General features: G+C 40.7%; 2 long non-coding RNA genes, 13 other non-coding genes and 9 pseudogenes across 15 annotated transcripts; 2 read left to right on the top strand and 22 right to left on the bottom strand.

The window, feature by feature from the left end:
• Positions 1 to 2,024: 2,024 nt before the first annotated feature.
• On the bottom strand, positions 2,025 to 2,096 carry trnap-ugg (transfer RNA proline (anticodon UGG)). The gene has a single exon. It is a non-coding gene; the product is annotated as a tRNA-Pro (tRNA).
• Positions 2,097 to 51,343: 49,247 nt separating this feature from the next.
• On the bottom strand, positions 51,344 to 51,524 carry LOC134312608 (U2 spliceosomal RNA; annotated as a pseudogene).
• Positions 51,525 to 61,012: 9,488 nt separating this feature from the next.
• Positions 61,013 to 61,137, bottom strand: LOC134312666 (U2 spliceosomal RNA; annotated as a pseudogene).
• Positions 61,138 to 68,498: 7,361 nt separating this feature from the next.
• LOC134312686 (U2 spliceosomal RNA) lies at positions 68,499 to 68,602 on the bottom strand (annotated as a pseudogene).
• Positions 68,603 to 68,963: 361 nt separating this feature from the next.
• Positions 68,964 to 69,137, bottom strand: LOC134312634 (U2 spliceosomal RNA; annotated as a pseudogene).
• Positions 69,138 to 71,915: 2,778 nt separating this feature from the next.
• On the bottom strand, positions 71,916 to 72,102 carry LOC134312654 (U2 spliceosomal RNA). The gene has a single exon (XR_010011612.1). It is a non-coding gene; the product is annotated as a U2 spliceosomal RNA (small nuclear RNA).
• Positions 72,103 to 72,503: 401 nt separating this feature from the next.
• LOC134312622 (U2 spliceosomal RNA) lies at positions 72,504 to 72,682 on the bottom strand (annotated as a pseudogene).
• Positions 72,683 to 78,042: 5,360 nt separating this feature from the next.
• Positions 78,043 to 78,217, bottom strand: LOC134312633 (U2 spliceosomal RNA; annotated as a pseudogene).
• A 5,785-nt stretch (positions 78,218 to 84,002) lies between these two features.
• LOC134312981 (U5 spliceosomal RNA) lies at positions 84,003 to 84,117 on the bottom strand. Its single transcript, XR_010011891.1, has one exon. It is a non-coding gene; the product is annotated as a U5 spliceosomal RNA (small nuclear RNA).
• Positions 84,118 to 84,413: 296 nt separating this feature from the next.
• LOC134312623 (U2 spliceosomal RNA) lies at positions 84,414 to 84,604 on the bottom strand. Its single transcript, XR_010011599.1, has one exon. It is a non-coding gene; the product is annotated as a U2 spliceosomal RNA (small nuclear RNA).
• A 1,331-nt stretch (positions 84,605 to 85,935) lies between these two features.
• Positions 85,936 to 87,942, bottom strand: LOC134311427 (uncharacterized). The gene is made up of 4 exons (XR_010011419.1): positions 87,858 to 87,942; positions 87,044 to 87,086; positions 86,709 to 86,757; positions 85,936 to 86,537 (listed from the first exon to the last, which is right to left on the bottom strand). It is a non-coding gene; the product is annotated as an uncharacterized LOC134311427 (long non-coding RNA).
• Positions 87,943 to 93,808: 5,866 nt separating this feature from the next.
• On the bottom strand, positions 93,809 to 93,967 carry LOC134312698 (U2 spliceosomal RNA; annotated as a pseudogene).
• A 117-nt stretch (positions 93,968 to 94,084) lies between these two features.
• On the bottom strand, positions 94,085 to 94,199 carry LOC134312989 (U5 spliceosomal RNA). Its single transcript, XR_010011898.1, has one exon. It is a non-coding gene; the product is annotated as a U5 spliceosomal RNA (small nuclear RNA).
• A 369-nt stretch (positions 94,200 to 94,568) lies between these two features.
• LOC134312647 (U2 spliceosomal RNA) lies at positions 94,569 to 94,764 on the bottom strand. Its single transcript, XR_010011608.1, has one exon. It is a non-coding gene; the product is annotated as a U2 spliceosomal RNA (small nuclear RNA).
• Positions 94,765 to 97,027: 2,263 nt separating this feature from the next.
• LOC134311426 (uncharacterized) lies at positions 97,028 to 97,686 on the top strand. Its single transcript, XR_010011418.1, has 2 exons — positions 97,028 to 97,277; positions 97,383 to 97,686. It is a non-coding gene; the product is annotated as an uncharacterized LOC134311426 (long non-coding RNA).
• A 10,861-nt stretch (positions 97,687 to 108,547) lies between these two features.
• On the bottom strand, positions 108,548 to 108,738 carry LOC134312649 (U2 spliceosomal RNA). Its single transcript, XR_010011609.1, has one exon. It is a non-coding gene; the product is annotated as a U2 spliceosomal RNA (small nuclear RNA).
• Positions 108,739 to 108,849: 111 nt separating this feature from the next.
• Positions 108,850 to 108,964, bottom strand: LOC134312990 (U5 spliceosomal RNA). The gene has a single exon (XR_010011899.1). It is a non-coding gene; the product is annotated as a U5 spliceosomal RNA (small nuclear RNA).
• A 375-nt stretch (positions 108,965 to 109,339) lies between these two features.
• LOC134312637 (U2 spliceosomal RNA) lies at positions 109,340 to 109,526 on the bottom strand. Its single transcript, XR_010011605.1, has one exon. It is a non-coding gene; the product is annotated as a U2 spliceosomal RNA (small nuclear RNA).
• Positions 109,527 to 114,198: 4,672 nt separating this feature from the next.
• LOC134312982 (U5 spliceosomal RNA) lies at positions 114,199 to 114,313 on the bottom strand. Its single transcript, XR_010011892.1, has one exon. It is a non-coding gene; the product is annotated as a U5 spliceosomal RNA (small nuclear RNA).
• A 381-nt stretch (positions 114,314 to 114,694) lies between these two features.
• Positions 114,695 to 114,870, bottom strand: LOC134312635 (U2 spliceosomal RNA; annotated as a pseudogene).
• Positions 114,871 to 120,400: 5,530 nt separating this feature from the next.
• On the bottom strand, positions 120,401 to 120,515 carry LOC134312985 (U5 spliceosomal RNA). The gene has a single exon (XR_010011894.1). It is a non-coding gene; the product is annotated as a U5 spliceosomal RNA (small nuclear RNA).
• A 379-nt stretch (positions 120,516 to 120,894) lies between these two features.
• Positions 120,895 to 121,070, bottom strand: LOC134312643 (U2 spliceosomal RNA; annotated as a pseudogene).
• A 3,918-nt stretch (positions 121,071 to 124,988) lies between these two features.
• LOC134313216 (U1 spliceosomal RNA) lies at positions 124,989 to 125,154 on the bottom strand. The gene has a single exon (XR_010012109.1). It is a non-coding gene; the product is annotated as a U1 spliceosomal RNA (small nuclear RNA).
• Positions 125,155 to 130,432: 5,278 nt separating this feature from the next.
• LOC134313122 (U1 spliceosomal RNA) lies at positions 130,433 to 130,596 on the top strand. The gene has a single exon (XR_010012019.1). It is a non-coding gene; the product is annotated as a U1 spliceosomal RNA (small nuclear RNA).
• Positions 130,597 to 144,179: the final 13,583 nt, after the last annotated feature.

Genomic DNA, 144,179 nt, shown 5'->3' with positions numbered 1-144,179 from the left:
CGTGTTTGGAGGCAAAGAAATGCCCAGTGGGGATGGTGTTCTTGGGGTCATATCCAGCATTTCTCTGCTCCCAGCTCCCTTGAGATCATTGACAAGCTCCTCCCGTGTAATTCTGGACTGACCTCACCTTTCTCAGAATCATTCTTACCCCACCAGGTGAGATCTTGCATGGAGCTCCAGAGTGAGGGTGATTGACAATTTGTGATCTTGTATTTCTTCCATTTTCGAATTATCGCACCAACAGTGGTCTCTTTCTCACCAAGCTTCTTGCTGATGGTCTTGCAGCCCATTCCAGCCTAGTGCAGGTCTACAATCTTGTCCCTGACGTCCTTTGATAGCTCTTTGGTCTTGCTCATGGTGGTCGAGAGATTTATACGGAAGAAACTGATTCTGTGACAGGAGTCTTTTATATAGGGACAGGACTAATTTGTGTGCCTCATGGGCACATAACTGGTCTGTGGGGGTCAGAATTCTTGCTGGTTGGTAGGGGATCAAATACTTATTTCCCTTAATTAAATACAAATTAATTTATAACTTTTATTTAATGTTTTTTTTCTGGATTTTTTGTTGATATTCTGTCTCTCTCTGTTAAAATACACCTTCCATAAAAATTATAGACTGTTCAAGTGTTTGTAAGGGGGTAAACTTACAAAATCAGCAGGGGATCAAATACTTATTTCCCCCACTGTATATGTTGAGCCTTTAGGGAAAAGTGTCAGGGGCACAGTTTTGTATGTTTCAGCTGATAGCTTAGGAGCTCACTCTCTTGCAGGATTTTAAGAAAGCTTCACAGTACAGCGATTCTGCAGGTTCTGTATGACAACAAGAAGTGAAGTTTAGCACAGAGAGGTGAGTACCAGAGACTTTGATCCTCGCACTATAGAAAATCACAATAAATATGTGTAGGAGGTGAGGCTAGAGCCTGCAATAAGTATTTCAATTTAGATTTCCTTAACCAAGCAATAAAGTCATTTGCATATTCATTCACTGACAAAACTGACCAGCCTCAGCAAAGTGCCAAAAACTTTTCTAGCAAAGGGACAATTGGTGGAAATGGCCATGAAAATTGGACCCTACTTAAGCTACTACCATTTCTCATTGGTCACAGTGTCCCAGAAGGAGACAATGCCTGGAAAATTCTAATGGTTTTTAAAGATATTGTGGAATTGTCTGTAGCACCAAGACACACTAAGGAGTCAGTACCTTCCCTGGAAAGTAAATTGTAAGAGCACAGAGACATTTTTAATTGCAGCCAAAACAACATTTTGTGGAACATTATCCTGAGTTGATTAGAGTGTTTGGTCCTGGTCTATGAAATAGGACGTGGGTAAATAAGGGCTCGTCCGGGATTTGAACCCGGGACCTCTCGCACCCTAAGCGAGAATCATACCCCTAGAGCCAGCCTGGACAAATGCCAAGGAATTTCTTTGACCTCCGTGGCTTAGCGTCAAAACCATGTTGACTGGTTGCACTGGGAAGTTTATTCATGACAAAACAAAATTCAGTGCAGAGCTTCATTAAAGCATTTCTAACAGTTTAAGCATGAGGTGTCATTAAAGGCTCGCTTTGTCAGATTAAAAGACTTGGAAGCATTTGACAGGAGCTGTGTGCAGTCCCACTGACTTTATGCTTCACACTGTTTATGTTATGTATCATGTTTATCCACCCAAACTGTACAATACAAACATTGTGACGCTGTCTTTAATCGGTTAGTTATACAAGAGATTTTGCAACATTTACATTACCATGATATTTTATCTTGTGGTGTTGACTTCATACTCCTTGCTGTTTGGATTTTGTAAAAATTTTTAATGCTTTGAATTTGCCCAAAGATTCTAAAATCTGTAGAAGAAAAAAAAAATGTAAGCTGACTGGAAGAATTGTTATGAAGGGTATTTACATCCACATAAGCTCACCAACTTCTACCAGTGTATCAGCATGTGTCATTTTTGTTTGATCATTAGATTTTAATGGGACACTTGATACGTTTTTTGTATAGCTCAATGAAGCATTCGACTAAATGAGGGCTCGTCCGGGATTTGAACCCGGGACCTCTCGCACCCAAAGCGAGAATCATACCCCTAGACCAACGAGCCAGCAGGAACAATAGTCTTTGTGTTACTTTGATCTGTGTGACTGACCTTCAAATCTATGTTGTCAGTATTTTGTTGCTGAAAGCTTACAAGAGCTAATTTTTAGAACACTTTTATAAATGCTGGTAAATACTAGTCATTATGATTCTTAGTTACTTGAGCTCATTTTGGTTGTTCCTAATCACTGTTCATAGTTGTTAATTATCACTAATCATTATGTAATTGGGTTTGCTAATTTGGGGTCTCTGTAAAGCTTCTTTGTGACACCATTAAAAATGTTAAGAACGTATTTAAATTTCCACTGTTATCAAACTAATTTAAAAGCCAAACATAAAGAAAGAGTTTTGAGATATTTGACACACAGCCAACTAACTCCAAAAGTCTCCAGCAGTGTCTTAGTAAACAACTGATACTGAAATTGTGGATGTGTGTAGTTGTGCTGTAGCTTCTGCACTTCCTGTGTGTGGCTTCCTAGAGACATATGTGATAAGTTTCATTCAGCACTAGTAGACTGTTAGAGTGCTCACAGAGCTGTGTTCCGAAATGTCTCGACCAGGCAACTTATTTCATATTGGGAGATACATAACACTGATTCTCACTGTAGCATCAGGTGAAATTAAATATAGATTTATTAATAAAAAAGTTGTTGATTTATTACATTGTGTTTGCAATGTAAATTATTGAAATTAATTTCACATTCTTTCTTTTTATTTTTCTCTCTTTACAACAGGTGGTTTTGCAGATGAAATTGGGCCAGTAGATGCCAACATTGTTGCAAAAGAAACAGAGACTGTTACTCTAAAATGTTCATATCAGTCCAGCAGCAGTGACATTGATCTTTACTGGTACAAACAAAATCCCAACAGTGCACCACAGTTTTTACTGTATAAAGGTGCCAAGTCACGTAGTGGTGTGGAGAAAAAACCAACAGACTCTCGCTTAAAGTCAAACACAGGCGATACATCTACTGAACTTATTATTAACAATCTAAAGCTGACAGATTCTGCTCTCTATCACTGTGCTCTTCAAGTAGTAGCCCAGTGATACAAAGCTATTGAGATGCTGTACAAAAACTCATTATTTGAAGTTTCCCCAAAGTTCAGAAGATCAAAGTTTGTTTTTTTCTTTTTACTTGTTATCAGTTAACCACACACACACACACACACACACACACGAACACACAATACAGTACAAATAGCACCTGCTCTCTGTGACATGGATATTTATTAATAAATAATATGAAGTTGAGCAGATAAAACATGAAATATCTCAGGTTCATCCTGTCTGTAACAAAATAAAAGTCAAAGTAAATGTATTTGCATTTTCCATGCTGTCCTAAGTTAAAAAATTTAAAATTAATATTAAAATTAAGATAGGATGAATTAAAATTGTAAATACATTATAATACAAGCTCCATTTCTATAAAAGTTGGGACATTTTGTTAAATGTAACAAAACAAGAATCTGTGATTTGGTAATGAACCTTTATTTAAATGACAAAGGTGCAAAGAAATGACTCTCATTGGTTGATTAAATTGTAAACATATTAACAAATGTTGAATTTAGTGCCTGCAACACTATAATAAAGATGGGACAAAAGCAAAATCACTGTGAAAAATTTTAAAGATATTTAAGTGACATTGTATTAAAAGACTCCACAATAAGCAGAGTAACTGGTAACAGGTAAGGATATCATTATGAGGTGTATCCACCACCAAAGTCAGCAAAGTTTTTGCAAGTGTTGGGTATTGTTGAGTATTAATGTTCTATACTAATTGTATCAGACTACAAATGTTTTATCTGTTTTGTAAGAGGCCCTGTATATGCTGAGTTTCCATTTAAAATGTGTATGTATGTGTTTTTCAAAGAGGAAACTGAAATACAATAGCCTATTGTTCTGTACGTTCTATACCAAGGAAGGACAAACTTAAAGTGATCTTATCTCTTGAGAAGTGGGCTGCAAAATAAGGATCACAATGGAACAATGTGGACAGATGTATCCTCTTCTAGCTACACAGACAGTATGAGAGCTGACCGAACAGGAAACCACCACAAGTCTTGCACTTTTGCTGAGTGTGCAAGAATAATACTCTTACTCAGCTAAATTGTGAGAAAGCTTGGTCGACAAAGGCAAGAGAAGGAGGAGTCAGTTTTATAAATAGGAATTGTGCCCTACAGAGAGACACACTTCTGCATGCAGCTGCCTGTGTGTTTGGAAGAGGTGTCCTGAGCTCAGAAATTACTTTTACCAATTTATGTTTGAATTCTTAATAAATCGCTTCTCTTGACTAATCTGTATTTGGCCTTCTTTCCTGGGTAAAAGAACACAAATCAACACAAGCAAAGATGGGTCGTGGATTACCACTCTGTGGTAAATCATTATTAATCATTATTAAATAACATTTCTCAACAACAGATTGCCATGGCTTTTAATTATCATCTGTACATACATTCTAAATATAATCTTTTTCAGATCTGTCTCCTATTGTAAATACATGCTGCATCATGTAGAGGTTGATCAGTCTACACTGACCACAGACTGAAGTCTTGTACTAAGCAAAACATAGTAAGTGAAATTGAGTTTCAAGGTGTTTCTTTCCATAAGAATGTATGGGAAATCTGTTAATGTGTTCCATGGTCCCGTAGAACTGCATATATTTTAGGCTAATGTAAAATAATGGGGTTGTTTTTGACACTTATACACTGAAAATAACACAAATATAATATAAAACACATATACAATTGAAAACTGTTAAAAATGAATATAAAATACAATAAGACCTGCACCTTACCTTCTTCTTTATTGTTTTCTTATGCATCTTAATGATGGAGATGCTTGGAATAGCGTATTCTGTTCAGTAAAGGCGCATTCACATAAGAAGTGGCAAAATCGCTTTTGCGCCGGCTGTGCCATTATTTTCTATGGAGTGTGGTGGTGCACAAAGATGAACATGTCTGATTGTACCAAAAAAACGATAAGCGTATTAGACTCCTGGAAAAGCTGATTCTCACAATTTTTCAGTGCTGAATACAGCAGCAGTCGCACACATGTCGAGTTCAAGAAAAAAACGTCGAGCTTAAAAGTACAAATTTCTCGACGGAGGGCGTCAAGTTTCAAAGATTTTGAGTTTAGGGGATGTCGAGTTACAAGGTAGCACTGTAATTGGAATAGTAATGTAACACAGTGCTAAACATGCATTTGTCTTATGTGTGTTGCAGACATCAAATTTTAGATTTTATCACATGGGTCAATAAAATAATCTTTTGTCACTTGAATAAATGTTTAAGAATATGAACAAATTACAGAGTTACAATTGGCATTTAAATTAATATGATGAGCAAATGATTTTCCTACTTTTGCAATCTGAGACATGATCTGCACTGCTTTTCTTTTTAATGTATTTTATAGTGATGATGTTTTTTTCTTGCTGTAGGTATGGAATGGCACAGGGAAAACTGCTCTGTGTTAGTTTTGTAGATGATGTGTATCTGTTTTATTTCACTTTATTATATATTTATTTGTTTCTTTGTTAAATTATTATTTAAATATTATGTGATGAGTAACAAATTATCTGCAGTCCATTTTTTTCAATGTTTGCTGTGGATGTACAATGACATACTAAGAATTTATCTGTATTGGTTTTGTACTGGCAGTTTGATTTCACCAATTTATGGTGTTTTAATTTTGCTTTTTATATATGATAAAATAAGCTAGGGCATGAAACCATTAATTACTTTACAACTCAACTGAGAAATCTGGCATAATAATAAGTGATCTTAATACTACCAGGTGTACTCAATCATGTTTTGTAATGTATCAAATTGTAATCTATAAAAATGCAATTAAATTGCATGGCTTGTGGGTGACTTCTGTCTTCTGGAAAAAAAGTTGTTTCATACCATCTTCTGTAACTGCAGTCTTTGTAAGTAGCCTAGCACTGTGTACTAAAACACTTACATATAAGTCAGCACAGGCACAAAAGTATTAAGGAAGTTTCTTCTAGATTTAGACCTTATGATTGACTATGACTGTGGGGGGAGCTACATGTGAGAACAAATGTAAAAACGTGCATTTTCTTTAAACCTGGCTATTTGAACCAACAGAACAACCATGTTACTCCTCCTCTCAATATTTATTATTGTTGCCCACACTGGTAAATATATATTATTTATTCTTTGTTAATTACATATTATTATTATTATTAGTAGTAGTATTTTTATTGTTGTTATTATAACTGATTTATTTTATTACATTTTATTTGATATTGGTTTGTGTAAATTATGTTCTTATAGCAGAATCTGCTGACAGCATTAAACCAGACCAAACCAGTTCATCTTCAACAGAAGGAATCAACATCACACTGTCTTGCACATATACAGGATCACCATATAGTCTCCACTGGTATCATCAAAAACCTGGATCAAAACCAGAGTTTCGACTTCCGGTGGTGCTATGTAGAAGGAGGCAGCAGAAAACATAGCTCTAATAAAACCAATTAAAATTAGCACCTTTAAGCGATACAAACGGCAGAAAGAGAGATAAACTTATAAAGAAAGGACTGAGGAAGCCCAGCGAAAGAGATGGAAAGAAAAATGAGGTCTGTAAGGAAAGATAATACGACAGAAGGAGGAACCGAAGTTGAGAAAGAGATGGCGCGGGGGAAATCGCTAGCGGAAGAAGAGCAAGACTCGGTAATACTGATGGAAATCCGCAAACTCAGACAAGAACACACAGATGCAGTGAATGATAGCAAAATAACTTTGGCAAGACTAGAAACAAGTGTGAGAGAGTTAGTGGAAAGAACAACTAATCTAGAAAATCGCGCAGTAAACATGGAAGAAAGGCTGGGAAACACGGAGGACAGAACAACACAGCTGGAGAAGTCAGTCGCTTTTCTACTGCAACAAGAGGTAAAACTAGCCGCAAAGTGTGACGATTTAGAGTCAAGGTTGAGACGTAACAACATAAGGATTCATGGCATCCCGGAGGGATCTGAGAAAAATTACACTATCGGCTTTATAACGGAATTTATTCGCGCGTCAGTATTGAACCCGTATTGAAAGAGCACACCGTTCTCTGCTTCCTAAACCGAAAGAAAACGCCCCCCCACGAGCAATCATTGTCCGGTTCTTAGACTGTCGGATAAAAGATCACATAATACAGCAAGCGTGGAAACAAAAGATCACGTACGAGGGGCGGACTGTCTACTTTAATCAAGACTACACAACCGAAGTACAGAAAAAGAGGAAACAGGTGAGGGACGTGATTAAAAAACTAAAGGAGAAAAACGTGAAGGCACAATCACCATACCCTGCACAGCTGAAAGTGCTATTGCTATTGCTATTGCAATCAGGAACTAAAACCTATGCCACACTAAGAGAAGCAGCTGAGGGAAATGGGGATCAGTGTGGAGGAAGATGAGACAGATAATCTACGGAGAGGGATGACACAAGAGAACTGGACCATGGCGACAAGGAGAAGGGGAAAAAGAAAACAGACCCAAAATACAGAGGCTAACTGGCAGGACCCCATAGGCTGAATTCATTTATATGGGCAGTACGGTAGGGCTCAAAGAAATGATTTGAATAAACACATAAATGAATATAGTCCTTGAAATTAAAGAGACAATTAACATCAGCCTAATGTAGAATAGACTTTACATAAATAAAGGAGGCTAATGAGACTCTAGGAGGCTAGAGTTAGATAGACACTCAGTTAGAGTAAATGGCAACTTTGTATAACAGCTGGGAAGTTGCAGATGCACATAGCATTATTCTCCCAGAAAGAACATGCCACATCTCTCTGGGCATGATACTTTTGGAAGTCACATACTGTTGTTATTGTACATTAGTTCGAAAGGAGATGCATATTGTTTATTTTTTGTACAATGTGGTTTTCAGAACAAGAGGTACAGAACCAATATGTTTCAAAAGAAAATTATATGAATAGGTTGAATCTTGTATCGTATAATGTCCATGGACTAAACCACCCCATCAAAAGGAAGAAGATTTTGAACCAACTGAAAAAACTAAAGTGCTCAATTGCTTTACTACAGGAAACACATTTAATGGAGGGTGAATGTAAAAAACTGAAAAGGGATTGGGTAAATCAAGTATTTTATGCCTCAGGTGGGAAAAAAAGGGGTGTAGCCATATTAATCAATAAGTCCGTACCATTTACTGCAGAGAATGTAATACAAGACAACATGGGAAGATATGTAATGGTAGTTGGCTCCATAGGTGATATAACTCTAACGATATTGAATGTGTATGCTCCAAATGAGGAGAAAGAAATGTTTTTAAAAAAAAACATTGCAAACATGATTACCAGTAATGGAAGGGGGATGATAATAATGGGAGGAGACTTTAATGTGGTACAGAATGGGAAAATAGACAGACTGCCAGCAGAACAGGGACCAATCACAACAAAATCTAAGGCACTAAATAATTTGATTAGAGAATTAGGTCTAGTAGATCCATGGAGAAATAATAATCCAAGAGGGAAGGATTTTACCTTCTATTCAAATCCACATGGAAGTTATTCCAGAATAGACGTTTTCTGTGTTTCCCAGCAATATACCCACAAGTTCTGAAGTGTAACATAGAAAGCATAACTATAAGTGATCATGCCCCCGTCACACTAACAATAGAGATAGATAAAGAATGTTTTTATAAATACTGGAGACTTAATGTATCGATCCTGTCAGATGAGAAGGTGGTAAAAGAAATAAAACAAAGCTTACTGGAATACTTTCAATTAAATGATAACGGTGAGGTATCACCGTCAATTTTATGGGAGGGGGGTAAAGCAGTAATAAGAGGAAAAATAATAGAAATAACATCTAGACAAAAAAAAAATACGGATGAAACTACAAAAAGTAAAATTAAAGAATTGGAAATAGAACATAAAAGTAAAGGAGATAACAACACACTTCTCGAATTAAAAAACACCAGGCACAGACTGGACTTTTGACATATAGAGCCGAAGGAGCTTTACGCTTTACAAGTCAAAGATACTGAGATGGGCAACAGAGCAAGCCGTCTACTAGCATTCCAACTTAGGAAAGCACAAACAAATAGGACAATCTCGAAAATCAAACACCCTACTTCCAAACAAATTCTGGAAAAGCCAAAAGAGATAGCAGAGACCTTTGCAGAATATTATAAGGAATTATATAATGACTCAGAATCTGACATCACAGACAAAAAAACACAAACATTTCTTGAAAAACTACAGTTATCATCATTATTAGAAGAAGAGGCAGATGAAATGATAAGACCAATTACAATACAGGAAATTTTGGATACAATAAAAACCCTTAAAAGTAATAAATCCCCGGGCACCGATGGATACCCGGGAGAATTTTATAAAAAATTTGCAGAAGAGATTACACCAGTGTTAGCTAGTGTGTTTAATTATTCTTTATCATCAGATGACCCACCAAAAACCTAGTCAGAGGCCATTATTTCAGTCATGTATAAGGAGGGCAAAGATCCAACTGCTTGTGAGGGGTATAGACCTGTTAGTTTGCTCTGCATGGATATGAAAATATTAACAAGCATACTGACACAAAGAATGCAGAGATACATAATTAAATTAATTAAAACAGATCAAACAGGCTTTATTCCAGGGAGGCAGGGGGCTAATAATATTAGGAGAACGTTAAACATTGTGTCATGCACTAAAAAGAATCCCCAGCCAACCATGTTGCTCAGCCTAGACGCACAAAAGGCATTTGACCGAGTAAAATTGAATTTTCTATATCATACATTGGAAGTTTTTGGGTTTCATCCAACCTTCATAAAATGGGTAAGGGTAATATATAAAAATCCAAAATCACGGGTAAGAGTTAATGGTTGCTGTTCAGAATTTTTTTATCTTAAAAGAGGAGTAGAACAAGGCGATTGTCTTAGTCCATTATTGTTCGCAGCGTGTATTGAACCATTGGCCGAATCAATAAGAATAAATAACAATATAAAGGGACTAGGAGATGATGGGGGGATAGAACATAAAGTATCGTTATTTGCAGATGATATATTGATATACATTAGTGAGCCAACATCATCTATTTCAGCATTATTGATTAACTTAAAGGAGTATGGGGAACTATCAGGATACCAAACCAATGAATCTAAGTCAATTGCTATGATGCTCTCAGGAAAATGTCCAGAAGAACTAGAGGGGAAAGTTTAGTATAAATTGACAAATAAAGGATTTAGATACCTGGGCATTATTATCACACCTGTAACATCTACAGAACCTACACCCTTAGACATCGGAGGAAACACAGTAGAGAGAGTGTCTAATTTCAAATTCCTAGGCACACACATCTCCCAGGACCTCACATGGACCACCAACACCACCTCTCTAGTGAAAAAAGCACAGAAGCGGCTCTACTTTTTAAGGACACTAAGAAAGGCCAACCTGTCCAAGCAGCTACTGGTGTCCTTCTATCGCAGCACGGTGGAAAGCATACTCACCCATGGCATTCTGGTGTGGTATGCCAGCTGCTCTGAGGCTGACAAGAAGGCTCTTCAGAGGGTAATCAAATCAGCTCAGAGAACCATCAACACTGAGCTGCCTTCACTAGAGAACATTTACAAAACCCGATGCCTGCGTCGGGCCACAAACATCATAAAGGACTCATTTCACCCTTGTTGCAACCTGTTCTCCTTGTTGCCCTCTGGTAGGCGCTATAGGAGTATCAAGGCCCGTACTTCCAGACTCCTGAAAAGCTTTTACCCCTCCGCCATAAAAACACTAAACTATCAAACTTTACATCCTAGGAAATAATGTGCAATTTATAGAGACCGTGCAATAACCTTCTTCTTCTTTTCTTTTCTGGAAAGTTCTTAAAACCACACGTTTATTTCTGTATCTAGATGTGTATATGTTTATTTTGTAAATACATGTGTATATATATGTCTGTGTGTACATACATGTACCGTCAAGGAGATGCTCAAAAAATTTCGTTGTGCACTGTGCAATGACAATAAAGGCATTCTATTCTATTCTATTCTATCTGGATTATATGAAGAGAACTATGGGAAATTAATAAAAGAGATAAAAAAGGATTTGATTAGATGGGATATATTGCCTTTGACTCTGACAGGAAGAATAGAAACGATTAGAATGAATGTCCTACCAAGGTTGCTGTTTTTATTTCAATCACTGCCTATTCGGGTTCCTAGCTCTACTTTTAAAGTATTAAATAAATATATATTAAAATTTGTATGGCAAAATAAGAAAGCTAGAATTAAATATAGGACACTTCTTTGTTCAAAAGACAAAGGAGGATTAAATCTACCTAATTTAAAAAAATACTACTGGGCTGCACAATTGAGAGCGGTAATCATGTGGATAACTAAAGAGACAGATGCAATATGGGTGGGAATGGAGCAAAGGTCATGCCAAGTGGTACCATTGGAGTCACTTCCATTTTTAACAGAAAGAACACAGAGAAAATTAAAAATAGGAAATGAATGGATCAGGGGAACAATGAAAATATGGACAGTGGTGCGAAAGAAGTTAAAATGATCTAATTCCATTTGTAGAGCCACTAAAATAGCAATAAACCCAGATTTTGTGCCATCTACTATGGATGCAGGATACAAAATGTGGGCAAACAATGGGTTAATATACATTGCACAACTGTTCAGTGGGCAAAACATGAAGTCATATGAACAACTTGGACAAGAATTTTAACTACCAATTCACAACTTTTATAAACACCTGCAAGTAAGACATTACCTCCAGAAACATAGGGAATGGGAAAATATTTGCCGAGAATCATCAAAAATAGAGGAATTATTAATGACATATGCAGAAGAAGAGACTAAAAAAGGAATAATATCTAAACAGTATAAAGCATTACAGGCAGACTCTGAAGATAATAATATAGAGGTTAAAGAAAAATGGGAGTTAGAGGCAAATATTATAGTAACAGATGACGAATGGGAGGAAACATTCATAGCAGGCCATAAACTAACCAATAGTCCAACATGGAGGGAATTTGACTGGAAAATAAAAATGAGATACTTCAATACACCTTCTGTTACATCAAAATATAGTAATACATCTGAGCTATGTTGGAGGAACTGTGGACAAGTGGGGGACTTGATTTGCTTCTGGTAGCAAAGAAAGCGATTACAGTGTGTTGGTTAAAACCTCAACCACCCAGCATTGTACAGTGGAGAGATATGGTTAAAAAGGTTTTTATTATGGAGAGAATTACAGCAAGATTACAGCTAAGATCAGATTCGTTTAACAAAAAATGGTTACCAATAATGCTTGAAATGCAAAAACTGTAACTACCTCTTCTCTTAATTATTATTATTTATTTATTTATTTATTTTACTTATGTTTTTGGTTTTTCTTCTTTGTGATTATGAATGCATCTCATACATGTTGGAAATTTGTATGTATTGTTCTGTGTGATGAATAATAAAAAAATCAGTAAAAAAAAAAAAAAAACTGAGTTTCTGGGACTGATTGTACCATCCACAAAACAGATCACATATGCTAAACCAGCTGATCCACGTCTGTCTATAAATCTTAATACAGAAGATATGAAAGTGGAGCTGAAGATCTCCTCTGCTGCTGTAACAGATTCTGCACTGTGTTACTGCGCCATGGAGCCCACAGTAACAGCAACTCCAGTGATGCTGCACAAAAACTCTTTCATTTGATAAGTGTGTTGTTATCACTAGGTGGAGCTGTTTGCTTTTTAAACAGATGTATTTTATCTGGTAACATTTACCAAGTAAAACAAGATTTATTTTTCTTTTACTCGTCACTTTGTGGTACTTTCAGACATAACATCGACCCTGTAAACTGCTGTTTAAAAGGTCCTAAATTCTGATAGAAAGGGTACAGCAAGACCATACTTTACACCAAGTGACCAAGGCTATTTATGCACATTTATTGTCTCACATACAGTGGGGAAAATAAGTATTTGATCCCCTGCTGATTTTGTAAGTTTACCCCCTTACAAACACTTGAACAGTCTATAATTTTTATGGAAGGTTTATTTTAACAGAGAGAGACAGAATATCAACTAAAAATCCAGAAAAAAAACATTAAATAAAAGTTATAAATTAATTTGTATTTAATTAAGGGAAATAAGTATTTGATCCCCTACCAACCAGCAATAATTCTGACCCCCACAGACCGGGTTATGTGCCCATGAGGCACACAAATTAGTCCTGTCCCTGTATAAAAGATTCCTGTCACAGAATCAGTTTCTTCCGTTCAAATCTCTCGACCACCATGGGCAAGACCAAAGAGCTATCAAAGGACGTCAGGGACAAGATTGTAGACCTGCACAAGGCTGGAATGGGCTGCAAGACCATCAGCAAAAAGCTTAGTGAGAAAGAGACCACTGTTGGTGCGATAATTCGAAAATGGAAAAAATACAAGATCACAGTCAATCGCCCTCGCTCTGGAGCTCCATGCAAGATCTCACCTCGTGGGGTAAGAATGATTCTGAGAAAGGTGAGGTCAGCCCAGAATTACACGGGAGGAGCTTGTCAATGAACTCAAGGGAGCTGGGAGCAGAGAAATGCTGGATATGACCCCAAGAACACCATCCCCACTGGGCATTTCTCTGCCTCCAAACACGGCGAGTGGAGTTGATGCCAAAGAGCTCAATTTTTGTCTCATCTGACCATATCACATTCTCCCAAGCTTTCTCTGAATCATTCAGGTGTTCATTGGCAAACTTCAGACGGGCCTGTACATGAGCCTTCTTGAGCAAAGGGACTTTGCGGGCACTGCAGGATCTCAATCCATTACGGCGAAGCGTCGAGCGCACTCTCTCAGAGAAGGAGGGGGATTTCACCTGCATTCGCGCTTTGCATCGGCGCAATGACACCAAGACTTAGCGATCGGGCTGAATATTCATGCCGTGTGGGCTATAGAAGTGTAGCGCGACCACATGCTGACAGTGTAACAAAACGTACAGGAGTAATAAATGTTGATCTGTTCATGTATTCACCTACTCGGGCGTAATTGAACATTCCATTCACATTTGCCAGGCACCTACGCTTTTAAGCGAGTGTACGGCCAACAGCAGGGGTTAGTTGAGTTGAATTGAGGCAAGTGGTGTATCAGAGCGAGCGAGTGAGAGACTGGGAATTTGTAAACTGATTCAGTATCGAGCGGATAGCCTGGGTGAATCATTTGATTCGGATCCGACTCGATCATAGTGTATGGACTATTTTTTTTGTTTTGTTTATTTATTTATTTTTTGTATATTTGGACTGAAAAGGCTGATAAATGCCATGTATATATTTTTGTAAAAAGTGTAAATAGTTTTTTTTTCACCTTATTGGAGCTGAATAAACACCTTGCACTCCATCGTCCTGGGTTTTTCCTCGTTCCTTCCCTTGACCCCATGACCCCCATGACCACGCACTTTAACCAGCCTTAGCATCTTTTTTCAGTTATTTGGCATTTTGTTTAGTGTTGTCCTGTCCAAATGTCCAGATTTAGGTTATTTTTCATTCATTCATTGTCTGTTTTACAACCACTTTATCCTATTCAGGATTGAGGTTAGTACATATGGTGGCCCGCTGAGTCAAAACACAATAACATTTACAAAACAAACAAAAGCTGACAACACAACAACAATAAGGAAAAACGCGAAAACAAAGACAACACAACAACAATAAGGAAAAACACGCAATTACATTAAGGGAGAACACAACGAAATTAAGGAAACATACATTTCTACAACGGAAGTGCTCCCGGTCACTAGAGGGCATCTCTATCATTTTTTATCTGTATGAACACTGCAGCATAAGAAGCAAGAAGCAGAGCAGTGTAGTGCAGAGCATCTGGCTTCGGTTTTACTTTAACGTTCAGTAATATCATTCTAAATAAAATTGAGCTTTTTAGTGGAGGCGGTTTGACTGTATAGCGCCTTTTTGTTTTTTAAACATCAGGCAGCTATTAGCTTGCCAAATTTCTAATATATTTGCAAAATCAACTAACTTGAGCTTTAAACAGACTTTAAATCATATTGTGCCACGCTTTTACAGTTTAACATGTTTTAAAGTCATTAACCATTTAACAGTATATTTACAATGTATTAGTTAGTTATCATTAACTAGCTTATTGCTTATCATGACAAATACTTCACTTAAAATTATAAACCAAATGTACTAACAGTTGTGACAGTGGTTCAATACATTAAATACATAATAAGACATAAATCAACAGTTCAAGTTAATGTTCAAATAAAATATAAAAAATACAGCAGTTCTGTAAGAATAAACAGATTAAATATAATATTTGCATGCAATATAATATGTAACCGGTAGGGTTGGGCGTTACCGTTAATAGTATGTGGATCGTGGCACGCCGGTGTTGCTTATTAGCACAGGTGAGTATAAAGGTAAGGTAGGTGTTTGGTGTTTGTGCTGGTTTTCTTCCCTGTGCTGGGTCGTACGGCGTGGGTTTTGTGCTCTTGGACATTTCGTAGAAGTCGTGTTCGCTGAATACGGGTGTCGTTTTGTTCCGGTGCCTGGTTGCCACACCGCTATTTATTAGCAACAGTCTATGCTCAGTACATTGGTCTCTGGGCGGCTAATTGGGGTCGTCGCGGGCAGTGCTGGTCATAAGGTTTTTTATCGTGTTGCATATAAAGTCTCTTTTATTGAGTTGAGATTTATGGCGGGTACCCCTGTTTAGGCATGTTGGTTGGCGTGCTTGATAACGGGTGTGTATAGAAGTCGGCGCTGGTAGGTATTACATTCAATTGTTGTGGTTACAATACAAGCCGTAATGCAACTTGTAAAGTGTGTGGTTGGGATTCGGGGTAGAGCGTTTGTTTATTTCATTAGATCGTGACTGCATGGTGCTGATGGGGCATGAACGTTCCTGCTGCTTAATGGTATTTGCATTTACCGGTATTTACAGTCTAAAGGTTACATTTATTAGTTGTGGGCTTAAAATATTTTATTGTAATTTATTGCTCATTGTTGTTGTTATAATGTATTTGTGATCAGGTTCTATACTGGAGCCACTTCTGGTGGGCCTAGGTGGCGCTCTGGGTACCAAGGATGTCTTCGGGTCGAATACACTGCTGTTTTGCCTATGCTGGAACTTTGTTTGGGTCTATGTGCTACAGATCGTCATTTAATGTTAATTTTTCTTGCATATTGGAACTTAATTATCTTTTTCTTGGTTTATGTGTTACTACTAATTGTATCAGGTATATTGATAGTGCTCTTTTGCATCCTTGTAATACTTGGCTGGTGGAATTGTCACTATTTTTGGGGGTTTGTAGTGAGTGTGATTTTTATTAGCGGGTTAAAGAAATAGAACATGAACAAGAAGTTTGCCTAACCAATATACCTGATGTGATTGTTTTTTTTTTTTTTTAGGTCTGTGTTGTAATAATATTAGAAGAAGATTTTAAACTGTATTATATTTTATTATTGATGTGTATTGTTGTTGTGAAAGAAAACATTTAGTAAAGCTCAATTGAACCAGATTTTCCGTCTCTTTTACAATTTCAAACGTACCTGTGTGCTGGTAGTTTTACTGGTAGTATATTCCTGGGGTGAAATTCCCTAGGTGGCGTTGTCGGATAAAACAATAAAATACTAAAATAAAATAAAGCTTTGTAGCTCAGGTGAACCATCTCTCAGTGTGGTTGGCGGTGTGCCTACCCCACACTCTTTGAGACCGTTCCCTTGTTGCGTGCCCTTCGCGCGCCCTCCCCATGCCACATTTGTGGCGTTGTCGGCAGGATTTTGAAAACGAGATGGTTTTTCGGGTTCAGTTGTGTGTGTGTGTGTGTGTGTGTGTTTCTTTTGGTTTTTATTGTTGATTATAGGCAAAACAGCAGTTGGTATTAGGGTCCGGTGCTCATAAGGAAGTGCTCCAGTGATTCTTTTTGTGTTTCTCCTCTGTTTTCTGTGTTGACCATGGCAAATGAGCTTTCAAATTGAGACCGTTCCCTTGTTGCGTGCCCTTCGCGCGCCCTCCCCATGCCACATATACAAATAGATAGTAGGTTTTGTTCCACACAGATGTAGTGAGTGTAAGTGTGCACATGATGGCAGGATTCATCTACATGTTACTAAACTCTGAAACAGGGCTGTACTGCTGGAAAAGGAAGTTAAAGAGAGGAAATGGTTTAATTATGCATAAGATATGAGAGCAGGTGTTGAGCTACATTATTCTGCAGATCAGTCATGGCATTGTTTGGATTTCTGTGTCTTCTTTCCATTGTTTTAGGTGAGAAATAACATCACATAAAACATGAGAACCTTTATCCAAACCTTAAATAGAAGTTACAATGTATCTGATGCTAGATTCTTCTCAGTTTTTTTTCTTACACATATTTTTCAATAAATAAACATTGTTCTTTATCTGTCCACAGGTTATAACTTATTCAGTCTTATTCAGAAATTTATTCAGTCTCAACCACTAAAACTGTCTAGGAGAGAAACTCTGTTACTTTATCCTGCAGTTACAAAGGATCTGGTACAAATAATTACCTGCAGTGGTATCGTCAGTTCTCCACATCCAAACCAGAATTCATCATTTTGATTAGTGAGAGTCATTTTGAAATAAAAGCTGATCTTCCAGTTCCAGGGTTTTCTGTAAAGATAAATGAAGCTAAAAATCAAGTCGATCTGAACATCTCCTCTGCTGCAGTATCAGATTCTGCTCTCTACTACTGTGCTCTGCAGCCCACAGTGACAGGAAATCATTCTATACTGTACAAAAAACTAAACATCTACATTTGATCTGTTCTGCTGTTTTATGAAGAGGAAAATGTTTAAAACATGAATATTACTGTCCATTATTTATCTGCATTAGTAATGTAATAAAAATTAGTTTTCTGTTTTTATGACTAACCTAAAATTATACAACAAAACATTATCTGGGAATGTCCTATTCTTTAATTTCAGTTTCTTGTACAGTGGAACCTCGATTTAACGGACCTCCATTTAACGGATTTTGGATTTACCAAACAGAGAGACGTGCACCAGCTAGCGGACAATTACTGAACTACTGGTCTTGGTACGCTTCTCCCGGGAATTTTAAACAATCAGACATTTGGTTTTCCAGATTTTGTCCGGCTTTATTTTGTCAGGAGACCCACTTTTTTCTTGCTTTTTTCTTGGTGTTTTATGCTTACAAAAAGTTATAGTGCTTAGTTATGCACCAACGCTGCTCCATCACGGCAAGAAATCATCTCCTCCACCACACAGGTGAATGAAATTTTTTCCCAGTAGTACAGTACACCAATTTTAATATTTATTTACAGGTTTTACATGACATATTAACATATCTGTTTACATGGTTTATTTTACTTCTTTCTGACAGCATCCTCCAAACGAACATCAAGGATGTGATTGTGGAAGGACAAGGCTTCCGTGAGATGATCAACACATTTCATACATGGTATAAACTCCCGTACAGGTTTAATGGAGGAAAAAGTATGAGGTCACTCTGGACAGAGTAAAAAAAAAAAAAATTGTAAATGTTACATCAGAAATCACACTCACCACAGATGCTGGAACAAGTATTACCTCTGAAGCATACTTAGGAGTTACCTGCAACTTTGTTAATGAGGATTGGGAGCGGTATATATATATACGTATATATATACAGTATATATATACAGTATATACAGGGGTTGGACAAAATAACTGAAACACCTGTCATTTTAGTGTGGGAGGTTTCATGGCTAAATTGGACCAGTCTGGTGGCCAATCTTCATTAATTGCACATTGCACCAGTAAGAGCAGAGTGTGAAGGTTCAATTAGCAGGGTAAGAGCACAGTTTTGCTCAAAATATTGCAATGCACACAACATTATGGGTGACGTACCAGAGTTCAAAAGAGGACAAATTGTTGGTGCACGTCTTGCTGGCGCATCTGTGACCAAGACAGCAAGTCTTTGTGATGTATCAAGAGCCACGGTATCCAGGGTAATGTCAGCATACCACCAAGAAGGACAAACCACATCCAACAGGATTAACTGTGGACGCAAGAGGAAGCTGTCTGAAAGGGATGTTCGGGTGCTAACCCGGATTGTATCCAAAAAACATAAAACCACGGCTGCCCAAATCACGGCAGAATTAAATGTGCACCTCAACTCTCCTGTTTCCACCAGAACTGTCCGTCGGGAGCTCCACAGGGTCAATATACATGGCCGGGCTGCTATAGCCAAACCTTTGGTCACTTGTGCCAATGTCAAACGTCGGTTTCAATGGTGCAAGGAGCGCAAATCTTGGGCTGTGGACAATGTGAAACATGTATTGTTCTCTGATGAGTCCACCTTTACTGTTTTCCCCACATCCGGGAGAGTTACGGTGTGGAGAAGCCCCAAAGAAGCGTACCACCCAGAGTGAAGCATGGGGGTGGATCAGTGATGGTTTGGGCTGCCTTATCAGTGATGGTTTGGGCTGCCATATCATGGCATTCCCTTGGCCCAATACTTGTGCTAGATGGGCGCGTCACTGCCAAGGACTACCGAACCATTCTGGAGGACCATGTGCATCCAATGGCGGTGCCGTGTATCAGGATGACAATGCACCAATACACACAGCAAGACTGGTGAAAGATTGGTTTGATGAACATGAAAGTGAAGTTGAACATCTCCCATGGCCTGCACAGTCACCAGATCTAAATATTATTGAGCCACTTTGGGGTGTTTTGGAGAAGCGAGTCAGGAAACGTTTTCCTCCACCAGCATCACGTAGTGACCTGGCCACTATCCTGCAAGAAGAATGGCTTAAAATCCCTCTGACCACTGTGCAGGACTTGTATATGTCATTTCCAAGAGGAATTGACGCTGTATTGGCCGCAAAAGGAGGCCCTACACCAGACCTGGGCATTGTACGGCCCGCGGGCATCCCTAACCGGCCCGCATGAGGTTCGAGGCAATTAAAAATTAGATGTAAACAAATGTACATCAAACATGTAATACAACAGGATTGATTTTGACGGGAGCGCTGTGTCTTTCAATATCCGTAAGTTTCGATTGTATGCGCGTGTGTGCGCGAGTGTATCAGCTTCACTGTAATGCGAACAGAACTGAGTGTGATTGACGGTGGAGTTTTTAACAAGACACGAACTTCTGAATTGTTTATTTACTAAAGTCAGATGTAACGCTGGTTAAGGCTCTAAATCGCTGTTATGGTACTAAACAGAAATACAAGCATATGAACGATGCGGAGCGTCACACCTGAAGCTTCACTAACTAAACTACAAAAGCAACAAAGACTGTTTTATAAAGTTTAACACATCCAGAACTGAAGCAGTCAGGACCAGCTCTGTGATTTTAAAAATAATATTAAACAGTAACAAAGGACTGAAAGACTCAAAACTAAATAGTGTAAAGTTTAAAAACCTGCACATTTTGTTCACATTTGTTTTTGCATTTGTTTGTTTAAATAGTAAAATAATGTTGATGTTTTTATTCTGCATACTTCTAATTTTCTAAATGTAACATCAAACATTAACAGCTTATTAGAACTGTACAATTCACTGCTTTTCATAAAGAGTGGCCAGTTGTAGCCTAGTGGTTAAGGTACTGGACTAGTAACCAGAAGGTTGCTGGTTCAAGCCCCACCACTGCCAGGTTGCTGCTGTTGGGCCCTTGAACAAGTCCCATAACCCTTAATTGCTCAGACTGTATACTGTACCTGTATTGTAAATCGCTTTGGATAAATGCGTCTGCTAAATGCTGAAAATGTAATGTAAATGTACATAAAAAGATAAAATTAATATTGAGCAGAATTAAGTTCACCTTATTGGTCCGGCCCTCCACAATGGTCCGAGTTTCTTATGTGGCCCCTTGGAAAATTTAATTGCCCACCCCTGCCCTACACCATACTAATAAATTATTGTGGTCTAAAACCAGGTGTTTCAGTTATTTTGTCCAACCCCTGTATATATATGTATATATGTATATAATATATTATGGCAAGCCAAACAGGAAATATATAGCAAACGCTGATATATATAAATTGAAGCCTGATATATTTAAATTGAAACCTGATATATTGTAGCGTCGCCACTGGGGGCCGGCACGGGCTCTACCCAGAAAGCCTTGCGGCCGTGGTATCCAGGCTTACCGTAGCCGTGTAGCCCAGTGTTGAGGATGGGGTGGCTGCGGTAAGGGCTGGATAGGTAGCTCTATGTTGGTGTGTCTGTTGTGTGAATGTTCATGTGTCTGAATGTGTTGTCTAAAATAACCATCTGGCAGCCCCGATGATGCTCGGCGCCACAATATATATAAATTGAAACCTGACATCTATACTGTACATTGAAACTTGATATATACAGTGTATCACAAAAGTGAGTACACCCCTCACATTTCTGCAGATATTTAAGTATATCTTTTCATGGGACAACACTGACAAAATGACACTTTGACACAATGAAAAGTAGTCTGTGTGCAGCTTATATAACAGCATAAATTTATTCTTCCCTCAAAATAACTCAATATACAGCCATTAATGTCTAAACCACCGGCAACAAAAGTGAGTACACCCCTAAGAGACTACACCCCTAAATGTCCAAATTGAGCACTGCTTGTCATTTTCCCTCCAAAATGTCATGTGATTTGTTAGTGTTACTAGGTCTCAGGTGTGCATAGGGAGCAGGTGTGTTCAATTTAGTAGTATAGCTCTCACACTCTCTCATACTGGTCCAACATGGCACCTCATGGCAAAGAACTCTCTGAGGATCTTAAAAGACGAATTGTTGCGCTACATGAAGATGGCCATGGCTACAAGAAGATTGCCAACACCCTGAAACTGAGCTGCAGCACAGTGGCCAAGATCATCCAGCGTTTTAAAAGAGCAGGGTCCACTCAGAACAGACCTCGCGTTGGTCGTCCAAAGAAGCTGAGTGCACGTGCTCAGCGTCACATCCAACTGCTGTCTTTGAAAGATAGGCGCAGGAGTGCTGTCAGCATTGCTGCAGAGATTGAAAAGGTGGGGGGTCAGCCTGTCAGTGCTCAGACCATACACCGCACACTACATCAAATTGGTCTGCATGGCTGTCACCCCAGAAGGAAGCCTCTTCTGAAGTCTCTACACAAGAAAGCCCGCAAACAGTTTGCTGAAGACATGTCAACAAAGGACATGGATTACTGGAACCATGTCCTATGGTCTGATGAGACCAAGATTAATTTGTTTGGTTCAGATGGTCTCAAGCATGTGTGGCGGCAATCAGGTGAGGAGTACAAAGATAAGTGTGTCATGCCTACAGTCAAGCATGGTGGTGGGAATGCCATGGTCTGGGGCTGCATGAGTGCAGCAGGTGTTGGGGAGTTACATTTCATTGAGGGACACATGAACTCCAATATGTACTGTGAAATACTGAAGCAGAGCATGATCCCCTCCCTCCGGAAACTGAGTCGCAGGGCAGTGTTACAGCATGATAATGACCCCAAACACACCTCTAAGACGACCACTGCTTTATTGAAGAGGCTGATGGTGAAGGTGATGGACTGGCCAAGCATGTCTCCAGACCTAAACCCAATAGAACATCTTTGGGGCATCCTCAAGCGGAAGGTGGAGGAGCGCAAAGTCTCGAATATCCGCCAGCTCCGTGATGTCGTCATGGAGGAGTGGAAAAGCATTCCAGTGGCAACCTGTGAAGCTCTGGTAAACTCCATGCCCAGGAGAGTTAAGGAAGTTCTGGGAAATAATGGTGGCCACACAAAATATTGACACTTCAAGAACTTTTACTAAGGGGTGTACTCACTTTTGTTGCCGGTGGTTTAGACATTAATGGCTGTATATTGAGTTATTTTGAGGGAAGAATAAATTTACACTCTTATATAAGCTGCACACAGACTACTTTTCATTGTGTCAAAGTGTCATTTTGTCAGTGTTGTCCCATGAAAAGATATACTTAAATATCTGCAGAAATGTGAGGGGTGTACTCACTTTTGTGATACACTGTATAAACTGAAACCTGATATATACAGTATATAAATTGAAACCTGAGATATATAAATTGCAACTTGATATATATAAATTGAAACCTGAGATCTATAAATTGAAACTTGATATATATAAATTGAAACTCGATATATATAAAGTGAAACTTGATATATATAGAATGAAAACTACCCCCTAAGCGCAATGCAAGCAAAAGGGTTTGTGTACCTTTGGTCATTCATTTTTCACTTCAAATCCCAAAATTTAAAAGGTTTCAGTTTTCAGTTTCATTTCAAATAACAAACAAACACACATTGATAGTAATAACGTGACAACATGATCTGACCCCTGTTCTGATTTTTGTGTATGAAACTAACATGACAACGTTACAACGACCAGTACGAAAACTGCTTCCTCACTTTGTTTATTTTTTTGCAGATAGAGCAAATATTCAAGATTCAAGAGTTTTATTGTCATGTGCACAGAAAAACCAGCAGTTACACTGTACAATGAAATTCTTACTTTGTTCGTCCTCCAAACGTCAAAGTATTATACATAAAAACAAGAAATAAACTAACACAATAGAAAACAGTATAAAAACTTTTATATACATACAATGAGTAAAAATAGAAATAAAAGTAAACTAAGGTAGTAAAAAAAAGGCACATAGCAGCAGTTGTTTAAGGTGCAGAAAAATTTTAAAATTGTGCAATGTTTAAGAATATAGCAGCATTTTAAGTTATTTTAACCCTTTGATGCACAAGCTAAGCAAACCCCTTCTAATGCACAACATGGGTCGAAAACGACCCATATTCATTTCCTATGTTATTTCATGTATTGCTGAGTATCTTTTTGGTATATATTTTGAAATCAATTTATTTCACCATTTATTGTTCCAAGTGTTTATTACACATCTTGTGTTTGATTATCTTTAATCATTATTTTAATTTTTATTCATTTACTTCATGAACAAAAACTAGTTTTTGTATTACTACATCAGCTTTACACACATGGGTCGAAAATTACCCATGTCTGCAAGTGTGATTAAATAAAATGAAAACACACTGTAATAATATATTTATTCAAATTAACACTGATATTGAACTGTAGTGAAGATTGGTGAATGTGACTGAACGTAAAACTGATGAGATCATAAAGATACAGCACAAATTGGTGCACTGGGAACACAAGCTAGTGACTTTTTGGTAGCTGGGCAGATCTCATGCAATCAGGGTGTTAGCAGTGAAGATAATGAAGGCATTGTGGGTGGCAGCATCCAACATATTGTACCAGAGCCCCATGGGCCACCTCTGTGTTCTCCGCTTACAAGGTGCGAACCATCTGATCCATTCTGTCCACCTTTCGTTTTGTTATAGTACTGGATGAATCAGATGGTTTGTATGTTGGAAGTGGAAAACACAGAAGGTATGGTACTGGATGACCTCTGGTTTCTTCTTTACACTATTGACATCCACTGATGTGTCATCATGATGGGTGCTCAAAAGGACAACAGCTTTTCCCTTCTTTCGCACATACAGTGTATCACAAAAGTGAGTACACCCCTCACATTTCTGCAAATATTTTATTATATCTTTTCATGGGACAACACTATAGACATGAAACTTGGATATAACTTAGAGTAGTCAGTGTACAGCTTGTATAGCAGTGTAGATTTACTGTCTTCTGAAAATAACTCAACACACAGCCATTAATGTCTAAATGGCTGGCAACATAAGTGAGTACACCCCACAGTGAACATGTCCAAATTGTGCCCAAAGTGTCAATATTTTGTGTGACCACCATTATTATCCAGCACTGCCTTAACCCTCCTGGGCATGGAATTCACCAGAGCTGCACAGGTTGCTACTGGAATCCTCTTCCACTCCTCCATGATGACATCACGGAGCTGGTGGATGTTAGACACCTTGAACTCCTCCACCTTCCACTTGAGGATGCGCCACAGGTGCTCAATTGGGTTTAGTCCATCACCTTTACCTTCAGCTTCCTCAGCAAGGCAGTTGTCATCTTGGAGGTTGTGTTTGGGGTCGTTATCCTGTTGGAAAACTGCCATGAGGCCCAGTTTTCGAAGGGAGGGGATCATGGTCTGTTTCAGAATGTCACAGTACATGTTGGAATTCATGTTTCCCTCAATGAACTGCAGCTCCCCAGTGCCAGCAACACTCATGCAGCCCAAGACCATGATGCTACCACCACCATGCTTGACTGTAGGCAAGATACAGTTGTCTTGGTACTTCTCACCAGGGCGCCGCCACACATGCTGGACACCATCTGAGCCAAACAAGTTTATCTTGGTCTCGTCAGACCACAGGGCATTCCAGTAATCCATGTTCTTGGACTGCTTGTCTTCAGCAAACTGTTTGCGGGCTTTCTTGTGCGTCAGCTTCCTTCTGGGATGACGACCATGCAGACCGAGTTGATGCAGTGTGCGGCGTATGGTCTGAGCACTGACAGGCTGACCTCCCACGTCTTCAACCTCTGCAGCAATGCTGGCAGTATTTTTTAAAGCCAACCTCTGGATATGACGCCGAACACGTGGACTCAACTTCTTTGGTCGACCCTGGCGAAGCCTGTTCCGAGTGGAACCTGTCCTGGAAAACCGCTGTATGACCTTGGCCACCATGCTGTAGCTCAGTTTCAGGGTGTTAGCAAGCTTCTTATAGCCCAGGCCATCTTTGTGGAGAGCAACAATTCTTTTTCTCACATCCTCAGAGAGTTCTTTGCCATGAGGTGCCATGTTGAATATCCAGTGGCCAGTATGAGAGAATTGTACCCAAAACACCAAATTTAACAGCCCTGCTCCTCATTTACACCTGGGACCTTGACACATGACACCAGGGAGGGACAACGACACATTTGGGCACAATTTGGACATGTTGACTGTGGGGTGTACTCACTTATGTTGCCAGCTATTTAGACATTAATGGCTGTGTGTTGAGTTATTTTCAGAAGACAGTAAATCTACACTGCTATACAAGTTGTACACTGACTACTCTAAGTTATATCCAAGTTTCATGTCTATAGTGTTGTCCCATGAAAAGATATAATGAAATATTTGCAGAAATGTGAGGGGTGTACTCACTTTTGTGATACACTGTAGCTCTCCATGGTCATGTTGTCATGGTGGCCTTGCACATTGGATTTTGCAGTGGATCCAGAAAGAGTTCCTGTAAAGTCACATCCCAGCTCTTGTCTACACATGCAAGCAGGGTCAAGCCAATAAAAGCCACACATCCTTCTTTGACAATACTTCTTTACTCTTTTCCTTTTGCTGCTGTTGAACTTCAGAACGTCTTCAACTGATTAACATATCGATTGGTAAAACAGTTGTTGAACCAGGTTGGTCCTGGGCATTTCCTCAAGATGTTTTAGCTTCTTGTTCTGCCCTGAGTGGGGGATGCTAGCTCCAGTAAGACACATTTTACTCAATTTTCTAGACTGAGTCTGAGTTTCCTCTTCAGAGGACTCAAATGAGTCTTCTGTGTCATCAAAGAAGTCTTCTTCATCTAGGTGAGATGGATTCACAGACACACCCATAATTCCATCTTTGCCCTGTGGCACATAGTCTAGGTCACCAGCATCAGATACCAGCTGTCCTAACACTTTGAAAAAGGCTATTAAAAAGCAAAGAATATTTTCATATGCACATTAGTCAGTTATTCATGTATTTACTGTCCTTTTTATAGCTAATAAAAGCTATCTAGAATAGAACATGCTAACAGCTAGCAAGCTAATAGTATTGGACATATTTCTCTAACTAGTGACGTTCAAGAGCCTAATCTTTGGTTATCTTTCAAAAGATCAGTAAATATGTTTCTGACTACAAACACAAATGTCAGTAGTTCCTATCAAATTCCATAGTAAATACATAAGGGTCAATTTTGACCCATGTTGTGCATTAGAAGGGTAGTGATTTTTTTTTTTTTTATTGTGATTATCAAAAACAAGTTAATTGAGGAATTCATGGAAGATTGAATGGCTAAATTAATTTATTGCAAATATATAGAAAATAAAAACTCAGTCGGGTCACTTTTGACCCAGATTGTGCATCAAAGGGTTAATTAACTTTTAAGTTGTTTTAAGGTGCAAATATGCATAGCAGCAGTCATTGGATATACAGTTGTGCATTGTATTATGAGTTTTAATGTTCATGAGGTAGGTTATGTGTGTGATAGTCCATGTTTGTTTACAAGCCTGACTGCCTGTGGGTAGAAACTGTTGGTCAGTCTTGTTGTTCTGGCCTTTATGCTTCTGAAACGTTTGCCTGATGGCAGAAGAGTGAAGAGGTTGTTTTGGGGGTGTGTGCTGTCCTTAATTATGTTGTGGGCTCTCCTGACCACCCTGATCTGATAAATGTCCTGTAGTGCAGGGAAGGACGTTCCAGAGATTCTTTGTGCAGTTTTTATTACACGCTGGAGAGCCTTCCTGTCCTCTGCAGTGCAGTTTCCGTACCAGACTGTGATGGAGCTGGTAAGGACACTTTCGACTGTGCATCTGTAGAAGTTGCTGAGAATTTTGGTTGACATGCCAAATTTCCTTAGCCCTCTTAGAAAGTACAGTACAGAGACTTCTTGATAATATGGCGTGTGTTGCAGGACCAGGTGAGATCCTCACTGATGTGCACACCCAGGAATTTTAAGGTTTTCACCTTCTCCACCACTGTTCCACCTATATACAGAGGTTTATGCTGTTCTCCTCTCCTTCTGGGGTCCACAATCAGTTCCTTTGTCTTGTTAATATTTAATAAAAGGTTGTTTTTCTGACACCAGTCCACAAGATCTGCTACCTCCTTCCTGTACGCCGTCTCATCCTCCCCAGTAATAAGACCAATGACGGTGGTGTCATCAGCAAACTTAATAATACTGGTGGTGTTAGAGGAGGCCACACAGTCATATGTGAAGAGCGAGTACAGAAGAGGGCTCAGCACGTGGCCTTGAGGTGTTCCAATGTTTATGGTCTTTGTGCTGGATGTTCGAGTGCCAATCCTGACTGACTGAGATCGGTCAGATAGAAAATCTAGTATCCAGTTACAGAGGGTAGGTGTCAGTCCAAGGGTGTGGAGCTTCTCGGTGAGCCTGTGTGGGATGACTGTGTTGAACGCCGAGCTGTAGTCGATGAACAGCTTTCTTACATATGTGTCCTTGCCTTCCAGGTGTGAAAGGGCTGTGTGCATGGCTGTGCAGATTGCATCATCAGTGGATCTGTTTTGACGATACGCAAACTGTAGGGGGTCCAATGTGTCTGGAATGGCTTTTTGGATACGAGTCATGACTATCCTTTCAAAGCACTTCATGCTACGTCGCTCTTCCAACGCTGGTGATGCTGGGCCATGCTGCTCACATTCCGCGGAGTCCGAAATGCTTAATAAAGGTTCATGATGAACTTTACCGATGTCCAGGAGTGCTTCTCTGCTGTACCTAATTTGTGCGTAGCTAAACTTTGTGTTTAATACAAATAAAAAAGCTAAAATAAACAAAAAATAGCGTTTGGGTAAGGAGGACGGTACAAAGACGTCTGCCACGGTGGGCGCCATCTTGCATGGTCATCACAATGTGATCAGGCATCACATTGTCCACACAGTATTGTCCACTTGTAGGAATAAGGTCCAGAGACATAGTGGAGCAATTCACTGAAGTAACCTGGGATATGGTTGCAGACGAGGTAGCAAACAAGCATGATTTCAACCTTATGGTGTCAATATCTGAGATCTCACGCAGCCATCCACACAGGTGAGTGCAGTTTCTCTCTAATGCTAATTAGCTAACATAGCTAATTAGTTTACTGGTCAGTTGGTGTAGATATTTTGTCTAACCATTTTCACATTTGTAAATACTACAGCAGTGTTAGTTAAAGTGATATTGAGTAATGATGGTGACTTTTAAAACATGTTTTTATTAGTTTAACGCTTTCATGCATTAATTATTTAGATTTTAAAAATTTTTCTTTTTTTACATAAAAATTGCATGATTTGCTTTAAATCTTACTTTTATTAAAAAAATAAAAAGTTAAATGATTGCCCATGAGTAAGAAAAAAGGCTAAAATAGTATGACATAAATACTTTTAAAAAAATGTAATATTTAAAAAAATTTAGTCGGTTGAGAGAAATTTTGGTAATGTGTGTGTTTTTATAGAAACTGGGCTTTTTAGATGAGCTGAGTTCTAGTTTTTGTTAGCAATGCTAAACTCATAGCTCCAGTAAATAAAAGAAGCAAAATTTGGTCTCCAAACCAAGGTTATAATAGTTTTGGATTTTTAAATATAGTTTAGTTTTATTTCGTTTTGACTTTTTTTTCCTCTAATTCAGTTAGTTTTAATTAGTTTTTAGAGTGGGTTTGCTAGTTTTATTATTTTTTTAATGCTTAGTTTTAGTATTAGTTTTGGTTATTTCATACTTTGGGTTATTTTTCAGGTGCAGGATTTAAAAAGGTCAGAGTAAGTATTGTGTAATAAAAACTCAACAAAAGATACCATTTAAAAAATGTATTCAATTACTGTTGAACAACCAACTGTCCACAAAAACTGTAATAGTCCACAAGATAGCAGCCTTAGTGCAAAATGTAATACTGCTGCTGAAAATCACATGAACACACACAAGACACACATGAACATAATAATATAAACTTATTCATGAGACACACATCAGGGAGCTCAATCTGAGAAAAAACATAAACTTAAAAACCCAACAGGTTTGATTAATTTTTGACCAAAATCACCAACTCAAAAATAAATTTGGAAGTGGAATGCCCAGCACTAGATGCAGGTACAGCTTTTTGGCATATCAGTGCAGTAGAACTAACAATACTGTACCTTGCACGTATATAACATCAGAGAGTGAACACAGAGAGGGAGAGAAAGAGAGAGAGAGATATGGGTGTACTTCAGTCAATGAACAATTTCTTGTTGATTTTGAGAAAAACACGCTGCTCCAGAGACGTGGTTGTTCTGTTTCTCAGGCCAGATGACAACAGTCCACACACAGAGAAGATGCGCTCCACAAAGGCTTGTGAGGCAGGGGCACTAACAAGATCCAGTGCCACAGGGGCAAGTTTTGGATAGACAGCCTCTCTTGATTTCCAGAACTGCAATGGTGTCTCATTAAAGACACTCTGTTTGACGTCATCAAAATACTTCTTCATTTCGGTCAACAGGCTGTCCCATCAGGCTGATTTGTCAATGACAAATTGACCTCCATACGAGATGCAAGGAAGCGGTATTTCTGGAGGACAGTAAGAGGGGAGTCTGCTGCATTTTGAGTGGCAATGATATTATCCTGAGGAGCAGTAGCTGGGTTATACTGAGCTGCCAAGTTCTGTACTAAATACTGTGCTGCCCTCCTCAGTGGCACCATGTCTGGTGTTTGAAGAATCAGTGAAACACTTGGATCCAATAGGCAGGCTGCTGCTGGTGTAGCATCAAACTGTGGGGAATCAGGGTTAAGAATGGCAGCGAAACGTTCTCGCAAGGACTTCAGCAGCACTTGAGCTAACTGCTTCCCAGCAGCAGTTGTTGTCAGAAGGTGTGCCTCAAGGTTGAGCAGACATGGCACTACATGTGAGAGTGACTGGCTGTCACTCTGAAGCTGGTCTGTATGAATGGCAAAGGGATCAAGCAGCTTGACCAGGTTTTCCAGCTTAGCCCAATCGCTTGTGAGAAGTGTGTCCATGCCCAACTCCTCAAGTACTTGGTTTAGTTCAGTTCTGATCTCCAGCAGTCTTCTCAGCATATCAAAAGTGCTGTTCCAGCGTGTGCTACAATCTCGAACCAGAGTTTTGCCACACTTTTTGATCACTGCTTCATTTGCCACTGACGATTTCCTCACAGCGTGTACCAGCTTTCTTGCTCTTGATATGAGCAAATCAGCATTTGGGTGCTTCATGGCATCTTTTAGGGTGAGCTGAAGGGTGTGGGCCAGGCATGGCATTCTCTGGAACTTGCTGTTCTCACCATCATCTAGCAGGTCAAGTCCTAAGCAAAGTACACAGAGAGAACAGATAAACAAATAGATAATTTATTATCATCAAATGTAAAACACACAAAAGAATAGTACAGTTTAATAAAGAGTGCCAATTTGTTTCCACAAGATAACATGTTTAATATTGTATAATTATAATAAATCTCAATATTAGATATGAAATCATGACATGACAATAACTATGATGTCAAAGTGAAAATTTTACATTTTATGTTTTAACAGTATTCCACTTGGGTTCGGCATTTTTAAAATTTTAATAGGCTTATAAAAATTATCTGTTATCTGTCACAATGAGCAGCACCTTGTCTTCTCCTATACCCCATGCATCTAATGTCTTATCAATGCAGCGAGCAATGGACTCCCCGGTGTGTGGGTGCTCTATTTGGTGTAGGTTAAGCAGGGCATGGTGAATTATATGGATTATAAAAACATGCTGACACACCCATGAAAGATGCTGTTAATCCTCTCTTGCTCCAACCATCTACACAGAGGGTCAGCTTCCTCGCATGCTTTATGATGTCCTTCAGTTTGTGCTTTGCCTTTTCCATCTTAGCTCCAATAAGGTTATTCACTCTTGCAGCACCGGGTGAGTTGAATTTTGGTTCGAGTGAAATGCTAAACTTTTTGAAAGCAATCGGGTCACATAGTCGTGTGGACATTCCAGTCTCAATAAACATATTTACCAATGCATCCTCCCGCTTGCGGTGTTCCTGCGTATTTACTAACCAGCAGCTTGGTCGCTGGTGAAAGCAGTCCATTATGGTTGTTTTCTTCCCGATGATACCTGGCCGGGATGTGGCTTCTCTTTCGGGGGAGCTATTCAGAGAGGCTAGCTTGTCAAGGTACTCGCAATTAGCCCTCTTGTGCGAGCTTCTCAAATGGACTTTGAGATTCATGAGTATTCCACATATTTTATCACCCGTTTCCACTACAAGACACTTGCTTTTATCTGTCTCACAGTCATATTTAAAAAAATCCCATATAGGACTCTGGCGCTTTCTCCCAACTTTTGCTGTCATTTTGCAGGCTAGCGTGGTAAGCAGAAATGGAATGTAAACAAGGAGTGACGTCAGGGAGCATGAGGTACCGTACGGTGCCGGCAGCTAACGCAAAACTGCTCGAGTGGAAAAAATCGATTTCATATCAACAACAACAACAACAACAACAACATTTTATTTAACAAGCGCCTTTCAGGACACCCAAGGTCACTTTACAATAAGACCATATAATAAAAACAAAATAATGTATAATAAAATTATAATAAAATACAACATCGACAATAAAAGAAAATGTAGATAAAATAGAAAATGTAGATAAAATAAGGTAGATAAAAGTGAGAATAAAACTCAGCTATAGGCCAGCTGGAAAAAATGGGTTTTTAGGTGAGCCTTGAATACAGTGAATGATGTACAGGCACGCAACTCAAGTGGCAGACTATTCCACAACTTTGACCCAGCTACACTAAAAGCCCTGTCACCAACCGTGCACAGTTTACTGCTAGGAACTCTAAGCAAATGCTGCTCGGCCGAGCGCAAAGTGCGTACAGGAGAGTGGGTCTGGAGCAGACTACTTAAATACGATGGTGCAAAACCATACAAAGATTTAAACACCAAGATAATTACCTTGTACTGGATACGGTACTGAACAGGGAGCCAATGAAGATGTTCCAGAATAGGAGTAATATGCTCCCAGGATCTGGTGTTAGTTAAGACCCTCGCAGCTGAGTTTTGCACATACTGAAGCCTGTTCAACAGCCGAGCCGGGAGTCCATACAACACAGCATTACAATAGTCAATTCTAGATGTAACAAAAGCATGCATGACAGCCTCAGCAGCAGGAAGGGAGAGGAAGGGTCGAATCTTAGAGATATTCCTTAAGTGAAAGAAGGCTGTCTTGCAGATGTTTTTAATGTGCGGTTCAAAAGACAGGGTAGAGTCCAGAATGACTCCCAGATTTTTGATCTGGGTAGATGATGAAACATTAAAATCAGGAATAGAGACAGTACTGTTACTCATCTTCTTAACGATGGCTGGAGAAGCAATTAATATAGCCTCTGTCTTATTACTGTTGAGACTCAGGAAGTTCACCTTCAACCATGTGCTCACCTCAGCTAAACACTTCACCAGGACAGGCGTCGGTAGGCTGACAGAAGGTTTAGTGCATATATATATTTGCACATCATCAGCGTAGCAATGAAATTGTAGCCCATGTCGCCGAATGATGTCACCAAGAGGAAGCAAATACAATGTGAAAAGTAATGGGCCAAGGACCGAACCCTGAGGGACACCATGTGACAAAATGCTCGAGTCAGATCTAAAGCCTCCAATTGCAACAAACTGTTTCCTATCTGTAAGGTAGGACTGGAGCCAAGCAAGAACAGTACCAGTTGTGCCAATCAGGTTACAAAGCCGAGTAATCAGTATCTTGTGGCTGACTGTATCAAATGCAGCTGTAAGGTCCAATAATATAAGTAAATTTACCAGCCCCTGATCGGCTGCTGTAAGAAGATCATTGACCACCCTTACCAGTGCAGTTTCAGTACTATGATTTTTCCTGAAACCGGACTGAAACACCTCAAACAGATCATTTGATTCAATGTGTTCAGTTAACTGTGCAGCTACAGTCCGTTCTAGCAGTTTCGCCAGGAAAGGAAGATTGGAAATTGGCCTGTAGTTGGCCAGGTTGTCAGGGTCTAAGCCTTTTTTCTTCAGAACTGGAGTAACAGCAGCCAGCTTCAAGGAAGCCGGAACTAGACCTGAAGTCAGAGACGCATTAATACAGTGAGTAATAATTATATCAGTTCACAAGGCTCATAAATAAATTAACAAACACGAAAACGAAGGGTATTCTATCTATAATTTCAGTACGTTTTAGTTAGTTTTGTAAACGCCTAATACAGTTTAAGTTAGTTATCGTTTTTTTTTTTCAATTTCAGTTTTCGTTATTTCGTTCGTTTTCTTTAACGATAATAACCCTGCTCCAAACGTGTCTTGGCTGATTGACTATATCTGGGTTTTGCTACAAGTGGAAAATAGTGTAAATATGTTTGTTGAGTGAGCCATTCCTTTAGTAGATCAGTAGATTGTTTTTAGAATCTGAAAGGATCAAACTATTTCAAGTGAGAGTCAAGGGGAATTAAAAGTGAAAAATAATTAAGTATTACTGTCTTGTTGGTCAAATTTGTTTTTGATTTTTGTAAGATTTTTCATTTAATTATAGCTTGGTTCCACTTCTGAAGAGTCCAGCGATGATTCTGCAGACTCACTGCACAAATCAGATGCTGAATACGAGCCATCCTCAAGTAGTGATGATGACAGTGGGGTTTACAGCAGTGATGAGGACCAATAATTTAATGATGACCAACAGGCTTACAACAGCAAGTCCATTAGAAAAAAACAGAAATGCAGACAAGTATAAAAGACAAAAAAGACAAAAAAGACAAAAAAGTACAAAAGATATAACTGTAACGGTGAAGGTTTGCACCAAATGCCAGGAAGGAAAGCGAACTTGAGACAAAAACCATTATTGCCTGTACTGCGGAAAGTCTAACAAGAAGTTGAGCAGGCATCTCGAACGTGCCCATATCGATGTCAGAGAGGTGGCTCATGCCTTGAGCTTCCACTTAGGCTCTAAAAAAGAAAGGCACTTTTAGAAGGGCTGCGTAACAAAGGTGACTATAAACATAACTTGGAAGTCCTTAAGAGTGGCAAAGGAGAAATAGTGACATGGAAACAACCTTCTCATGAAACCTCTGTCCATAATTACCTACCTTGCCAATACTGCTATGCCATGTTTGTTAAAAGTGATCTCTGGAAGCATATGGCAAATTGCAGAAATAAAAAAGATACTGAGAAAGATATTGAGAAAAGGAGCAAGTGTAGAGTTCAAAAAACATCTTCATGCCTGCTGCCCATTTCAGAGACCTCTGAGGTAGTACAGAACATCATTCTAAGATGTAGAAAAATGCGGTAGCCTTTACTGTAAGAAATGATGACCTGATCTGTAAATGTGGGAAAAATAATGCAACAGGATATGTTTCTCAGAAAATGAGAGAACTGGGTTGACTTCTTGGGGCAGCAAAATAAATTGATAAGAGTATTAAATGTCTTGAAGATTTGTGCCATGTATCCAAGTTTCAGCTGGCACTGAAAGCAGTTCAAAGGCTCTCTCAGTATAGCCCAAGCAAGAATGTATACAGAAAGGCATCAACCGCTGTCAAAATTGGTTTCTCATTGAAAGGAGTTACTGATGTCCTTATTGCCCAAACTCTAAAAAATGATGATGACATAGCAGAAAAGAATGCAAAGAAGTTCAAATAACTTTTAGAACAAAAATGGAAAGACAGTGTTTCTGCTAATGCACATAAAACAATGGAAGAGAAGATGATTGTATCCCATTGACTAAGGATGTTATGATTCTGCAAGAGCACCTTAAAAAGGTCGAAGATGAAGCTTAAAATCTTTCAATGTTCTTCAAGTCCTTTAGGTGTGCTTCCTGAATAAAACAAATGTCCAAATGTTCTATAAAACTAAAAACCAAACTTCTTTTCTTCATGTTTCTCAGTCCTCTGGTGTTGAACGTCCCTATTTTTACTTTCCTTTCCATTTCTTTTCCATCCCACTAGTCCCTTCATCGCCCCCTTGAGTCCTGCTTTGGTCTCCTGACCCTGTTAAAAAGTCCATACTCACCCCTTCCTCTCCTGAGCCTGTTGTGTGCATTGTCTGCATAGTCTCATTTAAATTCCTAAGCAGTTCATCATATATTTGCTCCTCCTCTCCTTCCTCATCCTCTACCACTTGGCTCCAACTTAGCCCTTCTGGGCGTGTTCTCCGGACTGGGCTGTCCCCCAGCTTATCTTCAGGAAACGGACGTTTGCCACCCACTGTTTGCTCCACCTCGTCTTTCCTTTACCTCTTCTTTTCCTTTCCTTCGTTTAGCTCTTCAGTTTTATTTGTCTTTGTTCCTGCTCTTTTCTCTTTTGTTTGTGTTCCTGCCTCTGGTTTCTCTTTATCCCCTTCAAGCTCTCTTTCTTGTGTTGATCCTTTCTCCTTCTCCATCTCTCCTGAGCTTATGGCTTCCATCTGTGTCTCCTCTAAGTACTCAGGGGCGAATAGATCTGCAAAGGTTCACCTTTTCACCGGGCAGTTCCTGTATAGGTGGTCCTCTTTGTCGCATAGGCTGCATCTCTTTGGTATGTTGCACTCTGCACTGAAAAAAGAGAATTGTTGGACCAACTTAAAAAAATTACTTCAATTGGTAACACATAAATTAATTAATTTTTATTTAATTAAGTTTGAAAGTTAGATTAACACAATTTTTTTAGTCAGATCAATGTACTTTTTTGATTGTTTTTAAATCAATAGTTTGCATCAATACAACTTAAATTTAAAGTCAACCTGAACTTGTCAACTTAAAGCTTTAAATTTTTTTCAACTCAATTATTTATTTTATTTAAAAGTGAAATGCTACTCCTTACCAATGTACTAGTATGGTTTTAGGTAATGGAACTTTTGTACTAACCATATTTTGTCATTTTAGACAAATACATGTAATTAAAAGAAACAAAAAACACTTGAATGTAATGCATTTTTTTAAACTTTATTTAGCATTCTTTATATATAGACTTCATAAGTCACCAACGTGGCACCAACACATAAGCATAAATTACATAAAAGGATGCATCATTTGTGTCCTTTACTCTTAAGACAAATGTGCATACAATGCATAACAGTTAATAGGACCAAAAATGCAGATTTGTTTAACTATAAATTTAACAAGTTGTCAACAAGTGCACTTTGGTTACATTCATGACAGGAACGGTAGCTACTCATTACACAAGATTCATCAGTTCACAAGTTTATATCGAACAGTCATGGACAATTTAGTGTCTCCAATTCACCTCACTTGCACGTCTTTGTACTGTGGGAGGAAACCGGAGCACCCGGAGTAAACCCACGCAGACACCGGTGAAAACATGCAAACTCCACATGGAAAGGAACCGGACCGCTCCACCTGGGAATCGAACCCAGGACTTTCTTGCTGTGGGGCGACAGTGCTACCCACTTAGCCACCCAAATGCATTATATGTAAAGATTATACATGCTATGGCATTTCTCTTAAATTGTCGTCAGTGATGTTACCTGAATAAATTAATATTTATGGTAGGACTGTCCCGAATACCATTTTGTGAGTTCAAGTGCTTTATTTCAATCAGCAGCAAATATTTGTAGCGCTGTATGCTGCTCAAACAAAATGGGTCCAGCTCTAATTTGTAATTAACAGATGTAACCTACAACAAGCATATTAACAACGCAGCAAATTCTTGGTGGCAGCACGGTGGCTAAGTGGGTAATACTGTCAGCTCACAGCTAGAAAATCCTGGGTTTGATTCCCGGGTGGTCTGGGTCTTTTCTGTGTGGAGTTTGCATGTTCTCCCTGTGCCTGCATGGATTTACTCTGGGTGCTCTCCGGTTTCCTCCCACAGTCCAAAGACGTGCAAGTGAGGTACCTCCACTCCCTCAATGACTATGCCAGTGTCTTCAGGTGGCTCCTGAATTCCTTCTCCCTCCCTCCGAACGAGAAACACTGCAATGGTGAGCTGCTCAAGGTCCCTCTGAACATCACCTGCACCAGAATTCTAAAGTACACAAAATGATAAAAACTAGCATTACATATGTTATGCAATAGCTGTGAAATAGGTAAAGAAATTTACAGAAATTTACTGTAACTTTATGAACAAGTTCACTAGCACGCTAATCACCAAAATAGCTCATAGGCTAAACAATATCAGACTGTAGTGTCTCTTTCTCTGCATACTTTAACACTATTTCACCCTGTTCTTCAATGGTCAGGACCCCTTTCTTAGCACTGCAGTGACACTGACATGGTGGTGGTGTGTTAGTGTGTGTTGTGCTGGTATGAATGGATCAGACAGAGCAGCGCTGCTGGAGTTTTTAAATACTGTGTCCACTCTGTTACACTCCTTCCTAGTTGGTCCACCTTGTAGATGTAAAGTCAGAGACAGTAGCTAATCTGTTGCTGCACAGTTTGTGTTAGTCATCCTCAAGCACATCATTATTCATCACAGGATGCTGTTGAAAATATATTTTTGGTTGGTAGACAAATTCTCAGTTCAGCAGTGAAACTGAGGTGTTTAAAAACTCCAGCAGCACTAATGTTTTTGATCCAGTCATACCAGCTCAACACACTAAAACACACCACCACATTAAGGTCCCTAAAGTGCTGAGAATGATCCACCACCCAAACTGAAAGTGGTGCAAACTAAATTGCGCGCGCGGACTCCCTAACTAAAGTGGCGGCAAGCTAATGTAAAACTTACCCACCTCAATATAAATACACCGCTTTTAGTAATGGGATTAAACAACAAGAGTCCCTCCCGTATATTCGCTATAGAACTAAAGTAAAAACTGTTAATAATAACGGAATAACTTGGTTAACGTTGGTTAATAACTATTTTAACAGCTACTGGCCAACTATCAATTAGCTACAGCAGATTGTTTCACAAAACAGCAAAATGTAATCGATGATTAATGACTACGTGATAGCTGGTCTAAAACATTAATATCCACGTGTATACTTTTATATCTAATATCTAACACACTATTTAACAAAAATATCTATTTTTATAGCTAGTATTAGACTTACCTTTTTCTGAGAAGTGAGAGAAAACGGCAGCTGGACTGCAGGTGGGAAACTCTGAAAAGAATGTTCACGTACACGCATTGACGGCATGACGTCAGACGCACAAGAGAAACTTAATTGAAGTTCTTTTAATGGAACTAGAAAAGCAAGTTAGAGGAACAAATTTGCAGTCCAGCCTATTTTTGTGCATTTTTTGCCTGAAAGACCTACCTAGTTTCTAAGGCTTCTCATTCAGAAAGTTTATAAGATATGTTAGGATGAATCTTTTGGTTCAAAAAGGTCCTGAAGAAAGCAGTCGTGAAGTCCAGAAAGTACTCTTTAAAACACTTTATTAAGTGTAAAAATAATCTGTGAATATATATCAGAGCTAAGCCGACCGGCGCTCCTTACTCCTGCAGTCTAGACACACCACGTAAGAAAGAGGCCGAGCCTTTCTCCCCACCAGTTTTTAAACTCAGCTAGGCTCCTCCTCCTTTACTGCTGGTGGAGCCAATGAAGTGTGCTAAAGAGGCCCAGGCTCCGCCCTCTGCCAAGAGATTATGGCAGCCGCCATTTTGAATAGACCATGTGGGGGACATGCGGCATGCATGTCGTAAAGCTTGGAAAATGCCGTAAAACTTCCCATATTAAATGTACGTTTTTATGTTCCGAAAAACCTAACAAACCCCCCTTGAAAGCATCTTAATGCTTTCACAATAACTTTTAACTATAGGTTAGGTGTTTCTAGATCCCAGGAGATAAGGATAGCCGTCAGCAACCCCCCAATTTAACCCCTTCTGACTTACATGGCCACTGGGCTGAATTTTATACAATAAAAGGTATCTAAAAAATAAAAGGCTACCAGTTAAACTAAAGGAACCGTACCTATCGCAACAGCTCCTAACCCTAAAACAAACAAACAAACAAAAAATAATAAAAACAGGAAATCAAAAATAAAGTAATTTAAAAAATAGGAAATCAAACACGAGAAAAATAAAATAAACACAATGGGTGCGTGGCTTCTACAGGAAGTCCGTTCAGGTTGTTCTCCACCAGACGGAGCTGCAGATATTCAGAAGGGGCCCATAGCTCCTGTGTCTCTGCATGACTCCTAATGTCTTATGGATTCTCCCCTGTCGGCCTTACCTGTTTCCACAGCAGCACAAACATTTCCTAAAAATAGCAGAGTACCAAACATATATACATTGTAAACAATCCTGAACTAACCCCTTGCGTTTTGTAGCTAAACTATGTGTGTTGCACTTAACTAGTGTTTTCAAAGTTGGTCTATGTGTCTGCGAACTACAGTGTATCACAAAAGTGAGTACACCCCTCACATTTCTGCAAATATTTCATTATATCTTTTCATGGGACAACACTAAAGACATGAAACTTGGATATAATTTAGAGTAGTCAGTGTACAACTTGTATAGCAGTGTAGATTTACTGTCTTCTGAAAATAACTCAACACACAGCCATTAATGTCTAAATAGCTGGCAACATAAGTGAGTACACCCCACAGTGAACATGTCCAAATTGTGCCCAAATGTGTCGTTGTCCCTCCCTGGTGTCATGTGTCAAGGTCCCAGGTGTAAATGGGGAGCAGGGCTGTTAAATTTGGTGTTTTGGGTACAATTCTCTCATACTGGCCACTGGATATTCAACATGGCACCTCATGGCAAAGAACTCTCTGAGGATGTGAGAAATAGAATTGTTGCTCTCCACAAAGATGGCCTGGGCTATAAGAAGATTGCTAACACCCTGAAACTGAGCTACAGCATGGTGGCCAAGGTCATACAGCGGTTTTCCAGGACAGGTTCCACTCGGAACAGGCTTCGCCAGGGTCGACCAAAGAAGTTGAGTCCACGTGTTCGGCGTCATATCCAGAGGTTGGCTTTAAAAAATAGACACATGAGTGCTGCCAGCATTGCTGCAGAGGTTGAAGACGTGGGAGGTCAGCCTGTCAGTGCTCAGACCATACGCCGCTCACTGCATCAACTCGGTCTGCATGGTCGTCATCCCAGAAGGAAGCTGACGCACAAGAAAGCCAGCAAACAGTTTGCTGAAAACAAGCAGTCCAAGAACATGGATTACTGGAATGCCCTGTGGTCTGACGAGACCAAGATAAACTTGTTTGGCTCAGATGGTGTCCAGCATGTGTGGCGGCGCCCTGGTGAGAAGTACCAAGACAACTGTATCTTGCCTACAGTCAAGCATGGTGGTGGTAGCATCATGGTCTTGGGCTGCATGAGTGTTGCTGGCACTGGGGAGCTGCAGTTCATTGAGGGAAACATGAATTCCAACATGTACTGTGACATTCTGAAACAGAGCATGATCCCCTCCCTTCAAAAACTGGGCCTCATGGCAGTTTTCCAACAGGATAACGACCCCAAACACAACCTCCAAGATGACAACTGCCTTGCTGAGGAAGCTGAAGGTTAAGGTGATGGACTAAACCCAATTGAGCACCTGTGGCACATCCTCAAGTGGAAGGTGGAGGAGTTCAAGGTGTCTAACATCCACCAGCTCCGTGATGTCATCATGGAGGAGTGGAAGAGGATTCCAGTAGCAACCTGTGCAGCTCTGGTGAATTCCATGCCCAGGAGGGTTAAGGCAGTGCTGGATAATAATGGTGGTCACACAAAATATTGACACTTTGGGCACAATTTGGACATGTTCACTGTGGGGTGTACTCACTTATGTTGCCAGCCATTTAGACATTAATGGCTGTGTGTTGAGTTATTTTCAGAAGACAGTAAATCTACACTGCTATACAAGTTGTACACTGACTACTCTAAGTTATATCCAAGTTTCATTTCTATAGTGTTGTCCCATGAAAAGATATAATAAAATATTTGCAGAAATGTGAGGGGTGTACTCACTTTTGTGATACACTGTATATGTTTATGTTTTTCTCTCCTAGTCTAACTAAATTCTCCCCCCTCGTCTTGTTCCGCTCCGTTGATTCCGCTGGACTCTTCTTCCACATAGTCGGTTTTGTCGGGCTTTCTGCTGTGTTTAGTTCCCTGTAGGCAGGTCCAGTTAGTGCCACTTCTGTCCCTTGGAGTGGGTCTTCCAGTCCCCTCAGTGTCTGCCTCTGCCAGTCCTTCCAAGTCTCCTTCCTTCATCACGGTGTGTGATCAGTAGTGCTGGTCCTCTCTCCTCGTCTTGTCTGGTCGGTTTTACCTTTAATTAAGCAGAGTTAGTAGCACTTATACTGCTCGAAGTGGGTCTTCCGGCCCACCTTCAAGGGTATCCTCCTCATCATCATCTACATGATATCTCGACAAATCAGCCAACACCATCTGGATAACTGGTGGATCCTGCCCCCCTCTGCTTCCTCTACACACTACTTCTATCACAAATTTTTCTATTAATACCCTGATGCACGGGATACCACAACAACAACATATCACTAAAATTATCAATCCTACACATACTGACCTCACCAAGACCCCGGTAAGTAGTTTCCCTGACCAGTTCTAGCCTCACTGACTTTACTAACCAATTGCTAACCATGCAATAGGAAACTTTATCAATTCCACTGATTATTCCACAAAGCAATTGCTATATTGGTTTTCAGGGCCGACTGCTCGACACGGACCAGAAAATAACTTACCACACAAACGGTTGGACTTTAACCAACCGACCTGAACCCGTTCAGGCTTTCACAGTTGGACTCGGACCAACTGACTTGGTACCAGGCTTTGAGCATGGACTCTAACCACACCGGATCCTTTGGACTCACCAGGAGTCAAGGCATGCCCACCATACCTTTGTCAGTGAAAGAGGAACCACGCCTTAACATTTATCAGTAATTATTTCTAATTATCTACAAGAGAATTCTCAACATACCACTAAAATTGCCAATCCCACACTCTCATACTGACATCACTGAACTCGTAATAACTTCCTTCCATGGCCCAAACATCCCTTCTGACCACTTAACCCATTCATACACACATACAATCATACAACAGACAAACATATAAGCTACTTACCCAGCCCTCACCGCAGCCACCCCACTCCCAACATCGGGATACACGGCCACGGTGAGCTTAGACACCACTGCCGCAAGGCTTTCTGGGTAAAGCCCGTGCCAGACCCAGTGGCGACGCTACACTGTCCCCTCCCTAATGGTCAACCGTCCCGGTGACCCACTCACCAGCGTCCACTGGGTGGCTCCATGTCTGGACCGCACCCCATTACACTGCCGAGTCGCTCTTCCACCCACTGCTGGACCGGGCACCCTGCCCCTACAGCCACCTGGGCTAGCGCACTCGGACAGACCGGGCATATTGGCTCACCAAACCATCAGAGCCACCCAAACACCACGATCCCACTTCTGACACCAATGTGGCGCCGGCGAGTAAGGAAGGTTAGCGTCAGGGCCGCAAGTGAGCTGCCTTTGGCAGTTCATTCAGTGTTTTAGCGACAGACACCCATTCATACACACATCCCTTCTGAAAAATTTCCCCTGTTTATCGGTTCTGGTTTGTTGCTCCTGAAACAGGTGTAATTGTCTTTATAAGCTTTGATGTTGGTTGGGGTTGGTTCCTGAGTTAGTGGGTGAGACATGGATAAATTCTCTATGTGTTAAATTAGACATTTTAGACCGCTTTAAACAACCTTTCGAGCAAAATCTGTAACACGTATTAAGACAAAGATAAACTGGTTTTAACGAGACACACCCTAGAACAGAAGATTCCTGCCTAGTCGAAGAATACGAGTATTCTTTTAACATTCACTGGCACAACTCACTCGGTTGTCCAAACACAACTCAGACAAAAGAACGTAAACCTCAGTACAACAACAGTGTCTACTGGAAACAAACAATTACTTCACCGCGACCGACAATGGCCCTATGGAAACAAACATATACTCCAGGGCAATCGACAGTGATCCCCTGGAAACAAACAATTACTTCACCGCGACCGACAATGGCCCTATGGAAACAAACATATACTTCAGGGCAATCGACAGTGATCCCCTGGAAACAAACAATCACTTCACCGCGACCGACAGTGGTCCTATGGAAACAAACATATACTTCAAGGCAATCGACAGTGATCCCCTGGAAACAAACAATTACTTCACAGCGACCGACAATGGCCCTATGGAAACAAACATATACTTCATTACTTGTCTCTCATACTGCATTAACCCTTCCTGCTATATAAAATTCCCCTTCAAACAGTTCAAACTGATCAGAGCAGAAGGTGCATACACATTACATCTAACATTTTCTACACTTATTCTACTTCATCATCGCCGCATGCTAGAGAGCCTTCAAATTTTCTAAATCACATTTTTTCCAATACAAAATCACCAATCCACTATTTATTATTTACTCTGTCATACTTAAAATAACAACAGCTCTGCTATATCAACTTCCATCAGTCCTACAAACCCCTGACTTATATTATTTATTCATTCAGATTTTTACCCCAACTTTTGGTCACTGGTACTAACACACCTCCTGCTTCTAACAATACAGACTCCATTTCCCACAATCCAACAGACTCTCACATGACCATCTCCTGCTCCTAGTCAGCCAATCCCTCATGCTCATCATCACCAGCGCTTTGATCCACTTTGGCTTTCTTGAATCACATTAAACTCTACTTAAACAGTTCCATTTAGTTAACTCACTGCAAAGTACTACCAACCTTACTGTAAAATACATCCAAAACCTCTATAAGATGTTACCGAACCCCTCACTTTTTATTATGGAACCCAGATCTTCAGGTGGATGTCTATTAAAACACACTACTGTCCCACACGGTCTTGAGATTTCACTGCATAACGTCTCCATCCAGTCTCACATCAGCTTTCCCTTCCTCTTGTCTGATGATGTCATTACTTTGGCATTCTGTACCTCAGCACCCCATATGCCTCTTGAACACTGCTTTACTCAAACATCAGAATGCAACAACAGCCATGACACACATCTGCAAGATCTGGTATTCATAATTTTTACATCATCTTTGGTACTGCATAAGTGTCCACCATCCTCAGCCAGTACACAGTGGATTAAATATCAGACTTCTCTTTACTCATGCAGGGCCTGCAGTTTATGGCCTCAACCCCGCGCTGGGTTGCTGTGTGTCTGTGAAACCTATGACCTGGGTCTCCAGTCACCCCCCTTCATGTACTTCTCTCCTAACAAGTTATTTTCTTCTCACTATTCCCTTAATCTTTAAATTGCACTCATCTATGATCATGCATAGTATTGCCACAAGGTTTACTGCACCACATTGAACCAATCTAACTTCTTCAATAAACTATATAATATAAACTGAGTGAGTTGACCTGATCAATTAGCTAGAAAAGATTCATCGGATACAACACAAGCATCAAATATTACCAACTGCCAATTAACAATTTCCAAAAAATATTACCAATTAAATTGAATCTTACTGGAGTCCGTGTAAGCAATTATATTTAATCTCCTGAGACCCGAGCTTTGATTTTTTCAATGCATTTTCCCTATTCCTTTTGTTTTTAACCTTATTAGTTGGGTGACCCGGTGGCTCAGTGGGTAGTACCGTCGCACACTGTCACAGCAAGAAGGTCCCCCCTCCGCGGAGCCCGCATGTTGTCGCGTGGGCCTCCCCCGGGGTGCTCCGGTTTCCTCCCACAGTCCAAAGACATGCCAGCGAGGCGAACCAGGGACACTGAACTGTCCACGACTGTGCCCGATATAACCTGAGCAACCACCGCTCCTGTCATAAATGCAACCAAAGTGCAAAACATAACGTCAAAATCTTAATAAAGAAGCAAACAAACTTTATTAGTGTTCTAGTACTTTTGCTACCACTAGCTGGCAGACAAAAGTGTCCACCAATGGGGACAATCGATCGAGGTTTAGCAGGTCAAGGAATAAGGCATAACAAAACCAAAATTGAATGTCCTCATATGTGAGGTAAGACTGAAGATTACCTTCACCAGGCGTCCCTGAATCTGCATGCATATACGTAGGTCTGCCAGTCCAGCTGCCCCAGCACAATGTATCACAGGATTTCATACACAAAGCGGCATATTAAACATAAATTCTTATTCCTGCCATAATACTCCTGCCATATTTAAACATAAACTCTCATTCCTACCATTATACTCCCCCCTTTTTTCAAATTTTACAATCAAATTTTGAAAATAAAACATTAAATAAACCTTCTAAATGTGTTTATCCTGTTGGAAAGCACAGAATTTTAAAGTTAGTTCAATCAAAGTCTGGTGTTAGCTGGACCTGTAAACAAATAATGTCGTTAGTGAGCAGTGGAAGGTGTGCAACAGCTTTGTCGGCAGTGTCACCTCTGGCATTGTCCTGTAAAATTGGAACAAAACTTTACTTAAATAGTTCCACTTAAATTGAATAGGAGGGACAATGACACAAAGTATCATTTGCTAAAATTTTAACTAAGCCCACTTGTTTCCTGCAATTAGTAAAAAGTGGTAGGATTAAGTACATTACAGCATTTGATAATAATGTTCAATTTTAGAAGTACACTGTAGTATTTATACAATCATTAACTTGATACGTGAGATGTTTTCCTTTCAGTTATAGAACATAATTTGGCAAGATCACTTAGTATAACTACGGATATTTCTGTAGCAGACAAAGACAAAGAAAATTCTGCACAAATCCAGAAGGGATCAGAGTCCCTGTCTTGTACAGAAATAGTGGTACCTTCTGGCATTATTTCCAATTTAATTCAAGAGGCAAACAAATGATCACACCTCAAGATTTATAGGGCTATGAAATCTCACTCTTTACAACTACACAATATTTTAGAAACAGTAACATATTAGCTTTTACCTTTTACTTGTATTCAGCATTTGTACACAGTGAAAAACACGACCTCACTCTCAAATAAACATAAGCTTTGACAATATATAATCTAATATATCAACACATGTCTTAATCAGAGGTGGAAAGAGTACAAAAAATTGTATTCAAGTAAAAGTACTATTACCTTAATGAATCTTTACTCAATTACGAGTAAAGTTACTACTTTGAAAATCCACTCAAGCAAAAAGTAGAAAGTAACATTTAAAATGTACTCACCGAGTAAACAGCAGGGGGTCTCCTCTGTGTAATGTAAACGGGAGTGGATACAAACCTCAACAGTAGTTTTTAATTCAAATGTAATAGAAGAAACGTTGTCCTTAACTCAAATGCAATAGAAGAAACATGTTGATGCAACAATCAAAACAGTTAGGGATGTGCAATGTGTCATTTCAAATGACATAAAACTTTTTTCAAACTGTACAACCACCAGCGATGTGTCGCAAAATGATTCGAATCCATGAATCGGCTCTTCTAACCGAAACAAAGGAACCGACTCTTCCGGCAGTCGCCATGTAAACACGCGGCTCTTCAAAAGGAACCGAGACAAAAGACTCGACTCACTGTCGCAAAATTCGCTGCAGCAGTTTCACAGCCGCGATTTCTTTAGCGTTTTTTATTTTATTTTTTATTTTTATTTTTTTATACTTTTATATACTTTTATACTTAAGCAAAAGCAAAATTACAGTCTGTGAAATGTGCTTTAAAAACTACTGTGTTACAGTAACCAGTGTGATCAGAGCGGTAACACTAAGCACTGGCTTCGTGTATGTATGTGTATTGATCGAATTTGTTTAAAATCATATCCCCGCTATTGAAACATTCCCCACTTGCGACATATTGATGTCGAATTATTGTCCAGCACTACCCCATACATTAAACAAAGAAACAATATAGCAATCTCTCAATAATACATGCACCAATACACCCAGCAAATCTCCTATCACGACTAACAAGCGCTGTGTTACTCACATAATTTAAATCTTATTCACTATAACAACTCTGATTAAGGAGATTTTCCTTAATTATGTGTGAAAATGTCCTATGTCACACATGGATGAATTCCACTCCAAGTACCCCCTTTCCTGGTTTAAGAACCTTAAAGTTTAAGAACGCTATCTACCTTAAAACACACTTAATAAGGTACCATAACAAATACTTGTCTTAACTCAGTTATCTTAAGATTATAAAAATAAAGTTGATTATAAAATTAACTGCAGCACTTACCCAATCCAGGCGTTCAAAGACAAAGATAGCCGATGGACAAGATACGGCAAGCTGCTCACATAGAGCCAAAATGGCGGATAGACAGAAAACCACGCTCAGCTCTCCCAGAGCCAAAATGGTGGACAGACAGAAAACCACGCTGCGCTCTCTGGTCCAAAATGGCCGCCGAACAAAAGAAACCACGCTGCGCAACCCAGAGCCAAAATGGCGGACAGACAGAGCCAAAATGGCGGACAGACAGAAAGCCACGCTGCGTTCTCAAGAAACAAAATGGCGGATAGACGGGAGACCACGTTGCATTCCCAAGACAAAATGGCGTACAGACAGAAAGCCATGCTGCGTTCTCAAGAAACAAAATGGCGGATAGACGGGAGACCACGTTGCATTCCCAAGACAAAATGGCGTACAGACAGAAAACACGCGTGTGCAAGATGGCGGACAAACAAAAGGTTACATATAAATACGCACAGAAACACTGACAAACAAACTCCCGATGTACTGTTTTCGAACCAAATTTAGAATTTAAAGTAGTCTAATTAACCGAACTCCGTTCCCAAAACAGTCAAGTCCGAATTTTAGGACAATCTTTTTCATAGAATCCCGTCCTTTGAACAGCCAGACTCCTAAGATTTCCACGTTCAAATCATAGAACCCCGTCCTTTGAACTGCCAGGTAATAGATTTCCAACGTTCGCTCATTCATAGAATCCCGTTTTTTAAACTGCCAGACCCTAGGTTTTACAACGCTCGAATTATAGAATCCCGTTTTTTTAAACTGCCAGACCCTATTATTTCCAACGCTCGAATCATAGAATCCCGTTTTTCAAACTGCCAGACTTCTAGATCCAGTGCTCGAAAATTTGAGATCTATAGAATTAACCCAGTCCCAGACTCGTTAAAACTTAGATCTTTCGAATCACGCGCCCCTGCTTTTGAAACAGACAGACACGTTTCGCTCCAATGGTGTTCCGGGTGAAGCCTCTGCCGAACAGCCCTTTACCGTTTATTTTGCTCGGTCTGATTCAAACTCAGCAATCAGGAAACATAAATTTTTTAGCTCCAACATATATTCACAGTTTTAAACTATCTAATGATACTTTAGTAATTTAATCAGACACTTACGGATTCTGAGATTCACTTTCACACTCAGTACGCTAAATAATAAATGCAACTAATATATATACAGAGAACGTCTGTTTACCTTAAGCAGGCGCGCGCCTTGTACTGAGTACAAAAGATTTTTTCAGAATTCCAGGTCTTACCTTGATCAGCTGAATTAATTCTGATGCAATTCTCAGACCTCTTGAACCATCCTCTGGCTACCATTTGTTAGGATGAATCTTTTGGTTCAAAAAGGTCCTGAAGAAAGCAGTCGTGAAGTCCAGAAAGTACTCTTTAAAACACTTTATTAAGTGTAAAAATAATCTGTGAATATATATCAGAGCTAAGCCGACCGGCGCTCCTGCAGTCTAGACACACCACGTAAGAAAGAGGCCGAGCCTTTCTCCCCACCAGTTTTTAAACTCAGCTAGGCTCCTCCTCCTTTACTGCTGGTGGAGCCAATGAAGTGTGCTAAAGAGGCCCAGGCTCCGCCCTCTGCCAAGAGATTATGGCAGCCGCCATTTTGAATAGACCATGTGGGGGACATGCGGCATGCATGTCGTAAAGCTTGGAAAATGCCGTAAAACTTCCCATATTAAATGTACGTTTTTATGTTCCGAAAAACCTAACAGATAACACAAAAATTATACTTCAGTGTTATAGAAAACCCTTTAAAGTATCAGAAAAACCCAGCCAAATGCCATGATGTTATGTTACAATGATCAAATGATGACAACCCCCCCCCCCCCCCCCCCAAAACTCTCACTCTCTGTTTATTCAGCCCGAAAAATCCCTTCCCCCACAGGCGCGCGCACGGCGGAGTCATAAATTGAAACACTGTAAACAGAGAGCGCAGCCAGTTTGAACTTTTCACGACCTGAGTCGTTTGATTTGAATCACACAGCATTATCAGCCATAAGAGGGAAGAATGACTCTTTTACTGACTCAGTAGTTCAGATCTGTATCCATGGTGACGGCTGGTGAAGTACAGCTGTTTAGACTAATCCGACAGGCTAAATGCAAAAAGATGGGCGGGATATAAGCTGGTCCTCCAATCAAAAGAATACTGTCTCTACATTGGCTGTAAAGGTATTACGCAACATAACAGCCAAACACTGAGCAGTATCAGTTAGATGGAGGGTTTTTGAGTACTGTGAGTGCTTTTTCATTACAAAATGAGCTAATATTCGAGTGTTATTGACTTTATAAGTTATAAAACATGCTTACCACAATCAAAATTGGCCGCCGGTGTTTGTAAACATTTACAAAAAGTGGATTTTATCTCGAATGGAAGGACTAATGAATATAAATGTGGACTCAGATTGAAGATAAAAGATCCAGGTATGCGCTAGTTTAGCTCTCATGCTTTTGTTTGATATAAATTTGTCGCGGTGGTGTTGTTTACCGAGTGCTTTGATGCATTGCATGCTATGCATTGATAGCAGAGCTTTATCAGATATTAAACTTTTCCGGGATATTTTTGATGCTGATGTATTTGAAGTAAAACAAACAGCAGAAATGTGATGGTGAGATTGTACTGGCTTGTTTGGTATAAATGCTGTCGGTTTTAATGTAAGTACCGCTGTATAATATTACAAAATATAAACGCTGTACTTCTGGCAGAATTTATCAGACCTACAATTCTTTTGTGTTTTTAAAAGAACTTATAAACAAAATAAGCTCAATGTTTACGTTGCTAAAAAGTAGAGATTTTAAGCTATCAAAAGGTACCTTGTTTACCAGCGATGATAATATGACAGTGTAACAGTATACAGAGAAACACAATAATATAAATTCCTAGCCCGTCGACGGGCTAAGGACCACCAAGGGGTGATTTAATCCACAAAATTACACTGCTATCAGTAAAACAAAAAGCTGAAATAGACCCATTCAAAATTCTTTATTAATTCAACTACTACTGTACAGTGTATGCTTAGCAGAATTGTACTGGACAGTATGTTAATATGTTCATGTTAGTAAACACTATGTTTGAACCCTTATCCCTTATCCCAACAGTGCCCAGCAGGGGCCAGTCACCAGCATTTGTCAATTTCTCTTTCGTTTGACCGTTTATGAGGGTGCAAGGAAGAGGACTCGAGGTAGAGTGACGAAAACCTGCAGCAGGAGGGCCCCTGGTTCGTCGGGTGGGTGACGAGGCAGCAGAAGAGGCAGCACAACCTTTGCCTGGAGAAACACATGGTGGAGAGTCTTTTTCTGTTGTCACCAGCATTCGTCAATTTCTCTTTCGTTTGACCGTTTTATCAGCAGAAGAGGCAGCACAGCCTTTGCCTGGAGAAACACATGGTGGAGAAAAATTAAGTCTTTTTCTCTCTTTTTTTTAAAAAGTAAAACAGAGGGAAAATGAAAAAGCGGGGAAAAAGGGGACACCCTAGCACTAAAGGGCTGAGGAAACCCCGGGCCTAGGCTAAGCAAAGGTCTAAGCGCCGTAACACTTATCCCAACAGTGCCCAGCAGGGGCCAGTCACCAGCATTCGTCAATTTCTCTTTCGTTTGACCATTTATGAGGGTGCACCGTGGCAGGAGGCAATGCAATACCTGGTCGATGCGTGGAGTGGACGGAGCAAGCCCCTCTTCCGACTCCCGGGCCTAAAAATCCATTTAATATATGGTCCTCGGGTAGAGGACGTATCAGATATTAAACTGATAAGAACAGATTTTTTTTTTTTTTTTACAAAAATTTATTTCCACACATTTTCACACAATACAAACTATTTACAGAACATTCAGTTTCATTTCTTTCCCACCACCACTATTACATTTATTTTAATCATCATGTCTTTTTCATACACGTCCCATAATCTCCCCCACTTTTCCTTCCCCTTTTCCTGTCCCAAGTCCATTTCATCTTCTTTCATTCTTGTCTTTATTTCCCATTCGACTTTCTTGACTATCCCCATCACTCCCTTTCCCTTCCCTCCCTTCACCTCCGCCTGTCTATCCTCCTATATCCCTCTCTTAACCAGACTTATTGTTAGCCATAGCATGAATCGGCTTCTTCCCTTTCCCCATTCCTCCTAACCCTTTGTCTAAAACCTCCCACGTTATTCTAAACCCCTTTCTTATATTTTCCAACCATGTTCCCACCTTTTTCCATACTTCCCTAGCTACCTTACATTCCCAAAACACATGTATTATTGTTTCTTCCCTTCCACACCCCTCTCTTGGACACACATTTGTCTTGCTGATTCCGTGTCTGTACGTGATTTATTTTACCGGTAATTTCCTATGCACTATTTGCCAGTTTACGTCTTTTAAACTATTTTCCAGCCCCAGTGGTTGTATTCTTGTCCACACTGTCCCTACTTCTATTCTTCTGTTGCTCTCTCTTACCCTTCTACTCCTAACTTCCTCATATAATTTTTTGTGACTTGTGCATATGTTTCTATCTTTTCCTTCTTTATTTATCTTTAGCCACTTGACAGCCTGCCCATAATGCCATGGCAGCTGCTCCGCCCTTGGACCTCTATTGTCCCACTCCATTACACCCCGTGCCTGATATGCAAAAAATAATTTCAAGAAGTACCATCCTGGGTGTTGTCCCTCCTGTGCTAGCTCCTGCATTATGTTTGCCACATAAATGCAGTCCAATTTTAATCCTACATCTAAAACCCCTCTCCCCCCTTCCTCTATTTTCCTATACATTATCTCCCTTGCGACATACTCGTACTTTCCTCCCCACATAAACCGAAATACTTCCCTTTGTACCCACCTCCTTCCACTCACTGGCATGGGGTAGATGTATGCCAGGTACATCAGAAAGGGAAGTACTTCTGCCTTAATTACCAGACTGTTCCCTATATACGTCAATTTCCTCCCGGTCCATTGCCCTAGTCTCTGTTTCATTTTAATCATTCTTTCTCCCCAATTCAACCCTGCTGCCCCCTGGTTTTACCCCTAGAATCTTTATTGGCCCTTCACTGACCTCCAATTTTCCCACCAAATCTTTCCTATCCTTCACTGTCCCGAAATATTTTAACTTGGATTTTTCTCTTTTCAGTTTCGCCCCAGACCCAACCCCGAAACTTTCCACTATGTCCAATGTTCTCTCTATGTTCCTATCTGTTCTACCCAAAATTGTCAAATCGTCTGCATACTGCATTACCTTCACCCTATACCCACCTGCTCCGGGCACCAAAACCCCTACTATCTCCCTGTCCTTTCTAATCTTTTCCGCCAGCGGCTCCATATACATTATAAATAGGAGTGGCGATAACGGACACCCTTGTCTTATGCCCCCCGCTGTCTCAAACCTCCTCCCTATATACCCGTTCATACTTACTCTGCTGTATGTCTTCCTGTACATTGTTTTACTCCCATCCCCATATTTTCCATTACCCTATACAGGAATTCCCTATCCACCCTGTCGAACGCCTTTGCTTGAACCAGGCTTGCTATCATCAATGGCAGCTTCCGGTCTCCTGAACACGCCACCACATTCCTAATGAGCTGTAAGTTCCACCTTGTGCTTCTACCCTCAATTCCACATGTCTGATCCACGTGGATGACATGTGGCAGTGCCTTCCTCAACCTCCCTGCCAATATTTTCGCCATTATTTTACTATCCACCCCCAGCATCGATAATGGCCTATAATTATCTAGATTTTCCCTTTCTCCCTTTTTGTATATTTGTGTTACTACCCCTGTTGCCATAGTTCCTTTCATTTCCCCTTCCTCCAATATTGTGTTAAACACCTCTGTTAAGTCCCTGCTCATCCATGCATTAAACTTTTTGTAAAACTCCCCCGATATCCCATTTATCCCTGGTACCTTACCCTTTTTCAGGCTTTTTATTGCCTCCTTCACCTCATCCTCCCTTATGCTTTTATTTATTTCTTGCCTTATATCTCTGGGTACCTCCTTTTCTAGTTCTTTTATAAATTAATCTCCTACTTCTACCTCTACTTTCCTCTCCCTAAAATATTTTCTATAGTACTCTGTCCCTACCTGCAACATCTCCTCATTTTGTACTTTTAGCTGTCCCTGCTCATCCCTTATTCCTTCTATCCCTCTCTCTTCTCTTCTTTCTCTAGCTTTCCCTATCCAATATGTATCTACTCTTTTCCCTCTCTCCCTAAACTCCTGTTTTGCCATTAACATGTACTTCTCTGCTCTTCCCTCATATATCTTTCTTATCTGTCCCTGTACTATTTCTACTATATCCTTGTCCACCTCCTTCCCTTCATTCTCTTTCTCCTTTTCTTTCACTAGTTCCCCCCACATTCTCCTTAAATCCCCCTTTTCCTCCATTACTCTCTCCCTACTCTTCCACTGTCCCCATTGCTTTATCCTTTTTTTTCTCCCACCACTCTATAGTTCCCTCACATAGTCCTTTTAAACCCCTAACCCCTTCCCAAAACACTCTAAATTCCTCTTCTATCCCCACTTTGTCTAATATTTTTACATTTAATTTCCAGTACCCTGTCCCGTATTTTCTTCCCCCCACTTTTACCTCAGCCATCACCAGGTCATAATCTGAGAAGTTTACGCTTTTTGTTTCCCCTGCCACCACTTCCATACTTCTACTCACGAATATCCCGTCTAACCTACTTTCGTCCCCCCTTGTATTCCTCCACATCGGTCCTTCCATTCCCCTTCCTACCTTCCTCCCTATGTCCACTAGCTTATGTGTTTTTATTATATCTTCCATTATTCCTGCTGCTTCATCTCCTCCTCCCACCAAATTGATATTAAAGTCCCCCCCCCATAACCAGAAAATTATTTGTTGCACATAGCATATGTTATGGGTCGCAAAATCACCCAAGACTAAGGGGAACCCAAAGGCAGATGCACAAAGAAGCCAAAAACCAGAAGTAGTCAAAATCCCTTTAATTAACCAATAATGGAACAAAGAAAGAAAAATAAATAACCAAAACAGACAACTGAGAACACAGGGGAAGCGGCAGGAGCGGTACTGATGGTGCAGGGGATCTGCGAGGTGGACAGGAGAACAGGAAGCCAGGAGTGGTGGAACCAGGATACGAAGAGCAAAGGAATCAAGTCCGGGAGGCGGCAGGAACACTGGGAAATCAGAAGCGGTGGAACCAGGATATGAAGAGCGAAGTAATCAAGTCCGGGAGGCGGCAGGAACGCTGGGAAACCAGGAGCGGTGGAACCAGGATACGAAGAGCGAAGGAATTAAGTCCGGGAGGCGGCAGGAACGCTGGGAAACCAGGAGCGGTGGAACCAGGATGCCAGGAACAAAGGAACCAAATCTAGGTGATAACAGGAACGAAGTACGTTAAAAGTGAAGGGGATTAAACAGGATAAATACTCACGGATGAGTGCTAAAACAGGAGTCAGCCGTCTGTGTACCGTGTTGGCAAGCAGACAATCTGGCGAAGAGCAGAGGAAAAGCCGGCGTTTATATGCGGTGGTTGATGAGGTGGTAAACGAGGCACAGGTGAGTAGAGTCCGCCCTCCAATGATCTATTGGCTGGCTTCCGCAGCGAACTCCGGGAACAGTACTGCTCCAAGCCGCTAGGGGGAGAAGGGAGCCAAACAGGAAAAACAAACGCAAACACTAACAAGAACAAAAACCGACCGGACTAACGGGGAAATAAATGAACGCGGAGAAAACAAAACGCCAAACAGAATAAAAACAAACCACCGGGGAAAACAAAAGTAAAAGGTAAGAGCTGAGTATCCTAACAGCATAACTTAACATCTTCATAAAAAACCCTTTTGTCTTTTATGTTCTGTGGTCCATATATATTTAATACCGTTAACTTTACTCCCCCCCAACTTAAATCCACTCCAACCATCCTCCCCACTTCACCACCTATAATTTGTTTTACTTTCATACCCCATCCCTTAAACAAAATCCCAACTCCACTTGAGTATACCCCCCCTACAGACCACACTGATTTCCCCCCTCGCCAGTCCCTTTGGAACGTTTTAACATCCTCCGAATCCTTCAGGTGCGCCTCCTGAATAAAACAAATGTCCAAACTTAAATCTTCTAAAAAACTGAAAACCATTTTTCTTTTCTTTGTATTTTTCAATCCTCGTGCATTAAAGGTCCCTATTTTAAATTTCCTTCCCATTTGATTAATTTAATTAAAATAATAATCCTCCCTAAAACCACTGTCCATATTTGGTCGGTTTTGTAACTAAATAATGATAAATTTAAACATACTACCAATCACATCCCCATTAATACATCAAAAGTTTCTTCTTTTACGCTCCATATCTCAGTTTTCCTTTTTACTCTTTTACATATGCTCATTTTGGTCCTTTTATTTTCTCCCTAGTCCTTCTCTGTGTCAGCATTTCCTCCTCTCCTTGATCCTCCTTGCTTTCAGATTCGCTCATTGTCCTCATCTCCTCTTCTCGACTTGTTTCAATCTCCTCTCTCACCTCCAATCTTGTCCTTTTCTTCTCTCTTCCTTCCTCTGTTGCCTCCTTTGGCCGTGTTTGCTTACTGTTAGCATGCTTGCTTTCTTTCTCCTCCCCTCTTTCCTGTTCTTGTTCCAGTTCCTGCATCTCCATTGCCATAGCCCAGTCCGGACTTTCTCTTTGTAGAGTCTCTTCTAGCCCTTCCAGTGCCTCCTCTAACCCTGTTGGTGTCCAGAAAATCTGTTCCTCAATTGAGCTTAAGTTCTCCTGGGTTCCCTCTATTTCGTTTGTTTCTCTCTCTGGTCTTCTTTCTCCTTTTGTCTTTGTTCTACTAGATTCCCACTCTTTTTCTCCTCCTTCTCCAGTTTCTTTTTGGCTTTCTGTCTCCTCTACCATCTCCTCCCCCATCTGGTCTGCTCTCTCTGCTTCTTTGTTCTTTCTCTCTTGCATTTTTCCCGCCTTTTCTGGCTCCGCGTGTTCACTTTCTTTCCTGAACCCCATTTACTCAAAGTCCTCTGCAAATAGACTTGCAAAGAGTCCTCTTCGTGCTGGGCATCGTCTGTAAAGATGTTCCTCACTTCCACATATGCTGCATGTCTTGGGAGCCCCACATTAATGTGTCCTGTGATCCTCCCCTCCACATGTGCGACATCTCTGGCCTTCACAGTTTTCTTTTGTGTGTCCTAAGGTCACCTTCTGCAGTACTGTGGCTGGCCTGGGTAGTACAAAGACCCGTGATGAGGCCCGATTGCGAAGCTACCTGGGGGATGTACCAAACCTCCCGTGGTCGTTGGATCCACTTTTAGCTTCACCATGATTTTTCGTTTCCCATTCCAAATACCAAACCGCCGACGTACCTTCTCTCCTGGAGACACGGTGTTGCAATACCTGGAGAGGAAGGCCCTGATGTCTTCATCCGGCACAAAAGGGTTGTACATGTGTACCGTCACTGGTATCTCCTCCATGGCAAACAGCGGCACCAGGCGTATGTCTCGCAGTTCCTCGTCCTCCATCCTCCTTGAACAGAGGTCAAAAAACGTCATGCAGTCCTTGAAAGAAACAAAAGTAATGTCCAAAAAGCCAGCCGCCGAGAAGTCTTGTAGACAATAAATCTGTGATGCCGTAACTGTACATCGGGCTCTAAGCAAGTCTTGTACGATCCAGTCCCATCCGAATCTCCTTCTTCTTTCCTCAGTCGCCTCCATGCAGATTTCGATCCTCACGCTATGTTTAAGCCGCGCCAACCTGGCCGGCTGTCTGTCGCCTTCTCTCTGCATGGTAAGAACAGATTTTTTTTTTTTGGTTGAAACCAGAGCTTTGTTTTTTACAGAACACATTACATTGGCAAAGAAGAAAAAATATTCTGCTAAATTTCTGCTAGCCCCTCTATCAGAGTCCTGGTTTGGAATAGGTCCTTGTAATATTCTCTAGCTATACGCAACATCTCTTCTTTTGAGGTCTCTAAGCGAGTTCCCTCTCTCAGTCCCTCAAAGTGAGCCTTGTTGCGCCGCTCCCTGATGGTCTGGAAGAAAAAACGTGTTGGACGCTTGTCCCTCTCTACTTTACATCTCTGCGCCTGAGTGCAGTACTCGCAGGCCTCTGCCTCGTAGTAGGCTCTGAGGGCCTCGCTGGCCTCCCTGATCTGGCCTTGGTCTTCTTCATGCCAAGCTTTCCTCAGGCTCCCTGTCCACTGTTCTAGCCCCTCTCTCTTCTTCCTAGCCTTCTTTTGTCCCCACCATTCGCAGAGGGTGGCAACTCTCTGCTTTAGATCTTCCCACCACTCGCTTTGTGTGGCGTATAACGCTTTCAGAGTTTTCCAGCATGGGTAAAGCAGTCTGAAGATCTTGCAGAATGCTGGGTCTTGTAGATAAGACCTATTCATTCTCCATAGGCCTCTGCCTGGGCTGCCCCCATCCACCTGCAGGCTTACGCTTACCAGGCAGTGGTCCGATGCCCAGAATGGAGATTGACTGTAGCCCAAGACCTTTGTGTCATCGGATACAAACAAAAGGTCAAGCCTGGAAGAGTGTCCTCTAGAGTTACACCAGGTGTTACCCTTGGTGTGAGGCTCGACCAGCCTGTATACATCTGTCAGCTGGGCGCCTTTCATTACCTGGGCCAGCTCTTCCCCTCGCTCTTTGTTGGGGTCGACATTGAAGTCCACCCCTACCACCAGCAACCTGTTGGTGTAGAGCAGGGGCTCCAGCATCCTAAAAAAGCCCCGCCTCTCCCCTGCCTTACTGGGGGAATATATCCCGATTACTCGGAATTTGTTGCCCCTCCACGACCTGTCTACACATAGGATTCGTCCCGGGGCAGTGGTCTGGACCGTTGTGACCCGAAACTCATGGGAGTTAAACACAACTCCGACCCCGTCACCTCTCCCTGTGCCCGTCCCCCACTCGGATGGTCCCCATTTCCAGGCCTCCAAGAATGCTTTCTTGGTGGACTCTGAGTCAATGTTGCACTCCTGTAAAAACATGACATCAAAATTTTCATTCCGTAAACTAAAAAAAGTCGCTACTCTCCTTGTTTCTTGTCTAATTCCCCTGACGTTCAGGGTAGCGACCGTTAATTTACCCATAATTCATATCGAAAATTAAAACCCACAAACCAGAATCCAAAGAAACGTCTCTCCCATTGCTCTCTTTCCCATTATACTTCCTCCCTTCCAAACTTCCCTCCCTTTCCTTCCTCCTTCCCACCCACCCTGTAAATGGGCTGCTACCATTTTCCCCTGTCACCTCATATCTACTTCCACCCCTACTCCCCCTATTGAATTCCCTCCATTCCACCTTAATCTCCCCTCCTCTGTACAGCCTAAAGTGAGGGATCCCTTTAGCCCACCCCATTTCCTTCTTCTTTTCTTCTTGCCCTACCTCTCCCCACCCGCCTGGCCAGCACTTGTGTCCAAACAGTTTCCCTCTCTTCTTTTTCTGGATCTTTCTCGGCTTCTCTGCTCCACCACAGGGGTGACTGCCTTATGGCTTGTTGATCCTCTTCATTGGCAGTCTGCTGGGCTGCACCTCCGATCTCTCCCACTGAGAGGATGTCGAATTCCCGCCCCTCCTTGATCCGGATGCGTTTAGGCCCCCGGTCTTCCTCTGCGTCTTCTGCTCCCCTTGTGGTTCGAGCCTTGGAGGAACCCGCCATCGGGCTCTGTTCTGGGTCATGTTCCATTGCCAGGCTCTCCAGGCTGTCCGGGATGCTATTTTCCGCCCACTCCGGCGGGCACCGCAGAAGCAAAAGGACCCACCACCGGACCCGAGGATGGGATCCTGGTCAGCTGGGCGGATGCTGAGGGGAGACCAGGATCCCATCCTCGGGTCCGGTGGTGGGTCCTCTTGCTTCTGCGGTTGCTCGGGGTCCTTTCCGGGTGTTTCCCTACCTGGATCTTTACCCTCGCTTGGGTCCGCTTGCACTTCTTCCTGTTGCCGTGGGGGGTTGCCATCAGCTTCTTGTGGCTGCTGATGGACCTCCACTTGAGTAGTAGGCTGGGCTTGCACTGCCACTGTTGGTGCCTGATCTGCTTCCGCTGCTGGTGCTGTTGTCGAGGTCGAGGCCCCCGCTTCCATCCTGCTGGCGCCTTGCCCGACTTTGTTCTCCGGCTTTCTGGTCTCCCTTGACCTGTCCTTAAAGAGGCTGGAAAAGGACTTGCTCTGCCGAGGGCACTCTCTGTAGAGGTGCTCTCCGCTTCCACACAGGCTGCAAGCTTTAGGCAACCCATAGTTGGCGGCCACATGGTCCTCAGCCCCACAGAAGCGGCATTGCTGGCCAGTGCAAGCTTCTTTTGTGTGGCCAAGTCCACCACATCTCCTGCAGTACAGGAGCTGTCCTGGGTAGTGGAGGAAACCCCGGTGCGGCCCAATGGCAAAACTACCTGGGGGGGTGAACCAGCCCTTCAGGCATTGCTGGATCCACACGGAGCTTCACCTGGAATCTCCTTTTCCCATTCCATATCCCATGACGTCCTCGGATCTTCTCCCCTGTAGCAACCAAGGCACAGTATCGACCAAGGAACGTCCGGATGACCTCCTCCTCCACAAAGGGATTATACAGGTGTACTGTCACAGAAACCTCATCTAGGGCGAAGAGAGGAGTGAAGCGGATTCCTCGCAGAAGATCTTGGTCCTTGGAACGGGTGCACTTGTCGAAAAATGTTGTGCAATCTGAGAAGGAGGCGAACGTCAAGTCCATGAAGCCTGAAGCTGCAAAGTCTTGCAAGCAGAAAATCTTTGCCGGAGCCAGTCCACAAAAGTCTCGCAGAACCCGCAGAACCAGCCAATCCCATCCAAACTTCGCTTTGTCCTCACGTCCAGCATGCTCTGTCATCTCTATCCTTGGCCGGCCTGGACTCGCCTTCATTCATCGTTGTAGTCTGATAAGAACAGATACTACACTTGATCTTAGATAAAAGGCCGAGAAGCGATAACGTGAAATAGGCGCCGGGCCCTGGGCCCTACCTTTTGAGGGCCCGGACTAGCAGACGTCGCTGACCGGCCGCCTTCACACACAGCGACGAAAACCTGCAGCAGGAGGGCCCTTGGGTTGTCGGGTGGGTGACGAGGCAGCAGAAGAGGCAGCACAGCCTTTGCCTGGAAAAACACATGTTGGAGAAAAATTAAGTCTTTTTCTCTTTTTTTTTTTTTTTTTTTAAGTAAAACGGAGGGAAAATGAAAAAGCGGGATAAAGAGGACTCCCTAGCGCAAAAGGGTCGAGGAAACCCCGGGCCTGGGCTAAGCTAAGGTCTAAAACGCCGTACCCCTAATCCCAACAGCGTTCCAGCAGGGGCCAGTCACCAGCGTTCGTCAATTTCTCTTTCGTTTGACCGTTTATGAGGGTGCACCGTGCCAGGAGGAAATGCAATACCTGGTCGATGCGTAGAGTGGACGGAGCAAGCCCCTCTTCCGACTCCCGGGCCTAAAAATCCATTTAATATACAGTGTATCACAAAAGTGAGTACACCCCTCACATTTCTGCAAATATTTCATTATATCTTTTCATGGGACAACACTATAGACATGAAACTTGGATATAACTTAGAGTAGTCAGTGTACAGCTTGTATAGCAGTGTAGATTTACTGTCTTCTGAAAATAACTCAACACACAGCCATTAATGTCTAAATAGCTGGCAACATAAGTGAGTACACCCCACAGTGAACATGTCCAAATTGTGCCCAAATGTGTCGTTGTCCCTCCCTGGTGTCATGTGTCAAGGTCCCAGGTGTAAATGGGGAGCAGGGCTGTTAAATTTGGTGTTTTGGGTACAATTCTCTCATACTGGCCACTGGATATTCAACATGGCACCTCATGGCAAAGAACTCTCTGAGGATGTGAGAAATAGAATTGTTGCTCTCCACAAAGATGGCCTGGGCTATTAGAAGATTGCTAACACCCTGAAACTGAGCTACAGCATGGTGGCCAAGGTCATACAGTGGTTTTCCAGGACAGGTTCCACTCGGAACAGGCTTCGCCAGGGTTGACCAAAGAAGTTGAGTCCACGTGTTCGGCGTCATATCCAGAGGTTGGCTTTAAAAAATAGACACATGAGTGCTGCCAGCATTGCTGCAGAGGTTGAAGACGTGGGAGGTCAGCCTGTCAGTGCTCAGACCATACGTTGCACACTGCATCAACTCGGTCTGCATGGTCGTCATCCCAGAAGGAAGCTGACGCACAAGAAAGCCCGCAAACAGTTTGCTGAAGACAAGCAGTCCAAGAACATGGATTACTGGAATGCCCTGTGGTCTGACGAGACCAAGATAAACTTGTTTGGCTCAGATGGTGTCCAGCATGTGTGGCGGCGCCCTGGTGAGAAGTACCAAGACAACTGTATCTTGCCTACAGTCAAGCATGGTGGTGGTAGCATCATGGTCTTGGGCTGATTGAGTGTTGCTGGCACTGGGGAGCTGCAGTTCATTGAGGGAAACATGAATTCCAACATGTACTGTGACATTCCGAAACAGAGCATGATCCCCTCCCTTCGAAAACTGGGCCTCATGGCAGTTTTCCAACAGGATAACGACCCCAAACACAACCTCCAAGATGACAACTGCCTTGCTGAGGAAGCTGAAGGTAAAGGTGATGGACTAAACCCAATTGAGCACCTGTGGCGCATCCTCAAGTGGAAGGTGGAGGAGTTCCAGGTGTCTAACATCCACCAGCTCCGTGATGTCATCATGGAGGAGTGGAAGAGGATTCCAGTAGCAACCTGTGCAGCTCTGGTGAATTCCATGCCCAGGAGGGTTAAGGCAGTGCTGGATAATAATGGTGGTCACACAAAATATTGACACTTTGGGCACAATTTAGACATGTTCACTGTGGGGTGTACTCACTTATGTTGCCAGCCATTTAGACATTAATGGCTGTGTGTTGAGTTATTTTCAGAAGACAGTAAATCTACACTGCTATACAAGTTGTACACTGACTACTCTAAGTTATATCCAAGTTTTATTTCTATAGTGTTGTCCCATGAAAAGATATAATAAAATATTTGCAGAAATGTGAGGGGTGTACTCACTTTTGTGATACACTGTATGGTCCTCGGGTAGAGGACATATCAGATATTAAACTGATAAGAACGGATTTCTTTTTTTGTTTCTGTTAAGAACAGATTTTTTTCTTTTTTCGTTTCTGTTAAGAACAGATTTTTTTTTTTTTTTTTTTTACAAAAATTTATTTCCACACATTTTCACACAATACAACTATTTACACAACATTCAGTATAATTTTTTTCCCACCACCACTTGTACATTCATTTTAATCATTGTTTTTTCCATATACATGTCCCATAATCTTCCCCACTTTTCTTTCCCTTTTTTCCCATCCCAAGTCCATTTCATCTTCTTTCATTCTTGTCTTTATTTCCCATTCGACTTTCTTCACTAGTCCCATCATTCCCTTTCTTTTCCCTCCCTTCACCTCCGCCTGTCTATCCTCCCATATCCTCTCTTGACCAGCCTTATTGTTAGCCACAACATGAATCTGCTTCTCACTTTTCCCATTCCTCCTAACCCTTTGTCTACAACCTCCCACGTTAATCTAAACCCCTTCCTAATATTATCCAACCATGTTCCTACCTTCTGCCATACTTCCCTAGCTACCTTACATTCCCAAAACACATGTATTATAGATTCCTCCCTTCCACACCCTTCTCTTTGACACACATTTGTCTTGCTGATTCCGTGTCTGTACATGATTTATTTTACCGGTAATTTCCTGTGCACTATTTGCCAGTTTATATCTTTTAAACTGTTTTCCAGCCCAAGTGGTTGTACTCTTGTCCACACTTTCCCTGCTTCTATTCTTCTGTTGCTCTCTCTTACCCTGACTTCCTCATATAATCTTCTGTGACTTGTACATATGTGTCTATCTTTTCCTTCTTTATTTATCTTTAGCCACTTGACAGCCTGCCCATAATGCCATGGCAGCTGCTCCGCCCTTGGACCTCTACTGTCCCACTCCATTACACCCCGTGCCTGATATGCAAAAAATAATTTCAAAAAATACTATCCTGGGTGTTGTCCCTCCTGTGCTAGCTCCTGCAGTATGCTTGCCACATAAATGCAGTCCAATTTTAATCCTACATCTAAAACCCCTCTCCCCCCTTCCTCTATTTTCCTATACATTATCTCCCTCGCTACGTACTCGTACTTTCCACCCCACATAAAACGAAATACTTCCCTTTGTACCCACCTCCTTCCACTCACTGGTAGTGGGTAGATGTATGCCAGGTACATCAGAAAGGGAAGTACCTCTGCTTTAATTACCAGGCTCTTCCCTATATACGACAATTTCCTCCCGGTCCATAGTCCTAGCTTTTGTTTCATCTTTATTAGCCTCTCTCCCCAGTTCAACCCTGCCGCTCCCTGGTTTTCAAATTTTACCTCTAAAATTTTTGTTGGCCCTTCGCTTACCTCCAATCCTCCCACCGAATCTTTCCTATCCTTCACTGTCCCAAAATATTTTAACTTAGATTTTTCCCTATTCAATTTAGCCCCAGACCCCACTCTGAATCTTTCCACTATGTCTAATGTTTTCTCTATGTCCCTATCCGTTCTACCTAAAATTGTCATGTCGTCTGCGTATTGTGTCACCTTCACTCTATACCCACCTGCTCCCGGCACCAAAACCCCTAATATCTCCCTATCCTTTCTAATTTTTTCCGCCAGCGGCTCCATATACATTATAAAGAGGAGTGGCAATAGTGGACACCCCTGTAATATACCTCCCCCTGTCTCAAAACTCCTCCCTAGATACCCGTTCAAACTTACTCTGCTGTACGTCCTCCTGTACATTGTTTTGACCCAGCCAATCAGTTTTACTCCCATCCCCATCTTTTCCATTACCCTATACAAAAATTCCCTACCCACCCTGTCGAACGCCTTCGATTGGTCTAAGCTCGCCAACATCAATGGCAGCTTTCGATCTCCTGACCACGCCACCACATCTCTGATCAGCTGTAGGTTCCACCTCGTGCTTCTACCCTCTATTCCACATGTCTGATCCACGTGGATGACATGTGGCAGTGCCTTCCTTAACCTTTTTGCCAGTATTTTTGCCATTATTTTGCTGTCTACACCCAGCATTGATAATGGCCTGTAGTTGTCTAAATTTTCCTTTTCCCCCTTTTTATAAATTGGTGTCACTACCCCTGTTGCCATTGTTCCCTTCATTTCCCCTTCCTCCAATATTAAACACCTCTGTTAAATCCCTGCTTATCACTTCATTAAACCTCTTATAAAACTCTCCCGATATCCCATCTATCCCTGGTACCTTACCCTTTTTCAGGCTTTTTATTGTATCTTTCACTTCCTCCTCCCTTATGCTTTTATTTATTTATTGCTTTATATCATTAGGCACCTCCTTTTCTAGTTCTTTTATAAATTCATCTCCTACTTCTACCTCTACTTTCCTCTCCCTAAAATATTTTCTATAATACTCTGTCCCTACCTGCAACATCTCCTCATTTTGTACTTTAAGCTGTCCCTCCACATCTCTTATTCCCTCTATCCCTCTCTCTTCTCTTCTTTCTCTAGCTTTCCCTATCCAATATGTATCTACTCTTTCCCCTCTCTTCCTAAACTCCTGTCCTGCCATTAACATATACTTCTCTGCTCTTCCCTAATATATCTTCCTTATCTGTCCCTGTACTACTTCTACTCTATCCTTGTCCACCTCCTTCCCTTTGTTCTCTTTCTCCTTTTCCTTTGCTAGTTCCCCCCACATTCTCCTTAAATCCCCCAAAATCCCAACTCCACTTGTGTGTACCCCCCTATGGACCACACTGATTTCCCTCCTCGCCAGTCCCTTTGGAACGTTTTAACATCCTCCGAATCCTTCATGGTGCGCCTCCTGAATAAAACAAATATCCAAACGTAAATCTTCTAAAAAACTGAAAACCCTTTTTCTTTTCTTTGTATTTCTCAGTCCTCGCGCATTAAAGCTCCCTATTTTCAATTTCCTTTCCATTTGATTAATTTAATTAAAATAATAATCCTCCCTAAAACCACAGTCCATATTTGGTCGGTTTTGTAACTGAAGAAGTTTAAACATAATACCAACCACATCCCCATTAATAAATCAAAAGTTTCTTCTTTTACGCTCCATGTCGCAGTTTTCCTTTTTACCCTTTTACATATCCTCATTTTGGTCCTTTTATTTTCTCCCTAGTCCTTCTCTGTAGCAGCATTTTCTTCCTCTCCTTGATCCTCTTCGCTTTCAGATTCGCTCCTTGTCCTTATCTCCTCTTTTTGGCTTATTTCAACATCCAATCTTGTCCTTTTCTTCTCTCTTCCTTCCTCTGTTGCCTCCTTTGGTCTGGTTTGCTTGCTATTAGCATGCATGCTCTCTTTCTCCTCCCCTCTTTCCTGTTCTTGTTCCAGTTCCTGTATCTCCATTGCCATAGCCCAGTCCGGACTTTCTCTTTGTAGAGTCTCTTCTATCCCTTCCAGTGCCTCCTCTAACCCTGTTGGTGTTCAGAAAATCTGTTCTTCACTTGAGCTTAAGTTCTCCTGGGTTCCCTCTAATTCGTTTGTTTCTTTCTCTGGTCCTCTTTCTCCTTTTGTCTTTGTTCTACTAGGTTCCCGCTCTTTTCCGCTTTCTTCGCCAAATTCTTTTCAGCTGTCTGTCTCCTCTACCGTCTCCTCCCCCGTCTGGTCTGCTCTCTCTGCTTCTTTGTTCTTTCTCTCTTGCATTTTTCCCGCCTTTTCCGGCTCCGCGTGTTCACTCTCTTTCCTGAACCCCATTTCCTCAAAGTCCTCAGCAAATAAACTTGCAAAGAGTCCTCCTCGCGCTGGGCAACATCTGTAGAGATGTTCCTCGCTTCCACATATGCTGCATGTCTTGGGAGCCCCACATTCTTGTGTCCTGTGGTCCTCCCCTCCACATCTGCGGCATTTCTGACCTTCACAGGTTTCCTTAGTGTGTCCTATGGCTCCACACCTTCTGCAGTACTGTGGCTGCCCTGGGTAGTACAAAAACCCGCGATGGGGCCCGATTGCAAAGCTACCTGGGGGATGTACCAAGCCTCCCGTGGTCGTTTGATCCACTTTTAGCTTTGTCATAAACCTTCTCTTCCCGTTCCAAATACCAAAACGTCCACGTACCTTCTCTCCTGGTGACACGGTATTGCAATACCTGGAGAGGAAAGCCCTGATGACTTCATCTGGCACAAAGGGGTTGTGCATGTGTACCGTCACTGGTATCTCCTCCATAGCAAACAGCGGCACCAAGCGTATGTGGCAGTATGGGGGGAGAGGGGAAATAGAAGGTTGCGACAACGCCACCTGGGGTAATCTCACCCACAGGAAATTCTAAGTCTTTAACTTTTAACATACAAGATCACACAGGTTCAATAATACCACGGGGCAAGAGACGGTTTTCAATTTAACCACAAAGGCTTTATTACACATCACAAACAGGTAACAAAAATAAATCAAATTTACACACACACACACACACACAGTTATCCAACATAAATACCAATAAATTAGAAGAAAGGATTGCTGGGGCTTACCAGGCGGCCAGGGCAGACCAAAGATATCAAGAATCTATTAAATCAAACACCGTGACACTACACTCACCCTGCAAAGAAAGAAATGTGAAGAAAAATCACCACCAAGGACTGGACAGTCGCCTGAGCCACAGCACCTAACCAAACACACAAAAACACAATCACAATATACCAAACAAAAAGCTATGCCAACTGGTGTGAAAAGAAACAATTAAATGACAATACAAATATACCAAAAACCACATAAAAATATAAACTAATCAATTAAATTTAACACATAAGACATGTTAAAATACCAGTACAATGTCCTTTAACTAAAACCCATCGGCCATTTTGAAAACGTGGCAATGCCCCGTGGATTATTAATTCCTTTTACTCAGGACGGACACATTAATTAGCCGCCACCACGGCTATTTAGCAACCCAGTGTTATTATAAATGGGCTGAAGTCACCATGAAGAGACTGACATATCCCACTATTAAATAGAGCCAAAACAGCAGCATTGATCCAGGGAAAGCTGAATACAAACCAACGATTTACGCCGTTCTCTACAAGAAAGGCATACAACTATAATTTAGTACCCAAGTTAAAATAATCAAATAAACTAATATTCATAAAAATATAAACTCATACATACCACGTCGCAAAGCTACAGTGACGCCCACGAGAGACCGAGGATCAAAGGCTTGTGCCACAGCTTGTAACAATAGTGAACTTACCGGCAGACAGGCAAGCGCACCCAAGAAGGGCTCCCGGTGGAGCGATGTGTTCCCCCATGGCCACTGCAGCCAATTACGCTATAATGAGCAAAAATCACGTTACCAACACGCCTGTTTTCCACACACAACAGCGGGAGGCTAGCAGAATGCATTACCTTAATGGAGAATATCGTGCACCTGGAACAGCCACGCCAAACAGATCACCACCACCGGAAAGAAATGAAGGAAGAGGAGCAACAGGTGTATCCGCCCCTCTATTTATCTAATGATGCATTATGCCGCCCCTCAAGCCAGGCACTCCATTAATTGGCACAGTGCCATATAGTGGCAGGGAGGGAGACGACCTGTCACACGTATGTCTCTCAGGTCCTCGTCCTCCATTCTCTTGGAGCAGTGGTAAAAAAATGTCGTACAGTCCTTGAAGGAAACAAAAGTAATGTCCAAGAAAACCGCCGTCGAGAAGTCTTGTAGACAATGAATCTGGTCTGCTGTAACTGCACATCGGGCTCTAAGTAGGTCTTGTACGATCCAGTCCCATCCGAATCTCCTTCTTCTTTCCACAGTCACCCCCCTGCAGATTTTGATCCGTACAGAATGTCTTAGCCGCGCCAACCTGGCCGGCCGTCTGTCGCCTTCTCTCTGCATGGTAAGAACAGATACTACACTTGATCTTAGCCAAAAGGCCGAGAAGCGATAACCTGAAATAGGCGCCGGGTTTCGGGCCCTACCTTTTGAGGACCCAGACTAGTGGACGGCGCTGATTGGCCGCCTTCACACCCAGTGACGAAAACCCGCAGCAGGAGGGCCCTTGGGTCGTCAAGTGGGTGACGAAGCAGCAGAAGAGGCAGCACAGCCTTTGCCTGAAAAACACATGGTGGAGAAAAATTAAGTCTTTTTCACTTTTTTTTTTTTTTTTTTAAGTAAAACGGAGGGAAAATGAAAAAGCGGGAAAAAGGGGACTCCCTAAGGTCTATGGCGCTGTACCCTTAATCCCAACAGTGCCCAGCAGGGGCCAGTCACCAGCATTCGTCAATTTCTCTTCTGTTTGACCGTTTATGAGGGTGCACCGTGCCAGGAGGCAATGCAATACCTGGTCGATGCGTGGAGCGGACGGAGCAAGCCCCTCTTCCGATTCCCGGGCCTAAAAATCAATTTAATATTGGACCTCGGGTAGAGGACGTATCAGATATTAAACTGATAAGAACAGATTTTTTCCTTCGAAAAAGTTTTTATTGTCACCATTTTACATTTTAAAACATTTTTCTCTCACAATTTTAAAACACATCTTCACATAAAAAACAATAAAACATACTTTAAATATTTTCTTAAAAGCTTTTGTTTGCGTAAAAAGTCAGTGCAGATAAAAGAACATTAAAAAGCTTCTTTCAGTATGTTAAAAGTTCATCTTGTTTTTAAACGTGAAGAGTAATATCAGTTTAAAATGACCGAAAAAAGTCCAATAAAAAGTCCAGGTAAAACAACGCAAGTAAAACACGCTCCTTTGTGCAGAACCGGGGTGAGTCCTCGTCCTCCTTGCACCACCCCGCTCCTCCGTTGAATCCGGTATCACTTTCTGCAGCTCAGCGGAGATCCTCACCCTGTGCCCGATGCTCCGTCCTTCTCGTGTTCAGTTGGCGGTGCATTGACGGGAGCCATCGCCCGTGGTGGTCTGGACCCCCCTGCGTGTGACCCCAGCCCCCTCCTCCGATTGGCGATGCGCAGCGCCTCCTGCCGCGACGATGTTGCCAGCCGCTCCAACGCGTGCAGGGGCACTGTCACTCGCTTCCCCACCAACAGGTCGCGGGAGGTCCACAAGGCGGCTGTCACGCTGGTAAGGGTGAGCCAGAGCATGGTGAACTCCGCGGCTGGCAATTTTTCTAAGCCCTGACCCACCCCGTTCACCGCTAGCCGGTAAACTCGCGGGTGGACCTCCCCTGCTGGTAGGCTCGGGCATTGTAGCGGGCCGGTTCTGGCCCACAGGTCCCTCGCCACGCTGCACTCCCAGAGCACATGCCGCACGGTTTCTGGCTCGCCACACCCAAACCGTGGGCACGTGGGATTCGTTGCCATCCCCCGGGAGTGCATCACGGCCCTGGCCGGGAGGATCTCATGAGCCGCCATCCACAACAGATCTTTGTGCTTGTTCGGGAGGGCGGGGTGGGCCACGTTCCTCCACACTTGTCTGGCCTCACTCAGACTGAGGCCTGGGACAGGACTCACTTTTTCCCGGTCCTGCACAAAGGAGACGATAAAACGTGCATTAGATAAAATGGTGACATCTTCCTTCTCTAAAACATATTTCTTTAAAAACTTTTTGATAAAACCGTATTCTTTTGTCAGATTAAAAGCAACTGGTGTTTTTAGATCGGGAGTTAAAATACGCAGAGTCCTCAGGTACGACCCCATCCAGAACTTCACCATGGTTGCCGTCTTGTTCTCTCTGGATGGGGTCGTTGCGTATGTCATATGCAGGGCGACAAATTTGCTAGTTAAAAACAGGTGGGGGTCTGGGAGCCCCTTTCCTCCATTTTCGGGTTTTTTCTTGACGACATCTCTTCTTAGCCGCTCCCACTTGGACCCCCACAGGAAATAAAACATCGCCCTCTCCATCTGTAAAATAAAATGTCTGGGGGGACTAAAAACAGAGCACAGTAATAAAAACAGATTTGATTATTAAAATCTTCCCCTCAATGGTCAGTCGTCGTAGTCTCCATAACCCCAGTCGTTGCCTAACTTTCCCTATCTTTTCCGTCCAGTTTCCCCGTCCTCCACCCTCTTTGTCAAATCTTATACCTAAAATCTTTAAATAAGTTTCTTTAAAATCCACGTCCAGGTCTGGTCGTAAGTCACCCCATGGCCCAAAGAGCTGGGCCTCGGACTTGCTCCTATTGAGCTTGGCGCCCGAGGCCCGTCCGTACCAGTCAGTCAAGTCGAGTGCTCTTTGGGCCGATAAAACGTCCGTACATAAAAGGGTAACGTCGTCCATGTATAGTGTGCACGTTGCCGTCAGTCCACCTGGCAGTCTTAGTCCTGTGATCCATTGGTCCCTTCTCAAGATCTGTGCCAGCGGTTCGATGCAAGCAACGAACAGGAGCGGGGATAACGGACACCCCTGGCGAACGCCAGAGCGAATAGAGATCGCTTTTGTGAGGTGCCCATTTACCAGAATTTTGCTGTGGATATCGTTGTACAGCAATCCCACCCATTTTATAAACCTCCCTGGGAAGCCCATTTTTTGCAGTACCTGGAACAGGTACTGGTGCGAGACCCGATCGAAAGCTTTCTCAAAATCTAAATTTAGAACTAACAGCCGGATGTTTCTGTCTCTCGCAAAACAGATGGCGTCTCGGACCAGCACTAGGCTGTCCGTGATCCTCCTCCCGGGCACGGCACAGGCTTGATCCGGGTGGATGAGGTCCTCTAAAACAGTCGACATTCGACTCGATAAAAGCTTGCTAAAAAGTTTACAATCAAAATTTAAAAGCGTTATGGGTCTCCAGTTCCTAATGTCAGTCTTGTCTCCTTTTTTGTACAACAAAGAAACTATCCCTATCCTAAAACTGTCCGGGAGTCTGTCCAGTCCTTGAAGTTCGTTAAAAACAGTCAATAAATCATGTGCTAAAATATCCCAGAAGGTTTTATAAAATTCTAAAGGGAGCCCATCTCCACCTGGGGACTTCCCTTGTTTAAAACCTTTAAAACATGTCTGCATTTCTAAAATGTTAAAATCTCGGAATAAAAGCACATTTTCATTGTCAATTCTTTTGTCTAAAAACTGTAAAACTTCTTGAACTGTCTCTATTTGCACATTTTTTTCATTGTAAAGGTTTTCATAAAAATTTTCAATCACTTCTAAAATTTTCCTGGTATTGTTTAAAACTTCTCCTCCTTCATTTAAAACGGTGATTGCTCTCTCTTTTTCTGTTATTTTCTTAAAAAAATACCTCGTGCACTTTTCTCCTTCTTCTATGTCCTGCTCCCGACTTCTTAAAATAATTCCTTTAGTTTTAATATTATTTAAAACTGACATTTCATTTTTGACCTCTTTAATTTCGTCACTAAAATCAAAACCAGCGTTTAAAAGGTTAAAATATCTCTGTAGTCGTTTTTGCAGCCCCACCATGCGTCTCTTCTCCCTTTGTTCTGATAAGAACAGATACTACACTTGATCTTAGCCAAAAGGCCGAGAAGCGATAACCTGAAATAGGCGCCGGGCCCCGGGCCCTACCTTTTGAGGGCCCAGACTAGTGGACGGCGCTGATCGGCCGCCTTCACGCTCAGCGACGAAAACCCTCAGCAGGAAGGCCCTTGGGTCGTCGGGTGGGTGACGAGGCAGCAAAAAATGCAGCACAGCCTTTGCCTGAAGAAACACATGGTGGAGAAAAATTTAGTTTTTTTCTCTTTTTTTAAAAAAAATAGTAAAACGGAGGGAAAATGAAAAAGCGGGGAAAAAGGAGACTCCCTAGCGCAAAAGGGCCGAGGAAACCCCGGGCCTGGGCTAAGCTAAGGTCTATGGCGCCGTACCCCTAATCCCAACAGTGCCCAGCAGGGGCCAGTCACCAGCATTTGTCAATTTCTCTTCCGTTTGACCATTTATGAGGGTGCACCGTGCCAGGAGGCAATGCAATACCTGGTCGATGCGTGGAGCGGACGGAGCAAGCCCCTCTTCCGACTCCCGGGCCTAAAAATCCATTTATTATATGGACCTCGGGTAGAGGACGTATCAGATATTAAACTGATGAGAACAGATTTATTTATTTTATTAGAAAAACAATTCACATTTCCATAATATTTACAGCATCTCACAATTTTCAAAAACCTTGAAACAAAGTTCATACAATAACACAATATTTCATTCCGATTACATTTTTCTTTCTAAATAACTCCTAGCTTGTTCTGTTGTGTTATCTCAGCATTATTCTATTACAGGCAACTAAAAACAATACATAACAGAAAACATTCGCCTTTTGTTTAAACGCTATTTCTTTTTTTTTACAGTGTTTTATTTTTTTTCTTCATATTTCCTCTCGTTCTAGCTGTGCTACCTTCCTGTGTCTGGCCAAGAACTCTCTGAAGAGGCCCTCCAGTGTAACTTGTGGCTTCTTTTTTTGTACACATCTGCATCTACTCCTCCACAACACCACCTTAGCCGCTGAGACCACTGCCCACAGAGCTTCTGTTTCCCTAGCTCTCACACCATAAAGAACGAGGCTTCGGTCTATGTCCATCTCATTTTCTCTTTGCCACCATTCTGCAATTTGTTGCCAATAAGTCTTTGCTATAGGGCATGACCACAGTGCATGCTCTATGCTTTCTGTTCCTCCGCAACCCACCGGGCACTGTGATGTTCTGCTTCGCCCATGCCTGTGTAGTCTTTATCTTACTGGTAATCTTTTTAGTGCCGCAAGCCAGTGCAGATCTCTGCTGGCTCCATCTAACCAATTGGGTTGTACTGTAGAGCCACCCAGTCAACCTCTCTCGTTGGTTGCTCCAGCCCTAGCTTATTTACATGCTCTTCTTTCCACTGCCTGTACAACTGCCTATGGTCTAAAATGAGCTCATTTGTTGTGCACCACTTGTGCTCCCGGACGAACCTTACTGCCTATCTGTAGTGTTCAGGGAGATCATCTGACCATGGCTCCATTCCCCTCTAGGGGACCACCTCTCTCAACGGAAAACCAAACCAAAACTTAGCGAACAAAGTTGCTAGGTGTCCCTCTGACCCCTTCACCAACCTTGCTAGGTTTGATTTGTACAAGGGTCTTAGTTTGAGGGGTCCACATATTACTCCTCTGCCTCCCTTTGCTATCTCTTGATACATTACTCCTCTTGCCACCCACTCACATCCACCTTTCCAGATAAACCTGAAGACCATGCGCTCAAGTCTTCTACTTACCCCATACGGGATCGGGAACGCATAAGCCATGTAGATAAGGCTAGACATTATGTCGCAGTTCACTGCAACGACTCTCCCTGTTAGGGACAAATCCCTCGAGATCCATCTTTCAGTTCTAACCTGTGCCTTGACTAAGGCCTCCTCACAGTTTTTCCTTGCGCTGCTTTCTTTCCAGAATTTAATCCCCAAAATTCGCATGCCATCCTTACATAAGGGATATTCTCCCGGGACCCTTTCCCTGCCATGCGCCCACACACATCACGGCCGACTTATTCTTGTTGATGCGTGCTCCCGTCGCCTTAGTAAATGACTGCATGATTTCGTCCACTGTTTCGAAGTCTGACTCTTCCCCCAAGAACAATGTCGTATCATCCGCATATGCTGATACCTTGGCCCTCGTCCCCTTGCCCCCTGGAATGTGGAGTCCTCTAAGCCTGGCCTCTGTTCTGAAACGGGCTATTAGTGGTTCCAGATATAAGACGTATAGCAGCGGGGACAATGGGCACCCCTGCCTTACTCCTCCTACCTGTCGTACTTGTTTGGAGTAGTAGCCATTTACTCCAATCCTACTTGCCGCTCCCACGTACAACAAGCGCACTAGTGCGATGTATGCCTGCCCGAAACCCATCCTCTCCATTGTAGCGAACAAATAGTTATGGCTGACTCGATCAAATGCTTTTTCCTGGTCAATGCCAAGGAGTGCCAGGGGCACCTTTTGCTGCTGGGCCCACGCAATTGCGTCTCTTATCAGTGCTATTTTCATTGCACTCGACCGTCCTGGCACTCCACTCGTCTGGTCCGGATGGATTACTCTGGCCATCACCCCCCTCATCCGCCTAGCTAGGATCTTTGCCAGGATTTTATAGTCTGTCGTTAGATTTGTGATCGGTCTCCAGTTAGCTAAGTCCGTTCTGTCTCCTTTTTTGTGGATTAGTGTTACATGGCCTGTCCTGAGGGACAGAGGCAATTTTCCATGTCTCTCGGCTTCTGTGTACACTTCTAACAAATCTGGACCAATCTGGGGCCAAAAGGCCTGATACCACTCTTTTGGGAGCCCATCGCCCCCTGGTGCTACCCCTCCCTTTAGTGAGCGCATGGCCCTCTCCACTTCTTCCAAACTAAACTCAATCTCCAACTCTTGCCTTTCCTTCTTATCAAGTCTTTGCCCTAAAGCCTCCCAAAAGGTCTCAGCTTCCCTCACATTTACCTTCCTTTCTTGAAATAGGTCCTCGTAAAACCTTTCTACTACCTTGAGCATTTCTCCCGTTGTTGTGACGCACACAGCACCCGTCCTCAGTCCTACCATATGTGATTTCTTTTGTCTTTTCTTTACCTTATCAAACAAGTATTTAGTTGGTTTTTCGTCCTGCTGTAATCTGTACTGTCCCATCTGTACACAATAGCTACGTGCCTTCTCAACAAAGTGATCTTGCATATTTCTACTTGCCTCCTTGATCCCTGCTGTATCTTTTGTGGCCCAAGCTACCTTCAAATCTTTTGACCACTGGGCTACGTCCTTCTTTTCCTTTTTTGCCGTATCCCTTCCCCACTTTTGGCAAAATGAGGCTACTCTAATCTTGAGGTTTTCCCACCACTCACTATAGCTACTGTACAATACTTTCAGGGCTCTCCAGCCAGCATACATGTTGCGGAATTTTTCACAGAAGGAGCTATCTTTCAGGAACGTTGTATTTAGTCTCCACATTCCAGGTCCCCTTCCCTTATTTTCTACTTTGACCACTGCCTTCACTAGGCAGTGATCTGTGCTCCAGAAAGGGCTGACTTGCACCTGCTCCACTCTTAAGTTCTCTGGCAGAAAGATGTAATCTAGCCGCGACACATCCCCCCTACTGTTTCTCCAGGTTATTTGATCTTCCCCTTGCTTAGCTGCCTTGGCAGCATCCATCAGCCCTGCTTCTGTTACAACTCGGTCCAGCTCTTTTTCTCTTTTTAAATTTACGGTAAAATCTCCTGCCATCCATATTTGCCTGTTTGTGTACTTTAAGGGTTCCAGTGCCTGGAAAACCACCGCTCTTTCTCCAGCCACCACTGGCGCGTACACACATATGGCTCTAAATTGCAGTCCCCTCCATTCTCCATCCACCATCAAAATCCTCCCTGGCACCACTGTTATCACTTCACTCACCTCAAACTCCTGTGTCCCAAACACTATTCCCACTCCATCCCCTTTTCCCTCTCCTGCCCCCCATGCCGCCGGTCCCCTTTCCCAGCCTTCTAGGAGAAAGCGAGTCTCATCTTGGCCTGGGCGTAGATGGCACTCCTGGACAAACAAGACATCAAAAGGTATTGTTTCTAAGGTCTTAAATATCGCTGCTCTTCTGATACCCTGCCTCATCCCTCTCACATTCAAGGTTGCTATTTTTAACGTTGTTAGCATTTTGCTTTAATCTAGTTTACCTTTACTTCTCTCTTACCTTTTCCATCACCCTTTCCCCTCCCCTTTTTCCCATACTCCCCTGAAGTTCACATATTTTCCTGTTCATCAGTCTCTGCTATTGTCCATCTCTCCAGTCTCCCCTCTGTGTCCATGTCCTCCTCTCCATCCTTTCTCCATGATGCATCGCTGACCTCACCTATGGTGCGCTTTTATTCTGTGTCTTCTGCTTTCCTTTCCTTGTGTCGTCCTTTTTCTCCCTCGTCTGATCCTCCAGCAGCTCCCTCCATTCCTCTCCGGCTTCTCTTTGCTTTTCTTTTATCTGCCTTGGTCCCTGGGTGTTTGTCTTTCTCCTGCTGTTTCATCTGTTCTGCCCAGTCTTCATCCTCAGGTGTTTTTCCCAAGGCTTGGGTGATTTCTCCAGAGACCGCCTCTCCCTCTGTCTCCGACAAGTCGCCCCATTCGCTTACTATTTGCTGCACTGCTTCAAGTATATTCTCCTCTTCTTCGTCAGTACCTGTTTTCTCCAGTTCTCTCTGCTTATGGTTTCTCCTTTCAGCTTCTTCCTGTCTTCTCCCCTGTTCTTTGCTCTCTGACTGCTCCTTCACTACTACTGCCTCCATCTCCTCCATTTGTAGGTCCTGCGAGAAAAGGCTAGCAAAGGTGTTTTTCCTTGCTGGGCAGCTAAGATAGAGGTGTGCCTCGCTGCCGCATAAACTGCACGTTCTCGGAGCATTGCACTCAGCTGCTACATGGCCCTCCCCTCCACAGAACCTGCATCGCAGCCCTGTGCAGGAGTCCTTGGTGTGTCCATGAGCTCCGCACCTGCGGCAATAAATGGGCTGACCAGGATAGTGCAGGAAACCTCTATGCGGCCCTATTGCGAAACTGCCTGGTGGGTGCATCTGGGCCCCCGGGTCAGTTGGGTCCATCCTCAATTTTACCAAGTATCGCCGCCTGCCAGTCCATATGCCGTGCCTGTCTCTTATCTTGTCTCCCACCGACACTGTGGTGCAATACCTTGCTAAGAACGCTCGGATGTCTTCCTCCGCCAGAAAAGGGTTGTAGCTGTGCAGGATGAGTGGTACTTCGTCGTAAGCAAACATCGGGAAAAGCTTTATCCCTTGCAGAGCTGAGTTGTCCTGGTGGCTGGTGCACATTTGAAAAAACTCCTGGCAGTGCTGCATTGACACAAACGTGATGTCGATAAATGCTGTGTTGGAGAAATCCTGCAGGCAGTAAACCGCTCCTGGTGCTATTCTGCATATATCCCGAAGTATCCTCAAAATCACCCAATCTCGTCCAAATCTTTTCTTGCTCTCCTCTGATGCTTCTTCTCTGATCTCCAACCGTACTAAATTTCTAAACCGCGCCACCCTGGCCGGCCTTTCGCGTTTGTCTCCCAGCATCTTCACTTGATCTTAGCCAAAAGGCCGATCAGCGATAACCTGAAATAGGCGCCGGGCCCCGGGCCCTACCTTTTGAGGGCCCAGACTAGTGGACGGCGCTGATCGGCCGCCTTCACGCTCAGCGACGAAAACCCGCAGCAGGAGGGCCCTTGGGTCGTCGGGTGGGTGACGAGGCAGCAGAAGAGGCAGCACAGCCTTTGCCTGAAGAAACACATGGTGGAGAAAAATTAAGTCTTTTTCTCTTTTTTTTTTTTTTAAATAAAACTGAGGGAAAATGAAAAAGCGGGAAAAAGGGGACTCCCTAGCGCAAAAGGGCCGAGGAAACCCCGGGCCTGGGCTAAGCTAAGGTCTATGGCGCCGTACCCCTAATCCCAACAGTGCCCAGCAGGGGCCAGTCACCAGCATTCGTCAATTTATCTTCCGTTTGACCGTTTATGAGGGTGCACCGTGCCAGGAGGCAATGCAATACCTGGTCGATGCATGGAGCGGACGGAGCAAGCCCCTCTTCCGACTCCCAAGCCTAAAAATCCATTTAATATATGGACCTCGGGTAGAGGACGTATCAGATATTAAACTGATAACAACAGATTTTTTCCTTCGAAAAAGTTTTTTTTGTCGCCATTTTTCAATTTTAAAACATTTTCCATTCAACATTTAAAACACATCTTCACATAAAAACAATAAAAACCTACTTTATACAATTTATTAAAAGCTTTTGTTCACATAAAATGTCCACACAGGTAAAAGAACATTTAAAAGCTTCTTTCAGTATGTTAAAAGTTCATTTTGTTTTTAAAAGTGAAGAGTAATATTGGTTTAAAAAATCCGATAAAAGTCCAATAAAAGTCCAGGTAAAACAACGCAGGTAATAACAACGCATTTAAAACACGCTCCTCTGTGCAGAACCAGGGTGAGTCCTCGTCCTCCTTGCACCACCCCGCTCCTCCGTCGAGTCCGGTGTCACGTTCTGCAGCTCAGCGGAGATCCTCACCCTGTGCCCGATGCTCCGTCCTTCTCGTGATCAGTTGGCGGTGCATTGACGGGAGCCATCGCCCGTGGTGGTCTGGAGCCCCCTGCGTGTGGCCCCAGCCCCCTCCTCCGATTGGCGACGCGCAGCGCCTCCTGCCGCGACGATGTTGCCAGCCGCTACAACGCGTGCAGGGGCACCGTCACTCGCTTCCCCACTAGCAAGTCGCGGGAGGTCCACAAGGCGGCTGTCATGCTGGTAAGGGTGAGCCAGAGCGTGGTGAACTCCGCGGCTGGCAATTTTTCTAAGCCCTGACCCACCCCGTTTACCGCTAGCCGGTAAACTCGCGGGTGGACCTCCCCTGCTGGTAGGCTCGGGCATTGTAGCGGGCCAGTTCTGGACCACAGGTCCCTTGCCACGCTGCACTCCCAGAGCACATGCCGCACGGTTTCTGGCTCGCCACACCCAAACCGTGGGCACGTGGGGTTTGACGCCATCCCCCGGGAGTGCATCACGGCCCTGGCCGCGAGGATCTCATGAGCCGCCATCCACGTCAGATCTTTCAGCTTATTCGGGAGGGCGGGGTGGGCCGCGTTCCTCCACACTTGTCTGGCCTCACTCAGACTGAGGCCTGGGACGGGACTCACTTCTTCCCGGTCCTGCACAAAGGAGACGATAGAACGTGCGTTAGTTAAAATGGTGACATCTTCCTGTTCTTAAACATATTTCTTTAAAAACTTTCTGATAAAACCGTATTCTTTTGGTAAGTTAAAAGCAACTGGAGTTCGCAGATCAGGAGTTAAAATATGCAGAGTCCTTAGGTACGACCCCATCCAGAATTTCACCATGGTTGCCGTCTTGTTCTCTATGGATGGGGTCGTCGCATACACCATGTGCAGGGCGGTGAATTTGCTAGTTAAAAACAGGTCGGGGTCTGGGAGCCCCTTTCCTCCATTCTCAGGTCTTTTCTTTACTACTTCTCTTCGGAGTCGCTCCCACTTGGACCCCCACAGGAAGTAAAACACCGCCCTCTCCATCTGTAAAATAAAATGTCTGGGGGGACTAAAAACAGAACACAGTAATAAAACCAGAGGTAAAATCACGGATTTGATTATTAAAATCTTCCCCTCAATGGTCAGTCGTCGTAGTCTCCATAACCCCAGCCGTTGCCTAACTTTCCCTATCTTTTCCGTCCAGTTTCCCCGTCCTCCACCCTCTTTGTCAAACTTAATACATAAAATCTTTAAATCAGTTTCTTTAAAATCTACGTCCAGGTCTGGTCGTAAGTCACCCCATGGCCCAAAGAGCTGGGCCTCGGACTTGCTCCTATTGAGCTTGGCGCCCGAGGCCCGTCCGTACCAGTCAGTCAAGTCGAGTGCTCTTTGGGCCGATAAAACGTCCGTACATAAAAGGGTAACGTCGTCCATGTATAGTGTACACGTTGCCGTCAGTCCACCTGGCAGTCTTAGTCCTGTGATCCATTGGTCCCTTCTCAAGATCTGTGCCAGTGGTTCGATGCAAGCAACAAACAGGAGCGGGGATAACGGACACCCCTGGCGAACGCCAGAGCGAATCTTGATCACTTTTGTGAGGTGCCCATTTACCAGAATTTTGCTGTGGATATCATTGTACAGCACTCCCACCCATTTTATAAACCTCCTTGGGAAGCCCATTTTTTGCAGTACCTGGAACAGGTACTGGTGCGAGACCCGATCGAAAGCTTTCTCAAAGTCTAATTTTAGAACTAACAGCCGGATGTTTCTGTCTCTCGCAAAACAGATGGCGTCTCGGACCAGCACTAGGCTGTCCGTGATCCTCCACCCGGGCACGGCACAGGCTTGATCTGGGTGGATCAGGTCCTTTAAAACAGTCGACATTCGACTCGATAAAAGCTTGCTAAAAAGTTTACAATCAAAATTTAAAAGCGTTATAGGTCCCCAGTTCCTAATGTCAGTCTTGTCTCCTTTTTTGTATAACAAAGAAACTATCCCTACCCTAAAACTGTCCAGGAGTCTGTCCAGTCCTTGAAGTTCGTGAAAAACAGTCAGTAAATCATGTGCTAAAATATCCCAGAAGGTTTTATAAAATTCTAAAGGGAGCCCATCTCCACCTGGGGACTTCCCTTGTTTAAAACCTTTAAAACATTTCTGCATTTCTAAAATGTTAAAATCTTGGGATAAAAGCACATTTCCATTGTCTATTGTTTTGTCTAAAAACTGTAAAACCTCTTCAAGTGTGTCTTTGTGCACAGTTTTTTCTTCATAAAGATTTTCATGAAATGTCTCAATCACTTTTAAAATCTGCTTTGTGTTGTTTAAAAGTTCTCCTCCTTCATTTAAAACAGTGATTGCTCTTTCTTTTTCTGTTATTTTCTTACAAAAATACCTCGTGCACTTTTCTCCTTCTTCTATATCCTGCTCCTGACATCTTAAAATAATTCCTTTAGTTTTAATATTGTTTAAAACTGACATTTCATTTTTGACCTCTTTAATTTCATCACTAAAATCAAAACCAGCGTTTAAAAGGTTAAAATATCTCTGTAGTCGTTTTTGCAGCCCCATCATGCGTCTCTTCTCCATTTGTTTCTTCTCCTTACCTTTTCTTTTAAAAAACTGTCTAGTCCTGTCTTTTACCATCTCCCACCACTGTGCCCGTGAATCGTACAAGTCTTGGAGGGTCTGCCAGAGGCCGAACTGTTCCCTGTTAGAAGACGAGGAGATCATCAGGGAGTACAGGGAACAGTTCGGCCTCTGGCAGACCCTCCAAGACTTGTACGATTCACGGGCACAGTGGTGGGAGCCTCCACAGCCTCCACAGCCCTCCGTCTATCGTCACACCTGTGGGGAGTGAAAGGGTGCAAGACAGCATGCAGTGATCTGTAAAGAAAAGCGGGGTTAATCTAGCATCGGTGGGTGGGCAGCCCCTTATAAAAACGTAATCTATCCTCGAGGCTCTGGTGCCGTCACCACTGAACCAGGTGAAGCCCTCCTTGTTTTGATGCAGGGTTTCAAAACAGTCCACTAATTTAAAATCTCTGATTAAAGCCTGCAATAAAACCGATGATTTATCTACTTTAAAATCTTCCCCTGCCCCTTTTCTGTCTGCTCTAGATAAAACACAATTAAAATCCCCTCCCACGACTAAAGGAACCCTCCCCAGCATGTGGGGCTGCAGGTCTTCTAAAAGATCGTGCCTGTTATTTTTATCATTAAGACCATACACATTAAGAATGTTAAAATCCCTTCCTAAAAACGTCAGATTAGCTAAAAGCGCCCGTCCGTCTCTCACCACCGTGCTGCCCTTCACCAAGATATTAGGATTTTTAATTAAAATGGCAACACCGTCGGCCCGGCTGTAGTGCGAGCCGCTCCAGAGAGAGGGACTCCCAATCTCTGTATGATTTCAAGAACGGCAAAGCACACTCTTGCAGTAAAAACACATCTGACTTCAAGTCATTTAAAAGGGACAGAGCACTCTGTGCTCTCAAAGCTGCTCTCACGCTTCTCACATTGATGGTGGAGATCGTAAGAGACATGAGCACTATAGGTTAAAAACAGGCGTGATCTTTAAAACCCGAACATTAAAACCACAGAGATACGGTTAAAAGCTGGTTAAAATCACCCTATTTCTTGTGACACCTGCTCCTCCTTGATCTTCATTAAATTGAAGTGTGAGGGGTCGCAGGTGTCCCGCGCGTCCCGGCATGCTGAGCACTGCTCTAACATGCTTTTCGGCGTGGATGATTTTAGCTGGAGGCGCAGAAAGGATACCTCATTTGGGGATCCACCGGGCCACAGCCGGTTCAGGTCCTCCGATGAGGAGCTACCTGACCGCTCTGTGGCCCGCTGTTTCTTCTCCGCCAGGTCCGGCAGAGGAGATCCCGCAGGTCTCTTCGGCACCTGATCGCTAGGGAGCGAGAGAGTCAGCTCCCCCACTCCACTAGCAGTCACACTCACCTCCGGCACCGTCTCCATAGAGGAAGGGGTTGAGTCTTCCTCTTCCTCTACATTATCATCATCATCATTATCACCATCATCATCATTTTTCTGTTCCTGTTCCTCGGAGGAAGGGACCTCCGTTACCTGTTCCGACCCTGCCTGGCCACTTGCTCCACCCTCCAGTTCTTGGCCCACTTGTGAGGCTGGCTGGGGATTTGAATTTCCCGCCAAAATCTCAGGACCCGCCTCCTTTCCTTTGTCTCCCTGGGCTTGTGTTTGGGCGGCCATGTTGTCACCTTTTAACTTGTTGGCAAACGATTTTGGGCAATCCCTGAAGAGATGGTTACAGTCACCACAGAGATTGCACCTCCTGCCATTGGGACACTGCTCGTACGTGTGCCCAACTTCTCTACACTTTCCACACACAGTTTCTTGGCATGCTTCAGCTAGATGCCCAAACTTGCCACATTTGCGACAGAGCTTGGGCATGCCCTGATAGTAAATGTAGCCACGGTTCTGTCACAGCACTATCATGGAAGGCAAATGACTCAGGCCAAGGTAACCGTTTGGGTCCTCCCATTGTTTAATTGGGATTCTCCAAGTGCAGTTCCATATGCCGTCTTCGTCAACTACCCTTATAGGCTGTCCTGTAACCATGCAGTATCTTTTTAGCCATGTGCAAATGTCCTCTCCCGTCACAGTTTCATTAAACATTCTGACAAACACCATCCTCCTTGAATTGTCAGAAAGTTTATCCACAGTGAACATGGAGAACTGGCTCTTAGCCTCCTCGAAACGTTGCCAAAAACATCTCAGCAGAATAGCGGTACAAAAACTCACGTCAAAACCTTTGCTGCCAGACAGGGTCAGAATACAGTTTATTTCTATCGGTTTAAAGTTTAAGGTTTTCTGGATTAGCTTCCTGGAGAAATCCAATCTGGACATCTCCAGGAGCTTCCCATCCACCTCCTTAAATGTGAAGCGCACGCTGTGGTGCCTCCGCATGCCGGCACGAGCAGCCAACATACTTGGAGGCACCAACAGCCAACCAAGCAACTAAAAACACTAAAACAATAAATACTAAAATCAAAGCTAAAGGAGATAAAAAAGGAAAAATAAATTGCACTTACCTGTTAGGTTGGTTTCTTTTCTCACCAAGGCTTGGTGGAACTGGAACACCTAGAGAGTCCAATGGAGTCCTGTAACTAGTGGGAATTAAAGCCTACTACACAAGACTCAAAACCCAACAATAGAACCAGTGCAATATCTCCTAAGTGCTTGTGACTAGTACCACGATGGTAAAAGTCTTGCAACACTCAGGAGTCGATCACTGTCCCGCCGTCTTGATCTTAGCCAAAAAGCCGAGAAGCGATAACCTGAAATGGGCGCCGGGCCCCGGGCCCTACCTTTTGAGGGCCCGGACTAGCAGACGGCGCTGATCTGCCACCTTCACGTCCACGCACCTTCTGTCATTCCAACAGCGAAAGAGCAACTTCGCAAAGGCAAAGCCTTCAAAAAATAAGTTGAACTTGTCAACGTTCCTCTCCACGGAAATCTTTAGTAAAAGGCGAAAGATTTGTACGTGAAAGAAGAGAAACTCCAGCCCTGCTCACAGGTCGCCTGGGCCTCCGTAGGCACCGGCCGCTCAAGGAAGAGGGCTCGAGGGAGAGCAACGAAAACCTGCCTGCAGCAGGAGGGCCCTTGGGTCGTCGGGTGGGTGACGAGGCAGCAGCACAACACAGCACAGCACAGCCTTTGCCTTTTTTTTTTGTTTTTTTAAGTAAAACGGAGGGAAAATGAAAAAGTGGGACAAAGGGGACTTTGTCCCGCTTTTTACCCCTAATGCCAACAGTGCCCGGTCACCAGCGTTCGTCAATTTCTCTCTTTCGTTTGACCGTTTATGAGGGTGCACCGTGTCAGGAGGTAATGCAATACCCGGTCGATGCGTGGAGCGGATGGAGCAAGCCCCTCTTCCGACTCCCGGGCCTAAAAATCCATTTAATATATGGTCCTCGGGTAGAGGACGTATCAGATATTAAACTGATAAGAACAGATTTTTTTTTATTATTTTTTTTTTTTATTGAAAAACTTGCATATTTTCATTAACACTTACAATACATTTCATTTCATTGCTTTATAATTTAGTTGCTTTTGGTATTTCTTACAGACATTTTTTACTTTGTCTCACCCTAGTCCCACCACCACATCGTCCAGTTTTATTTTGCAGTTCTTAACTTATTTTACCAGAGTTCTTGTTCTAATTTTTCCTGTCCAACTGCTTTTTCTTTAATCGTTTTCTTTTCCACTTTCCTCCGAACTTAGGGACTCCATTTCACTTTCCAGGCCCAAGAAGCTATACAGTCTTGCCTTTGTTCTCATTCTCCTGACCCATTCTTCCTTTGTTCTTACGTCTCTTTCCTTATCTGTTTGGTGTGTTCCTTTTTTGCTTCTTTTTGCCTTGCCACTTTGTCCCTCTTCTTTGCTTGGGTTTCGTTGCCTTGTCAGACCTTGCTGCTTGCTTTCCATTTCAAACATTGTCCCCTCAGTGTTTTCTCCTTGTAGATCTTTGTGGTAGTGTTTGTTCAGATTGTCTTTCTCTGTGTTTTCTTCCTCCACCCTTTTTCCCCATGTTGTTAAGCTGTGGTTGGTTGTAGAATCTATCAGTGTTTGGTTGCCTTGTGGTTCTGCAGGGTTGGTCTCCGGTTCCTTTTCCTTTCCAGATTCCATTGTTTCTTCTACTACTTTGTCTCCTTCTATCTCCTCCACTTCCACCTGTATTTTTGTCGAAGCCTCACCTTCTCCAGTCTGATTTGTTGTTCTGTTGCCCAGTGCTTGTGTATAGTCTTCATCCTCCATTCTTGGATTTCCAGAGAACAAGCTTGCGAATGTGTTGGTCCTTGACGGACAGCTCCGATACAGGTGAGCCTCGCTTCCACAAAGGTTACAGGTTCAGGGCGCTGTGCAGTTTGCTGCAATGTGTCCCTCCTGCCCACAAAATCTGCATCTGAGGCCCTGACAGGAGTCTTTGGTATGACCCAGAGCCCCACAGCACCTGCAGTAGATCGGTTGACCTGGGTAGTGCAGATATCCTTTGTGTGGACCAATAGCAAAGCTACCGGGTGGGTGCTGTATACCTCCAGCCGGATCCTCCCTCAGCAGGACATTGTACCGTCGCCTTCCAGTCCAAATTCCAAAGCGGTCTTTCAGTCTCTCACCAGTTGAAACTAAAGCACAGTACCTTGCTAAGAAGGCTCGGATGTTTTCTTCTTCCACGTAGGGGTTGTAGAGGTGAACGATCATTGGGATCTCTTCATTAGCAAAAAGTGGCGCAGCTCTGATTTCAAGAAGTGCAGGATGGTCGTGGTCGCTTCTGAATAGCAGCTATTTTTTACCCAAATAATTTTCACACAAATGAACAGTAAGTGTAGAAACAAGGAGGTTTTAATGTTATGGCTGATCAGTGTAAGAATCAGATGTCTAACACAATACAGCATACAATAAGTGCAATCAGAATTCATTTCAATGGAAAATGTTTAACAAAGCAGCACACAGTTAAGTGAAATGTCTACAAAACATGGGCATGAAACACTTATAAATCTGAATTATGTACAAAAGTCAGTGCCAACATTTAAGTTTTCAGAAAGTGCAAACACAGTGGAATTCGATAAACAGTACATCACAAGTGTAATACTCAGTATGGACTACATCTCACTGAATAGCTTGGTATTTAGTAATTGAGCTTTATGAGACAGTTTGTTAGCATCTAGTTCCAGAAACAGTTTTTGGAGTACATCAAAAGTGTATCTGAATGTAGGAGGGTAACTCAAGTTCTAAATCATAAGGTTATAAATATATAAGGCATAAATCAGCCCGAACTGCAAAGGCAAGGAACACACTGCCCAAGTCTTCTAGAACCACACCACCTTCTAATACCACTCCAGTATTGGCAGGGGGGTCCATGGCTTCAGCTCCCTCAACAGAACAGTCTCCTCAATACCCCGTTCAGTTGCAGCCATATCACCATCCTACAATGGAACAGAGGGGGAAAATTACTTTCTTAAACTTAACAGTACACAAATTTCCATTTAGGACTTAACATATGACATCTCACTTCAACCTTTATTTCAACTCAGACGTACATTGGCCCGAAAAGATGGGGTGGTTGCTGCAACAACTCGGAGGAAACTTGTGCTTACCTTCACCCTCCTAGCGCTGATGGTATTGCGTGATTGGGGGAATCCTAAACTGTAGATGAAATAGGATACTATTAAAATTATATATAAATAAAAAATGACTAAAGAAAACTAAAGGAAATCAAAATCAGCAAGACAAATATTTATAAAGAAATACCAGCTTAAATAAGAAAAGACATAAAATACATAAAACAAAAAAGTAAGTAAAAGAACCAAACAGGATAAATAATAAGAATTTCCACATTTTTTCTTCTTCACTTAATCTAAACTTAACTCAGTGTTCAGTCAAAAGTAGCTCAATATTCTTCAATTTAGCATAAAATGTAGAAAAAAATTACCAGTAAAAGGTCAGTCCAACTGCAAATACACATTTCCAACCATCTGTAAACAGAAGATACAAGACATCAATTATTTAATTGTAAATAACTAAAATATTATTTTTATAGTAACAGTTAATACAAATTAACTGATTATCCAATACTGTTTACATGTGTGCGCTTTCCAGGATAACAGTCACAATACTCAGGTTTGTAATGATACTAGCGTTACAGAATCACATTGTTTTTAAGTATGTGCATAACGTGAGCGCCAAACGAAAAGCATGCCATTCCCCTCAGACTCGAGCTGCCTGCTCACTGCTTAGTTAGCTAGCTAGGTTGTGTGTCCATGTTTTTTAATGCGAAAATTACACATCTTTTATTTTCTACCTTCTTCTAATATACTTTCGCAACGAAGTAATTTAAGCCATTTTTACCTTTCGGGAAAGAATCTTACTGCCACAAGTTGAGAATACTGGCTGTTGAACTTGACTAGCTTAGCACTAGCTAGCACATTATCACACACAGCACAACCGGACTTAATATACAGTCAGCCAACGGCAATCTATTAAAATCTGCCTCAAGACTTTAATATGATTCACAGAATCCCTGGAAAGATGTTAATAAATAAATCACTATAAGCAGGTCCGCCGTTAGCGTTAGCATTAGCACGCGCGAATTAGCATTAGCATTTTTAAACAAATAAAGCATGCACAAAAGTAAAACTTGAATATTATTCAACTAAAGAGCTATATTAAACAATATAATAAGATACACATCATGATTAGCATGCAATTAGACATATGGAAAAATATTTTGTAAAGCTTCACATTACCTGAGATGCCGTTGAAACACAATGTGCCTTCACGATGTATTGCATAATCCCCGGTGCGTCATATCCGGTTTCACCTGATAAACTCATTGCATTAAGTAGTTCCAGGGAAATAAAGCAACTAAGTAAAGTTGAGTCCACTAGAAAACATCGAATATTATAAATGGTTCATTTATTTGAGTTAAATAAACACAATGCAGTCATGTTTAAATCTAAAATGTAATTGATTGGTGTCACACCAGCATATATTCTTTACGCAAAACCAACAGGCACTCAAAACCCTTTTTTTGAGTGTGTAACTGGTAGGTTAGAGCATCATTTTATATCTGTGGTGCTCTGGTTGGAATGTGCACCCAACATGTTGCACAGATGGACTGTAATACCTTTTTCTGTGTATTGGGGAATGTGGGGATGGGTAAATTATGCTTGATTTAAATATTATAAATGTGAGAATAAATCACAGTTAATAACGTTTTAAATTTGACTATGGTTTTACACAGTTTGTATGAATGCACTTATTTAACAATTCAATCTTTAAATTAATACAAATGCATGAATAAAGTAAAAGTTAAAATCTGTTTAAATTGTATTGTTGCCTGTCTCATAAGGTAGGCATACCTTTGTTTTTCCAATTTATGTATATAAAGTAGTGGTTAAGAAATGCAAAATTACAAAATATTTCTTTATTTGCTCACATATTTTCTTGCAATTGTACTTTAAATGCATTATTAACAGTATTTTTATGTATTTGACAGTGATATATCGGCATAACAAAAGGTTTCTTTTTGAAAATTACAGAAGATTCTGCTATTTTTGTCAATGAAGATTACTTTATTTTTACAGTAAAAACTGTTAAAAAACAGATTTTTTATGTATTTCATTTATACAGATTTTTTTTGGTAAATCACATGACACTTTTCAATATACAGTTTATTCTTGTAATTTTACTAAAATTTTCTGTCTTTTAAAAATACAGGGAAAAACTGTAAAAATGTACTGGGGAAAACCTGTAAAAAAAATGTTTATTTTTTACAGTGCACTTGACAGCCTGCCCATAATGCCATGGCAGCTGCTCTGCCCTGGGACCCCTATTATCCCACTCCATGACACCCCGTGCCTGGTATGCAAAGTATAGTTTTAAAAAATACCACCCTGGGTGTTGTCCCTCCTTTTCTAACTCTGCCATTATGCTTGCCACATAAATGCAGTTCAATTTCAATACTATGTCTAATACCCCTCTCCCCCCTTCCTCTATTTTCCTGTACATTATCTCCCTTGCTACACATTCATACTTTCCTCCCCACATGAACCGAAATACTTCCCTTTGTACCCACCTCCTTCCACTCACTGGTAGTGGGTAGATGTATGCCAGGTACATCAGAAAGGGAAGTACTTCTGCTTTAATTATCAGGCTCCTCCCTATATATGTCAATTTCCTCCCTGTCCATAGTCCTAGCTTTTGTTTCATCTTTATTAGCCTCTCTCCCCAATTCAATCCTGCTACCCCCTTGTTTTCAAATTTTACCCCTAGAATCTTTATTGGCCCTTCACTGACCTCCAATCCTCCCACCGAATCTTTCCTATCCCTCACTGTCCCAAAATATTTTAACTTGGATTTTTCCCTGTTCAATTTCGCCCCAGACCCAACCCCGAATCTTTCCACTATGTCCAATGTTCTCTCTATATCCCTATCTATTCTACCCAAAATTGTCAAGTCGTCTGCATACTGCGTTATCTTCACCCTATATCCACCTGCTCCGGGCACCAAAACCCCTACTATCTCCCTGTCCTTTCTAATCTTTTCCGCCAGCGGCTCCATATACATTATGAATAGGAGTGGCGATAATGGACACCCCTTTAATATACCCCCCGTTGTCTCAAACCTCCTCCCTAGATACCCGTTCATACTTACTGTGCTGTACGTCCTCCTGTACATTGTTTTGACCCATCCAATCAGTTTTACTCCCATCCCCATCTTTTCCATTACCCTATACTAAAACTCCCTATCCACCCTGTCGAACGCCTTCGATTGGTCCAAGCTTGCCACCATCAATGGCAGCTTTCGGTCTCCTGACCACGCCAACACATCTCTGATGAGTTGTAAATTCCACCTCGTGCTTCTACCTTCTATTCCGCATGTCTGATCTACATGAATAACATGTGGCAGTGCCTTTCTCAACCTCCCTGCCAATATTTTCGCCATTATTTTACTATCCACCCCCAACATCGCTAATGGCCTATAGTTATCTAGATTTTCCCTTTCCCCCTTTTTGTATATTGGCGTCACTACCCCTGTCGCCATTGTTCCTTTTATTTCCCCTTCCTCCAGTATTTTGTTAAACACTTCTGTTTAGTCTCCGCTTACCACTTCTTTAAACCTTTTATAAAACTCTCCCGGTATACCATCTATCCCTGGTACTTTACCCTTTTTCAGGCTTTTTATTGCCTCCTTCACCTCCTCCTCACTTATGCTTTTATTTATTTTCTGCTTGATGTCGCTAGGCACCTCGTTTTCTAGTTCTTTTATAAATTCCTGTCCTACTTCTACCTCCACTTCCCTCTCCCTAAAATACCTCCTATAATACTTTGTCCCTATCTGCAGCATCTCCTCATTTTGTACTTTTATCTGTCCCTGCTCGTCCCTTATTCCCTCTATCCCTCTCTCTTCTCTCCTTTCTCTAGCTTTCCCTATCCAATATGTATCTACTCTTTCCCCCCTCTCCCTAAACTCTTGTCCTGCCATTAACATGTATTTCTCTGCTCTTTCTTCATATATCTTCCTTATCTGTCCCTGTACTATTTCTACTCTATCTTTGTCTACCTCCTTCCCTTCATTCTCTTTCTCCTTTTCCTTTGCTAGTTCTCCCCACATTCTCCTTAAGTTCCCCTTTTCCTCCTTTATCCTCTCCCTGCTCTTCCATAGCCCCCACTGCTTTATTCTTTCCTTTGCTATCTCCCACTACTCTATAATTCCTTCACATAGTCCTTTTAAGCCCCTAACCCCTTCCCAAAACTCTCTAAATTCCTCTTCTATCCCCTTTTTCTCTAATATTTTTACATTTAATTTCCAGTACACTGTCCCATATTTTCTTCCCCCCACTTTCACCTCAGCCATCACCAGGTCATGGTCTGAGAAGTTCACACTTCTTGTTTCTCCTGCCACCACTTCTATACTTCTGCTCACGAATATCCCATCCAGCCTACTTTCATCCCCCCTTGTATTCCTCCACGTTGGTCCTGTCATTCTCCTTCCTACCTCCTTCCCTATGTCCATTAGCTTATGTGTTTTTATTATATCTTCCATTATTCCTGCTGCTTCATCTCCTCCTCCCGCCAGACTAATATTAAAGTCCCCCCCATAACCAAAAGATTACTTGTTGCACCTAATAGCTTGACATCTTCATAAAAAACCCTTTTATCTTTTAGATTTTGTGGTCTGTATATATTTACCACCCTCAACTTTACACCCCCCCAACTTAAATCTACTCCAACCATCCTCCCCACTTCACCACCTATAACTTGTTTTAAGTTCATATCCCATCCCTTAAACAAAATCCCAACTCCACTGGAGTGTACACCTCCTATGGACCACACTGATTTCCCCCTCCCCCAGTCCTTTTGAAATCTTTTAATGTCTTTCAAGTCCTTTAGGTGCGCTTCCTGAATCAAACAAATGTCCAACCTTAAATCTTCTATAAAACTAAAAACCATATTTCTTTTCTTTGTGTTTTTCAGTCCTCTGACGTTAAATGTTCCAATTTTTAATGTTCTTACCATTCAGTTTCTTTTTCAGATTTTACTTCTTTTACCTTTTTACTTAGGCAGTAAAGCATCTTCGTCCATTTCTTCTCTTCTTTCTAATGCTTCATACCTATTCCCCTTCAACGTCCGTGTCCGCCTTACCGGTTCCCCTTCCGTTTCTCCCTCTCTCTCCTCTCCTGGGAATGGTCGTTTTCCCGCTGTCACCACTTCCAGAGGCTCTGTCATGGATTCGAAGATACTATCTGCCCAATCTTTCAACTCTTGTTCTCGCTCCTGCACCTCCATGTCTTCCTGCTGTCTTTCCTTCTGTAGCTCCTCCTCTGTTTGTAGCTGCTGTGCCATCCTCCTGTCTCCAGCAGGTGTCTCTTTCTCTGCTCTCCTCTTCTCCTGTCCCGCCTCCTGTGCTACTGCCAACTGTGCTCCTCCTTCCATTCCCTCCTGTCCTTTGTTCTCAGGTGTCTGCTTTCCCGCTTTTTTTGGTGGTTTCGCCGCATAAGCTTCTGTTTGGTTCTTTGGACCCGCTTTTTGGGTCTCTTCTCCTTCTTTCTCTTCACCTTCCCTGTCCTCAGTAAAGAGGTCAGCAAAGGTTTTCCTCCCCAATGGACATTCTTTATACAAATGGTCCTCCTCTCCACACAAGCTACATTTTTTTGGAGCAGTGCACCATGCTGCTTCATGTTCATGTGACCCACAAAACCGGCATTTTTGACTGTTACATGTCGCCTTGGTGTGTCCCATTTCCCCACACTTTCTGCACCTTAGCGGCTGTCCCGGGTAAAACAAGAAACCTCGGTGCAGCCCGATTGCAAAAGTCCCTGGTGGCTGCACAACCCCTCCAGGGCTGGATGCATCCGGGCGGAACCTCACCTGGTACTTTCTTCGCCCCGTCCAGATGCCAAATTTGTTTATTATTTTCAGTCCCCCTTCCACTTTTAGGCAATATCTCTTCAGAAATTGCTTAATGTCTTCTTCCTCTACAAAGGGGTTATACAAATGGACCGTCACCGGGATGTCTTCCCAAATGTATAATGCTCTTACCCTGAGACCCTCCAACACTGGGTGAAGCTGGTGTCTATCCCAGGCTGCAATAAACTCCAGGCACGTTGTCATGTCCCTGAACGTAACGTCCAAAAATCCAGCTTTTGTAAAGTCCTGCAGGCACAGAACTGATTGCAGTGGTACTTTGAACAGTCCTTGAAAAACTTCCTTCACAAGATAGTCCAAGCAAAAATCCAAATGACGTTTCTGAGCTGCTTCCTGTTGCACTTCCACTCTCACAGAGTTTTTCAACCGCGCCACTCGGGCCGGCCCTCTCACGTCGCTTTCCGCCATGATAAGAACAGATTTTTTTTTTAAGAAGAAGAAGTTTTTATTGTCACCATTTTACATTTTAAAACATTTATCATACACAATTTTTAAAAGACATCTTCATATAAAAACAATAAAACATACTTTATACAATTTCTTAAAAGCTTCAGTTCTCATAAAATATCCACATGGTAAAAGAACATTTAAAAGCTTCTTTCAGTATGTTAAAAGTTCATCTTGTTTTTAAAAGTGAAGAGTAATATCGGTTTTAAAAGGTCTGATAAAAGTCCAATAAAAGTCCAGGTAAAACAACGCAGTTAAAACAAGCTCCTCTGTGCAGGACCGGGGTGAGTCCTCGTCCTCCTTGCACCACCCCGCTCCTTCGTTGAAACCGATGTCACGTTCTGCAGCTCAGCGGAGATCCTCACCCTGCGCCCGATGCTCCGTCCTTCTCGTGATCAGTTGGCGGTGCATTGACGGGAGCCATCGCCCGTGGTGGTCTGGACCCCCCTGCGTGTGGCCCCAGCCCCCTCCTCCGATTGGCGACGCGCAGCGCCTCCTGCCGCGACGATGTTGCCAGCCGCTCCAACGTGTGCAGGGGCACCGTCACTCGCTTCCCCACCAACAGGTCGCGGGAGGTCCACAAGGCGGCTGTCACGCTGGTAAGGGTGAGCCAGAGCGTGGTGAACTCCGTGGCTGGCAATTTTTCGACACCTTGACCCACCCCGTTCACCGCTAGCCGATAAACTCGCGGGTGGACCTCCCCTGCTGGTAGGCTCGGGCATTGTAGCGGGCCGGTTCTGGCCCACAGGTCCCTCGCCACGCTGCACTCCCAGAGCACATGCCGGACGGTCTCTGGCTCGCCACACCCAGACCGTGGGTACGTGGGATTCATTGCCATCCCCCGGGAGTGCATCACGGCCCTGGCCGGGAGGATCTCATGAGCTGCCATCCACAACAGATCCTTAATTTTGTTCGGGAGGTAAGAATAATGATAAGAACAGATACTACACTTGATCTTAGCCAAAAGGCCGATAAGCGATAACCTGAAATAGGCGCCGGGCCCCGGGCCCTACCTTTCGAGGGCCCAGACTAGCGGACGGCGCTGATCTGCTGCCTTCACGCCCACGCACCTTCTGTCATTCCAACAGCGAAAGAGCAGCTTCGCAAAGGCAAAACCTTCAAAAAATAAGTTGAACTTGTCAACGTTCCTCTCCACGGAAATCTTTAGTAAAAGGTGAAAGATTTGTACGTGAACGAAGAGAAACTCCAGCCCTGCTCACAGGTCGCCCAGGCCTCCACAGGCCACCGGCCGCTCAAGGAAGAGGGCTCGAGGTAGAGCGACGAAAACCGACGAGGGCCCTTGGGTCGTCGGGTGGGTGACGAGGCAGCAGCACAGCACAAAACAGCCTTTGCCTGGAGAAACACAGGGTGGGGAAAAATTAAGTCTTTTATGTCTTTTTTTTTTTTTTTAAGTAAAACGGAGGGAAAATGAAAAAGCGGGACAAAGGGGACTCCCAAGCGCAAAATGACAGAGGAAACCCCGGGCCTAGGCTAAGCTAAAGTCTAAGGCGCCGTACCCCTAATGCCAACAGTGCCCGGTCACCAGCGTTCGTCAATTTCTCTCTTTCGTTTGACCGTTTATGAGGGTGCACCGTGCCAGGAGGTAATGCAATACCCGGCCGATGCGTGAAGCGGACGGAGCAAGCCCCTCTTCCGACTCCCGGGCCTAAAAATCCATTTAATATATGATCCTCGGGTAGAGTACGTATCAGATATTAAACTGACAGGCACGTGCACAGACATTTTTGGGGGCAGGTGCTCAAGCCAAAAAAAAGGGCACCCATCGCCAAAATTATTATTAAAATTAAAAAAATACAAAAACACACAGTAGGATATTCAATTTATATGTTTATTTTTGTTAACACAGTCAATACACAGCTAATCAAATATCTCAAATTATCAAATTGCATAAATAAATGAAAAACAGGCAAAAACAAGGCCATATTGTGCACACTTTTTAATAACCAAACAACTGATACTGATACATCTCCCTCATCTGCTTTACTGGTAGATGGCCTAATCCAGGATAAAAGAGAGCTGCTACTCTGAGCTGATTGCTGTAGTTCCTTTTCTTTCTGCTTTTGTAACCTTTCTTTTTATGGCATTATGCTGCAAAATTTGTAAATGAAATAAATCACTGTTGTGCATAATAATCAAGAGTGACTTACTGAATCTCCATAAAGGGGAGAACACACACTGTAAAAAAAAAAACATTGGATGAACGTAATAAAATTGTAAAATTGTAAAATAGTAATCAATCACACTAAATATTTTTAATTGACTCAGTGTAAATAATTTATTTGAGTCAACCTGAATTATTTCACTCAATACAAGCTATTTTTTTAGATTGGGACAATCCGATTATTTTTAATTGTCCCAAATTAAAAATATATATTATCTTCATTGACCTAATGTAAACAATTAGCTTGTTTTAATGTAAAATGTTTACTTAAACACAACCCATTTTGAATGTTACATCAATTGATTATTTTACATTGGCAAAAAAAAACCCCCACAAATAGTTGTCATTACTTAAAATGTATAGCAAGTGTGATTTAAAATGCATTACATGTTCTTTAAAGAATAACCACAATAGACATTGCTTTAGAATGCACATTTATTTTTAATTTGCTTATGTTAATTATTACAACAATGACCTCAGAGACAGATATGAGACAAATTCATGAGAAAGATGTTTTAAACAGAACATACAGAATATCCTAAAACATACATACAACGGTGTATAAAATTAATAAAAATGATTAACATTAACTGTTGTTCAGCCAGCAATGGAGACAAAACAATGGGCATGTTCGAAAACCTGGTGAGCTCTCTACATAGACGCATTTATGTCATCCTATGCGTGCTATGATGCTAATTGTGTTAGCTTAGTAAGCGAAACCGATGTAATCGCTAAGTAGTGCATTCTAATAACCTGTCTTATAAGTCAATGACTTATTAGAATCCTCTCTACCTACAACCCCAAATCAAAAAAGGTTGGGACAGTATAGAAAATGCAGATCCAAAAAAATGTGTTCCTCACATTTACTGTAACTTTTATTTGATTGCAGACAGTTGAACCCAAGAAATTTCATGTTTTATCTGCTCAGCTTCATTTAATTTATTAATATACATCCATTCCTGCATTTCAGGCCTGTAACACATTCCACAAAATGTTGGGAAAGTGGCAGTTTAGGGCGAGTAATGAGGTGAAAAACCTAAATAATGATGTGACAGGTGATGTCAACAGGTGATTGTAATCATGGTTTGTTATTTGTTTTTATTAGGATTTTAACGTTTTACACTTTGGTTACATTCATGACAGGAACGGTAGTTATTCGTTACACAAGATTCATCAGTTCACAAGTTTAATATCAAACACAGTCCTGGACAATTTAGTGTCTCCAATTCACCTCACTTGCAAATTGTGTAGCACTGTCGCCTCACAGCAAGAGGGTCTTAGGTTTGATCCCCAGGTGGGGCGGTCCGGGTCCTTTCTATGTGGAGTTTTCATGTTCTCCCAGTGTCCGCGTGGGTTTCCTCCGGGTGCTCCAGTTTCCTCCCACAGTCAAAATACAGGCACGTGAGGTGAATTGGAGATACTAAATTGGCCATGACTGTGTTTAATATAACCTTGTGAACTGATGAATCTTGTGTGAAGATCAACTACCGTTTCCTGTCATGAATGTAACTAAAGTGTAAAACATGACGTTAAAATCCTAATAAACAAACAAAAGCTGAAACAGTAAATCGCTTGGTATCCTCTGTGCCAAAATGTCTGTTAAGTGGTGAAAAGGAAAGGCAACATTACAAAGTAATAAATCCTTTTTTATGGAATGTGTTACAGGCCTGAACTGCAGGAATGGATGTTTATTAATAAATGAAGTTGAGCAGACAAAACATTAAATATCTCAGGTTCATCCTGTCTGAAATAAAATTAAAGTAAATGTAAGAAACAGTGTTTTTTGTTAGGATTCGCTCAGCTATTACCTTTTTACTTTCGTTTTCCCCGTTTTGGCGTTTTGTTTTCATCCGCGTTTATTTATTCCCCGTTAGTCCGGTCGGGTTTTTGTTCTTGTTAGTGTTTGCGTTTGTTTTTCCTGTTTGGCTCCCTTCTCCCCCTAGCGGCTTGGAGCGGTACTGTTCCCGGAGTTCGCTGCGGAAGCCAGCCAATAGATCGCTGGAGGGCGGACTCTACTCACCTGTGCCTCGTTTACCACCTCATCAACCACTGCATATAAACGCCGGCTTTTCCTCTGCTCTTCGCCAGATTGTCTGCTTGCCACCGCGGTACCGTGACGTCTGACTCCTGAACTACACATTACTCTGTGAGTTTAGTACCTTGTTGCTATTCAAGCCTTTAAACCTTGTTGTTTTTTCCCCTGCTGTCTGCAGCCCAGCGATCCCCACACCACCTGGCTTCCCGGCTTACCTATCGTCTCCTGGATTTTGGCTCCTTCGCTCCTTGTGTCCTGGTTCCACTCCTACCTGCCTCTTCGTGTTCCTCCAGACCCTGGACTGCTTGGGACACCTTCCCGCACACCTGGATGAACACCACGGCTCCCCCTGTTCACCTCTCAGACACCCTGCGCCTTCTACCATCAGTACCGCCCCAGCCGCTTCCCCAGTGTTCTCCGTTGTTTGGTTCATTTAGTATTATCTTTTGTTTTGTTAATTCCAATAAAAGCCCCATTACCTACTTGTGGTTCTGACCTTTTTATGCATCTATTGTTTGGGTTCCCCTCTGCTACGGGTTCACTTGAAACCCCCCCCATAACAGTTTTTTATTATTAGCCTTTTTCATAATGTCCCAACTTTTTCTGATTTGGGGTTGTAGATAGCTGCTACGTCATATCAAAATTACAAAGTTTTGGCTGTAGAAACAATAAAAAACAACAATGACAAAATCAATCAAGCCAGTGCAGTTAATCACTGTTTACTCTGGTCTGTACAGCTGAATACTCAGTCTGTTAACTTTTGCTGTCATCTTTTTTGCCTCAAGCTCCATCAGGACTTTTTGCACAAATTCAAATGTGAATTGCAGTTTTTTAGGATACCTTAGGTTGAGTGCGTATATGAGCCCAAACAACATGGCAAAAGCCATTGCAACTGATGGCAACTCACTCAGGACCTCCGTTCGCTCGATTAATATCTTTATGGCTTTGGCTGGATGGAGAGGATCCTCGTTTGTGGAGACATATATTGCCATGGTTGCCTGATCCAGCTCCTCACACTCATTTTCCTGAATATCGTACAAAATAAAAAAAAACAGCAATATGAGGACAACTAGAAAAACACATGGACACAGACCAACAGTCTCCTTATATTTCCACTACTTGTACACTCAACATTTTATTGAAGAAGGAAGAAAATCTTTTAGTAACAAAGGCAGGTGATATTACAGTCTATGGGTGATATTTATGTAAGCATAGGTGAAAATCTGTCCTGTCAAAGATCTGTTCTCTTAACTGGCACAGAACTGCTTTAAACTACAGTACAGTGCACAATAGTCAAAGAATGATTCAGACAGCTGGACAGACAAACAGCTGATATAAGACAAGGAGTTCAGTCTGGGAGTATTTGGAGTTCAGGTTTAATGATATAGGTGGGCCAAACAACACAGAGCTGTGTACTCTGCCTACTCTATGTGGGGGTGTCCTGTAAACCCCTCTGCATGTGAGCTTCGGCTGCAGCGTCTGCTCTGATTTATGATTAAATACTCACCACTAGGGGTGTGCTATATCGTATCGTTCACGATAATACCGGTATATTTTTAAAACAATACAAAAAGTACCATATCGTAATAAAAGCGATATTCTGCGTACTTTACGTAATGACGTCACATAGTTACGCAAATGGCGTACGTTTGTTACGTGGATCATTTGGGTACAGTAACGAGTATGGTGGAATGCGGCTCTGTGGTGGAGGAGCTCGTTCCAAAAACTCCAAGTCCACCATAAATTAATCTTTGGCAACCCAAACCCCAACCATCGCTTTGCCGGCAACTTTTTTGCGGAAGTATTTCTGCAAGCAGGTTCACACAGCGCACCTCCACCAAACAGTGCAGGAATACTCTTAACATTAATGTCAACCACCAACACAGATGTAGTACTACTATTACTTAGTATTAATACTACTACTGTACTTATTAGTAATTGTGGCGCGCTCCAGTGTTGCCAGGTTGGGCGGTTATCCGCCAAACAATTTAATAGCAGTTAAATAACACTTCTATTTAAAAGAAAATACGGTAATCCATTTTAAAAAAGCTCCAGCATTGAAGAAGTTTATTAAAAGTAAAGTCAATTTTCAGTGCTGATTTGGCTTAATAGTGTTGGTCAGTCTGTATCATATTGTTGAAAGAAAATTTGTTTTCCATGCATTCACACTGGCATGTTCTGGGGTTTAAGTGTCATCATTACACATAAGTAGGCAGCCAAATGATAAAGTATTGCAAATGAATATCTTTGAAATTCTTTATCATAATGTTAAGATTGCTATATACAGTGTATCACAAAAGTGAGTACACCCCTCACATTTCTGCAAATATTTCATTATATATTTTCATGGGACAACACTATAGACATGAAACTTGAATATAACTTAGAGTAGTCAGTGTACAGCTTGTATAGCAGTGTAGATTTACTGTCTTCTGAAAATAACTCAACACACAGCCATTAATGTCTAAATAGCTGGCAACATAAGTGAGTACACCCCACAGTGAACATGTCCAAATTGTGCCCAAATGTGTCGTTGTCCCTCCCTGGTGTCATGTGTAAATGGGGAGCAGGGCTGTTAAATTTGGTGTTTTGGGTACAATTCTCTCATACTGGCCACTGGATATTCAACATGGCACCTCATGGCAAAGAACTCTCTGAGGATGTGAGAAATAGAATTGTTGCTCTCCACAAAGATGGCCTGGGCTATAAGAAGATTGCTAACACCCTGAAACTGAGCTACAGCATGGTGGCCAAGGTCATACAGCGGTTTTCCAGGACAGGTTCCACTCGGAACAGGTTTCGCCAGGGTCGACCAAAGAAGTTGAGTCCACGTGTTCGGCGTCATATCCAGAGGTTGGCTTTAAAAAATAGACACATGAGTGCTGCCAGCATTGCTGCAGAGGTTGAAGACGTGGGAGGTCAGCCTGTCAGTGCTCAGACCATACGCCGCACACTGCATCAACTCGGTCTGCATGGTCGTCATCCCAGAAGGAAGCTGACGCACAAGAAAGCCCGCAAACAGTTTGCTGAAGACAAGCAGTCCAAGAACATGGATTACTGGAATGCCCTGTGGTCTGACGAGACCAAGATAAACTCGTTTGGCTCAGATGGTGTCCAGCATGTGTGGCGGCGCCCTGGTGAGAAGTACCAAGACAACTGTATCTTGCCTACAGTCAAGCATGGTGGTGGTAGCATCATGGTCTTGGGCTGCATGAGTGTTGCTGGCACTGGGGAGCTGCGGTTCATTGAGGGAAACATGAATTCCAACATGTACTGTGACATTCTGAAACAGAGCATGATCCCTTCCCTTCGAAAACTGGGCCTCATGGCAGTTTTCCAACAGGATAACGACCCCAAACACAACCTCCAAGATGACAACTGCCTTGCTGAGGAAGCTGAAGGTAAAGGTGATGGACTAAACCCAATTGAGCACCTGTGGCGCATCCTCAAGTGGAAGGTGGAGGAGTTCAAGGTGTCTAACATCCACCAGCTCCGTGATGTCATCATGGAGGAGTGGAAGAGGATTCCAGTAGCAACCTGTGCAGCTCTGGTGAATTCCATGCCCAGGAGGGTTAAGGCAGTGCTGGATAATAATGGTGGTCACACAAAATATTGACACTTTGGGCACAATTTGGACATGTTCACTGTGGGGTGTACTCACTTATGTTGCCAGCCATTTAGACATTAATGGCTGTGTGTTGAGTTATTTTCAGAAGACAGTAAATATACACTGCTATACAAGTTGTACACTGACTACTCTAAGTTATATCCAAGTTTCATGTCTATAGTGTTGTCCCATGAAAAGATATAATAAAATATTTGCAGAAATGTGAGGGGTGTACTCACTTTTGTGATACACTGTATATATTTTTTTTACTTGTCAGGGAAAAAAAAAAGAGAAAAAAGCTTATTATTAGTATGCGGGTCTTCGTGATGTAATTCTACATGGCACTCACTGCCTGTATAGGTAAATAAATAAGTGACCACATAAAAAAAAGGTGTCAGTTTCTGTGCGACCCCTGTGTGAGCAATGGTCTCAGTCTGGCCACCCCTATGGAAATTGTCTGACTTCGCCATTACATTATTTTTACTGGAAAGACAAAATCAAGAAAAGTTGTGTAATTCTTACATACTTCCTACATTTTTTTACGATCTGTTAAATTATATTAATTCTAAATAAAACCTAAACATTATTTTTTTTTGCAATAGTGTTTTCTTGAAATAAATAAAATATTTTCAGTGTTTTGTTATATTGCCAAAAATATCGTTATCGCAAAAATAACCTGAAATATCGTGATATTATTTTAGGGCCATATCGCCCACTCCTACTCACCACAGCAAAAACTCAGGATGAAGTAGTACCAAAAATGTATATTCTGACTGGCTGATGTTGTTATTCTCAGTACAGTCAGAAAAACAAACCTCCATGCAAAAAAATTTGCTGATTATAAAAAATTTATGTTATATTCACATCGTGTGAAAGTTCTCATGAAAAAAAAAAAATATACAAAAAAACAGCAACTCGAAAGGTTCAGTGATAGGGTGGAGGGAACCAATGGTTCATTACATATGAAAAAGGTCTTTGAGTGTTAAATGTCAGTGAGAGAAATACCCATTACCTGGGATTCTTTAAAAAGATGATGAACAGGTTCACCAAGGTAGATCATTAGAGATTTCAGGATGCATTCTCTTCTGACATTGATGTCCACAGTCTGAGTATAAAGAATAACTGTTAATTTAAACTAATTACACAAAGGGACCATTAAGTTCAACTAATATTCAAGTTATTCATAGATACCTCATCCAAAATCTGCAAAGTTCTGGCAGTCTTCTCTTTTACAACTCCTCCTTTTCTCCTAATGACCTCCAGCAGCTTGCCAGTGTGTTTGTCCAATTCAGCGAAGAACTTTGTCTCCAGAGGAACTGTTGTAATTCGCAGAAACTCAGCATTGATCTTGAAAATGAAAGCAGAGCAAAACTAAATCACCAGTAGTGTCTATCATTTCCTACAAAAAAACTACATAAATGAATCAATCAGGCCTAATTTGTTTGAGTATGTCTGGGCTGTAAGCTAAGACATTTGCTCACATAGATGATGAAGAAAGAAACACACTTTTATACCTCCAAAATACATGAATAAGTAACTTGTGTATATGAGGTGTTTACCTCTTCCGTCTGAAAAAGTGCAGGCCATCTCTCCAAGATGTCTTCAATTCTTGGCTCCTTGTGCACAATTTCTTGTCTCCGGTATCCAAACGTCTTTGCCATCTTTTCTTTTACTGTTTGTCGATTGTTACTTTTCTGCAGTTCTGCCAAAAGTGAAACCCTTTCTTGTTCAAGGCTTTCTGGAGTCTCGCCACTTGGTAAGGATGGAAAATGATTGACCTCAGCTCGTCTAGGTCTCTTCAGATACTTTGCTGGGTAGGCTTCCTCTTGAGACTTGGATTTCAAGGGCCTTAAGTAGGGTCCTGTAGTTTGCCATTTTTACCTTGAGCCTTTGTTTCCATCCATAACTCACATTAAAAGACCCTGGTTCTCTCAGGCAGGGGTGCTTTCTTGTCAATGCCTCAGCAACATCGCTGAAGTCCACATCTGTAGGGTATGCTTTGTATGTATACATTTTTTCAGCCAGTTTCTCCAGTATGTCTGACAGCATTTTTGAGCTAGGTGTCAGTCTATATTGGCTTTTCATGTACTCAGCATTTCCCCTCTGGAGTTGAGATTCTGTGTCATATGAGAATAATGGGATTGGGAACACTTTTGGCCACTGCTGTTTTCTTAATATGTCTGAAGAAGAGCTGCTAAGAAGAACTGTGTCATCTGTGTGTGCAGAGCTTAAGGAGTCTTCTTCATTGTTCAAGCCAAGTAAAGGATAGCTACTCACTGTGGGATCAACTGGGTACAGGACAACAGTTGCATCATCGCTGTGTAATTTGACAACTTTAATAATTGAAAGATCCTTTATTACAGCTGTAGAGGTCAAATTCACAAATATGTTCCCAAAATCAGTGTCGTTGTACTGGAGCCTTATGTATCCTTCCAATTCACATGATCTCTTGATCTCCTCGATGAGCTCATCCACTGATCGTGGAATACCATTGTGTAGCTCCATTCTTATGCTGTTGTCTTTGTTTAAGATGACCAGCAATCTAACAGGTGCGATATTTGCCATGGTGCCCTGAGAGAAACAGTGTGTGAGACATGAAATGAGATAAAGGAAAGTTTTACAACACTTTTTAGAAATTGTCAATTCATACTTTATACTTTGTGAACTCACTGTATGAGATCCTTTTCTCAGCAGCCCTTTTGACAGATCCCTAACCTGTAACTATATAAAGTCCTTCCACTGTCTTGTTAAAACAGACCTTAAACATGTATGTATCTTTTAAGAGTAATCAGTCGCATTTCTCCAACCCTATAGTCAGCCAGTGGGTATGGATCAGTCAGTTCGTTTGGTTCAAGAAGTACTACCTCCTCTGTAGGACATGTTTTCAGTTCATAGGCTCTGTAATGTTCCCTGTACCAGGTACTCAGCTTTCTAACAATGAAAAGAAGCATATCCTTGACAACAATCATCTGGATGATTTCAGTAAATTCAGGCAGCCCTGCCAATGAGCCATGTGCAAGGATCATTCCAGTCCGGTATGTTAGGCTGTTGTAAGTTGCACTTTTAGCCAAGCACACACAATCCAAGTCAGGGTACCTCCGCTTAATAGCCAGTGTAATATCCTCCTTCAAAACATCCGTGGGAAGAGTTGAAACATTTTCTACCTCCAGGGGGGATTTAGGCAAGCTGCACATGTAAAGGTGATGTGCCATGAGAAACTGGTGCCTTTCTGCCAGGGACAGCAGCACATTTTTGAAGCAGTTTGTGTGCCGCACAACTCTCTTAAGGAAGCTGTGCTTTGCTTCGAAGCGCATTGTCCATAGTCCAACTAAAGGTCCAAACCGACAAATTAGCTGAGGGTAATGCTCCAAGAAATGGTGCTTTGGCAGAAAACCTGCCTCTGGAAAAATCTCTTGGAATCTCACTCTGTGTTCAGAGATCTTAAAGTTTAAATATGCTACTGATTCCTCAGTTTGAACTGGAGAAACAACAAGATCCACAATGTCTTTTAAATCGGCAAGGAGTTGCCAGGCTGGTTCATCAGGGGGCACTTTCTGTCCAAGCAGCAGTGGAAAAAATCTTAGTAAAGTCCAGTTTTCATGTGCGTTTCCACCAATTGTTTTCTTGGATGCATATGTCAGTGGAACAGGGTGAGGGCGGTTTGTTCTATCGCTCCATTTATAGGGAAAATCTACTATCACCTTATTCAAAATGGCCAGATTAAAATACCTTTTGGAAATTAATACAGTCAGACAAAGTGCTATTTCAACAGGAACTATTCCTTCAAACAAATCGTGTACAATGTCTGGAGGAAAACCAGTAGTAACATTAAAATAGGAAAGTTTTTTTGACAGAGCACATTTTCTCTTAACACCGTAATAGCTGCTCAAAGAATTTTCACCAACAATTTTAAGATGACTTGTGTGAATATCCTCAGTTCTCAGAGTGAAATCTCCAGCTCCAACGTCTTTGGCATAAAAATCTGATCTATCTGCTGTGCAAAATCTGCAGATGTATCTTCCAGAAAAATTTTCAACAAAACCAGCAAGAGAATGTGCTCCAAGGTTGTCTGCAACAACACACTGCACTGTGCCCTTTAATGTTTTTCCCAGCTTTTCCACAAAAATCCCATGTTGTTCTAATGTTATGAGATCATTTATCAAAGGCTCTAACACTTTGTCATAACCATATACTTTGACATCTTTGCTATTGATTAATGCAGCCAAATGTATATAGGACAACGAGGAGTGACAACCAGGTGGCAGATTGCCTAAAATCCAATACAAGGCACAGATTTTATGTTTTTTCCGTGATGTTCCAAGAGGATTACATATTTCAAAATCGTCAACATACAGAATTAAGGAAACTGCACAGTCTTTTGATAGGAGAGCGTTTCTTTCAAAGAGAAGTCCATCACAAAATGACCGATATACTTGTTTTTCATTTGCCTCTGGCTGATATTTCTCTTTCAAATTTATAGCCTTATTGAGTATATTATCACAATTGAGCAGTTGCTGCAGGGATTTCAATAAAGGTACATACTGAAAAGACCTTCCATTTTGACTGTCTAACACATATTCCACTGGCTGCACAACATTGAATTTTTTTCTGTAGTATGCCTTTCGTTTCCAAGCAGTAGACAGTGGACCCTGGTTTCCTATTGCTGCTTGAATGGGATTTGAGGTGCAAAGTACAGTTGCTAACTCTTTTACAAATGATTCATCAACTTGGCAACTGTGATCCTGTAAGAAGCGGATTATAGTCTTTTGGGTCAGTGGCACAGAGACAGTACGAATTAAATATTGTAGCTCCTCCAGCAGTTCATTCAAAGCTGCACTTGATACAAGAAAAACATTCTCCACCTTAAGTAAGACTGAAGCTAATTTTAGCTCAAACACTTTACTCAAATCTACTGAACTCTCATCAGAGAGTAAATCATTATCTAGCTGGTCATTGATGCCATCTTCAAATGATTCTACAATAGGATCATCAGAAAATTATCAACAGGTCTATCAACAACTCCCGGCTTTAAATCCTTAAATGTATGTGGAGTATGTTTTCTCCATTTGTGAGTATTGAAGGCTCCATAAAGATTTGTTTTGTATGAGCAACCAGCAAACATACAAGTCACAGATTCATGACTTTTCAAATGTTGCCCAATGTGTCGAAAATAATCTGTCTCATTAGGAAGTTGGTTGTTGTCACAAATGTGGCACTTGAATACTGAAAAACTATCCTTCTGTGTCGTTCGCTGAGCAGGATGGGATTTGCTTAGATGAGTCAGTAGAGCTTTCCATGTCTTGCATGTGCATGGACAATGCTCATATGTACAGGGGTAAGAATGACCCCGTCCATAATGCCGATGATCAAGTTTATAGTGTTTTAGAAGGTCATATCTTCTTGAATGTAAACTGCCACAGTCTTTACATTTCCACATTACGGGATTACTGAAAAGACATGAACTAGAAAAGAGAAAATACATTTGACTCACAGGGGAAACCAGACTAAGCTTTAAATTTACATTCGGTTTACACAATAAATCCAGTAGATAGATAAATCCAATTTATCTGATTTAATATTTTGTCCCAAATCAGAAGGTGGCCCAAATAGTCATACATTCCCATATAATGTAAACAGAACTTACCACAAGCAATAATCATTGACCAGATCTTCCAAACAGATTGCACTGCTTCCTTATTAAAATAGAGAAAATAGAGAAAGCATTTGTGGGTTTTTATTTGAAATTGAAGTGGATCATGTAGTTAAATATCTTTTTATTTTAAATAAGTCATTAATTCCTCTTAACAGATTCACATTATATTACAATTCTTTATTTCAATTCTGTAGTGGAGCAAGTAACATTACTCAAATGGACACAACTATACTAACCATAAAAAACGATAAAACGAGATATAAACCGCCATTTTCATATTCACCGAGTTATAAACCGCCATTTTCATATTCACCGAGTTATAAACGTTATTCATATTCACCGAGTTATAAACGTTATATTCATATTCACCGAGTTATAAACGTTATATTCATATTCACCGAGATATACACACGCATATTCATACCTATATTCACAGACCTACAAACTGCCATTTTCAAATTACAAATTAGGCGCCAACTGCACCCCTAACATTCGGTAAAAAACCGTAATAGTGCCGCTCTCAGCTACAGTTAAATAAACTTTTACGGTTTGTAGCTCACAAATAAGATTAGGTCGTGATAACATTTAACAGAGGAAATGCGTTTTATTTTGGTAATTTAGCTGTAACGATGCCTTTAGAAAGCTAACATTAGTTCACAAGCAGAAGGGTTGTTATAAAATAGGCCGACAAACAAACAACTTTAAGGTCCAAATAACAGCATATAAACTTAAACTAATGTTAATTATATAAAATTTTCATAAACTTTTTATAAAAGTTTTTTTTCTTACCAGTATCAATTTGGCTATTTCTCCTGAAGTGGTTGACACAACTGACGAAATTAACCGACAGGTCCGGGCGTGTTTGCGCATGCGCAAATCTTGCTCAAGCTAAAAACTTGCCCTGATTAAATGAATAATTGTAGTTTAAAGTCAATCTGACATTTTACACTGTATCAATATAAAAAAACAGGTACAAACTGTAGATATAAATTAAGAAGTCGAATTCAAACAATCAAACTAATAATTTTCAACTATTTTAATTAGAAAAAAAACATTAAATGAACGACAGCAATGTTTTACTTTTTACAGTGCAGTATACATCATTTTACTGTTTTCTGACAGAGTTGAAGCATTGCACTAATAATATACCATCACTAGTATCAATTTACTTCACCAGACTGTTATGTAGCTCAACTTAAGACCTACCTTTGATTTCAAATCAGAAACCCACTTTGGGTAGTTAATGTTAACATTGGGCCTATTATTATGCCAATAAAATCAAATAGACAGCTAAATAACATTTTCCTATTTATTCATCATTTTTTGTATGCTGTTCTATATCATAAAGCATTATATTTAGTCTTCTACATATATTAGTTTGTAATGTTAATTACCTAGCAACATTATTCCTCATTTGTAAACCTCAACTGTTGAAGTATAAATGCTTGCATAAAAATAACTCCTTGACTAAAGGTGACTTTTCCTACACAGCGTTTTGGCCAGGATGCTGTAATTATAAAATATTGTATGTTTGTATCTATTTTCAACACTACTGTGAGAGCTACTTGACATTCTCCTGCAAAATGTTTGTGCTCATGCTTTTTTTTCTTCAGGCTTTCACATCAAAATAAGTAAGATTTTAAATGAAACAAAACTAGTGAACCTGTCTAATTTGTAAACAGTAAAACTGTCTTTAAATTCTCTGTCTGTCTGTCTGCTGCAGTTTGTCTCCCTCCCCCTTCATTAAACATGACAAACGTCAGTAAACAGCTGGACAAGGCTTTGAAATCACGTATTACATGACTCATGAGTACAAAACATGTAGGCTATGCTTATGCTTGGATGCTCTTTGTATGAAACACTGTCATTAACTGTCTGTCTGATGCTGCGGGTCAGAGGAGAAGTGTGTAGCAGCAGTTTGGCCTGGCGCTCAGCACTGCATGAGTGCTAACCGGAGGAGGAGGAGGGAGGGGCAAGGCGGGAGCTTGTGTGCGCTGCGGATCAGATCGGGGCAGAATTCTCACAAGAACTCAAATAAATGCCCCTCAGATATCAAAACACTTTTGGGGGGAATTGATGACAGAGAGGGTAATTTTTATTTTTAAATATTGATGAATGTAGAAAAAAATTTGGCTCCAGCAGATAGGGCACTTTTCTCATCCAGGGCAAAAGGGCAGGTGCTTGAGCACCACTAGGGGTCTATCTGTGCACGTGCCTGTAAACTGATAAGAACAGATACTACACTTGATCTTAGCCAAAAGGCCGAGAAGCGATAATCCGAAATAGGCGCCGGGCCCTAACCTTTCGAGTGCCCGGACTAGCGGACGGCGCTGATCTGCCGCCTTCACGTCCACGCACCTTCTGTCATTCCAACAGCGAAAGAGCAGCTTCGCAAAGGCAAAGCCTTCAAAAAATAAGTTGAACTTGTCAACGTTCCTCTCCATGGAAATCTTTAGTAAAAGGCGAAAGTTTTGTACGTGAATGAAGAGAAACTCCAGCCCTGCTCACAAGTCGCCCGGGCCTCCATAGGCCACCGGCCGCTCAAGGAAGAGGGCTCGAGGTAGAGCGATGAAAACCTGCCTGCAGCAGGAGGGCCCTTGGGTCGTTGGGTGGGTGACGAGGCAGCAGCACAGCACAGCACAGCCTTTGCATGGAGAAACACAGGGTGAGGAAAAATTAAGTCTTTTATGTCTTTTTTTTTTTTAAGTAAAACGGAGGGAAAATGAAAAAGCGGGACAAAGGGGACTCCCAAGCGCAAAATGACAGAGGAAACCCCGGGCCTAGGCTAAGCTAAAGTCTAAGGCGCCGTACCCCTAATGCCAACAGTGCCCGGTCACCAGCGTTCGTCAATTTCTCTCTTTCGTTTGACCGTTTATGAGGGTGCACCGTGCCAGGAGGTAATGCAATACCCGGTCGATGCGTAGAGCGGACGGAGCAAGCCCCTCTTCCGACTCCTGGGCCTAAAAATCCATTTAATATATGTGTTCGGGTAGAGGACGTATCAGATATTAAACTGATAAGAACAGATTTTTTTTTATTTTATTTTTTTATTGAAAAACGTGCACATTTCAATTCATACTTACATTGCATTTCATTTAATTGCTTTACATTATTACATTATATTTAATTACATTTGGTGTTACTTACAGACATTTTGTGACTTTGTCTCACCCTAGTCCCACCACCACATCGTCAAGTTTCGATTTTGCAGTTTTTAACTTATTTTACCAGAATTTTGTTGTTCTTCTGGATCTTTGCCTACACTGCTTTGTTCCTTTCCCTGTTCTTTTAACCAGACTACTTTTTTGTACTTGTACAACACTTGTACAAAAAAGTATGGAAAAGGTTCGGTTGCCTCTTTACTGCCTGCTTTCGAATAAACTCGAATCTCCTCCCGCATAGTACTTTTTTCGCTTCAGATATTGCGATCCACAGTGTGGCTGATTCATTTGCTTTTGTACCCCAGAGGATCAGGTCTCGGTTTAATTGACTTTTGCGTTTTTCCGGCCACCATTTTGAAATTGAGTCCCAAAGCTGGGCCACCACTGGACATGACCACATGGCATGCTCCACGGTTTCTTCCCCTCCACACCCTAGTGGGCATCTCGGTGTACCACTATGCCCATGGCGGAACATTCTCTAACCGGTAATCTTCTCAAGGCCGTTAACCAATGTAGGTCTCTGCTCTTCCCGTCCAGCCACTTTGGCTGAAGTGCTTCCCAATCGATGTCTGTTCGTGGCTTTTCCAGATTCAGTCCTCCAATGTGTTCCTCCCTCCACCTTTCATACAGGCGTCTGTGGTTCATGATGAGCTTGTCTGACAGACACCATTTGTTGTTTCTTATAAGGCTTACTACTTTTTTGTAGTGTTCAGGGTAGTCCTCCGACCATGGTTCTGTGCCTCTCCAGGGGACCACCTTTCGCAAGCTGAAGCCCAGCCAGAATCTGGCAAGGAGCATCGCAATGTGACCTTCGTCACCTTGTGTCAATTTTGCTGCATTGGCCAGGTACAAGGCTGTTAGTTTTAAGGGGGCACACACTACTCCTCTCCCGCCTTTAGCTGTTTCCTGGTACATTATACATACTCTTGCTACCCACTCGCATCTTCCTCCCCATATGAAATCAAAAAATAGGCGTTCAAGTCGCCTCCCTGTCCAAAAGGGAACAGGAAACGCGTAGGCCAGGTGGACTAGGGTCGAGAAGACGTCGCTGTTTATTGCTGCCACTCTCCCTGTCGGAGATAAATCTCTTGTTGCCCATCTTTCTATTTTTTGTCTTACCTTTGCTAGTTTTGCTTCCCAGTTTTTTATAGCACTTCCCTCTTTCCAGAACTGCACTCCCAAGATCCGGATCCCATCTTGGCACATGGGAAAACCGCCTGGCACCTCCTGCCTACCTCGCCATGCGCCTATACCTAGTACTGTTGACTTTGCTTTGTTCACCCGTGCCCCGGTAGCCTTGGAAAATTTTATAAGTGTTTGCTCCACTATCTGGAAATCCCTTTCTGAACTCATGAAAAGGGTGGCATCATCTGCATATGCTGACACTTTGGCTTGCACACCTTTCCCACCTGGGATATGCAGTCCTACGAATTTGGGCTCCGCTCGTAGTCGGGCCATGAGTGGTTCAAGAAAGATGATGTACAGTAGTGGGGAAAGTGGACAGCCCTGCCTTACTCCACCTGCTTGTTCTACTCCTTCCGAATAGTATTTGTTCACGTTTACTCGGCGTGTAGCGCCCTTGTAGAGGAGGGGCACCCATGACACATATGAAGGGCCAAACCCCATTTTATTGAGGGTAGCGAACAGAAACTGGTGGCTGACACGGTCGAAAGCCTTTTCCTGGTCTAGTCCCAGGATTGCTAAAGGCAGATTGCGTTGCTGTGCCCAGGCTATTGCATCTCTAACCAGTGAGATATTCAGGCTGTGCGACCATCCTGGTACGCCGCACGCTTGGTCTGGGTGCACTACTGTACCGATCACGCTTCTCAGACGCAGCGTCAAAACCTTTGCCAAGATCTTGTAGTCGGTCGTGAGGAGCGTGATCGGCCTCCAGTTGGCCAGATCTGCCCTGTCACCCTTCTTATGCAGAAGGGTAATATGCCCTGTCCTCAACGATGGTGGGAGAATTCCCTCCTTTATTGCCTCCCTATAGATCTGCATGAGGTCCGGACCCACAACCGACCAGAAAGCTCTATACCACTCTGCCGGCAGTCCGTCGCCCCCTGGGGCTACCCCACCCTTCAAGGTGGCAATGGCCTGCTCTAATTCATTTTCTGTGATGTCGGCCTCCAATTTTGCACGATCTTCCTGAGTAAGTTCTTGACTAATGCCCTTAAGGAAACTGGCTGCCTCCTGTTCATCTGTAGACCTCTCCCGGAAAAGGTCTTTGTAAAAGGTTGTCGCCACTTTGAGCATTTCCTCTTTAGATGTTATTAGCTGATCCCCTAATTTAAATCTACTCATGTGGGCTCTTTTTTGCCACGTTCGTACTGTGTTGAAAAAGTAGCGTGTTGGCTGCTCATCAAAGAGCAGTTTTTGTTGACCTGCCAGACCGCAAAAACACCTCGCCTCTGTGGTGAAGTGCTCTTTTAGATTCATTCTAGCCACCCTGCTTCCTTCTATATTGCCTTCCCTCCATGCACCCTGCAAGACCTTTGACCATCGGGCTACCCTCTCCCTTTCCTTTCTTGCCTTCTGCCGTCCCCACTGTTGGCAGAAATCCTGCACCTTGACTTTCAAGTGTTCCCACCATTCTGCCCATGTCTTGTAAAGCCCTCTCAAGGCCTGCCACCCAACATAAAGCGACCTAAAGGTCTGGCAGAAGTTTTGATCCTGTAGGTATGTTACGTTTAGTTTCCATAGACCTGGTCCTCTCCTTCCCTTTCCTATCCTTACCGAAGTGCTCACTAGGCAGTGGTCTGTACACCAATGTGGCTCTACTTTGAAACTGTCAACCTTTGTGTCTTCCTGTACCATTATGTAATCCAATCGTGAGGCATTTCCTCTCGAATTCCTCCATGTTGCTCTCCCCCTATCTTCTGATGTTTTTGCAGTGTCTATAAGCCTGGCCCCTTTTAGAATTTCCTTCAGCTCGTTCTCCTCTTCTAAGTTGGTATTCAGGTCCCCCCCTACCCACAGGACTCTGTTGGTTTGAAGGAGTGGCTCTAGCTCTCGAAAGAAGCTCTTTTCCTACTTCGAACGCTTACTTCTTCTTTTGTTCTCCAGCTCCTTTCCGACTGATTTTTCCTTCATTGTTTTCCTTTCCGCTCTCCTCCGAACTTAGGGACTCTATTTCACTTTCCAGGCCCAAGAAGCTGTATAGTTTTGCCTTTGTTCTCATTTTCTTGACCCATTCGTCCTTTGTTATTCTGTCTCTTTCCTTATCCGTTTGGTGTGTTCCTTTTTTGCTCCTTTTTGCCTTGCCACTTTGTCCTTCTTCCTTGCTTGGGATTCGTCGCCTTGTTGGACCTTGCTGCTCACATTCCATTTCGGTTGTTGTCTCATCAGCATTTCTCCTCCGTGGATCCTTGTGGTGGTGTTTATTCTGGTTATTGCCTTTGTCTGTGTTCTCTTTCTCCACTCTTTCTCCCCAAGTTAGTGAGCTGTGGCTGGTTGTAGGATCTGTCGATGTTTCGGTGTCTTGTGGTTCTGCAGGGTTGGTCTCCGACTCCTTTCCCTCTTCAGATTCCATTGTTTCCTCCACTATTGCATCTCCTTCTCCCTCCTCTGCTTCCGCCTGCTTCTCTGTCAAGGCCTCACCCTCTCCAGTCTGATTTGTTGTTTTTCTGCCCAGTGCCTGCGTATAATCTTCATCCTCCATTCTTGGGTTTCCAGAAAACAGGCTTGCGAAAGTGTTGTCCCTTAATGGACAGCCCCGATACAGGTGAGCCTCGCTCCCACAAAGGCTACAGGTTCGGGGTGCTGTGCAGTTCGCCGCTATGTGTCCCTCCTGCCCACAGAATCTGCATCTGAGGCCCTGGCAGGAATCTTTGGTATGACTCAGAGCCCCACAGCGCCTGCAGTAGATCGGTTGACCTGGGTAATGCAGATATCCTCTGTGTGGACCGATAGCAAAGCTGCCAGGTTGGTGTTGAATGCCTTCAGCCGGATCCTCCCTCAGCAGAACGTTGTAACGTCGCCTTCCAGTCCAAATTCCAAAACGATCCTTCAGCCTCTCGCCAGTTGAAACTGATGCACAATACCTTGATAAGAAGGCCCGGATATTTTCTTCCTCCACGTAAGGGTTGTAGAGGTGAACAATCATTGGGATTTCTTCATTGGCAAACAGCGGCGCAGCTCTAATTCCTAGAAGTGCAGGATGTTCAAGGTCGCTGCTGCACTTACTGAAAAGCTTGTGGCAATCTTGAAGCGATACCATTGTAACATCGATGAATCCCGCTGATGTTGAGAAATCTTGTAAGCAGAAGACCACTTCTGTTTCCACGTTGCATAATCCTCATAGTATCCGGATCACCACCCAATCTTGTCCAAAACGATTCTTTACTTCCTCTGACGCATCTCCACAAAGCTCGAATCTGACCGTATTTCGAAGCCGCACCACTCGGGCCGGCCTGTTCGCTCCGTCTCTCGACATCACACTTGATCTTAGCCAAAAGGCCGAGAAGCGATAACCCGAAATAGGCGCCGGGCCCCGGGCCCCGGGACTAGCGGACGGCGCTGATCTGCCGCCTTCACGTCCACGCACCTTCTGTCATTCCAACAGCGAAAGAGCAGCTTCGCAAAGGCAAAGCCTTCAAAAAATAAGTTGAACTTGTCAACGTTCCTCTCCACGGAAATCTTTAGTAAAAGGCGAAAGTTTTGTACGTGAATGAAGAGAAACTCCAGCCCTGCTCACAGGTCGCCCGGGCCTCCGTAGGCCACCGGCCACTCAAGGAAGAGGGCTCGAGGTAGAGCGACGAAAACCTGCCTGAAGCAGGAGGGCCCTTGGGTCGTCGGGTGGGTGACGAAGCAGCAGCACAGCACAGCACAGCACAGCCTTTGCATGGAGAAACACAGGGTGGGGAAAAATTAAGTCTTTTATGTCTTTTTTTTTTTTTAAGTAAAACGGAGGGAAAATGAAAAAGCGGGACAAAGGGGACTCCCAAGCGCAAAATGACAGAGGAAACCCCGGGCCTAGGCTAAGCTAAAGTCTAAGGCGCCGTACCCCTAATGCCAACAGTGCCCGGTCACCAGCGTTCGTCAATTTCTCTCTTTCGTTTGACCGTTTATGAGGGTGCACCGTGCCAGGAGGTAATGCAATACCCGGTCGATGTGTGGAGCGGACGGAGCAAGCCCCTCTTCCGACTCCTGGGCCTAAAAATCCATTTAATATATGGTCCTCGGGTAAAAGACGTATCAGATATTAAACTGATAAAAACAGATTTTTTTCTTTCGAAAAAGTTTTTATTGTCACCATTTTTACATTTTAAAACATCTTTCTTTTACAATTTTAAAACACATCTTCACATAAAAACAATAAAAACATACTTTATACATATTCTTAAAAGCTTTTGTTCACATAAAATGTCCACACAGGTAAAAGAACATTTAAAAGCTTCTTTCAGTATGTTAAAGGTTCATTTTGTTTTTAAAAGTGAAGGGTAATATCGGTTTTAAAAAAAACGATAAATGTCCAATAAAAGTCCAGGTAAAACAACGCAGGTAAAACACGCTCCTCTGTGCAGGACCGGGGTGAGTCCTCGTCCTCCTTGCACCACCCCGCTCCTTCGTTGAAACCGATGTCACGTTCTGCAGCTCAGCGGAGATCCTCACCCTGTGCCTGATGCTCCGTCCTTCTCGTGATCAGTTGGCGGTGCATTGACGGGAGCCATCGCCCGTGGTGGTCTGGACCCCCCTGCGTGTGACCCCAGCCCCCTCCTCCGATTGGCGACGCACAGCACCTCCTGCCGCGACGATGTTGCCAGCCGCTCCAACGCGTGCAGGGGCACCGTCACTCGCTTCCCCACCAACAGGTCGCGGGAGGTCCACAAGGCGGCTGTCACGCTGGTAAGGGTGAGCCAGAGCGTGGTGAACTCCGCGGCTGGCAATTTTTCTAAGCCCTGACCCACCCCGTTCACCGCTAGCCGGTAAACTCGCGGGTGGACCTCCCTGCTGGTAGGCTCGGGCATTGTAGCGGGCCGGTTCTGGCCCACAGGTCCCTCGCCACGCTGCACTCCCAGAGCACATGCCGCACGGTCTCTGGCTCGCCACACCCAAACCGTGGGCACGTGGGGTTTGACGCCATTCCCCGGGAGTGCATCACGGCCCTGGCCGGGAGGATCTCATGAGCCGCCATCCACAACAGATCTTTGTGCTTGTTCGGGAGGGCGGGGTGGGCTGCGTTCCTCCACACTTGTCTGGCCTCGCTCAGACTGAGGCCTGGGACGGGACTCACTTTTTCCCGGTCCTGCACAAAGGAGACGATAGAATGTGCGTTAGTTAAAATGGTGACATCTACATTTTCTAAAACATATTTCTTTAAAAACTTTCTGATAAAACCATATTCTTTTGGTAAGTTAAAAGCAACTGGAGTTCGCAGATCAGGAGTTAAAATATGCAGGGTCCTCAGGTACGACCCCATCCAGAATTTCACCATGGTTGCCGTCTTATTCTCTCTGGATGGGGTCGTCGCATACGCCATGTGCAGGGCGGTGAATTTGCTTGTTAAAAACAGGTGGGGGTCTGGGAGCCCCTTCCCTCCATTTTCGGGTCTTTTCTTCACTATTTCTCTTCGGAGTCGCTCCCACTTGGACCCCCACAGGAAATAAAACATCGCCCTCTCCATCTGTAAAATAAAACGTCTGGGGGAACTAAAAACAGAACACAGTAATAAAACCAGAGGTAAAATCACATATTTGATTATTAAAATCTTTCCCTCAATGGTCAGTCGTCGTAGTCTCCATAACCCCAGTCGTTGCCTAACTTTCCCTAGCTTTTCTGTCCGGTTTCCCCGTCCTCCACCCTCTTTGTCGAACTTAATGCCTAAAATCTTCAAATCAGCTTCTTTATAATCTACGTCCAGGTCTGGTCTTTAAGTCACCCCATGGTCCAAAGAGCTGGGCCTCGGACTTGCTCCTATTGAGCTTGGCGCCCGAGGCCCGTCCGTACCAGTCAGTCAAGTCGAGTGCTCTTTGGGCCGATAAAACGTCCGTACATAAAAGGGTAACGTCGTCCATGTATAGTGTGCACGTTGCCGTCAGTCCACCTGGCAGTCTAAGTCCTGTGATCCATTGGTCCCTTCTCAAGATCTGTGCCAGTGGTTCGATGCAAGCAACGAACAGGAGCGGGGATAATGGACACCCCTGGCGAACGCCAGAGTGAATATTGATCGCTTTTGTGAGGTGCCCATTTACCAGAATTTTGTTGTGGATATCGTTATACAGCAATCCCACCCATTTTATAAACCTCCCTGGGAAGCCCATTTTTTGCAGTACCTGGAACAGGTACTGGTGCGAGACCCGATCGAAAGCTTTCTCAAAATCTAAATTTAGAACCAACAGCCGGATGTTTCTGTCTCTCGCAAAACAGATGGCTTCTCGGACCAGCACTAGGCTGTCCGTGATCCTCCTCCCGGGCACGGCACAGGCTTGATCCGGGTGGATCAGGTCCTCTAAAACAGTCGACATTCGACTCGATAAAAGCTTGTTAAAAGTTTACAATCAAAATTTAAAAGCGTTATAGGTCTCCAGTTCCTAATGTCAGTCTTGTCTCCTTTTTTGTACAACAAAGAAACTATCCCTATCCTAAAACTGTCCGGGAGTCTGTCCAGTCCTTGAAGTTTGTTAAAAACAGTCAATAAATCATGTGCTAAAATATCCCAGAAGGTTTTATAAAATTCTAAAGGGAGCCCATCTCCACCTGGGAACTTCCCTTGTTTAAAACCTTTAAAACATTTCTGCATTTCTAAAATGTTGAAATCTTGGGATAAAAGCACATTTTCATTTTCAATTATTTTGTCTAAAAACTGTAAAACCTCTTCAAGTGTCTCTATTTGCACGGTTTTTTCATCGTAAAGATCTTCATAAAATTTCTCAATCACATTTAAAATTTTCTTTGTGTTGTTTAAAACCTCCCCTCCTTCATTTAAAACAGTGATTGATCTTTCTTTTCCTGTTATTTTCTTTAAAAAATACCTCGTGCACTTTTCTCCTTCTTCTATGTCTTGCTCCCGACTTCTTAAAATAATTCCTTTTGTTTTAATATTGGTTAAAACTGACATTTCTTTTTTGACCTCTTTAATTTCCTCACTAAAATCAAAACCAGCGTTTAAAAGGTTAAAATATCTCTGCAGTCGTTTTTGCAGCCCCATCATGCGTCTCTTCTCCCTTTGTTTTTTCTCCTTACCTTTTCTTTTAAAAAACCGTCTTGTCCTGTCTTTTACCATCTCCCACCACTGTGCTCGTGTATCGTACAAGTCTTGGAGGGTCTGCCAGAGGCCGAACTGTTCCCTGTACTCCCTGATGATCTCCTCGTCTTCTAACAGGGAACAGTTCAGCCTCCACAGCCCTCCGCCTATCGTCACACCTGTGGGGAGCAAAAGAGTGCAAGACAGCATGCAGTGATCCGTAAAGGAAAGGGGGGTTAATCTAGCATCGTTGGGTGGGCAGCCCCTTGTAAAAATGTAATCTATCCTCGAGGCTCTGGAGGCTCTAAAATCTCTGATTAAAGCCTGCAATAAAACCGATGATTTATCTACTTTAAAATCTTCCCCTGCCCCTTTCCTGTCTGCTCTAGATAAAACACAATTAAAATCCCCTCCCACGACTAAAGGAACCCTCCCCAGCATGTGGGGCTGCAGGTCCTCTAAAAGATCGTTCCTGTCATTTTTGTCATTAAAACCATAAACGTTAAGAATGTTAAAATCCCTTCCTAAAAATGTCAGATTTGCTAAAAGCGCCCGTCCGTCTCTCACCACCGTGCTGCCCTTTACCAAGATATTGGGATTTTTTTATTAAAATGGCAACACCGTCGGCCCGGCTGTAGTGCGAGCCGCTCCAGAGAGAGGGACCCGCAGCCCAACGCTGCTCCCAATCTCTGTATGATTTCAAGAACGGCAAAGCACACTCTTGCAGTAAAAACACATCTGACTTCAAGTCATTTAAAAGGGACAGAACACTCTGTGCTCTCAAAGCTGCTCTCACGCTTCTCACATTGATGGTGGAGATCGTAAGAGACATGAGCACTATAGGTTAAAAACAGGCGTGAACATTAAAACCACAGAGATACGGTTAAAAGCCAGTTAAAATCACCCTATTTCTTGTGACACCTGCTCCTCCTTGATCTTCATTAAATTGAAGTGTGAGGGGTCGCAGGTGTCCCGCGCGTCCCGGCATGCTGAGCACTGCTCTAACATGCTTTTCGGCGTGGATGATTTTAGCTGGAGGCGCAGAAAGGATACCTCACTTGGGGATCCACCGGGCCACAGCTGGTTCAGGTCCTCCGATGAGGAGCTACCTGACCGCTCTGTGGCCCGCTGTTTCTTCTCTGCCAGGTCCGGCAGGGGAGATCCCGCAGGTCTCTTCAGCACCTGAGCGCTAGGGAGCGAGAGTCAGTTCCCCCACTCCACTAGCAGTCACGCTCACCTCCGGCACCATCTCCATAGAGGAAGGGGTTGAGTCTTCCTCTTCCTCTACATTATCATCATCATCATTATCACCATCATCATCATTTTTCTGTTCCTGTTCCTCAGAGGGAGGGACCTCAGTTACCTGTTCCGACCCTGCCTGGCCATTTGCTCCGCCTTCCAGTTCTTGGCCCACTCCTGAGGCTGGCTGGGGATTAGAATTTCCCGCCAAAATCTCAGGGCCCGCCTCCTTTTCTTTGTCTCCCTGGGCTTGTGTTTGGGCGGCCATGTTGTCGCTTTTCAGCTTGTTGGCAAATTATTTTGGGCAATCCCTGAAGATATGGTTAGAGTCACCACAGAGATTGCACCTCCTGCCATTGAGACACTGCTCGTACGTGTGCCCAACTTCTCTACACTTTCCACACACTGTCTCTTGGCATGCTTCAGCTAAATGCCCAAACTTGCCGCATTTGCGACAGAGCTTTGGCATGCCCTGGTAGAAAATGTAGCCACGGTTCTGTCCCAGCACTATCATGGAAGGCAAATGACTCAGGCCAAGGTAACCGTTTTGATCTTCCCATTGTTTTATGGGAATTCTCCAAGTACAGTTCCATATGCCGTCTTCGTCAACTACCCTTATAGGCTGTCCTGTAACCATGCAATATCTTGTTAGCCAGGTGCAAATGTCCTCTCCAGTCACAGTTTCATTAAACATTTTCACAAACACCATCCTCCTTGAATTGTCAGAAAGTTTATCCACAATGAACATGGAGAACTGGCTCTTAGCGTCCTCAAAACGTTGCCAAAAACATCTAAGCAGAATAGCGGTACAAAAACTCACATCAAAACCTTTGTTGCCAGGCAGGGTCAGAATACAGTTTATTTCGATTGGTTTAAAGTTTAAGGTTTTTTGGATTAACTTCCTGGAGAAATCCAGTCTGGACATCTCCAGAAGCTTACCATCAACGAGCAGCCGACATGCTTGGAGGCACCAACAGCCAACCAAGCAACTAAAAACACTAAAACAATAAATACTAAAATCAAAGCTAAAGGAGCTAAAAAAGGAAAAAGAAATTGCACTTACCTGCTAGGTTGGTTTCTTATCTCACCAAGGCGTCCTGTAACTAGTGGGAATTAAAGCCTACTACACAAGACTCAAAACCCAACAATAGAACCAGTGCAATATCTCCTAAGACACTCAGGAGTCGATCACTGTCCCGCCCACTTGAACTTAGCCAAAAGGCCGAGAAGCGATAACCTGAAATAGGCGCCGGGCCCCGGGCCCTACCTTTCGAGGGCCCGGACTAGCGGACGGCGCTGATCTGCCGCCTTCACGTCCACGCACCTTCTGTCATTCCAACAGCGAAAGAGCAGCTTCGCAAAGGCAAAGCCTTCAAAAAATAAGTTGAACTTGTCAACGTTCCTCTCCACGGACATCTTTAGTAAAAGGCGAAAGATTTGTACGTGAACGAAGAGAAACTCCAGCCCTGCTCACAGGTCGCCCGGGCCTCCGTAGGCCACCGGCCGCTCAAGGAAGAGGGCTCGAGGTAGAACGACGAAAACCTGCCTGCAGCAGGAGGGCCCTTGGGTCGTCGGGTGGGTGACGAGGCAGCAGCACAGCACAGCACAGCCTTTGCCTGGAGAAACACAGGGTGGGGAAAAATTAAGTCTTTTATGTCTTTTTTTTTTTTTTTTAAGTAAAACGGAGGGAAAATGAAAAAGCGGGACAAAGGGGACTCCCAAGCGCAAAATGACCGAGGAAACCCCGGGCCTAGGCTAAGCTAAAGTCTAAGGCGCCGTACCCCTAATGCTAACAGTGCCCGGTCACCAGCGTTCGTCAATTTCTCTCTTTCGTTTGACCGTTTATGAGGGTGCACCGTGCCAGGAGGTAATGCAATACCCGGCCGATGCATGGAGCGGACGGAGCAAGCCCCTCTTCCGACTCCCGGGTCTAAAAATCCATTTAATATATGGTCCTCGGGTAGAGCACGTATCAGATACTAAACTGATTTTGTTTTTTTTTAGAAAAATAAAACTGTAAATGCGCATTTGTTGTTGTCCGTTTATTTCCTGGGTTTCCCGTTTAGATTGTATTTGTAAAACCAGTTGTTTCTTAATTTGATTTACCCTTAAGTGTTATGGATTTTTCCCCCTAGACTGGGTCGTAACATGGGTAAACATCCCAGTGTATTGATTTCATAATTTTTGCCAGTGGTTGTAAGAATTCCATGATTAAATTCTTGTGTAAAATATAGGCGTACATAAGTTGGTTTTGTGAGAGACACATTGGTGAGTGCTAACCCTATTGCAAAATATTTTTTCTTGTATTGCATAGCTGTTCACAGAACAGAAGTTTTATACATAACCAGGACATCTGTTTACTGTTAGATTACAGTTTTCACCTCCAATTTAGGTTGTTTGATCAGGCCATTTCACTATACCAACGCTCAGAACTTAACCCCTGCCAGAAAATCCTCTGCAAAAAAGGAACAGTGGAAAATATGTCTTGCTTCAGAGAAACATGACATGTTGGTTAATGACAGACCTGCGAGCAGTAACTATGAAGCTGGAGAAACTATTTCAGCGAGAGGCTCAAACAGCCAGTATGATAACACTTATTCAGAGCACAAGAAAGGAAGACAGTGTGTAGTTGAGGAAGCTTCTGACAAGGTTAACATGCTGGTTGAAGATAGGAAGAGAAATGCCAGTAGTAATAGTACATACTATATGGAAATGAATAAGATTTCAGGGAGCGCCTCATTCAGCCAATCTGATTGCAGGTTTTCAGAATACAGCAGAGGAAGCCAATGTGTGGCTAATTCACTGATGTTTCTAGCCCACCTGCATGAAACAGAACAAATGGATAGTAAAAGTTTGGGTAGTGTTATAAGAAAAGGAGACCAATTGTATTGTCTGATACGAAGTAGATTAGAAAAGGAGAAAAGGTTTGTTTCTGTGCATCTAAACTTTGATGAATTACCAAATACAATTTAAACAGACAGAGGCTGTTACATCGTAAAGAAATCCAACCCACTAAGTGGGTTGTTACTGCAAGATGCACCTCATGACCGGGAAGACTTTTTAAATCTATCGCTCCGACTTGAAGGTCTTGGAACCAGATATTCACAGGCATTGCTGCTTATAGGTGCTTTGTGCATTAGTGTTTTCCAAGATCGACATGGCCGTTATGGGTTTTTTGATCCACATTCTCGTAATGCTAATGGAACATGTTGTGAGGAAAATGGGTAGGCTGTGATGGTTACTTTCCACACTGTGTCTGATCTGGCAAACCGACTAATACAGCTCTTCTACTGTTCATTGTAATTGAACGCAGACCAACAATATAATCTGCTACCAGTCTGCTTTGAGACAGTAACGTCTGAAGACCAAGGAGTAAGTGCAATTGAGAGTGAACAAGGTAAGGTGTCACAACAAACCTCTTTTTTGTCTAAGGTGTCAATCAAACTTGACAAACGTGGATGAGAAAAAGTGGCAAAGTGGCTAAAGAGACTACACATGTCAAAAGGGAACCAACAGTCACCAAATGAAACAACAACAAAAAACAGTTGAGAAATGCACAAAGGAAAAGTGATGCTGATAAGGATCTGAAAAGAGGGCCAGAATCAACAATCAATCTGAGTGGATTTGGCAACACAAACAGTATAGATTATTCTATAGTAAGCTGGAGGTTAATTATTAATTTTGCAATGCAGCGTGGGTATTATGTTTTGTAGAGGACGATCAAATCAGAAATACTGTAAAACGTGTGTGTGCCGGTGTATCCTGATATAAACTACAGTATATCCTCTCCTGCGTTTCCCCTCACGCTGTATCCTGTGTTCTCATTGGCTGTTCGACATGTCACTCATTCCCAGTTGCCTGTCTGAGATCAGATATCTGACGTGCTAGAAAACTCAATACAGTCGCCGAGCGGTCGGCGAGCCGGTCGGGTCGAGTTGTTGGATAGTTCACACTTAGCGACTGAGAGCCGAGGTTTGATCGCTGATCGAACGCTGAGTTGCTCCCGACCCGGAAAATCAAGCGCCGACCAGACGCGGAGCGAAAATCAGGGCAAAAATCGTGTAGTGTAAACTAGGCATAATAAATAGTGCAAACGGCTAATTATGTGCCCAGTGCTAAAGCTGATCTAAAACACCGGTCTCTTTAACGTTTGTATCAACAAGCTTTTTATGTAAACACTGCCTATCCAAAAATAGCTCTGGACCACCACTTTTTTACCCCACGCAAAAAAACTACGAATCCATCCTATCGTTCAGAGCTGCACGCAAAAGAACGACAAATCAGAATGAAAACCATTCAGAACAAGAAACTAAATGAATACGGTCGGCTCAAGTTTACAAGCTCTTTCTTTGCTACCACAGAAATCAGGGGAGAGCGAACGCCGTCCCTCATTATCAGAAATTAATCAATTGGCTGCCATGCACAATATGTCAACCTTTGTTCTCACAGTTGACCACTGGTCAAGTCTCTCACCACACCATGCATAACGCTGATGTGCAAAGTGATTTCCAAAATGGCAATTCTACAGGAGAAGGCAAAAGGGTCTTAAATTTGAATGATAATTAATGTACAAAATCATTCCAAGTACTTTTGGAGCATTTCTAGTAGTCTCTTTATTCTTTTATGCTTTGTTCAAATTGTGCAAAAAATAAAAACGTAAATAGAGACACGTGATTTTCTTTGGAAAGCATTGATACACTTCACTAAAAAAAATAACAAACCGAAAGCAAACAATCATCCTGCAGTCATAAACTCACGGTGAACTCCACTTGTCTACTCATCACACCAGCACAAACCTCACCGAACACAAACGCCGCTATTCTGCAACATCAAAACGACCACGCCGACATTTGCCTGAAAAAAAAAAAAAAAAAAACACTTGGTTCAACCAAAACAGAAGAAAAAAATTATCATTTCAAATTGATCTACAAAAAAAAAAAAAAAAAAAAAAACACTGTAAAAATCCACCTGACAAGCATACCCTTTACAGGTTTGGCATAGCTCAATCATGAAACGGTCAAATTAACCTAAGAAATAGTGCAAACGGCTAATTATGTGCCCAGTGCTAAAGCTGATCTAAAACACCGGTCTCTTTAACGTTTGTATCAACAAGCTTTTTATGTAAACGCTGCCTATCCAAAAATAGCTCTGGACGACCACTTTTTTACCCAACGCAAAAACGCCACAAATCCGTTTAACTGATCCGAGCTGCACATCGAATAACGACGAATCAGAATGAAAATCATACAGAACAAGAAACAAAATGAATACGGTCTCGCTCAAGTTTACAAGCTCTTGCTTTGCCACCACAGAAATCAAGGGAAAGCGCGAATGCGGTCCCTCATTATCAGAAATTAGCGTTCTATTTCACGTTTGTATCAACAAGCTTTTTATGTAAACGCTGCCTATCCAAAAATAGCTCTGGACGACCACTTTTTTCCACACGCAATAACACCACGAATCCGTCCAATTGATCGGAGCTGCACGCAAAAGAACAACGAATCAGAATGAAAATCATACAGAACAAGAAACTAAATGAATACGGTCAGCTAAAATCTACAAGCTCTGTCTTTGCCACCACAGGAATCAGGGTAGAGCGCGAACGGAGTCCCCCGTAACTTTATATATAAGTTAAATATCCTACTGTGTTTTTTTATTTTATTAATAATTTTGGCGATGGGTGCCCTTTTTTTTGGCTTGAGCACCTGCACCCAAAAATGTCTGTGCACGTGCCTGGCCCAGTGCTAAAGCTGATCTAAAACACCGGTCTCTTTAACGTTTGTATCAACAAGCTTTTTATGTAAACGCTGCCTATCCAAAAATAGCTCTGGACGACCACTTTTGTCCCAACGCAAAATCCGTACTACTGATCCGAGCTACACATCGAATAACGACGGTCGGCTAAAATCTGCAAACTCTATCTTTGCCACCACAGAAATCAGGGGACAGCGGCGAACGCAGTCCCCCACTATCAGAAATTATGCAGTCGAGATTCCCACATTTGGGGAATTCGCAGCGGTCAGCACAACCGGAGTGCAATGGCTGAGCCTCGCCCTGGGTGAACCACCTTCTTGATCATGGTCTCACCCCTTGCCAGGTAAGTATGAGATCCAGACGCACCGCCGAACAGAGACACCGACGGTGAGCTCCACTCGTCTACTCATCACACCAGCACAAACCTCACCGACCACAAACGCCTCTATTCTGCAACATCAAAACGACCACGCCGACATTTGCCTTAAAAAAAAAAAAAAAAAAAAAAAAAAAAAAACTTGGTTCAACCAAAACAGAAGAAAAAAATGATCATTTCAAATTGATCTACAAAAAAGAAAAAAATAAACACTGTAAAAATCCACCTGACAAGCATACCCTTTACAGGTTTGGCATAGCTCAATCATGAAACGGTCAAATTAGCCTAAGAAATAGTGCAAACGGCTAATTATGTGCCCAGTGCTAAAGCTGATGTAAAACACCGGTCTCTTTAACGTTTGTATCAACAAGCTTTTTATGTAAATGCGGCCTATCCAAAAATAGCTCTGGAACACCACTTTTTTACCCCACGCAAAAAAATCATGAATGCGTCCTATCGTTCGGAGCTGCACGCAAAAGAACAACGAATCAGAATGAAAATCATTTAGAACAAGAAACTAAATGAATACGGTCGGCTCAAGTTTGTATCAACAAGCTTTTTAGGTAAACGCTGCCTATCCAAAAAATAGCTCTGAACGACCACTTTTTCCCCACGCAATAACATCACGAATCCGTTTAACTAATCGGAGCTGCACGCAAAAGAACAACGAATCAGAATGAAAATCATACACAATGTAAGCCCGGATAAGTTCAATCTACTTAAAAAATTTGAGGAAACCGGTTGCCTTAAAAAAGTTAAGTATGAGTTAGCATAACTTAAAACATTAAGTTATTACACCTAAAAGGCAAGTTGATTAAACTTTATTTTTTTGGTTATACCAACTGCTTTTCCCAATAATTCTACTTATTATCTTGAGTTTAATGGACAAATATATTGATTTCTTCTTAGTTTTCATGTTAATTACGTTTTAAATATCAATTAGAAATGTTAATAGAAAAACAGACAGAATAATACAATTATTTTTCTTTATTTCACTTCAGAAGTATTTACTTAAAATACAATATGTCAAGAAAACATCTTCAAAACTGTACAAACTGTATATAAAGTTCTGATGAAACACAAACAGCTCTTCACAGTAACCATGAACCTGTACTCAGTTTCACACAGCAAGCTGATTTCTTATCGTTTGGCTGCGGCTCTCTAAAACAAAACAAAGAAACAAGAAACAGAAGTATTAATATCATTAATACCATTCATTTAAGGATTAAAATAAAGCAAGCCAGCACACTCTTTGCTTCGTTTACGTATACGTCAAATAAAGCAGCGCTGTTTGATTATTTATTTAGTGTCAACATTAAGATTATTTATTTTAAACAAAATTGTTAAGTTAAGTACAACACTTACCAAAATTGGACGGAAGATAAAAAAGTCCCATCAGACTGGTGTACATGCTACTCAAAAATAGCATAATGAGTAAGAAAATGTTCGTCCATTTAGTTTAACAAAGGTTCCACTTCACAAAAGACAAGTTTACTTTTGCAAAAAGCCTTAAATGAAAAGTAAAAAGTAATTTGCAACAACAGGTTACAAAAGTTCAAACAAATGGCTACCCGAACACAAGAAAATCATTTTTGCCTGATTCACCAACAGCAAGCTGAAAAAAGGCGGACTTACACGTAAATGGTGGGCGTTTTTCTGTTTAATAGAATATAATAGAATAGAATGCCTTTATTGTCATTGCACAGTGCACAACGAAATTTTTTGAGCATCTCCTTGACGGTACATGTATGCACACACAGACATATATACACATATATTTACAAAATAAACATATACACATCTAGATACAGAAATAAACGTGTGGTTTTAAGAACTTTCCAGAAAATAAAAGAAGAAGATTAATTACCTTAACTTAACTTTTTTAAGTTAATCTGATAGAAAAGTATTTTTTTTGTTTAGTAAACTTAAATCTTTTAGCACATTTAAATGTGTACTCAAATGAGTACATTGTACTCTGCATTTTTTAGTAGAGCAAAAAACTTAATTAATTTATGTAAGTTGTACAAAAAATGTTTAATTAGATATAAAGTCCGGGCTAACAGTGCAGAACAAGAAACTAAATGAATACGGTCGGCTAAAATCTACAAGCTCTATATTTGCCACCACAGAAATCAGGGGAGAGCGCGAACGCCGTCCCCCACTAACTTTATATATAAGTTAAATATCCTACCGTGTTTTTTTTATTTTATTAATAATTTTGGCGATGGGTGCCCTTTTTTTTGCTTGAGCACCTGCCCCCAAAAATGTCTGTGCACGTGCCTGGCCCAGTGCTAAAGCTGATCTAAAACACCGTTCTCTTTAACAAGCTTTTTATGTAAACGCTGCCTATCCAAAAAAAGCTCTGGACGACCACTTTTGTCCCAACGCAAAACGCCACAAATCCGTTCTACTGATCCGAGCTGCACATCGAATAACGACAAATCAGAATGAAAATCATACAGAACAAGAAACAAAATGAATACGGTGTCGCCCAAGCTTACAAGTTCTTGCTATGCCACCACAGAAATCAAGGGAAAGCGCGAACGCGGGTCCCTCATTATCAGAAATTAGCGTTCTATTTTACGTAAAATAGCTCTGGACGACCACTTTTGTCCCCACGCAATAACACAACGAATCCGTTCTACTGATCCGAGCTGCACATCGAATAATGACGGTCGGCTAAAATCTACAAGCTCTTTCTTTGCTACCACAGAAATCAGGGGAGAGCGAACGCCGTCCCTCATTATCAGAAATTAATCAATTGGTTGCCATGCACAATATGTCAACCTTTGTTCTCACTGTTGACCACTGGTCAAGTCTCTCACCACACCATGCATAACGCTGATGTGCAAAGTGATTTCCAAAATGGCAATTCTACAGGAGAAGGCAAAAAAGGTCTTAAATTTGAATGAAAATTAATGTAAAAAATCATTCCAAGTACTTTTGGAGCATTTCTAGTAGTCTGTTTATTCTTTTATGTTTTGTTCAAATTGTGCAAAAAATAAAAACGTAAATAGAGACACGTGATTTTCTTTGGAAAGCAATGATACACTTCACTAAAAAAAAATAACAAAACAATAGCAAACAATCATCCTGCAGTCATAAACTCACGGTGAGCTCCACTCGTCTACTCATCACACCAGCACAAACCTCACCGAACCCAAACGCCGCTATTCTGCAACATCAAAATGACCACGCCGACATTTGCCTGAAAATAAAAATAAAAAAACACTTGGTTCAACCAAAACAGAAGAAAAAAATGATCATTTCAAATTGATCTACAAAAAAGAAAAAAAAAACCCACTGTAAAAATCCACCTGACAAGCATACCCTTTACAGGTTTGGCATAGCTCAATCATGAAACAATCAAATTAGCCTAAGAAATAGTGCAAACGGCTAATTATGTGCCCAGTGCTAAAGCTGATCTAAAACACCGGTCTCTTTAACGTTTGTATCAACAAGCTTTTTATGTACACTGGTAGCCCGGACTTTATATCTAATCAAACATTTTTAGTACAACATACATAAAATATTTAAGTGTTTTTGCTCTACTATAAAATGCAGAGTATATTGTACTCATTTGAGTACACATTTAAATGTGCTAAAAGATTTAAGTTTTTATTAAACATTACTTAACTTTTTTTAAGGCAAGCGGTTTCCTAAAATTTTTTAAGTGGATTGAATTTATCCGGGCTTATAGTGGAGAACGGATTTGTGTCGTTTTTGCCTTGGAAAAAAAGTGGTCGTCCAGAGCTATTTTTGGATAGGCAGCGTTTACATAAAAAGCTTGTTAAAGAGACCGTTGTTTTAGATCAGCTTTAGCACTGGGCCAGGCACGTGCACAGACATTTTTGGGGGCAGGTGCTCAAGCAAAAAAAAAGGGCACCCATCGCCAAAATTATTAATAAAATAAAAAATAAAAAAAAACACAGTAGGATATTTAACTTATATATAAAGTTAGGGGGGGCACTGCGTTCGCGCTCTCCCCTGATTTCTGTGGTGGCAAATATAGAGCTTGTAGATTTTAGCTGACCGTATTCATTTAGTTTCTTGCTCTGTATGATTTTCATTCTGATTCGTTGTTCTTTTGCGTGCAGCTCCGATCAGTTGAACGGATTCGTGACGTTATTGCGTGGGGAAAAAAGTGGTCGTTCAGAGCTATTTTTTGGATAGGCAGCGTTTACCTAAAAAGCTTGTTGATACAAACGTGAAATAGAACGCTAATTTCTGATAATGAGGGACCGCTTTCTCGCTTTCCCTTGATTTCCGTGGTGGCAAAGCAAGAGCTTGTAAAATTGAGCGAGACCGTATTCATTTTGTTTCTTGTTCTGTATGATTTTAATTTTGATTCGTCGTATTTCGATTTGCAGCTCGGATCAGTACACTGTTAGCCCGGACTTTATATCTAATCAAACATTTTTAGTACAACATACATTAAATATTTAAGTGTTTTTGCTTTACTATAAAATGCAGAGTATATTGTACTCGTTTGAGTACACATTTAAATGTGCTAAAAGATTTAAGTTTACTAAACAAAAAGTTAAGTTAAGGTAATTAAACAGAAAAACGCCCACCATTTACGTGTAAGTCCGCCTTTTTTACGCTTGCTGTTGGTGAAGTTTAATCAACTTGCCTTTTAGGTGTAATAACTTGATGTTTTAAGTTATGCTAACTCAAGTTTTCATTATACATTACTTAACTTTTTTAAGGCAAGCGGTTTCCTCAAATTTAGTAGATTGAATTTATCCGGGCTTACGGATTTGTGGCGTTTTTGCCTTGGAAAAAAAGTTGTCGTCCAGAGCTATTTTTGGATAGGCAGCGTTTACATAAAAAGCTTGTTGATACAAACGTTAAAGAGACCGGTATTTTAGATCAGCTTTAGCACTGGGCACATAATTAGCCGTTTGCACTATTTCTTAGGCTAATTTGACCGTTTCATGATTGAGCTATGCCAAACCTCTAAAGGGCATGCTTGTCAGGTGGATTTTTACAGTGTTTTTTTTTTTCTTTTTTGTAGATCAATTTGAAATGATCATTTTTTCTTCTGTTTTGGTTGAACCAAGTGTTTTTTTTCTTATTTTCAGGCAAATGTCGGCGTGGTCGTTTTGATGTTGCAGAATAGCGGCGTTTGTGTTCGGTGAGGTTTGTGCTGGTGTGATGAGTAGACGAGTGGAGCTCACCGTGAGTTTGAACGGTGTGTGATTCGGTGTCTCTGTTCGGCGGTGTCTCTATTCGGCGGTGCCTCTGCAACTCATACTTACCTGGCAGGGGCGAGACCATGATCAAGAAGGTGGTTCACCCAGGGCGAGGCTCAGCCATTGCACTCCGGTTGTGCTGACCGCTGCGAATTCCCCAAATGTGGGAATCTCGACTGCATAATTTCTGATAGTGGGGGACTGCGTTCGCGCTCTCCCCTGATCTCTGCACTGTAAAACATTTTAAGTTGGTTAAACTCAGAAACGAAAGTTCACCTGCTGCCTTAAAAAGCTAAGTAAACTCAACTTGAAGAAAACCGTTGTAACAACTCAAGAAGTTAAGTTAAAAAAGTTGCTTAACTAATGATTATTTATTGTTACAACTTAATGCACTGAGTTTAAATAACTTACTATGTTTATTTTATCTATTTTAGAAAATGAGCTATCTAGTTCAATAAACATACAATTCTTTACTATTTTAACACACACTTTCAAGTCAATACAACTTCAGCTATATTCACATAACTTATTGTCTCAAGTTTACAGTGCTTATGTTTGTCATTTCTAGACTTCATGTTGACTAATAAAAGTTTTCCCAGTTTCTTTAAACTTTACAATGAATCAACTTACAACTTCTGTTCACAAATAACATTTATTTAAACAAATGTTACAAAACCATTCCAACATGCAACAAGCAAGTTTTCTCCTCTCATTGCCCATAAGTGCAAATTATGTTTTTTTGCAAGTCTAGAGACAGACCTTCTTTTAAAAACCATACATGTTTTAAGAACAATACGTTTTAAAAACCATACGTTTTAAGAATACATGTTTTAAAAACCATACATGTTTTAAGAACAATACATGTTTTAAAAACCATACATGTTTTAAGAACAATACGTTTTAAAAACCATACGTTTTAAGAACAATACATGTTTTAAAAACCATACATGTTTTAAAAACCATACATGTTTTAAGAACAATACATGTTTTAAAAACCATACGTTTTAAAAACCATACGTTTTAAGAACAATACATGTTTTAAAAACCATACGTTTTAAGAACAATACATGTTTTAAGAACAATACGTTTTAAAAACCATACGTTTTAAGAACAATACATGTTTAAAAACCATACGTTTTAAAAACCATACATGTTTTAAGAACAATACATGTTTTAAGAACAATACGTTTTAAAAACCATACATGTTTTAAGAACAATACATGTTTTAAAAACCATACGTTTTAAGAACAATACGTTTTAAAAACCATACGTTTTAAGAACAATACATGTTTAAAAACCATACATGTTTTAAAAACCATACATGTTTTAAGAACAATACGTTTTAAAAACCATACGTTTTAAGAACAATACATGTTTTAAAAACCATACATGTTTTAAAAACCATACATGTTTTAAGAACAATACATGTTTTAAGAACAATACGTTTTAAAAACCATACATGTTTTAAGAACAATACATGTTTTAAAAACCATACGTTTTAAGAACAATACATGTTTTAAAAACCATACGTTTTAAGAACAATACGTTTTAAAAACCATACGTTTTAAGAACAATACATGTTTTAAAAACCATACGTTTTAAGAACAATACATGTTTTAAAAACCATACGTTTTAAGAACAATACATGTTTTAAGAACAATACGTTTTAAAAACCATACGTTTTAAGAACAATACATGTTTAAAAACCATACGTTTTAAAAACCATACATGTTTTAAGAACAATACATGTTTTAAGAACAATACGTTTTAAAAACCATACATGTTTTAAGAACAATACATGTTTTAAAAACCATACGTTTTAAGAACAATACGTTTTAAAAACCATACGTTTTAAGAACAGAACATGTTTTAAAAACCATACATGTTTTAAAAACCATACATGTTTTAAGAACAATACATGTTTTAAAAACCATACATGTTTTAAAAACCATACGTTTTAAGAACAATACGTTTTAAAAACCATACGTTTTAAGAACAATACATGTTTAAAAACCATACATGTTTTAAAAACCATACATGTTTTAAGAACAATACGTTTTAAAAACCATACGTTTTAAGAACAATACATGTTTTAAAAACCATACATGTTTTAAAAACCATACATGTTTTAAGAACAATACATGTTTTAAGAACAATACGTTTTAAAAACCATACATGTTTTAAGAACAATACATGTTTTAAAAACCATACGTTTTAAGAACAATACATGTTTTAAAAACCATACGTTTTAAGAACAATACGTTTTAAAAACCATACGTTTTAAGAACAATACATGTTTTAAAAACCATACGTTTTAAGAACAATACATGTTTTAAAAACCATACATGTTTTAAAAACCATACATGTTTTAAGAACAATACATGTTTTAAAAACCATACATGTTTTAAAAACCATACGTTTTAAGAACAATACGTTTTAAAAACCATACATTTTAAGAATACATGTTTTAAAAACCATACATGTTTTAAGAACAATACATTTTAAGAACAATACGTTTTAAAAACCATACGTTTTAAGTATACATGTTTTAAAAACCATACATGTTTTAAGAACAATACGTTTTAAGAACAATACGTTTTAAAAACCATACGTTTTAAGAACAATACGTTTTAAAAACCATACATGTTTTAAAAACCATACATGTTTTAAAAACCATACGTTTTAAGAACAATACATGTTTTAAAAACCATACGTTTTAAGAACAATACATGTTTTAAAAACCATACATGTTTTAAGAACAATACGTTTTAAAAACCATACATGTTTTAAGAACAATACGTTTTAAAAACCATACGTTTTAAGAACAATACATGTTTTAAAAACCATACGTTTTTAGAACAAAACATGTTTTAAAAAACCATACGTTTTAAGAACAATACATGTTTTAAAAACCATACGTTTTAAGAACAAAACATGTTTTAAAAACCATACGTTTTAAAAACAATACATGTTTTAAAAACCATACGTTTTAAGAACAATACATGTTTTAAAAACCATACGTTTTAAGAACAATACATGTTTTAAAAACCATACATGTTTTAAGAACAATACATGTTTTAAAAACCATACGTTTTAAGAACAATACGTTTTAAAAACCATACGTTTTAAGAACAATACATGTTTTAAAAACCATACATGTTTTAAAAACCATACATGTTTTAAGAACAATACATGTTTTAAAAACCATACATGTTTTAAAAACCATACGTTTTAAGAACAATACGTTTTAAAAACCATACGTTTTAAGAACAATACATGTTTAAAAACCATACATGTTTTAAAAACCATACATGTTTTAAGAACAATACGTTTTAAAAACCATACATGTTTTAAGAACAATACATGTTTTAAGAACAATACGTTTTAAAAACCATACGTTTTAAGAACAATACATGTTTTAAAAACCATACATGTTTTAAAAACCATACATGTTTTAAAAACCATACGTTTTAAGAACAATACGTTTTAAAAACCATACGTTTTAAGAACAATACATGTTTAAAAACCATACATGTTTTAAAAACCATACATGTTTTAAGAACAATACGTTTTAAAAACCATACATGTTTTAAGAACAATACATGTTTTAAGAACAATACGTTTTAAAAACCATACATGTTTTAAGAACAATACATGTTTTAAAAACCATACGTTTTAAGAACAATACATGTTTTAAAAACCATACGTTTTAAGAACAATACGTTTTAAAAACCATACGTTTTAAGAACAATACATGTTTTAAAAACCATACGTTTTAAGAACAATACATGTTTTAAAAACCATACATGTTTTAAAAACCATACATGTTTTAAGAACAATACATGTTTTAAAAACCATACATGTTTTAAAAACCATACGTTTTAAGAACAATACGTTTTAAAAACCATACATTTTAAGAATACATGTTTTAAAAACCATACATGTTTTAAGAACAATACATTTTAAGAACAATACGTTTTAAAAACCATACGTTTTAAGTATACATGTTTTAAAAACCATACATGTTTTAAGAACAATACGTTTTAAGAACAATACGTTTTAAAAACCATACGTTTTAAGAACAATACGTTTTAAAAACCATACATGTTTTAAAAACCATACATGTTTTAAAAACCATACGTTTTAAGAACAATACATGTTTTAAAAACCATACGTTTTAAGAACAATACATGTTTTAAAAACCATACATGTTTTAAGAACAATACGTTTTAAAAACCATACATGTTTTAAGAACAATACGTTTTAAAAACCATACGTTTTAAGAACAATACATGTTTTAAAAACCATACGTTTTTAGAACAAAACATGTTTTAAAAAACCATACGTTTTAAGAACAATACATGTTTTAAAAACCATACGTTTTAAGAACAAAACATGTTTTAAAAACCATACGTTTTAAAAACCATACATGTTTTAAAAACCATACGTTTTAAGAACAATACATGTTTTAAAAACCATACGTTTTAAGAACAATACATGTTTTAAAAACCATACATGTTTTAAAAACCATACATGTTTTAAGAACAATACATGTTTTAAAAACAATACGTTTTAAAAACCATACGTTTTAAGAACAATACATGTTTTAAAAACCATACGTTTTAAGAACAATACATGTTTTAAGAACAATACGTTTTAAAAACCATACGTTTTAAGAACAATACATGTTTAAAAACCATACGTTTTAAAAACCATACATGTTTTAAGAACAATACATGTTTTAAGAACAATACGTTTTAAAAACCATACATGTTTTAAGAACAATACATGTTTTAAAAACCATACGTTTTAAGAACAATACGTTTTAAAAACCATACGTTTTAAGAACAATACATGTTTTAAAAACCATACATGTTTTAAAAACCATACATGTTTAAAGAACAATAAATGTTTTAAAAACCATACATGTTTTAAAAACCATACGTTTTAAGAACAATACGTTTTAAAAACCATACGTTTTAAGAACAATACATGTTTAAAAACCATACATGTTTTAAAAACCATACATGTTTTAAGAACAATACGTTTTAAAAACCATACGTTTTAAGAACAATACATGTTTTAAAAACCATACATGTTTTAAAAACCATACATGTTTTAAGAACAATACATGTTTTAAGAACAATACGTTTTAAAAACCATACATGTTTTAAGAACAATACATGTTTTAAAAACCATACGTTTTAAGAACAATACATGTTTTAAAAACCATACGTTTTAAGAACAATACGTTTTAAAAACCATACGTTTTAAGAACAATACGTTTTAAAAACCATACGTTTTAAGAACAATACATGTTTTAAAAACCATACATGTTTTAAAAACCATACATGTTTTAAAAACCATACGTTTTAAGAACAATACGTTTTAAAAACCATACGTTTTAAGAACAATACATGTTTAAAAACCATACATGTTTTAAAAACCATACATGTTTTAAGAACAATACGTTTTAAAAACCATACATGTTTTAAGAACAATACATGTTTTAAGAACAATACGTTTTAAAAACCATACATGTTTTAAGAACAATACATGTTTTAAAAACCATACGTTTTAAGAACAATACATGTTTTAAAAACCATACGTTTTAAGAACAATACGTTTTAAAAACCATACATGTTTAAAGAACAATAAATGTTTTAAAAACCATACATGTTTTAAAAACCATACGTTTTAAGAACAATACGTTTTAAAAACCATACGTTTTAAGAACAATACATGTTTAAAAACCATACATGTTTTAAAAACCATACATGTTTTAAGAACAATACGTTTTAAAAACCATACGTTTTAAGAACAATACATGTTTTAAAAACCATACATGTTTTAAAAACCATACATGTTTTAAGAACAATACATGTTTTAAGAACAATACGTTTTAAAAACCATACATGTTTTAAGAACAATACATGTTTTAAAAACCATACGTTTTAAGAACAATACATGTTTTAAAAACCATACGTTTTAAGAACAATACGTTTTAAAAACCATACGTTTTAAGAACAATACATGTTTTAAAAACCATACGTTTTAAGAACAATACATGTTTTAAAAACCATACATGTTTTAAAAACCATACATGTTTTAAGAACAATACATGTTTTAAAAACCATACATGTTTTAAAAACCATACGTTTTAAGAACAATACGTTTTAAAAACCATACATTTTAAGAATACATGTTTTAAAAACCATACATGTTTTAAGAACAATACATTTTAAGAACAATACGTTTTAAAAACCATACGTTTTAAGTATACATGTTTTAAAAACCATACATGTTTTAAGAACAATACGTTTTAAGAACAATACGTTTTAAAAACCATACGTTTTAAGAACAATACGTTTTAAAAACCATACATGTTTTAAAAACCATACATGTTTTAAAAACCATACGTTTTAAGAACAAAACATGTTTTAAAAACCATACGTTTTAAGAACAATACATGTTTTAAAAACCATACATGTTTTAAGAACAATACGTTTTAAAAACCATACATGTTTTAAGAACAATACATGTTTTAAAAACCATACGTTTTAAGAACAATACATGTTTTAAAAACCATACATGTTTTAAGAACAATACATGTTTTAAAAACCATACGTTTTAAGAACAATACGTTTTAAAAACCATACGTGTTTTAAGAACAATACATGTTTTAAGAACAATACGTTTTAAAAACCATACATGTTTTAAGAACAATACATGTTTTAAGAACAATACGTTTTAAAAACCATACATGTTTTAAGAACAATACATGTTTTAAAAACCATACGTGTTTTAAGAACAATACATGTTTTAAGAACAATACGTTTTAAAAACCATACATGTTTTAAGAACAATACATGTTTTAAGAACAATACGTTTTAAAAACCATACATGTTTTAAGAACAATACATGTTTTAAAAACCATACGTTTTAAGAACAATACATGTTTTAAAAACCATACGTTTTAAGAACAATACGTTTTAAAAACCATACGTTTTAAGAACAATACATGTTTTAAAAACCATACGTTTTAAGAACAATACATGTTTTAAAAACCATACATGTTTTAAAAACCATACATGTTTTAAGAACAATACATGTTTTAAAAACCATACATGTTTTAAAAACCATACGTTTTAAGAACAATACGTTTTAAAAACCATACATTTTAAGAATACATGTTTTAAAAACCATACATGTTTTAAGAACAATACATTTTAAGAACAATACGTTTTAAAAACCATACGTTTTAAGTATACATGTTTTAAAAACCATACATGTTTTAAGAACAATACGTTTTAAGAACAATACGTTTTAAAAACCATACGTTTTAAGAACAATACGTTTTAAAAACCATACATGTTTTAAAAACCATACATGTTTTAAAAACCATACGTTTTAAGAACAATACATGTTTTAAAAACCATACGTTTTAAGAACAATACATGTTTTAAAAACCATACATGTTTTAAGAACAATACGTTTTAAAAACCATACATGTTTTAAGAACAATACGTTTTAAAAACCATACGTTTTAAGAACAATACATGTTTTAAAAACCATACGTTTTTAGAACAAAACATGTTTTAAAAAACCATACGTTTTAAGAACAATACATGTTTTAAAAACCATACGTTTTAAGAACAAAACATGTTTTAAAAACCATACGTTTTAAAAACCATACATGTTTTAAAAACCATACGTTTTAAGAACAATACATGTTTTAAAAACCATACGTTTTAAGAACAATACATGTTTTAAAAACCATACATGTTTTAAAAACCATACATGTTTTAAGAACAATACATGTTTTAAAAACAATACGTTTTAAAAACCATACGTTTTAAGAACAATACATGTTTTAAAAACCATACGTTTTAAGAACAATACATGTTTTAAGAACAATACGTTTTAAAAACCATACGTTTTAAGAACAATACATGTTTAAAAACCATACGTTTTAAAAACCATACATGTTTTAAGAACAATACATGTTTTAAGAACAATACGTTTTAAAAACCATACATGTTTTAAGAACAATACATGTTTTAAAAACCATACGTTTTAAGAACAATACGTTTTAAAAACCATACGTTTTAAGAACAATACATGTTTTAAAAACCATACATGTTTTAAAAACCATACATGTTTAAAGAACAATAAATGTTTTAAAAACCATACATGTTTTAAAAACCATACGTTTTAAGAACAATACGTTTTAAAAACCATACGTTTTAAGAACAATACATGTTTAAAAACCATACATGTTTTAAAAACCATACATGTTTTAAGAACAATACATGTTTTAAAAACCATACATGTTTTAAAAACCATACATGTTTTAAGAACAATACATGTTTTAAGAACAATACGTTTTAAAAACCATACATGTTTTAAGAACAATACATGTTTTAAAAACCATACGTTTTAAGAACAATACATGTTTTAAAAACCATACGTTTTAAGAACAATACGTTTTAAAAACCATACGTTTTAAGAACAATACATGTTTTAAAAACCATACGTTTTAAGAACAATACATGTTTTAAAAACCATACATGTTTTAAAAACCATACATGTTTTAAGAACAATACATGTTTTAAAAACCATACATGTTTTAAAAACCATACGTTTTAAGAACAATACGTTTTAAAAACCATACATTTTAAGAATACATGTTTTAAAAACCATACATGTTTTAAGAACAATACATTTTAAGAACAATACGTTTTAAAAACCATACGTTTTAAGTATACATGTTTTAAAAACCATACATGTTTTAAGAACAATACGTTTTAAGAACAATACGTTTTAAAAACCATACGTTTTAAGAACAATACGTTTTAAAAACCATACATGTTTTAAAAACCATACATGTTTTAAAAACCATACGTTTTAAGAACAATACATGTTTTAAAAACCATACGTTTTAAGAACAATACATGTTTTAAAAACCATACATGTTTTAAGAACAATACGTTTTAAAAACCATACATGTTTTAAGAACAATACGTTTTAAAAACCATACGTTTTAAGAACAATACATGTTTTAAAAACCATACGTTTTTAGAACAAAACATGTTTTAAAAAACCATACGTTTTAAGAACAATACATGTTTTAAAAACCATACGTTTTAAGAACAAAACATGTTTTAAAAACCATACGTTTTAAAAACAATACATGTTTTAAAAACCATACGTTTTAAGAACAATACATGTTTTAAAAACCATACGTTTTAAGAACAATACATGTTTTAAAAACCATACATGTTTTAAGAACAATACATGTTTTAAAAACCATACGTTTTAAGAACAATACGTTTTAAAAACCATACGTTTTAAGAACAATACATGTTTTAAAAACCATACATGTTTTAAAAACCATACATGTTTTAAGAACAATACATGTTTTAAAAACCATACATGTTTTAAAAACCATACGTTTTAAGAACAATACGTTTTAAAAACCATACGTTTTAAGAACAATACATGTTTAAAAACCATACATGTTTTAAAAACCATACATGTTTTAAGAACAATACGTTTTAAAAACCATACATGTTTTAAGAACAATACATGTTTTAAGAACAATACGTTTTAAAAACCATACATGTTTTAAGAACAATACATGTTTTAAAAACCATACGTTTTAAGAACAATACATGTTTTAAAAACCATACGTTTTAAGAACAATACGTTTTAAAAACCATACGTTTTAAGAACAATACATGTTTTAAAAACCATACGTTTTAAGAACAATACATGTTTTAAAAACCATACATGTTTTAAAAACCATACATGTTTTAAGAACAATACATGTTTTAAAAACCATACATGTTTTAAAAACCATACGTTTTAAGAACAATACGTTTTAAAAACCATACATTTTAAGAATACATGTTTTAAAAACCATACATGTTTTAAGAACAATACATTTTAAGAACAATACGTTTTAAAAACCATACGTTTTAAGTATACATGTTTTAAAAACCATACATGTTTTAAGAACAATACGTTTTAAGAACAATACGTTTTAAAAACCATACGTTTTAAGAACAATACGTTTTAAAAACCATACATGTTTTAAAAACCATACATGTTTTAAAAACCATACGTTTTAAGAACAATACATGTTTTAAAAACCATACGTTTTAAGAACAATACATGTTTTAAAAACCATACATGTTTTAAGAACAATACGTTTTAAAAACCATACATGTTTTAAGAACAATACGTTTTAAAAACCATACGTTTTAAGAACAATACATGTTTTAAAAACCATACGTTTTTAGAACAAAACATGTTTTAAAAAACCATACGTTTTAAGAACAATACATGTTTTAAAAACCATACGTTTTAAGAACAAAACATGTTTTAAAAACCATACGTTTTAAAAACCATACATGTTTTAAAAACCATACGTTTTAAGAACAATACATGTTTTAAAAACCATACGTTTTAAGAACAATACATGTTTTAAAAACCATACATGTTTTAAAAACCATACATGTTTTAAGAACAATACATGTTTTAAAAACAATACGTTTTAAAAACCATACGTTTTAAGAACAATACATGTTTTAAAAACCATACGTTTTAAGAACAATACATGTTTTAAGAACAATACGTTTTAAAAACCATACGTTTTAAGAACAATACATGTTTAAAAACCATACGTTTTAAAAACCATACATGTTTTAAGAACAATACATGTTTTAAGAACAATACGTTTTAAAAACCATACATGTTTTAAGAACAATACATGTTTTAAAAACCATACGTTTTAAGAACAATACGTTTTAAAAACCATACGTTTTAAGAACAATACATGTTTTAAAAACCATACATGTTTTAAAAACCATACATGTTTAAAGAACAATAAATGTTTTAAAAACCATACATGTTTTAAAAACCATACGTTTTAAGAACAATACGTTTTAAAAACCATACGTTTTAAGAACAATACATGTTTAAAAACCATACATGTTTTAAAAACCATACATGTTTTAAGAACAATACGTTTTAAAAACCATACGTTTTAAGAACAATACATGTTTTAAAAACCATACATGTTTTAAAAACCATACATGTTTTAAGAACAATACATGTTTTAAGAACAATACGTTTTAAAAACCATACATGTTTTAAGAACAATACATGTTTTAAAAACCATACGTTTTAAGAACAATACATGTTTTAAAAACCATACGTTTTAAGAACAATACGTTTTAAAAACCATACGTTTTAAGAACAATACATGTTTTAAAAACCATACGTTTTAAGAACAATACATGTTTTAAAAACCATACATGTTTTAAAAACCATACATGTTTTAAGAACAATACATGTTTTAAAAACCATACATGTTTTAAAAACCATACGTTTTAAGAACAATACGTTTTAAAAACCATACATTTTAAGAATACATGTTTTAAAAACCATACATGTTTTAAGAACAATACGTTTTAAGAACAATACGTTTTAAAAACCATACGTTTTAAGTATACATGTTTTAAAAACCATACATGTTTTAAGAACAATACGTTTTAAGAACAATACGTTTTAAAAACCATACGTTTTAAGAACAATACGTTTTAAAAACCATACATGTTTTAAAAACCATACATGTTTTAAAAACCATACGTTTTAAGAACAATACATGTTTTAAAAACCATACGTTTTAAGAACAATACGTTTTAAAAACCATACATGTTTTAAAAACCATACGTTTTAAGAACAATACATGTTTTAAAAACCATACGTTTTAAGAACAATACATGTTTTAAAAACCATACGTTTTTAGAACAAAACATGTTTTAAAAAACCATACGTTTTAAGAACAATACATGTTTTAAAAACCATACGTTTTAAGAACAAAACATGTTTTAAAAACCATACGTTTTAAAAACCATACATGTTTTAAAAACCATACGTTTTAAGAACAATACATGTTTTAAAAACCATACGTTTTAAGAACAATACATGTTTTAAAAACCATACGTTTTAAGAACAATACATGTTTTAAAAACAATACGTTTATGCCTTTGGCTATTTTTACAAGATTTCTCTGTGAAAACAATGTGGAACAGATTACAACATTTCCTCTAATTTTTTTTTTTTTTTTTTACATGGCCTGCAAGCACCTTAAACTCAACTAACTAAACATAACTAAAGTGTCCCCCAATGATACACTATATTGCCAAAAGTATTCGCTCGCCTGCCACACGCATATGAACTTGAGTTCATTCTAAAAAACTTCCCATATAGAAGCACTTTGTAGTTCTACAATTACTGCCTGTAGTCCATCTGTTTCTCTACATAGTTTTTAACCTGCTTTCACCCTGTTCTTCAATGGTCAGGACCCCCACAGAGCAGGTATTATTTAGGTGGTGGATCATTCTCAGCACTGCAGTGACTGACATGGTGGTGGTGTGTTAGTGTGTGTTGTGCTGGTATGTTGTGAGTGGATCAGACACAGCAGCGCTGCTGGAGTTTTTAAACACCTCACTGTCGTCCACCAACCAAAAACATCCAGCCAACTGCACACTGTTCGCAGCGTCCTGTGACCACCGATGAAGGTCTAGAAGATGACTGACTCTCAAGACCTTCATCAGTGGTCACAGGACGCTGCCCACAGGGCGCAGTTGGCTAGATGTTTTTGGTTGGTGGTCTATTCTCAGTCCAGCAGTAACAGTGATGTGTTTAAAAACTCCAGCAGCACTGCTGTGTCTTATCCACTCATACCAGCACAACACACACTAACACACCACCACCATGTCATTGTCACTGCAGTGCTGAGAATGATCCACCACCTAAATAATACCTGCTCTGTGGGGGTCCTGACCATTGAAGAACAGGGTGAAAGCAGGTTAAAAAACTATGTAGAGAAACAGATGGACTACAGTCAGTAATTGTAGAACTACAAAGTGCTTCTATATGGGAAGTTTTTCAGGATGCGTGTGAAGGCAGGCGAGCGAATACTTTTGGCATTATAGTGTATATGATATACCAAACTTGTACCAGCTTGTGTTTTTCCAACAACACATTTTTAACCTGAGGAAGCAAAATTCAACACAGCAGTCGGTTTCTTTTCAGTTAAGGTCTGATAAGTGCAGTCATCAGTCTATAAACGATACCTGAGCAGTTTGTTTCTCAGTCCATGTATCTTAGCTGAACACTGGTCTGGTTTGAGCTTTATAATGACCCTCTGCAGGAATTCAAATGAGTACCTCATTTTGCGAGGGTACTCCAGATTAAGGCAGTAGATGGTGCCCATTAGCATAGCAAAACCAGTAGGCACATCTTTGATTTGATGAAGAACAATAGTCTCCTCTACCACCACAGCCACATAGAAAACTTCAAGAGGAAAAGCATCATGCAAGACACCTTCATATCCAATCAGAAGTCCAACACGCATTCCCTTCATGAGGACATCCAGTGTTTTATCATGAACCTAAAACAAATGGAAATATTTAGTCCTAATTTACCACAGCATGCAATTCTAACAAACACTTTGCAATAAAGTCAGACACAGAAACCGCATTTCCAAAAAGGTTGGGATGCTGCGACAAAAAAACTAATGCTGAACTTACAGTATGTCAGCTCCCCTGTTCATCCTTAAAAACGGGCCCAACCCACAAGGAGCATGTCAAACGGAGCCACTGTGGTTTTGCTATAAAAAGATCTTACATGCTGGTTTAAAAGCCACAAGTGTGGAGAGCAATATTTTAAGTGCAAATGTTTTCTTACATCACAAATCCTGATTATCTCAGAAGTATCCTCTGAAAAGAATT

Source organism: Trichomycterus rosablanca, chromosome 4, assembly GCF_030014385.1.
Source record: "Trichomycterus rosablanca isolate fTriRos1 chromosome 4, fTriRos1.hap1, whole genome shotgun sequence".
In the NCBI taxonomy this organism is placed as follows: domain Eukaryota; kingdom Metazoa; phylum Chordata; class Actinopteri; order Siluriformes; family Trichomycteridae; genus Trichomycterus; species Trichomycterus rosablanca.
This window is presented reverse-complemented; position numbering and strand designations above follow the sequence as displayed.